Source organism: Ursus americanus, chromosome 3 (assembly GCF_024610735.1).
Source record: "Ursus americanus isolate L20-20 chromosome 3, mUrsAme1.1.p, whole genome shotgun sequence".
In the NCBI taxonomy this organism is placed as follows: domain Eukaryota; kingdom Metazoa; phylum Chordata; class Mammalia; order Carnivora; family Ursidae; genus Ursus; species Ursus americanus.
In genome coordinates this window covers 28,749,123-28,887,228 of record NC_142129.1, presented here as the reverse complement: position 1 = coordinate 28,887,228, position 138,106 = coordinate 28,749,123, and the positions used below count along the sequence as shown (strand labels likewise).

The window sequence follows — 138,106 nt, the reverse complement described above, 5'->3', positions numbered from 1 at the left end:
GCGCTGAAATGTTAGGAATCATTTTAGTTACTCCTAAATTGAAAAAAAAAGGTTTTATTTTACCTTGTGGAAATAGGGGTGTGCGTGTGTGTGTGTGTGTGTGTGTGTGTGTACTTGTATGTGCTTAGCACATTCATAAATCGAGTGGAGAAAATAAGAATAGGTATTTAAGCATATTTTTATATGTAAAAGTTAAAGGAAGTGTATTATTTTTGGTAAGAACTGATTAGTATCCAATCTAAACTGAACTCAACTAAAGAAAACATTGACAATATTAAAAGTCAGGAATAACTGCATAAGCATTTCCAAGCATCACTGTTGACATTGTGTGTGTGTGTGCATGTGTGTGCAGTTAAAAGCACAGTGAGCTATTTGCCAGCCATCCAAGTAGGCGACTAGGGTCCTGGAGGGACATATGAAAAAGAAGGGCTCACCATTGCCTGCCAGTTGGGTTCACACTTGGGTCATTTGATCTCCCTCATGTTAGACGCCCCTGTGCCTAGCAGTCAACTCTACAAAACAATAATCTCCACTTAGAAAGCACTGGAAGAAGTCACGGGTGTTAGACATGGCAATAGTGCCGGTCGTGTTTATGCAGAAAACATAATGCTGTTGTGCATTTGAAGTTTCTTCTTGCAGTTCCACTTCACTGAAGGACTCCAAGAAGAAGTACAGAAACTGGTCAAAAAATGTGTGACCCACTAAGAGTTATTTCAAAGCTACAATGCTTTGGCACGGTGGGGAGTCGGGGGTCTAATACAGAAATAAGGTTAAGAGCCTGGAGAGAGAGTCAGGGTTAGGGCCTTATTAAGGCTCCTTAACTTGAACAAATACTGAAAGAATCATCAGTATCTGAAATTTTTCCCCATGAATTTTCACCTTGCAAAAAGAAACAACTCAAAAGTGAAAAATATCATCATCATCGGTGGCTAGGATTATTGTATTTAAAATAAACAAACATAAATTTGAGTAAGTTCATAGGGGCTGATAACTTCAAAAACATACATCCAAGTGCAGAACGATACTACAGCCGATTCTACCATTTTGACTGGATCGAGAAGTCCTTGCTCCAGAAATACTATTGTAGTCTGTCTTTCTTTCTTTCTTTCTTTCTTTCTTTCTTTCTTTCTTTCTTTCTTTCTTTTCTTTCTTTCTTTCTTTCTTTCTTTCTTTCTTTCTTTCTTTCTTTTCTTTCTTTCTTTCTCTCTCTCTCTCTCTCTCTCTCTCTCTTTCTTTCTTTCTTTCTTTCTTTCTTTCTTTCTTTCTTTCTTTCTTTCTAACGTGTACTTTGATTGCTCTTGGAAACTAAGGCATTCTGATAGATCACTTTGACTTAGGGGGATGAACCAGAAGTTGTCAGAAGACCCAAAGACCTCCTAAAGACAGCAGGATCATGCCAGTGCCTCCAAACTCGATTTTGTATTTGGCAAGGCTTCCAAGGTTTCAAACTGTCAAAGAACCTTTTATCATGTTTTTATTGCTGCAGTAACTGCTATTATCAACTTCCATATTTCTTTTATGATTCTGTCACTCGGCGTAGGGGGCGGGAGAACTCATTTTTTCTAACTGATATAGACCATGCAGTCCTCCTAAAATGGGGCTCCATTTGTTTTCTTTACAGTCGTCGAAATATTAAGAATTTGTTTTACGGCTCTATTAAATGTCGGATCGTTATGCTTTAATACATGCAATACACAATCAAAACGCTAATTCTTACACTTAATCAAGAATATTTACAATTTTTAAGTATATTTGCAATGTAAATGAAGATAATTACTTGAACCCAACTAAGAGGAAGAACAAAATTAAACAGCTGCCTTTAGAGAAAACACCAAAAAGGGGGGTTCATATTCTGACAAGGTCGTCGTATTTAGGTAGATTGGGTTTTGAATTTGGTCTCCGCCAACTGGCTGGTTATGAGGAGATATGTAACAGATCTAACCAAGACATGTTTTTAGGAAATTTATATATAATGTCATATTGTTATTTTTATTACATGAAAAAGTAATTCCTATAAAGTTTATTAAAATGTTTTGATATTTTTAAAAAGCAGAGTAATTATAATTGATTATTAGTACATAAGAATTTAAAGAAGTAACATGATATCATAAATATAAAATATAGTCAATTGATTCTCAACTATTTAATGAAAAATTTCCTTATTTTATGGTTGGCTGGTGAAATGCATCAATTTGATGCAGCTTTTAGTGATAGGCTAAATGACATAATGATGATGGTATATGATTTATTTATTCATATATTTTGTCCAATTGTATTTCCATTTTTTCCCTATAATAAAAACTGTTCAAAATGTATAGATTGAAATCTCAGTGTATGGCATCAAGGTCAACATTTTAATTTATGGTCTATGATTTGATTTTTTATTTGGTCTATAATTTATATGCTTTTAAAATTAAATAATTTGAATATTAGAAAAAATTAAGAACATTAAAGTAAAATGGGCCTATGATATAATATCTAATCAATCGTATACCCACTTAGATATAACAGGCTGTTTGGTCTCCAGTAGAGCTGTCATTAATAGCTGGGGTTCAGAATTCTTGACATCCCTCTGCAGTGAATACACACAGCTGAACGGATGGTACAAAATGCCAACACTGACACTGAAGCCGACGTGACTTAGGTTAATCCAGGGCGCCCATCGCAATCAGAACAGGTGGGAAGGAGGGCTATAGCATAGGCCTTCATCTCCCACTGGGTTCTAGAATGGATAAAAGTTATGAGCACCTTCTCCAGCTGCCTTTGACAGGTCTTGCTCATCTCTCTTCAAATCTCTTCTTAAGACACAAGTCCTCATTCCTAAGGAAAAAATATGTAATCATTTTCAAACTTCAGTGGACCAAAAATTATCACCTAGATTAACCAAATAGCAGCTGAATGTAACTTTAACAATACTTGCTTATTTCCGATTAAGAAAATAGAAAATAGGGGCTCCTGGGTAGCGCAGTCGTTAAAGCGTCTGCCTTCGGCTCAGGGCGTGATCCCGGCGTTATGGGATCGAGCCCCACATCAGGCTCCTCCGCTAGGAGTCTGCTTCTTCCTCTCCCACTCTCCTGCTGTGTTCCCTCTCTCGCTGGCTGTCTGTCACATAAATTAAAAAAAAAAAAAGTTAAAAAAAAAAGAAAATAGAAAATAACCTGTAACCTTCAAGAGAACTGAAGAACTGAAGAACTTGAACAGCAATTCGTTTGCGGCCCTGGCATCATTCACCCACCATGATGGTTTCTGCCCGTCTTTAGTTTTGTCTTTGAGGTGGAGCTTACGCGGTGTTTTCTGCGTGTATTTAATATGTAATACAAGATACATTTTTAAACTTACATTTTTACGTTGTCCTCCTTGCCTTAATTACATGTAACATGAAGCCTATGTTTTAATGGGCATGAGCTCTCCAGTTTTACAGTATCATAAAGAGTTCTATGAGCCTTTTGTTAAAAATCTGTGCCTGTGTCACCGGCAGGGCATGAAAGCATTTGCAGCTACCTCTTCTACTTATAAGATAAAATATGGTCCAAATTAGGAATAGTACAGGGGGAAATAAAACAATTCCTCTGTAGACTAAAACGAGTATAGTCATCAAATGGCGCAGATTCGGATTCATCAGCTTCCACCACATGTGCACACCCCCCGGGGAACACCTGGTCTCTGTAAGTACTTGTCTCTAACGAGTCCCCATGTCGATGCTCATATTAGTTATGCAAAATCAATGGCATGTTTTTAAAAGGGTGTGGCTACAACCCTTAGCACAAGTTATTCCTGCCAAGAACAGGAATCATTTCAATAGGATGGAGTTCCAGGGCCATGTTATCGGGGAACATCCGGAACTCTCTCTTGGCCACCTGTCCTATAAATAAATTGATATTTTCCATGAATTATTTATGGACTCTACGATGAGCCTGATAGAGACATTGCATCTCAGGTTCCTATTTCCCAGAAGAATGGGCAGTCTCAAGTGGGCGATTGGCCTAAGTGGTATTTTTCTCTTTCCTGGGGTCATGGTAAGTCTTTGAAGTACTGAGTTTCTGAAAGTCAATTTCTCTTCCAATGGAAGCCTCCCTGGGCATCATCTTCAGTAAACTGTTATCAAATACAGTGAAAATAAAAGCCTTTCCCTCACCGACTTGTTATGCTGCCTCTGCGGACATGAAAGCCTGTGGGGCCGAAACCAAGCCTTCCTTCCTTCGTGTCCAGGGAAGAGTGTGTATCAATAAGGGACTCGGAAACGGGCATTCTGGATTATTTTAAACAAAACTCACAATGAATAAACATACATACACACTTCTGTTTGTAAGTATATGTGTGCACACGCACACGCGCGTGCACACACACACAGTGTAATAGATAATAGAGAAGCACCAAATAACCCTATGTCCATTGCGTTCATTTCTTTAAAACATTCCTCTTCTTTTTAAATTTATAGCAGCATGTAAAACCTTTAGAATAACAGGTTCTCTATCTCTGGATGCTTTCCCCGGGTGCTCGTCTGGGCATGTGGGGAATGTGGTCAGAGGCCTCTGCCAGGCAGAGCCGGGAGGGACGAGCTAAAGGAAGTGTCTGGCAGATGCTTCTCCTGAGAGGTGACAAGTGTCCAGACTGCCAGAAGTCCTCAGAACCGGAAGATGCTAGGAAAGTTTCAACTACGGACTCATGAGGACTCCCACGACTAAAACTACAAGGAGAATGTGCTGAAAGAAGAAGGACTGGGCCGCTCTGTGCCCTACTGAAAACAAATGGGTCACTGGGACTCTCTCGGGGCACTTCCTCTGGGTCGGGCTTCCTGTCCTGCGCTCTGCCTCTCCGTGCCCCTCCCCCTCGGAGTTTCCTGGGCGGCTCTGACGTCATAGGGCTTCCCCATTGACCAATATGGACGTGGGTGAGGAGCGAAGGCTGTGGCGGTAAGGGAACCCTGGAAGCTGTAATGGGGGTGGGAGCCACTGGGTGGAAGGCACTTGGCAAGATGGTACCTAGGCTGAAACCATAACTGCCCATCCCCAAGTCTGAATTTTTACTCAGCTTTCACCTCCTTGTCTGGATCTGTTTCCCCTTTTTGTTATTTCCGCAGCCCCTGTGCCCATCTCTGTTGTGCGACCTCATTATATAATAGTTATCTGTAATCATCTCTTTCTATCCCACCCCACTAGCCTTAGCCTCTCAAGGCCTCGGACTGAGTCTTACTGGTCTTTCTATCATACAGTATCTCACAGAGCGTGGGCTCACCACATGCTTTCCTCCCAGTCTCTTGTCTCTGTCTACCCCTTCTCAGCTCAGATGTCATCCCCTCCAGGAATTTTTCTCTGATTCCTCAGATACCAAAGTGTGCTTTCTTCGTGCTCTACTTACCCTTATGCCAGCCTTTAGCTTTCATGGTTTCCTATGTTGCACCCCCTGGAATGCACACTCCAGGAGGAAGGGACTTTTTTGTTTCACTGGTTGTGTTTATTTATTATTTATTTTTAACTGTTTTCTTGAGATACAATTTACATACCATAAGGTTCACTCCTTAAGTCTACAGTTCAATGGTTTGTTTGTATTTTGACACAGGTTTGCAATCATCACCATAATCTAACTCTAGAACATTTTTGTTGCCCCAAAAAGAAAGAAAGCAGTCACTTACCACACTTCCCCTCCTCCACCCCAGCAGTAGGCAACCGCTGATCTACTTTGTGTTTCTATAGATTTGCTCATCCTGAACATTTCACATAAATAGGATTATACAATGTGTAGTCTGCGGCTGGCTTCTTTCACGCAGTGTTTTAATCTTTGCATTCTCAGTTTGGAAATATATTGCCTAGCAAAGAAAAGACACTCAGTGAATTTTTATAACATGAAAAAATAAATGCCCTGACAAATTACAGCATTTTCTGGAGGTAGGAATTGTGCTCTGAATAGAACTTGTCGAAGAGGCTTTGAGAAAGCATTCTGTTAGAGATCGCATTATCAGCATTATCACTTCCTCAAACACTCTCTAGCAAGTTCTGATTGTTTGCTAATTCCCTTTGTGCCCCGAGGGCGGAGGTGGGGCCCAGAGAGGTGGCTGGAGAAGGTGTGAGCCACAGCAGAAGCTGCCTGCCTGGCCTCTGGAGAGGCTGTCTGGTGCTGGGGAAGCCGCTGACGGCAGCAGCAAGACTTGTGATCCACACAGACGTCAGGGGCTTCAGACCTCCTCTGCGCTGTGCCCACTCATTGCTCAACTCAACACTTGCTGATGCTCTCTGCCCTGCCCCTGTCGGAACTGGAAACGGTGTCACGTCGTGTCACGCCCAGGGTTAGTGAAGCAACAGGCCTATACCTCAAGCCCTCACAAGCGGACTGAAGCTTTAAAAGAGGACAAATGAAGACATTTTTAGTTGCAGAATTTCAGACCTCAGCAATCCGGAAATGGGGCTGCTGGAGGAAGCAGGGAGCATCACATAACTTAACCCAAAGGTTCTCCCATTCCCAAGAACAGAGGAGGCAGGAGAGGCAGTAGTGATGGCCAAGGGCTGTCTGTTAACCAGATCCTAGAGTGTGTGGCAAGAAGTCCACACAGGCCCTGCCCTTCAGGCATGCATACCAATGGGGCATGACTTCTGATCTGTAGAAACATTCTATTAACTTTCTTTTTCTACCGTACTATTGTCAAATGCAATATTAATGTAGCATCAAAATTCATCATTTTTATGTCATAAATCTTTCTATAATTTTATATATAATAAGTGCTTACAGATGCAAATCATGTTTAAATGGAAGGACATAATGGTTAAAAGAAGTATTGGCCATATTGTAGTAATTTTGCGAACAGCTGTTTCAAGTTAACATGTGTGTATTCCCAGTCTTGTGTATATGAGATACAAGTTAATGTCAACAGTACATTAACAATGCAACTGAATTTAATTACAGAATTAAAAATGCTGTGGGTGGAGGGAGTACATTGTCACTGAAAAGCATAGGTAGGGAGACATCGGTTTCTGGTGCGTTTCAAATAGGTACTTGCGTCCTTTACACACTCTGATTCCACAATTTTTTTTGCAACAGCGAATTAACTGAAAGAGTTCCCTGCATATATTTTCCTAGAACAAGATAGCAGGTATGTTCATCAGCAACTTAATTTTTCAAGGTATAACATATGCCTTTTAAATATGAATCTGCCAAGTGTTAAGAGGTCTGCAAGCCATGAGAAACATACTCCTTCTTTAGCACAAAGTTAGGTCTGGAACAAAGAGCAAAAAGAAAGCTTCTTGCTTTGTTACCAGATGGCTCCCCACTGTGTCCACAATTCTTTATTTTACTAGATTCTTCTGTTTGAAATCCTTTCAATTATTGAAATCACTTAACGTTAACCTCCAGGGTCTTTTAAGACGCTAATATCCTTGGAAAGTTCGGGCTATTAGACATTTGCAGTACGAGTGAATTTAATCACAGTTTTCTCCAAACAGCTAGTAAATCCAACGCACTGGGTAAATAAGAGGACTCTGTACAATTCTGAAGGGAACCCTGTTGCAAAGAAGATTCCTCATGGAGAAAGGGGGACCCTGAAAAGCAGAGGGGCACTGGTTGCCACATGGTCACTATGACCTAGCGCCATGCTGTGCCACCTTCACCTCTGGAGGCTGAACTTTAAAATCGCTTACAGTCAGGCGATGAACGGACTTGGAATACAGTACCTCCTTGGAATTCCTGCAGGAATCTGAATTCTCCGCCTGGAGCGGTGACCTGACTGGCTGACTCCCATTACCCGCGGTTTCGCATTTTACCAACTCAGCTCGGTCAGAAGACCTAATAAGCATCATTTGTTGTTCTCTTTCTCTCCATTTGCTGGTTCCACTACTGCCCAGAGCAACAAAAGATTGTAGGTCACTGCACTGCGTGTAAATCAGCCTCCTTCGAGGGTTGCCAAGGATGTAAATATCATTAAAGTGAAAACAATCAGTCATCTGCTTACCTGTTGATGTAGTAGAATATCTGTTATCTCTCCTTCATTGCTCCGAGAATTCGAGTATAAGTGCAATCTGGCTGCTACGCCAACCGATTCGAGGACTGCAGGACCAGTCTGGCGGTGCTGGTGTGCTGGGCGTCCTAACCGCCTTACCGGTTCCCCTGGCTCCGGCAAGTGCATTTTTCAGAAAGAGAAGGAGTTATTCAGTCAAGTGTATAACTGCTCCTCTCCCTCCACACAAACGATTCCAGGTCATTTATGAAAACGGATGTTCATCGACCTTCTAAGACGTGAATGGTCCCTGAAAATTTAGGAAGGTTAAAAAATTTCGTGGCGAAATTCTACGTTTTAAAGGATTTTACAGGATTTTTAAATGTTGACTAGATATGCCGATGGTCTGTGGCCCCCAGAGAGGTAAGGTAGATTTGTGATTTGAAGGCAAACGAGAAAAACGTCTATGCTTCTGTTCCTTTCATGCACAGAAACAGCGTAACTGTCACCTAAGCAGAGTAACTGTCCCTAACGCTCTATTGCAGCGTCGATTCCGGGCAGTCCCTGACGTCAAGCCCTGGCGTACGTCTCCTTAGGGCACAGGACTCACACACTTGCACCACCCATTCTTATGATTCCAGACACATCAGCTGTTTGTTCGTGTGCTTCGGTTCTGATCTAGAACGCCAGTTGGGAAGGCAGGCCAGCCAGTTTTGTCCATCCAGTTACAAGAAGGAAAGAAGAAGGAAAAGAGAAAAAAAAAGAGGAGGTGACAGCACATGAGAAGAACAAAGAAAGTAAAGAAATGAGAGCAGGAGGAATCAAGGGGGGAAAGAAAGAGGAGGTTCAGAAACCTTAAGAAATGGTGGTGAATGTCAGTTGGTGTCACGATGATCCATCAGCCAGCATGGCCCACGGTTTAACCACAGAGGCCGTGTGTACATCTCAGCGGATAGGCCACGAACAACGAAGGTCAGAGTCTCCGGCTGAAAACTAAAATTTTCAATTATCCAGCTGTGTGTTTGTTTTCACGGCCATTAAGTCACTCCATTGCTGACGGAATACAAAGATGCTCTTAATCAGAGAGGGTAATCGTAGTCACAGAAGGAAAATGTCTCAGTTTGTACGGACTAATCTGATTAGTGCTACTTTTGAAACTGCATTTTGAAAAAGACTAATCCTTTTTTTAGCTCAGTCTTCAGAATCATGAGTTTTCTTGTTTTTGGAATAAACCTAGCCACTGTAACTCACTGGCTAATTGTCTTTCTCACTTTTCCCAGTAATAAAAGTTGTCCTTTCTTCTGATTCAAGTTTTCCGGTTCAGAAACTTAACCTTTGAAGGTATGAAGCTATCTCAGTGAGGCCTACGTTGGATTTTCAGTACGAGGGTGGCTATACTAAAACAAAAACAAAAATTAAAACAAAAATTCGACTTAGTCAGCGATTGCTAAAACCTCTCAGGCCCCCTCCCCCACTAGATTGAAGAACATTCGCCAGTATCGTCAAAATAGGAGACTGGAATATTCTTCTCTGGGGAATATGACCAGCTTAAGGGAGAAAACATAAATATACCGTTATTAAAGATTCACTAATAAAATAACCCATCAAGATCGCCTAAAATAAAACTCAAATCAATAAGTCTTACCCATATACTCAGAGTTTCTAACTGGCTTTTAAGTACTTCATACATATTCATGAGCAACAACCAAGGAATGCCAGACATCTGAGGCAACTTCTAGAAGGACAAATTGAGACAAAGCAAACAGAATAAAGCGGATTGGAAGAAGCGGCGGTGGGGGGGGGGGGCGGTTGCAAAAAATATCATTAATATACTATATTAAACAGAATAACCCCCCCCAAATATGTGCACATCTGTACCGGTTTTCCAGGTCTGTCATAACAAAGTACCACAAATGGGGCAGCTTATAACAACAGAACCGTATTCTCTCACAGTTCTGGAGGCTGGAAATCCGGAAGGTGTCTCAGGGCTGCCCTTCTTCAGAAGGCTCTAGGGAAGAACACTTCCCTGCCTCTTCCAGTTTCTGGCGGCTCCCAGCATTCCTTGCGGCCTTGCTCCACTGTCTGCCTCTACCTTCACGTGGCCTTCCTCTCCTTCTCTGTCTTTTCCCCTTCTGTCTCTTGCAAGAACTCTTATTGGGTTTAGGGCCCACTCAAATAATCCAGGGTGATCTCATTTAAGATTCTTCATTTCATGGCATTTGTAAAGAAATATAATTTGGAAAAATCCAAATAAGATCACATTCACAGGTTCTGGGTATTAGGATGTGGACATATCTTTTGGAGGGCCACCACTCAACCTACCACAATGTCCTAATCCCCAGAACCTATGAATCTGTTACCTTTCATAGCAAAAGAGGTGTTGCAGATGTGATTAAGTGAAGGATCTTGAGATGGGAAGATTTTCCTGGATTATCCAAGTGGCCTGGCACAATCACTAAGGTCCTTCTAAGAGGGAAGCAGGAGGGTCACAGTCAGCGAAGGAGATATGACAATAGAAGCAGAGGTCAGACAACGAGAGCCAAGGAAGGCAGGCAGCCTCTAGAAGCTGGAAATGGCAACAAAACAGATTTTGTGTTCCTTCTACAGATGCAAGAAAAATGTGACCACTGGGCTGATGGTGAAGCAGATCCCAGACGACATGGACAGCAGATGTGGAGGCCCCATTCCAGATTGGAACAAGTCAGGGGACACTGGGGGACACTGTGTCAAAAGATGATATTAATAGAACTTCTGATTCCCGGGGGTAGGTTCGGGAACTGGTAAGGACTGAAGTTGGACTTGTGATAAGCACATAGCAACCAGACAAATGGGGAAAATGCAAATGAGGAAAAGGAAAAGAATCAGAGTATATTACATAGCTTAGCATGAATAACATGATGTGTCAGAATAAAATAAAAACTGACGGCTGATCTAACCACAGTTTCAAGACATCCATTCTGGGAACATAAAGGATACCAAAGTACACGATGTGCAGGGGGAGAATGAGGGGGGTGAGTGGAGTAAATCCACAACTTCCACAGCGGAAAGGGACAGATGATGCCTAAAATTTTAAAAATTCAGAAGTAAGTATGATATTTAGCAAATTGGTGGAGAATACTAAAAGAATTCAGCTGAAAGTTATTACTTCTGGGGTGGGGTAAATGGCCAGTGTGGAAGTGGGGAAAATGCTGTTTTTCATTACCAGACTTACAGAACTATTTAATTACTTCATATATATGATTTTTTTAAAGCCTATGGTTTTGTGAGAATTTTAGTGGGATCGCCATTTTATTTAAGTTGTTTTGCAAATTTCCATCAATTCACTGTTGTACCACTTTGATTAGATTACTGAGCTGGACGTTTAAATATTAGGAAGGGAGGCACAGAAAGATGCCAAGACTTGCTGAGGGCTACTGCATAAAACTAAGCCAGAAAGCTAGACAAATGCTGCATGAGCTGTATCTTTTTAAGTGGTTCTTCTGATTTCTCCAGCTGTGAAATACATTTATGACTTTCAACTCCTTTCTTTTGTTCATTTTTGAATTCCAAGTCAAGACGCACCTTCAAGCAATTAACAAAAATAACCCTCCACCGCAGGTGTTATCAGATGACTTACATTACCCTGCAAAATTACAGCCTATTTCTTTATAAGCAATCACAAGCAGCTATAACACGTTTTGTCTAGCCTGAAAATTAACGCAATCTATCAACAAATAATTGGGCATATTAAATAAATAAAAATATTTCTTCAACACTTTTACCAGTATTACATCAATATTACAATGTATTTCTCAAATTTAGCCTACCATTTGTAAGCCACCTGTTGATTATTCTGTGATTCAGCCTCATCCACCTTTTTTTTAATAATATTTTTTAATTATATTATGTTAGTCACCATACAGTACATCCCCGGTTTCCGATGTAAAGCTCGATGATTCATTAGTTGTGTATAACACCCAGTGCACCATGCAATACGTGCCCTCCTTACTACCCATCACCAGCCTATCCCATTCCCCCACCCCCCTCCCCTCTGAGGCCCTCAGTTTGTTTCTCATAGTCCATAGTCTCTCATGCTTCATTCCCCCTTCTGATTACCCCCCTTTCTTTATCCCTTTCTTCCCCTACCCATCATCCTAGTTCTTATGTTCCATAGATGAGAGAAATCATATGATAGTTGTCTTTCTCTGCTTGACTTATTTCACTTAGCATTATCTCCTCCAGTGCCGTCCATGTTGCAGCAAATGTTGAGAACTCGTTCCTTCTGATGGCTGAGTAATATTCCATTGTATATGTGGACCACAGCTTCTTAATCCAGTCATCTGTTGCAGGGCATCTCGGCTCCTTCCACGATTTAGCTATTGTGGACATTGCTGCTCTGAACATTGGTCATCCACCTTTCTAACCTCATATTGATGTCTCTAGGCCACCCAGCCTGCTTCTGGGCCACTTGCCTGAGATGACGATGTGTGAGGGAATATGTGTTAATTTTAATGTTACCGAGGGAAACCACAAGCGGAAAAATAAAACAAATAAGGTGTTCTAAGGTTTAAAACGTGGAGGGGGGCATTGTTCAGGGATACTGGGTTTTGGGGGTGAAATCCTCCCTCCGCTCCTCGGGCTGACTCTGTGCGGTCAGAGCGGCTGATAAGGAGGCGCCGCTCGTGTCCTACCGCGGCCTCCAAGGGCGGAAGTGGGGGGAGTTCCGGGGAGCACGGACGAGCCCCTCCCGAAGCCCACCTACGCCGCCGTGTCACTGCCGCCGCGTCGCTGCCGAACCTGGCCTGCCTCCGAGTGCGCGCCGAGCCCTTGTGTCACGGGTACCCCGCCTAGGGCTCCCGCGGGGGTCCTTCACCTGCTGGCCGGCTGCGCCGAGGCCTTGCAGCACGACGGTTCACAGTCGGGGCAGGACTGGTGAACTTGCTCTTTGCCCGAGGAAGCAAGGCCTTCCTTCAACATTTCTGTATTGTCGTTTCTCGGTTCCGTGATGAGGAAATCTGGCCTCTGTTGCCCACGTCACTGGTTACTCCTCCCCGTGGAGGAAGAGTGGCCCGTCCGCGGGTGCCCCTCGCCAGCCGGCGCTGCAAAAGCAGGAGCGCCCCGGCTTCCCTCTTCCTAGAGCTGGCCGTCTTCAAGCAGCACGAACTCCCTTCTGACTTGCCGCGGCCTCGTCCCAGCCTCTTCTCTCTCAGGCGCAGCTCCTGAGCCTGGGCCTGCGCGGACATCGTGAATCTGCCTTACTTTGTCAAGCTTGCTGTCTTCAATTCAGGCGGAAGGAAGAGGAAACTTCGCTGTGCATAATCCAGCTCTCCTAGGAAGCCTTACACTTAATAAAGCCGATCCTTTGCCCAAACTGGTTCAGTTCTCTCGGTGCATGCTTTATTCATCAGAACCCCTGGGGCAGCCGGGGGAGTGGGGTATGAAGGCTAAGATTCCAGCCCCGAACCCCACCCTAGACTGCCAACAATTCCTAGAAGATTAAGCTACGCTGAGGGCCAAATCAGTTCCTGAAGGAAAACTCCATCCAGCCGAAACCTGCCATAACTCAGCTAACCTATAAGGCAAATATTAGTTGTCTCCCCAAAACAGCATTAAAAAGTGGCTCCGCTGTATTTGTCTGGTGCTGGTTTCATGAGTGTGCCCTGGGGATTCCAGACAATACGCTGGTGCTAAAGTAGCAACTGGAATCTTTTACCCAGTCGGCTGGACTCAGGCTCTGTTCTGGCATGTGGCCCAGTATATCAATATTGTGGTTTTCAGCCCATTTTGGAAGCTGCTTCGCTAAGCCATGTGACAGCCCCCAAAATTGGTCTGGCACCAGAGACTTCATCAGATTGCGAACTTGAGAGCCTCCCGTCGGCTGTTTTTGTATTGATGCCTCCCTTCGTAATCATGAACAGGAGGTGAGAGGGCTGCCGTTGGAACACACCTCACACCTATTATGCAGTTTGTGTTTATGTCTCTGAGCCCTCGTAAATCTCCTGGGCTTGGAGGCTTTCCTGCTCAAATACCAGCGTTCCCTGCAGGAAACTCCAGCCAGAGTCTGAGTTAGGAGCTTCGCCCCACAAACGTACCTGGAAGGAGCACATGGCACAGCTACAGGTCTGTCAGATGCAAGCGTAGCAGTCTGTTTACTGATTTTAACGCTCGCAGAAACGGAAGCTGGGAATCCTCTAGACGTGGCCATCTGGTGGTCCCCTCGGAACCAGTGCGAATCACGTGGCACATGCTAATGCAATGCACTAGGTCCAAGTCTTGGCAAATTCCCAGTTGAAAAGTGGTAAATTAGTAGATTATGTCAATGCTGACAGCTCTCAACTTAATGCTTTATTGATTCCACTGTTATGAGAAATGCCTCGTCTGTTAGGACAGCAACCACACCACCGTTATTGAATGCCTAATACACACTAGGCCTTGCGAGCATTGAGGGGGTCGCAACAAAAGTACTCATACGCTTTGATTTGAAGACATTGATAACCTATTTGGTGGCTTACAATTAAAGCACATAAAACTATCAGAGAGCAGAAGTAAATTACGTGGCAAATTTCCTGGTAGGTTCCCCAGAGGATGTAGGAACTGGGCAGAGAAAGGCATCAATACGGTCCACTGTGGAAGGCTTCCTGAAGGGGTGACCTAAACATTGGGTAGGTGGGCTTGGGGAACTGAAAAAGGAAAGAGAAGAAGATTCTAGGCACGGAGGCAGTGCTTCTCAAGAAACTGAAGTAGGACTATGCAGGCCCTGCTTATGGGAAAGGGGAGAAAGAAGTTGGGCTGCCTACAAAGATTGAATGTGCCGAAATCCAGTGAATTTAATCAGAAATGACTGTTCTGGTCAAATCCTGAATGAAGGATTTAGAAGTCAACCAAAAGATTTAAAACTTAAGTGGGAGTCAATAGGAAATCGTGAAGGATTTCAGCCATGGAAGTGAAGAAACTAAGGTCAAGTTTAAATATAATACACCTCTGTGCTAAGAGGAGACCCGAGAGAACCCCAGACGCTGTTAGTAGCTTGGCCAGACTTAAACACCCCTCAGACACGTGGCCACTACCGAGGCGGCGCGGGAGCCTGAGCAGCAACCTTGAATACAAAAGCAGCTTCGGCCAGGGCTGATTTTTAACTGGTCTTTTACCGGCCAGAATATTTATTACATCAGATCAAGTGTAATTATTTGGCCCAGCAGTTAGAATAAGATAGATGCAGGCAAGTCTTTCTTTCTTTTTTAAGATTTTATTTATTTATTTGACACAGAGACAGCCAGTAAGAGAGAGACAAGCAGGGGGAGTGGGAGAGGGAGAAGCAGGCTCCCAGAAGAGGAGCCTGATGTGGGGCTCGAACCCAGGACTCCGGGATCACGCCCTGAGCCGAAGGCAGACGCTTAACAACTGAGCCACCCAGGCGCCCCCAGGAAAGTCTTTCTAAAAGACTCTTCCCCCTAAGTTTTCTCCCTTAAAATGTAAGGTTGCTCAATTTTACTAAAAAGGAAAAAAAGAATTTTTCCATTTTAGACAGGCTAGTGATCACACTATCAATAGTACTCTAAAAAATGGAAACTCCAGATTTGTGCAGTAGTTTTCCTGATAACTTATTAAAATCAATAATAATTCATTCATTGAGTTGCTTTGTTTTACAAAATTCAAAAAAATTTTTTTGGAAAAGAGAGATTGAGGGAATCAACATTCTCCACATCTTTCAGTTTTGTGGGTTTTGCTTGCCTGTAGCCAGGCCATAGTGACTGCTCTCTCATTTGTCAGGGGGGTGTTTTACTTTTATTCCCTCATTCCAAAATGATGGCACAATCCATACAGATACCACAGAGATAGGCCACTTCTCTTCTTCAGCCTTAATTTTTAGGACAAGTAGACAAAAAATGTTCGCTTTCATACTTGGGGAGATGTAAACAGCAAGACAGCATTCTTTGCCAACTCCTGCTCTTTCTCCTGATTCTGCCACAGGGCCGTGTCACCTCTGCTGCTCCAAGTCTGTCATTCTTACTGGCTTTTCGGGCCACCAAAGGACAACAGGACATCCAGAATGTCATTCTCCGCGCCCGCCTGAGAGCCACACACTGGTAGCCTCCAGGTGAAATTTAAAATAGAATGGATGGGGACCCAGTTATGTAAAAAAGTCATCTCTAGTCTTCTGTTCTATCATGGGAGTTAAGACCAGCGGGCCTGCTTCTGGTATCAGTTTCCAGTGCGTAAGTCTCTGTGAGCTGCAGCAGAAATTCTCACAACAGGGCCCTTAGAAGTCTCGTCCTCTGATGGACTGCCAGAGGCAGAGTCCAAGGCATATCTGTGCGGGCAGACTTTTTGCCGAGTTTCCCAGGGACGGAGAGAAAACTACCAGAAGGAACAGGCTCCTCTGGGTTCTATAGCTAATAATCTACAACTGTCCTGAGTGGGCAGATTTATGGTTACCTGTTGGCCGAGCTGGTCAAAGATGACTCCGGTCACCACAGATTCAGTCCCTTGAGAGAGCTCTTTTGAGTGAGTGGACAGAGGGGGAGCTCTGGCTTTCCCCCTCCTAAATATCCTTTTCCAGAATACAGCTCGAAACTCCTTACCCTTGCTAGGAAAACAGGTTCAAATATACATTCACCTTGTGGAATCAAGAAGCTTTAGATGCTCCGGTAACCTGTGCAAACTTGGAGCCCCATGGTGCTTTTCTTAGCATTGATCAAATTTTAGGTAGCTGGGATCAGATCATGAGATGACATAGTATCAGTTGGTATTTACGAATGATGAAGGGTATGTTCTTTGCAACATTGTATAGACATGGGTACCTGAAGCTTGGAGACCTTGCAGAACACAGTAAACCATCAGGTCATATTCTATTGGCCAGTTAATATTTTGTCCTCCTTCAAATTACGAAAATGAAAATAATAAATAGGAAACTAGGTTCTTGCTTGCTGCTTAAAAAATTAACAATTTGAAATGTGTGGTTACCTGTGTTTGGATTTGCCCCATCATTTATTTCATTTCTCTCTAAATAGTATAAACCTCACTCATGATAGTAAAGCTGAACCACTTGATATTAGAGAGATCAATTAGATTATGAAAGAACTCCTCACTTTCCTGTCCCAGAAGACATAAAATATCAGTAACTTCCTTTATCCTCTAAATAAAATTTCATATGACCTGACCAGATTATAATGTATTTTAAAGTTCAACCATTTAAAAAGATTTCTGCAATCAAAAGAATTCATTTTCACTGAAAACCAGAAGCAAAATGAGAACTCAAGGTCCAAGTGGGGGCCAAAAATCTCTAGCCTGTACCACCCTGGAAACTGGGCCATCACTCCGGTAGACCTGCCCTTGTCGATGACAGAGGTTTCTTCCTTGTGGAAGTGCAAATCCACGAGCAAATGCGGTCACCTCCCCCCATTACCCGCCCCCCCCCCCACACACGCACAACCACACACACTGCCTCCCTCCCTCCAGCCGTACTGGAACCGTAGTAGGAGACTGAGATCTGAAAGAGAATTTGTTGTCATCCTAAAGGTGAGAAAACCGAGGCTCAATGTTGACATTAATTGGCTAAGATTATAACTGGCTGACTGGCGGGCACCTCAACCACCCAACTCCCCCATTGCTGTCCTCACGGCTCCTCCCAGCCCACAGAAACCAGACAGCGAAGAGGGGGCAAAGGGCAGGAAGTCCATGCAGACGGACATCTGCCTCAATGAGACCCACTTCATGGAGACCCATTGTGGGGTTTGTTTATCTGCAGAGAACAGAACAACTCTTTTGATGAAGATGATCTGCAAAGAACCATGGGACACAAAAGAGAAATTTGGATCCTGAGGCCCAGTGGTGTGGGATTTAATCAGGAAAAAAAAAAAGTTGTGAATCAGGTTATGCAGGAGTATATTGTGGTGGAAAGAACAAGGCCTCTAAAATAAGAGTGATTTTTGACTCTACTACTTACCAGCTGAATGACCTTGAGCAAGTTTTTATCCTCTCCAGATTCATTTTTTTATCTATAAAATGAGTACCCATGGGGGAGGGTGAAATTTTGTGTGGAGAGAGAGAGAAAGAGATTGAATGCTATAGGCATTTACGAGGCTCTCGGTGTATGAGTGTTCACAATGCCTGGCAGAAAAAAAAAAAAAAGGCACTCAAATGTCTGGTTCATTGAATGAAAAGTGTATTTCTTCAACTCTATCACCTTCTGGAAATAAGTGTCCTTTGCGTTAGAGGTACGGACAGAATAATCCCTAAGTATTAATGTTCTCCCCTCCCCCATCCCCCTGAAAAGGAAGTCACTTCTCCTATTTCATCATTTAGCCCACTTAGGTATGTGCCCAGGGCGTTCCTCATCATGTTAATCCACTCAATAAATTGTGTTCAAAACCAAGATTTCATGCACTGGGCCCAAGGGCGGGGATACAGCAGAGAGTACTCCATGATCCCCCCTGGAGAGGCTCACAGAATAAAGTGAGCTTGGATGAGGGCTCTGATTTTGAGAGAGGCCACTAGCCATTAGCCAAAATATTTCTGGATCAGTAACTACACCCTATCATCAACTTGACTCTCTAAAAATTATAATGTGGCTTTAGGACCTGGTACATAATGTTCACTCAACAAATGTTTGTTGGATAAAGGAATGAATGAGATGGAATGGGAATTTCAGTGAGCTTTTATTGCTCTGGGCTCATATAGGAGATATGCAGCAAATAAAATCCTTAATCTGAGGATTAACCAAGCAAAGCCAATCTTTTATTTGAATAAGTCTGGATTCTGGTATGTCTACCCTGAGAATTCACTACCATTTCAGAAGTCCTCTAGGGAGCAGATGATCCCTCTCAGAAGCATTGCATGTCACCGATGAGGTGAGGTAGGGCTTTCTGAAGCCACAGCTAAGCACACCCCGCTTGCCTTCACAGTCCTCTCAGAGATCTTTTATCCTGAAAAACACTGGCTAACTAACTAACCATCCTAAACTGCTAGCCACCGTACATTCTCTGGCTTTTGAACTCTCTTTGGCTCCAAAGAGTACCTCACTGGATTCCATACTCTCCTTCACTGAAATCTCAAATTCTTTCTCGACTTGTCTCTGTGGCTGTTTTGTGAACTGGAGGGAAGGGATATTGTCCTTATAAATTCCCCCCAGTACTGGCACAGGTAGGCATTTAATAAGTACGTTTTTGAAATGTGGCTTCAGTGTGTAGCCCTGTCCAAGGTCTCCATGTGAGTCACAATACGGACTGGAGATAAGGGTAAGGACACAAGCCTCTTCTATTAGAAAGCTCTCCAGAAGCTCTCTCACGCACTCTTTCTCTGCCCTCCATCTTCTGGCAAATGCTCTCAAAGACTGCAGAAAACAAGACAAAGTGGGAGAACGAAATCACATAACACAATTTAAATATGGTAGATTAGATACTAGGCCAGAACCTTCTCTTTTGCTAAAAATAACTGTCTATTTAAACGACGACAACCTCAAGCCTGACAGCATTTCACCCGTCTGAAGTCTCCTGACACATTGAGACCTCAAGCAGTGTTGAAAGGTCAACTTGTTTGGTACCAACTCTGACTCAAAACGATTCCTCTCCGGTGAGGTGAAGGAGAGGAAAGAAACGGGGGCAGGGAGATTTTCCAGCCACTCCACCCAGAGGGTAATTAATCCAAATGCGAGTGGGGTGGGTGGAACTCAAACATCTCCCATTCGACCCACGCCTTCCCCCAGGGTTGCTAAGACAGAAGCGGCCCTAGCAGTCTTCGGGTTGAATCAGTACCCCTCCCGCAGAGACCGGCTCGCGCAAGACTGTGACAGGAGGAAAGGTCAAGAACACACCCGGGTCTGGACTCGCTGTCCGGGAGCAGCGGGCCCGAGCGCCCCCCGCGGAGCCCGCTCGCAGCCAATGGGAGCCTGAGGGTCGGGGATGATGAGATGAGGGGCCGAAGCTGGGCCAATCAGGCTCCAGGCGCGGCCAGGGGGAGGAGAGGGGAGGAGAGGCCGGGGGCGATGGAGACAGAGCGACATCAACAGAAGTTTCTCACCTATTCCAGCGAGGGACGCTCCCGCACCTCCTGCACACCTCCAGCTCGCCGCAGCAGGAGGGCCCCAGGCTACTTCCTCCACCTCCTCTCACGGCTCCCTGCAAGCCAGGGGAAGGCTGCTGAGAGCCCCTACCACCGCCGGCCGCCTTTTATGTTGTGTGCAGGGAGAAAGAGGGCGAGGGACAACTTGGTGCTGGAGAACTGACCCCTGGGCAGGGAGGGCAGCAGAGGAGTGGCTGGGGCTGGGGGACTCCATGCGGGGGCCATGGACAGAGCGGCGCTCCTGGGACTGTCGCGCCTGTGCGCGCTGTGGGCAGCCCTGCTCGCGCTGTTCCCGTGCGGAGCCCAGGGAAATTGGATGTGAGTATGAGGGCAGCAGGGGCGCACGGGGGTTGTGGCAAAAGGGGTGCCCAGCCTCAGGGAACTTTCAGCTGAAGCGGGGGAGCAGGGCCGGGGATCCTAGGACTGCTGACCCGATTTTCGGCAAAACAGCTGGCATTGGAGAGGAGAGCTGGGGAGCGGCTCACGCTAGGGGCGGCGGTGTCTTACAGGTGGTTGGGCATCGCCTCCTTTGGGGTTCCGGAGAAGCTGGGCTGCGCCAACTTGCCGCTGACCAGCCGCCAGAAGGAGCTGTGCAAGAGGAAACCGTACCTGCTGCCGAGCATCGGAGAGGGCGCGCGGCTGGGCATTCAGGAGTGCAGGAGCCAGTTCAGACACGAGAGATGGAACTGCCTGGTCACCGCCGCCTCCCCGCCGGGCACCAGCCCCCTTTTTGGCTACGAGCTGAGCAGTGGTAAGTCCCGGGACCCTCCGGGATGGCGCGGGATGGAGGACGACAACTCCTCCAAGTACAGTAAATAAAGTAACGATTGCATGGTCCGTCGCTCTCGAAATCCCAAAAGAGGTCCTTTAGTGGACAAGAACTGGCGGTGCCGGAAGGCAGACCCGGGTGCAGGTGCGGTCCTGGAGGGGGGTGACTCCCCAGGTCCGGAGCGGGGCTCTAGGAGCTGTAGCTCTTCCTCCTTCCCGTGGCGCCGGGCGGGAGCTGCAGAAAAACTCGGACACTCCACCCCGCCGACCCCTCGGACCCCGTAGCGCCCCCCTACGTGGGTGACCAGCTGGAGAAACATGATGTCGGCAGCAGGGAATGCTGCCGCCGCATCTGCTTTGATTTAAGCAGCTCTGCTGCGCACCGAGCCCTGGACAAGGGGCTAATTGCAGCGAAGCCCCACGTTTGTTGGCACCGCGGAGCGCGGGGTAGACAGAATAATGGCGATTTTTAAAGGGAGTGTCCTGGGCAGCTCAACGTGCGGCTAACCGAGCACGACTACTTTGGCTGTCCCCTCTTTTCTCTTTTCCTTCTGTATCTTCCCTCCTCGGAGCACACCCGCGGCGCGGGAAGCTGCAGTAAAACAAAGTTCCACTTCCACGTGCCTAGTGACTCGGTAGGGATAAAGCTTTGCACAGGGAACCGGGATTGTTCTAGGAGTATCAGCAGACTCAGAGAATTTTAGAACCTGGGAGCCGAAAGATTCGTTGTTGTTTTTCACGTTCGTTTCCGTTCTCCCTCCTACTTTGACCCTTCTCCACCCGGTCCCTCCACGCATCGCCGCCAAAGCATTGCGTTTGCCCCGCTGCGTTAGGGGCGGCACGCCCTTCCGAAGGAGCCCTGACCCCGCAGAAGAAATAAGAAGTGAAAAGGGAAGAAGGAAAAAAGAAGGAGGAAGAAGAAGGAAGAAGGAAGAGAGAGAAGAGGGAGGAGGAGGAGGAGGAGGAGAAGAAGAAGGAGGGAGAAAAGGAGGGGGGGAGGAGAAAAAGAAGAAGAAAAGTTTTCAGTTGCTGAAATGCAGAGACATCAGCTGTTGAAAAGGTTTATTGGACAACGGGCAGGCAATTCTACTCCAATCTGAATATCTCAAAAGAGAAAAGGTTACCTGCTGAGTCTCTTCTAGTACATTTTACTAATTTTTTAATGGTACTTTAATTTGCAAAGATTTTAGCTCAAATGTTATTGCAGGTGTGCTAAATATATATTCAATAATTTTCTATAACAATTCTTTTTATTTTTCTGGTGACATTTCAATTCTCTCATTGCCTTTCAGCCTGCAAGAGGTTTAGCTAGTACTATATAAAATATTTAACTGTTTCATATTAATATTTGTGATAGTTATTTATAATATCCTTTAAAAAACTAGTCTTTGATATGAAAGTAAACTGTAACATCTACTGATTACTTTGGCCTTTGCTTAATTCTAATTTGCATTCCGACATGTATGATTTATACAAACAGAAATCACACCAAATTTTTCAGCGTGTGTTTCATGAGAACACATTTGAAATTAAAAAAAAAAAGGTAATCTGGACTCTTTGGGGCATTGTGTTACCATTTGCTGTATCCATGCAAAGGATTTTAAATTCAACACATATTTATTGAACTTCTATTGTCTATTAAGCGCTGAGCTAGGTGTGGGCAGACACTTCAAATTTTAAAAATAAACAGATGATTCTAAGGCATGAGGACAATTTATGATACACAATATATAAAAATCCCCCCACGTGAAATACTGAAAATTAACGTTGCTTTTTGTAAAGACTAAAACAATACGAAATTGTCCTTCCTAAATATGTCCTCATTAAAGCATCCATTGAAAGCAATTGAAAAATTGCTTCCCTGCTAAGAGGATAAGCAGAAAGCTTTGTTATAACCATAAACAGACAGAGGCATGGCTCTTTCATTCAGCAATTTGTGTTTTGTTCTAGGCACCAAGGAAACAGCATTTATTTATGCTGTGATGGCTGCAGGCCTGGTGCATTCTGTGACCAGGTCGTGCAGTGCAGGCAACATGACCGAGTGTTCCTGCGACACCACCTTACAGAATGGCGGCTCGGCCAGCGAAGGCTGGCACTGGGGGGGCTGCTCCGATGATGTCCAGTATGGCATGTGGTTCAGCAGAAAGTTCCTAGATTTCCCCATCAAAAACACGACAGGAAAAGAAAGCCAAGTACTGTTAGCAATGAACCTACACAACAACGAAGCTGGAAGGCAGGTATGTATTAGAAAATGGAATGAAAGCTGGTGCCGTTGAGTAAATAACACTGGGATTATTCTGAATGAATAATTCTGAATGAATCTGTCCAAATGATTTAAAAAACATATACCTGCAGTCTAAGAAATAGATATGCCATCCATATGTAGAACATATTTGTGTGTTTATTATATATGTATTACTTCTGCGTTGATTTAGTTTAAGTTCTCCATCTGATATGCGTTGAATTATCATAGAATGTCTTGGTGATTTTGTACTTTGTCCGCCCAGAACACTGATTATAAAATAATAGATGTACGCGTGCCTTTTGGGTCATTTCGTTCCATCCCCTGAGCTGGTTAGTGATGAGCCAGAATTCAAGATCTATAGCACGGGGCTTTCTAATGGGACTGAATTTGAATTTTGATTCTTTTAAAATCTATTTTTAGTGGGCAATGGCTCCCAAACACATTATCAGTTTGTCCTTACATTCTCTAGCGAACATTCTTTAAGACAGCAGGGAATACATAACTTTTAACTCACATTTTGGTAAAACAAAGGGTTTTTTAAAGATAATTAGTTATTTTATTATGAAGTAATATAGGTACATTGTAAAACACGATAAATGCAGAGAAGTGTAAAGCAACTATAGATCTATCAAATGGATGGATATTTAAATATATATATTCAAGATTGAGGGGTAGACAAATTTGAAGAACCACCATCTAATTAACTTCTTTTATGAATTCTGGTTTTTCGTAGTGTTTTCTTAAAATGGAATACATTTGTAGCTTAATTTGCCTTTTACATATTTATTTTAATGAATATCGACACAATAGAGTTTGAGCTGTACCACATAGCTGAATTATTTGGCAATTCATAGTGATTTTCCTAAAACAGTCAAAACTTTTTTTATGAATATACATTTTCTATGTTGTAATCATCTTTTCAGGACAGGAATATCAGCACATATCATATATTATTGTAAGTATCCAATAACCTGTAAAAGTCCCAAAGTAGTCACTGCAATCTGCCACAATCTCCTGAAATAAATAACAAGTTGCAGTAGCTGTCAGGAATATTTAGGATATATGCTGCATTTGTTTTACATTTTCGGAAAGTGAAAAAATGGAATCCACTTAGAGTAGGTGCAAGTGTGTCAGCGAGCTCTCTTTACTTAACCCCTCTGGTTTATAAAACAAAAACAGAAAACTCAATAAATGTTACTATCACCATAACACTTCAAATTCAAATATGAATTTTCCATTCAATTTGTATATTGATTTAAAATAGCACAATAGAAAGTAGGAAAGGCAGTAAATAGCTAGGCAGGCTTTTCATATTTTTGTTTAGAAATTTTAAAATTTAATTGATCACACTAAAGTAACTCTTGTTTAGTACCATAGTTACGCACGTGTCTCTTCTCCTTAAAGTTTTGCATGTAAAAAATTCAACAAATGGGGTCCTGCTTCAATTTAAATATTATCCAATAAAGGATTTTAAAAATTATTTCTAACATATGACTATAAAAGAGGGTTAAATTTACGTTTACATTTTTTAACATATGTTCTTTAAAACTCTAGAGTTAAAAAGAGAAAAACACTAAAACAAGTTAAATTAATATATTTTAAAAACAAAAAAACAATTAAATGAATATTGATTATCAATTTAGATCTCAAATCTTCTTTAGTCATACTTTAAATAATTTAGTAGAGATTTTTAAAAATTTAACTAGAAAACAAAACTTGGAAATTCATGTCATAATTAATTCCCTTGAATAAAGGTTATCCCCAAACTTGTGAGAGGCTCGGAAATATTCTAACTGTATTTTTATTAGTAACATTAGGCAGCTATTTAGTTTTATTCTGTCTTGTGTGTTGTTTCAAATTAGGTAGCAGTATTTGCCTCTGTAACTATTTGATCTTAAACTCTTATTTATATTCTGAGTTTATTAAAAACATACAACTGTTTTAGCATCAATTTTAATCCACTGTGTGTGTTGGCAAAAAAAGAATCTTCTCACATTACTGGGGTTTCTGCCATTATTCCAATTATGCAGAAAACAATTCAGCCTGTACATATAGATACAATTGGTGTAAATTTCAGAGTTCTCTCTACTGAATCTATTTGTTCCTCATTGGTCTAGAAGGAATCTTAAAATACTACAAAATATTACCTGGACTGGTGTTTTTGTTGGTCTTTTTTCAGGAAGTATTACAACTCAAACATTTTTGTATTTTTCTTTCCACTAGTGGCCAAAAAAAAACCCCACCACCACCACCACCACCACCAGCACCACCACCACAACAACAAAAACCAACTAGGTTTGCAGGCTATTATCTAACATGAAGAACAACCAACTCCATTTTTAAGATTGGCAATTAGGATTTTAATCTAATAGGCATATTCTTCTGGGTAAAGTGCAAGGTCTGCATTCAATTGAGTTGATTTGCCTGGTCTCCAAATCCCAAACTCAAAATGTAGGAAAGCATTCAGAGAAATGTGGGTACTGGCGCTTAGTAGTGCTGTGAGCAGGAGAGATGATTTTTCTAACCGCTGACCTTAAGTACTCTGATTCCCACTTGGTTTCTGACACCATTCCTTAAGTTATGACTCCAAGAATAATGTTGCTGAATGGTGATTGGCTACCAGAATGATGTGATGTCTTCCAGGGGCAGAACTTCTGGGAATAATGTGACTTGGAATATTTATGGGTATTTCTTTTGGTGTGCTTAAAATATTTCCATTCTTCCCATGTCCACCTCATAAACTTTAAAGTTTCCCTACCCCATAATTTGTTTTATGATGAGTAACTCAAAAAAGTGGGAAGGGCCCAGCCCCAAATGTTCATTGACCTGTTTCAAGAATATTTATAAGTACTTGAACAACACATAACTGTTTTGCCTTTCAACAGGTTCAAATATATTTTTGGACTGAAAGAGACAAAATGGGTCAGAGATTGAATAGGAATTCTGCATACAACCATCCCACCTTATGTCACGGTTTTCCTAAAACCTTAACCAGATCATCTGATAGTTGACAAAATGAACTGCTCGTAACAAAATGTCCCACCACAGTTTTTTGGGTCATTTCTCTAAAGTTTGGATAAAGCAATAATACTGGGAAACAATCATTGCCTGCTGGGTTACCTCAGAGTCAAATGGTGGGACCAGTCACTCCGTAGCCCATTTTTCAAGCAGTTTCTATTTTTACGGGAAGTATTAATGATACATCTTTCTTATGTCAGTTCATTAGAAGTTTATCAAACCAAAACTTAACACAAAGAGCCCAGTAAATTAAATGCTACCCTCCTAATTGCTCTCCCATAGTTTAAAAATATTCCACCAAAATGTGCACATCTGTTTGCAATAGTTCACAAAACATTCCTCTGTTAATATCGTTATAAACCCTAACAACTCAACTAGAGTAGAGAAAAGAATTTTCTCATAACCACATGCTATTCAGACGGTTGCTATCCTTTTACTTCTCCTGTTAGCAGGAAAGGACTGCTATCACTGCAGCTCAGAATGGCTATTTGACAGTAATTAAGAATCCTAGCTGAAAAACTCCAGAATATACCTTTTTGTGGAGTGTTCATGCAATTTCCTTAAACATACTCCATTTTCCACTTTCATTTTTGTCTGTTCTACTAAAATTCTCCTGCTGGACACGGAGACTTTATATCATATATCACCAACTTGCCTGATGCAAGGCAAGTGTCTTAACCATGATGTTTATTTGTTGGTAAAATTGGAATAATACGTAAGTACGTGCTCATTAACGACCTACTGTGTGCACGGCATTTCTTCCCATAAAACTAAACCAAGTAAAATAATTTAGGAAAAGGTGCTCTGAGAAACACTAAGTTCTGCAGTTAAACCGTGGGGTGTGTGTGTGTGTGTGTGTGTGTGTGTGTGTGTGTGTGTGATCTGCCCTTGAACTCTGCATTTCATCAAATTCTCCTGGTGGTAGTTACATTGCTTCATTTTGATCCTTATTTGTCCAAGTTTCTTCCTTAGAGTTTTTTTGCGATATAATCTTTTTTTTTTTAAGATTTTATTTATTTATTTATTTGACAGAGAGAGAGATAGCCAGCGAGAGAGGGAACACAAGCAGGGGGAGTGGGAGAGGAAGAAGCAGGATCCTAGCAGAGGAGCCTGATGTGGGGCTCGATCCCAGAACCCCGGGATCACACCCTGAGCCGAAGACAGACGCTTAACGACTGCGTCACCCAGGCGCCCCTGGGATATAATCATTTAAATTACATGTCAAGTTATTGGAATTCTTCTCCTTGAAGTTTATTTGTCTTTCTATCCTAGACTATATATATGATAATATATATGGTAAAATATATATGTAATATAAAATATATATGATAAAATATGAAATATATAGATGATAAAAATGCTATTTTTTATACTTACTGTTAAAGACAAAAAGATAATGGAATTGAAAGGTAATAGAATAAAACTTAAAAATATCACCCCTGAAAACTTATAATCAACTCCAGGTATTTAAAAGATTCTAGTTTTCCTATTCGTAGAAAGTCTTCCCAAAATTCTGATACACATTCAGCAGGTGGTATCATTAGATTTGAAAATCAGCCTCTCTTTTTATCCTTCAAACCTGTGAAGTGACGTTTCACTCTGTGGACCAGCATTGCCGCGGGCTGAGGTGTGGGAGGAGAGCCAGCGGGATCAAGGTCTCCCCATACCATTGACTCTCCTGGCAGTGACTCTTTTGTTAAAGGTGGTTTTAGTTCTTCCTTCCAATTCACATTACCAACAGAGAGTGAGCTATATTGTTCAAGGGAGCTGGACTAACCATTCCATAAGTATTTCGTGAGCATCTATTCTGTCTTCCATGCTTTGCAAAGTGGCACCACCATACGTGATATCCGAACTGATTAATGAAAGAAAAAGTCAGCCGCTCAGTAAGATCCTGAGCGAGAGGCAGCTGTAAATCACTAAGTGATGACTGTGAGGAATGTTGATCAGGTTTAAATACATAAACAGACATTCTTCGATTTTTGGCTTTCTTTGGACAATTTGTTTTGTTTACCTAGCATTAACTGAGCTCTCTTTTTCTCATATCCTTCGAGCCTTTAAAAATCTGAACAAAAGTAGGCAGATTGCATTCATTTGAACATTTATTTGCCTGGAGACATTCGAAAGAATTGAAGTCTTTGTGAATATCAAATGCCATAAATTTAAGCAAATAAGCTTTTGTGCCCTGCTTTATAAATTGCTTTCATATCATTGAGAGGTATCTTTTGCCCTGTGTTAATAACAAATAGACATAGCTACTTGCTTCTCAGTTTTGTGAATTCAAAAAGAGCATATGTGCTCTGTTTATAAAGGACAGGGCTTAATTACTATTCTGTTTATTATTTTAAACACTAATAAGAAGTATCGAATATTGAACAAATCAATACCATATGCTCTCACTCGAGGTTGCAAATATTATAAATTGTCCAAAATATTCTATCTCATTAGATGGTTCAGAACCTTTAATTTGTTAGGAAACATAACATCCCACAAACATGTCAGTGTCAGGTTTAGTATAAAATAGCAAAGCGTAAACCCCTGTCATTTTATAGTTTTGATAAGAACTGTAAGTGGAATTTAAGCTGTGAGGTTTTTCCTTTCTTTGGTGAGATTACACACATAATTTCCAAGTTATTGAACGGACAGATCAATTTTTCATTTTAGCCAGCATGTTGACAGAACGTCAACGCTGGAGCTGGTCCTGGCGATTTATTAATCTGGTCTGCCATCCTCTGGGGATTGAAGGAAGCCGTGCTGACTAGCCTGGTGTATAAGAGATCAGAACCCTGAAATTCTTGAAATCTCTATATTGCCTTTGTGCTATCAGCCCCTTTCTAAAATTTTCTCTCAACTCTTCCCGTACCCTCTTCTTCGGGAAAGGGGACATTTAGTCAGACTCTACTGTGTGCCAGGCAGTGGGCTCTTACAGATACATGTAATTTCATTTACTTCCTCAGTCTGAATAAACCAAACTCAGCACTTTGAATTGAAAAATTACATACATATATTATCCCTTTGCTACGTTAGGATGGTGCTACTGATCCATCAAGAATAGGACATATGTTTCGAATTAATTTTCCAGAAAAGGGGAAGAATGTGCTGGGAGCGACCACACTCTCCAGCCCCTTCTCCTTTTGACCAACTTAAGTTGATTAGTCAGGGTTTCTCATGTGGTCTGTGACCAAAGGATAACATGGTCTCCGCACGCCCACATGAACGTAAGGGACTTTTACAGGGGTCAAACCTGAGAACACTCCATTCCATAGATCTCCTGCTTGGATGCCCATTAGAGTCATCTGAGCAGCTTTATAGACGTGTCACTGCCTGGACCCCACCTCGGCCAATTAGATAAGACTCTCAGGGAGTAGAGCACGGGTTATGTGTAAAGTTCCCCAGAAGCTTCTATGCACGTGTGTGCCCAGGGCGCCTGCCCTACCAGTGCTTCTCAAATCTTGATGTGCATACAAGTCACCTGAGAATCTTACTGAGATGCAGATTCTGATGCTGTGGGTCTGGAGTGCAGCCAAGAGTCTGCATTTCTCACCAGCGATGTTGGTGCTGCCGGTCCAGGAACCACACACTCTGAGTAGCAAGGTGGTTGGGTCAGGGACCCGGAGGGACGCGTGAACATCCTCGCACCCAAAATTAAACAAACAAACAAAAAGTAGAAATAAAGGTAGTTTCCCTCCGTTGCCTCAGATAATCCCCAATAACCATATTCGCCTGGTCCACCACTTTCAGTTAGACTCGGAAACGTTTGCTCTGCACGGTCAAGAAAGGGACAGAACACCCGAACCAACCGTAAGGAGCCTTTACGTGCAAAGCGATCACTTTTATGCAGGACTAAACAGACCCAGAAAGTGAAGTGGTGAGGTGAGCCGTGCTTCGGTTGTTGGGTAAAAGCCGTCGTGAATGATATTTAATACCATTCCGGTTGGTTTCAGGCCGTCGCCAAGCTGATGTCGGTAGATTGCCGCTGTCACGGAGTTTCCGGCTCCTGCGCTGTGAAAACGTGCTGGAAAACCATGTCCTCTTTCGAAAAGATTGGCCATTTGTTGAAGGATAAATATGAAAACAGTGTCCAAATCTCAGACAAAATAAAGAGGAAAATGCGCAGGAGAGACAAAGATCAGAGGAAAATACCGATTCGCAAGGAGGATCTGCTCTACGTTAATAAGTCTCCCAATTACTGCGTAGAGGACAAGAAACTGGGGATCCCGGGCACGCAAGGCAGAGAATGCAACCGCACGTCTGAGGGCGCGGACGGCTGCAACCTCCTCTGCTGTGGCCGAGGCTACAACACCCACGTGGTCAGGCACGTGGAGAGGTGCGAGTGCAAGTTTATTTGGTGCTGCTACGTGCGCTGCAGACGGTGCGAAAGCATGACTGACGTCCACACTTGCAAGTAGCCCCCCATCCGGCCTTGCGCAGCACTCCGCAGCCCCAGACGAGGGAGTGTCGCCCACAGGGGCCTCTCAGCGTGCAGGGCTGGCGAAGGGGACTCCTGCCTCCGAAGGCCCAGGCCCCTGCAACCCTCGCTGAGCTCCCTTTACCTGATGGACATCCAGCCCCACACTGAGCATGTGCATTTGGGGGGGATGCCAGAGCTGACAAGGTTTGGGTTCATCTTTTGCTCGTTTAGAAATATATATCGACATACCAGGAAGATAATCTGTCTCCTACACAAGAAGGAACAGGAAGGAGCCTTCATGCGGGGAGACCTGGTCCGTACTCAGGATAAGATCCTGGACTGTGGAACTCCGCCATGGAACTCAATAGTGGTGGGTGAATAGTAGGCATTTTTACAAGACACGTCTTACAGCAACAAGGAGCAGTAAACATGATCTCATTTATTCTCTCAGTATTTTAGTTTGTGCATAGAAACAGATGCTGAAAAGTTAACGGAAGCGGTGGGTGCTTACTTACCTTTATATGCAGTTCAAAAGAAGGACGATTAAAAATAATTTTCATAAGTGATACCGTATCCCTAAAAAGTGTTTGCTAGAGATGTTTAGTGATAAAAGGGAAGAATCTAAACGTTTAAAAGTAAAACGTGGGGTTTGGATTTTAAGTGCCTTTTAACTAGGAGAATTTATCTAGAAAAATCTCAGTCAGATGTACAGCAGTCTTTTTACCTTTGGCTTCATTTTTTTTTTTTTAATCTAAATTCAAGTTAGTCAACATACAGTGTAGTTGGCTTCACTGTCTAATGGTAGACCAGTTTCTACTATTAAAACCCCAGCTCGGAAATAATAGGGGAAGAGAGGGATCTTGAAAGCAGGTGGGAAAATTAAAGGTAAAAACATAAAGGGCTCTCATACATTGTAAGGGAAAGCACCTTCTAAATGTGTGAAGACAGTATTTTGTATAGTATTTTGCTAAAAAAAGTTATATATTTTGTAAATACAGTATTTAAGTTATATGATATGTATTAAAACTTAAGACATTTATTGCCTAAGCCCAAGAGCTAAGGCAATAAAATTATCTCAGAAATAAGATTAGCTTCTGTTTCTTTTCATACTATTAACTCTTCGTTTAAACGTTGAAAAAGAAGTTAATTGAGTAGTTAGTTATATGGACGTGTTTTTCTTGTCAGAATGACAGTTTTACATGTTATAGATTAAAATATGCTGCAAAATATTGAGAATTGTGTTATTTCAGCAGATTAGTTAAATTCTGCTTTTAATTAGTTATGTTTAACTTGTAAGGTTATTATAATAAATTATGCAGTAAAAGTGTTAACTGGATAAAAGAATCTAAATCAAAATAATGATCAGTTTGTGGATTTGACGATCCTGGATATTTATTGTATTGTATGTAATGTTGCATTCCCATGTGAATGTTGAATGGTCTAAGTTTAGTACTCATGCATGTACATGCATCATATTTTACAAGGTTCCTGGTAAAAATTACAGGGCTATATTTAAGGTTGTGTTTAACTGTAGACGCTTATGTTTTTTATGAATAGTTAAACATTTCAGTATTATATAGGAAAAAATTTCTAAATTCAGAAAGGACAAAGAAAGAATATTCTTTTTCTTATAATAAGCTAAAGAAATGTTTCCTTGCCCACAGGGCTCATTCTATTGCCTTTCCATTTTATTTACCAAGGCAGAGCAATAATTCGTGAAAAGGAACAAACCCTCGGAAAATGTCTCAGGTCTGCCTAATATTAAATTCAAGGCAAACATTTAATTGTGACCCTTAAAGTTTAGCAAAAAAATATTATTATTTATAAATGAGAAACTCAGAAATGACAATTGAATAAATATAGTACTTATTTAAAAGAGTAGTTTACCAATCTTTAGCATCCACTGATTAGAATAACCTGAGAGACACTTTCGTGTCTTTTTGTTTTGCACAGTAAATCTTTGTCTGCATTGAAAATAAGCATTCTTTTTTTTTTTAAAGATAAAGAGTGGTTCCCATTAACAACCAATTTCTTCTATTAACTAGAAATATTTTCATAATTACCTTACCAACCAATTAGAACCAGACAGCCTCTAAATGCCAAATACCTGATTACTCTTCAAGCCACTGCTGAAGACAGTGATGCCAGCTCAGACTCCTCTCTGGGCGGCCTGAGCAGGAACTCCTAAGACCCAAGCTGTGTCTCCGGCTTCTTCTTTTACTTCTCCTCCCTGGCAACACCACGGAAGCCATCCTTGAATTTCTCACCCGTGTGACTGATGGACAACCTGGCCTGGGCTCCTTTTCTTCCCACTCCCCATCAGGGTTGAGGTAGCACCATGGTGCTCTTGGGGATACACGCTGTGGAGCCCAAATGTTCCCATCCAGTCTCGGCTATTTTGCCTGCGTTCTTTAGGGCTCTTTATGTTGCAAGTCACAGAAAACGCGACCCAGGATGACAAACATTAAAGGAAATGTACTGACTCGGTAACTGAAAGTCCAGAGTTGTGACTGGTTCCGGTGAAGCTTGATCAAAAAGCTCCCATGATGCTCCCATGGTTCAGGTCTTTCCAGCTCTAGCCGAAACAGGCTGGCTTCTGCAGTGTTCTCTTCTACTTCAGGCCCCACACGGTGGGGTGGACCCTCCCTGCCCCCACTCAGCCCCTAGTGGCCCCAGACTCTCCTCTTTTCTTAGCAACATGGCTGCCACCCTTCCCCCAGACCTCGCCCTCTCCTACCACTCATTCTAAGGAAAGAGAGAGGTTCTTTTTTGGTTGCTCCCATAGGAGAGAAGGAACACTTTGTTTTTTCCTTCTTCACAGAATGCCCAGCAAAGGTCATTCTGAGTCTCACTGGCTCCAGCTGGTTAATGTGTCCATCCCTGCAATCAGAATGGCCACTGGAAGTTGGGTTTAGGGGATAAATACACTGATCATCTTAAGGAAATCAAGACCCGCGCCGGAACCTGGCGGTGGGGTCAACTCTAACTAAACCCACATAGCTTGAGAATAGGGAAGGGGTGAATCCAGAGAGGAAAACCAGGATGTGAAGTTACCATCAAAGGGTACGTGGGTGCTGGACAGCACAGATATTCAACGTCCTCAGCTCTAGCGATGTGCTTGGAAACCAGCTTTCGGGCAGCACCTGGGTCAGGCCTACAGCTGCGCAAAGCGCTGTGGATTGTGTACAGGATACAAAGTGCCTTCATTTCTTTAAATGCCCTTCGTGACCTTTAAAGCGTAAAAGGAGAAAGAGGTGATCTGGTGTATTAATTTCACACTTAGGAGTTCGATATTTTGTAAATTGGGAAGTGCCTAATAGAGACAGTGGTAAAAAGCAATGATGATTGTCTGAAAATGATACCAAGAAAACATATCAAATGGCGTTATCTGTAACCACTGGATAAAGAAGTTTGCTAATTACAACATTTCCCTGAGAGTATGTTACAAAAATTAAAAACACTTTAATTTGACTATAAACAACCGCATTACTTCCTTATTCACAAGCCGAATGATAGTTGTTTTTCTTTTTAAAGAATTATGATAGTTGTATTTAGAATAACGCTAGAATTTAATTAGGTAAGTTAGATGCTATGAGCCTGTTATGTTTTTGCAGCTTTGTAATCATGTGATACCCACAGTAGGTATTCTAGGGCCACGCTTTAACTTTCTGAAGTACCGTCAGTACTGGTAGGTCAGGGTTTTTACTTAGTTTAAAATGGGGAACCAGAAAAGCTTTCCGTCCAAATATTGATTGATAGGCAGCTGGAGGAGCTGAGGGTACTTGTCGCATCACGTCCCAAAGGCCACCAAAGACTGCAGAGTCAAACCAACCATTTGGAGTCACTTAGTGATCCCCACAGTGTAATACACTATAACCCAGAAGAAAAATTAGAATCCTATCTCCGGGAACCATGAATACTCCTCAGGACAAGCCCTTCTTAAGGAAAGTTGGCTGAGAAGCCTTGATTTTTTTTTTTTTTTAATTACAGCCTCACTATAGACCAGATGTGATTAAGTCATAACATTTCTTGGAGTGGGGTGACGGGCTTAGCTGAGAAGGACAAACACATGCAGCATAGAGTGAAAGGGGGACACGGGGGGACACAAGGGACTCATTTCCTTTGAAATAGAGAAGAATAGCAGACACTTAGATGACGCTTACTCTATACCAGGCGTTGTTTCCAGTAACTTCATGTATTCATCATCTGTGCCCTTTGCCACCATGTAATATTGTGCCTCATGCAGCAACAAAATTGTCACACACTGAGTTTACGGTATACCATTTAAAGAGTTCTGGGCATTTGTAAATATGGCGAAAATTACAGGATGTCCCTTCAGGGTTTGGCTGTATAAACTTGGTTGAAGAACAGCAGTGAAGTGATGCAAGAACTGAGATCTTAGAATTCACCATGAAATAGAATTAAAGACACTGGCTCTTGATTTCTAAGCTCGAAGTGATCTAAACTGCCTGCTATTTTAGATCTCAGTGTGGTTAACAGCTGGATTATGCAGGAGCCTAACAATCATTCCAAAAGGAAATGACGAGGGGTAAAGATCGAACTAATTTAGTGCGACATTAAATAAATACTTACATCCTTTTTATTGTTGTGCTTACAGCCAATTGTTACATAAAGTGTCATTTTTAATATATGGATGAAATTTACTATTGGTAATGATTTACATTCATATCCAAAGCAAAACCACTAGAGGTGGTTTACATGATTAAAAAAACGTCTTGAAACAAAATCAGGCTGGAAAACACAGCCTCTCCCACTGATTGTAAAGGGAAAGTGATAATAAATGTGGACCAAGTCAACACAAACTATAGTTTTGTATGTGACTTTTTAATTTCCAGAGTAAGTGAAAGCATCTGATTGGTGTGTGAGAATGGAAACGCAGAACGAGTGGGGGACATAGGGCTGCCCCGTTCCCTCGTCCCAGTGCTGTTCGGAACCCTCGGGGAGGCTCACCTCGATACAGGTCCACGAGCCTTCCCCTTTGCATGCTAGTAACAAGCAAACCGTCATAATCATGCCCATATCCACTCGGTCATGTTTAGCTAAAAAGAAGGAAGGGTGGCCTCTTGGAGCCCCCAGTTATTCTTTGAAAAAGGAGAAATGTCAGCAAACTTAACTGCACATTTAAATACACCTTGAACTCTTCACTAACTAAAGAAAGGTGTAAATAGACAAAATGTAAGTCAGTAATTACCTGTTTCTAGTACATAATCCCCATTCTTTTTAAAAAAAGGTTTTTATTGTAAGTTGTATTGCTTTTATTGCCCTCCCCCCAGTTTACTGAGATATAACTGACATATAATCTTGTGCAAGCTGAAGGTCGTATCCATTGAAGTTGCTTCATCTCAAGCCCCCAGGCAGACACCCGTGTGCTCCGCGTGGGTTTATACCAGGCAAGCCAGCAAAATGGAAAACCCGAAAAAGTGAATGTGATAAAGCCTCTTCACCACGCCCCCTATTTAATGGGTACGGGCAGAGTAATTTGACAAGCTGAAGAATAAATTTCACTACTCAGAACGAGAAGGTCTCTCCTTTTGCTGGCTTGAACACTTTTTCTTTCCCCGGATACCCATTTTATCATTTCTTGAGAAACTAGACTTCACTGATAGAGAACTACAATCTCAAATTTGCAACTGTCACAACTGTACTTGTGTTCCTGTCTCACACACCCAATGCTGTAGAATTAGAGGGAACCTTCCCCCAACAGACTATTTCCATAACAGAATTTTAACATGCCCTTGTGAGGTGTTAACAGTTCCACAAGAATTGGCTTCCAACCTCATTCCTGGGTCAAAAGTTTCAGATTCCTATAGAAGTGCAAGCTCATTTACCGAGATTAAAGGTCCTCTCCCTCAGGGACGACAGAAAGCCACGTCGGGCAGGCTGCCCTCCCCTGGGAAAGGCACCGGGGCTGGGGGCCCAGGGCTTGCTCCTCACAGCCAAGGAAATTCTCACCAGCTGCTTCTCCCACGTCTGCCACGCAGGGCGTCCCCCCAGATCCGCAACTCTCAGGCACCACCGTCTTCCCCGCCAACCGTACTCCTGACGATGCCGTCAGCGTCCTTGCTTCTGAATCTCCCTCTGCTCAGAGCTTGGACTGGCAAGACATTTTCCTCCAGGCTCCTTTCTGTTCTGGTCAAATAAAGCACACGGCCCTTCTCTAATCAGGCTCTCAGTACTCATGGGTACGCAGAAGCTAAACATTTTTGGAAGCTGAAACTTAAAATAATTGAAAAGATTTCTATGTTAAAATGAACATCTGCAAATCATAAAATAAACTGAAAAATTCAAATGAAGCTTTAGGGTAAGAGAACTTCTCAGGCTCAGACTGGGCTCTTTGCTAAAACCTGATTTCCAGAAATGGGCCTATACTCCCCTCAGCTTTGAGGGCTATACCTACAGAAAACAGCAATCCCACTCAACGCTCTGCTGAGGATACCGAGGCTAAGACGTGGCAGGGAGTTCACCAGCTCTGGGGTCGGCTTGTCCATCTGAGCGTGCCAGATCCAAGCAGGACAGCGCAGGAAGGCACAATGCATCACGGAAAATCGGTTTGAAAGTCAAATGTATAAAGTTCAAATAACGTATTTACTAAGCAAAGCGTTGGTCTCAGCAAGCAAAAAACATTTCAAAATCCATTTAAGAATTCTCTTGCCCAGGCTGCACTGCTGGCGGGTAAGAACCTCCACATTCCCTCTGAGCAAGAAGCAAATGCCGGTGTGCGAGAGGGTGCCCGCAAGTTCCCGCATCTCCTCTGACCTGATGGCCATGCCACCTTGCCCTGCAGCAGGAGTTGGGTGGATGGGGAGGTGGGGAGATGACGAGGCGCAGGGTCCCAGGTGTTCGGGGCCGTGGGGTTTCAGCATGGCGCACCGCCACAGACAGGGATCAGAAAACACTCCCGGCCTCTGGCTGAAGCCACACACTTTCACCCGCCTTCCCCTCCAGCTGGGGCAGCAAGTGCAGCTCACGGTGTATTTGAATTGCCAGCTGCCTGGAGAACCACAAAAGCCCGAATTCTGCATATGAAAAGGAGTGTGGTGAATGAAAGGACAGGTGGATACAGTCAGTCAGGCTTAGGTCCAGGAGAACCACAGGTGAGGGGCTGCATCCTCGTCACGGCCTTACTGTCCAAGCCACTCAATGGCTCCTTTTTGGCTTGGTGTCTCCATCCGTTTGGGTTGCTGTAACAAAACACCAGACTGGGGGGCTTATAAACAACAGAAATTCAGTTCTCATAGTTCTAAAGACTGGGAAATCCAAGATGGTGCCCAAAGATTTAGTGTCTGGTAAAGGCCTACTTCTTGCTTCATGTGTTTTCCTGCTGTGTCCTCACGTGGCAGAAGAGGTCAGGCAGCAATCTGGGGTCTCTTTGCTAAGGGCTCTACCCTCAGGGAGAGCTCTACCCTTCTGACCTAATCACCTCCCAAAGGGCCCACTTCCAAATACCATCGCATTGGAGATTAGGTTTCAACATATGGATGCTGGGGGGACACAAGCATAAAGACCATAGCACTGGGTAGGACGGGATCGGGAAGCTGAAGGAGGCTGGCCTTTTTGGCTAAATCATGACTAGCCTTCAGGAGACACGGTCGTAATAGCAATACTAGCAGGTGCATTTCGTGAACATGTGCCAGGCACCGTGGCAGGCACCACAACACGCGGCGGCTCCCCTAACTCACGGCAGTGAGGGGCGGACCCTCTCACGCGCCTCGTGCCGTCCACACTGGCGTAGAGACACATACTCAGGCGAGTCTGACTCCTCCCAGTACGCGACACGGTCTCCATGACAGAATTCACTCCTCTTGAAGCTTTTAGGCCCCTTTTCTTGCGGGTGATGGAGTAAAATAAATACGGGCTGATAACACGGAGCGTTAGAAGCATGCAGTTTCATAAATCAATTTTCCCAAATACAACACTGTGTTTTACCAACTTAGTCTCAACGTCCTTTGATGTTCAGTGCACTCCAGCGACGGGAGTACGTATGCAGAGCTGAAGTGAGTCTTGTTTCTGTTTTTTTAAGTACTCCCTACACCCAAGGTGGGGCTCCAACTCAAGACCCCAACATCGAGAGCCACATGCTCTACGACCGAGCCAGCCAGGCGCCCCTCAACAGTGAGTTCAGCAACGGCAGCAAGCTGTACCTGTGACCTTGCTGTTCTGGGAAGGTGATCTTCCCTGTAGTAAGTTTGCTTATAAACTGCCCACAAAACAAGGCAAGAGGAACCTTTCTTCTGTCTCTAACTGAAGGGCCAGCCAGTCCCTTTTCCTTCTGGAAGAGACATCCTAGAGTTGAAAGCATTTCCTCTGGACAGCCACCCTGCAGCGGCCTGCACCCTCGCTGGACTGCAGGAAGGTTCTGGCGGAGAAGTCTCAGCTTCCTGGAAGGCCTTCCCCACGCTCCCTCAAGCTGCATCACGACAGGCTGCCCCTCCCAAGCCAGGCGTCCTGATGTTGGCTCTCGCTGGCTCTGATGTGACAGGAACGTCAAGAAAGGGTGTGGGAGAGGAGACACAAGCAGGAGGATGGGAGTAGTGAAACTGAGGGAGCTCTGAGGGGAACGGGGGTTAGCCACTGGCACGTGACACTCAAAAACCATGTATGTAATAGAAAAATCATCCCGGGTACAGGCAGCAAAAGAATTCTGAGGAGTGCTTTAGAAAAGGTGAGATCTGGTACTCGATCCTGATCTACACGTTACCGTACACGGGCCTACTGCTGTCCGAGCCCTCACTGAAGACGCGGAGTGGCGAATCTTTTCCCTGATCAACACAAGCCATTTTTTCCCTTCATACTCAATGCATTTCTACTCTTAATATCCTACCTGAACACAACACATCTCTCATTCCTTCAGTGAAAAACGGGGTATGTCAACTGAATTGAAACTATCATCTTTTGGGGGTTTCAAATTATAACCTGTAAAAACTGTTACAGTATAAATGCAATACAGGCTAAATGCTCTGAGCTTCGCCTGGCATAAAATAATAAGATATTAGCCGATTCATTTCAAAACAAATACAAAGTGTAGACAGAACAATGATAAATTTTACTTTAATCAAATTAAAGTCAGGAATATAAAGACTCTGGCTCAATTTTTCTTTAATTTCCCAAGTCTCACTTATTTTCCTACTGCCTTAGCTTAATTTTAATAGGCATACAACACAATTGTTCCAGAAAAAAAAAATTTGCGGTTACAAATAAAAAATACGCACCCAAAAGTCCTTATAACACCATTTAATATACCAAAATGTCAATGCCAAATTTCCGATTTTAATAAAGAAAATTCTTAACATTAAAGGAATGTTGTTTCGTTTATAATGTGGACTTTTGAAAGCTATCTGAACATGAAATGTAGTAAAATTATTGCTTCCAAAGTTGGCACAATCTATACAAGACAGAGCTGAGACAAAAGCAAAGTGCACCAAGGCCACCACGGAGCCCGTCGCTGAGCCCTTCTCCCGACATTCTGTGCAGCTTCGCCAAGCTATCGTGTCATAGTTTTTACCTCAAAAGGGATGTCTTGCCATCTGGATACTTAACTTCTATACATGTTAGGATACATCCTGAGGACATTAGTGTGTTTAACCACAGGAATGTCTTACATTTTCCATGTTAAGCAGCACGACAAACGCCTGACAAACACGAATGTGCAGTTCTGTAGGTATATTACTTTGCCAGACAACACAAAACAATTCACAACGCAAAACCAAGAATATTTCATTATTTAAAAAAAAAAAAAATGCAAAAAACCCCACAACATTTATTTCACCATCCCTGGAACTGGAAAATGGCTATTCTTTTAACTTACAGACTCTAGGGAAGTATTTTAAATGTCAAAATACACGTGCTGAATGTGAGTTAGCACATAAGCACCAGAAATCTGAAAAGTTTACAAAAATTCTTTAAATGTGGAAGGTGCATTTATTCTTGAATTACATTCAGTTTGAGAGAAGAACCAGTACCCCGAAGTTCATTAATATTTAAGAAATAGCTGAATAGCTTCCAAGTTGGTTTACAGCAAAATAAAAATACTGCCTTTAGTTTTTTTATACAAGTCATCTAAAATTTAGATTCAAAATTTAAGTGCTGCCTTTTACTGTGAGTAGTCTGATCACTAACTTATGCTCCAGTTTAAGATACTTCATACACTATCGGTATTTACGGCCCTAACAAACAAAACAGAAACAAACAAACAAACTTGAGTCATTTACCGAACAGCTCAAGGGAACAAAATTTTACGTAGAATTGGGAATGAAATCATCTGGAGTCAAATAAAATTATTTTTTATATGTTATCAGTCCACTCAGTAATTAAGATTTTTCTAAATATGTTGCTGTATCTTCAGGTAAAAACTGCTATTATGAAGTTAGATGGATACAGAATTATATTTCTTGGTTTACCATCAACATGATGGTGACATTAAAGCATGCCTCTTTCCAAACCGCTTGGTCGATGCTGGTAACAAATACGGAAACATGTGCCAGCGTTGCTCTAACTATACAGCCACGGCCGTCCTGAACCACCTGGGTAGGGCGGAGAAGGGCCGTGGGCCGCTCCCCTGGCTCTGGGGCTGCCCTGCCACCTCCCGCCTCACTCTGAACAGCTTCTGGGAAATCAAATTATTCACACTGCTAACACAAAACCTAACACAAAACCCAGAGAGCTACGGTCCTGAATACCACCTACATTTACATATTTCCTTTCTTACTGTGTACATTAAAAAAAGAATTCTGTTGTGCTTTTCACATATCTGATATAGATTTTTATATCATTTTATTTCTACGTTTTTTGGGAAGAGAGAGAAAAACTAAGAAAAAAGGTACACCAGAGTCAGACTACAAAGTAACATTACACACACAACTAGCCAAGTATCTTTCTAATTTAAAAGATACTATCATTAAAAGGCAACATATATATATACACACACACACACACACACACACACACACACATATATAAAAGAAAACAAAGTCTCCTCCCTAAAATCCATATGATTCCATGATAGGTTTTCACAGCGACCAATATATATATCAATATATTTTTCACAATCTGTTCAGTTATCCACTGGGTATGCTTTTAGAACTGAAAGATGTCATTGCTGCAGCGGTCTAACACTGTACTATTAGGGAAATGTGCTTAGAAATGGTTCGGTGATTTGCTCATTGTGATGATTATTTACAAAGGCGTCTATTTACGTTAGCAATAAATAATCCTGGTATCAAAAGAGACAATGCCCATGCACACACCAAGACGGCCGCGTCTCCTCAAGTATTTACACGTCGCTTCTCTGTCACAGCTCAGCCGCTGATCGTGAAAGTGCGTTTCCTTCCATCTCCTCCACGTCAGTCTTGCTTCTGGGGGATGCAGCCTTCCATTTCGACAACTTCGGGCCATCCTTCGTATTTGTTTGTGTCCTTATTGTTCTTTATGTGCTGTTGGAATACAGTAACAGTATACAGTTTAAAAAAACAAAAAACCTTTACAAGCTGCTTCTCTACCATGGCATACTTTAGTGTACTTGTTTCACTCACGCTCATGTCAATGATGAGTTCATGCAAATTATAGTTCAAGAGACTAAATGGGCAACCTTGGGGCCAGACGGACCTTCAAATACAGTGCAAACGTTTTCAAAAGGATCACTTGTTAGCCAAAAGGTAAAGTTTACACTTTACTAAGTTCTAAAGTATTTCTAAACTTAACGGATTACCAAAAGCTCGATTAAAATCTTTAATAATGAACGCTTCCTAAATGGCTCATGATAAAGGCAATCACATGCCAATGCACTGTCATAGAGAAAAACATTTTCCGTGCAGAATAGAACTATTTTTTAGTTTTGATTTTAAAACAGTGCCATGATTATTTCAAATAACTGATTACCAAGAGCTTATGAAAAACATATGAACATATTTAATAACTGCTTTGTCTAAGTTTCAAATAACTAGGATAGGAGTATGTACTGTACGGTTTCACACAATTTACTTTTGTCCATTAATTATGAAAGTCTAAGACACTAACCTGTTCAAAGGGGCTTTTTGTCTTGATGCCTTTCCCACCACAGAAGACCCAGTTGTCTCTAAAACCAAGATTAGTAATAGATGTACTTCCCAATTCGGCAATGAGCCGCCGTGCCTCATCATTGAGTCTTAAAGGGAAAGAAAAAGAATACAGTAAACACAGAGCACTGTATATTATCTAAGTAATACTGATTCGCCAGTGTATTAACATGTAACATGAGATAAGATGAGAAAATATCAGCTTAAAGAAGAGAACCAAAAAAATACAGAATTTTCTTCAGAGCAACATTCCTGCTATTTGAATTCGCTAGTGACAAAAGACATGAAATCTAGCCATTAATTTTAAGTTTACTCTATGAAGAAATACCTTTTAGATGTCTATTTTACAATAATTCACTTTCATCCACATCCATCCAATAATAATAAGGGATATCGTAGTCAGCAGATGCCTACCTAGGTTAATACAAGGTCTTAAGCAACCAGTATTTCGTAAAATTAAAAATCACTTTGAATTTTCCACTAATCCCTTTGTAAATGACAACCAAATAAACGTAAATGCTGACAAAAATCTACGTGTTTCTATTACTATGGTTTCTTTAAAAGAAAATGAACCTTGAGAATAAGCATGTAAATTATACTTCAGTAATAACTGTCGAGTGGTTATTTAATAAAAATGAACATTACAGACAGCAGTTAAGTACCTGCCAAGGAGGAAGGGCAGTGGCAAAGGTCAAGCGGTAGGGAAACAGGTAACTGAGAGCTGGCATTAAGAAATTTTGTGTAGGTTATTATCCTAACGCTGAGAATTCTCAATCTCCCCTCTGTCACACACAAAAGAATAAATTCAGTAGATACATGCTAGCTGTAGAGAGAAAAGAGGCAGGAATTCCTCTCTATCTCCTCAAAGATGGCACTTATAGGTCAGTTAGAGAGGTTTGTTCTGCTAAAATCTGAGGCAAGGTAGGTTTTATTATTTGCGAATAGCTGGGGGGGGGGTCATTAAAGGCAAACAGAAGGAGGGTCAGTGAGGGGGGTACTTATCTGACAGTGTTTTTTTGAAACATCTCATGCTAAAATCAGTCACTTCCTTTAACGTATTAATGAAAGAAACACTAGGTATGGGGCGCCTGGGTGGCTTAGTCGTTAAGCGTCTGCCTTCGGCTCAGGGCGTGATCCCAGGGTCCTGGGATCAAGCCCCGCATGGGGCTCCCTGCTCTGCTGGGAGCCTGCTTCTTCCTCTCCCACTCCCCCTGCTTGTGTTCCCTCTCTCGCTGGCTGTCTCTCTGTCAAATAAATAAATAAAATCTTTAAAAAAAAAAAAAAGAAAGAAACATTAGGTACAAGAGTTCTTATTTAACGAACCTGAAGATGAGCAAAATAATTTATATTAAAAAAATACTTCATAAAACAAGAAAGAACTGCATATATATTAGACTGCCACAATGTATGCAAACGCCATCCATGGGCGGTAGCACTATTTTTTTTTTAATATTGATTCCAGTGTAGTTAACATACATACAGTGTCATAGTAGTTTCAGGTGGACAATACACTGATTCAACAATTCCACACATCACCCGGTGCTCATCGTGACAAGTACATTCCTTAATCCCCATCACCTATGACCCCATCCCCCCACTCACCTCCCCTCTGGTAACCATCAGATTGTCCTCTATAGTTAAGAGGCTGTTCTTGGTTTGTCTCTTTCCTTTACTTGTTTCTTTAATTCCACATGAGTGAAATCATACAGTATCTGTTCCTCTTCATTGACTGACTGACTTCACTTAGCATTATATTCTCTAGCTCCATCTATGTCATTGCAAATGGCAAGATTTCATTCTCCTTTATGGCTGAGTAATATTCCATTCTGTGTGTGTGTGTGTGTGTGTGTGTGTGTGTGTGTGTGTGTGTGTACGTACATACATACATATATACCACATCTTCTTTACCCATTCATCTATCCATGGACACTTGGGCTGCTTCCGTATCTTGATTATTGTTAAATAATGCTGCAATACACATAGGGGTGCTTGTACCCCTCTGGATTAGTGTTTTTGTATTTTGGGGGGTAAATACCCAGTAGCGGAGCTGTTTTAACCACAGCTGTCCTCCTGGAGGAAGTTCACTAGAATGAGAAAATCAGCTATAACCCTAGAATATTTAGACTTTCAGACCCAAATCTACATAAAGAGATGCACTTATAACCTGGCGAAATAAAAATAAATGAAATAACTGTGCAAAAGAACCCCTGAAGTCCTGGCTTCTCTGAAGATTTTGCGACCTCAGAGACCCCTGTACACATGAGGTCTGCAGCCGCGCTACCCCGTGTCGGGCTTACGTGAATCAGCCAGCACTGTGCATTTGTCTGCTCATTTGATAAGCAACGTGTGTATGAGAGGGACACTCCCTGAACCCGGTTTTGTTTCTAACTGGTATTAGGATGCCGTGGATCTGGGAGACTGTCAAATCCCACTCTTTAGCCAAATGTTCTGTGTTCTGGCTACATTCTCATATTTTACGTGCATCATCAGCACTACGAGGTGAGTTTTGTTGCTATTACAAGAATGAATAGTATTGAAACGCAGAGGTTGGGCAGCCGGTTCACTCGGCAGTCTAGGGATGACCCGTGCAGAGGCTTTGGGACTTGAGTCACATTCACGTGTCAGAAAAATAACAAACTGGCGCCTCATGGGCTCTTGGGGTTGCTCACAGATGGCTGACTGTGAAGGTCACAAATGCCCAGGGACTGCTTCACACGCAAAAACCGCTTGCAAAGTAGATGGCTTATCCCAATGCAGGCCTGGCTCCCTGCAAAAAGTACGAATGAAGTCTTTCTTATCTATGAATTTTACATCATTAAGAAACATATTGAAGGGCGTCATTTTTACTTCTGTACTTCTGAACTTGAGGACTGATCGTTTTGATCTACGTGAATAAACTAAGCCAAGTGAGCCAGAGATCTGGAAGCAACTCGAAAATTTCCCTTTGTTCTGACTCCCTCCGGTCATCTCTTTCCTTCCTTTTCCTTTCCCATGAGGACGTCCATAGGTCCTGTGTAGAAAAGGGGAACACAGTGGCCTGAGATGGCTATCTGTAGAAAGACCTAGCAGCAAGTTGGTCCCTGGCTGGCAGCCAGGAGCCTGGATTTGGGGAGGGCTCCCCCCATTCCCAGAACTGATGGGAACGGGTCGCTGAGCCTGCACCGTACACGCATGCAGTTTATGCAGAGCACCTACTTTCTGCTGGGGGGAGGAGGCGGCTGGAATTGGGGGATGTGTCAGGCGGAGGTTGCCTCTGTGACCAGCAGCCAGGAAAATCCCTGGGCGCTGAATCCCTAATAAGCTTTCCTACTAGACAGCACCTCACAGTGTCGTCACCATCCGTTGCTGGAGGAATGAAGCATGTCCTGTGTGACTGCACTTGGGACATGACTCCTGGAAACTGGAGCCTGGTTCCCTCCAGACTTTGCTCTAGGGCACACTTCCCCTTTGCTAACTTTGCTTTGTATCCTTTTGCTGTAACAAATAGTAGCCATGAGGTGAGCAGGACTGCATGCTGGGTCCTGTGAGTGAGTCCTAGCAAATCATCAGACCTGCGGGGGGGGGGGGGGGTCTCGGCCACCCCTGCCACGTGTCCCTACATATATCTAACTATAGTTGTATAACAAGATAAGTTTCTCAATGATTTCTCAAGTTATCTGCTCTGCCTATGTAGAATTTGGAGGATTTCATTATTCCTTTTTTGAAATCTTTTAAATAGAAGATGATTTCATGTTTCAAAAAGAAGTTTAGGGGGCCTGGGTGGCTCAGTCGTTAAGTATCTGCCTTGGGCTCAGGTCATGATCTCAGGGTCCTGGGCTCCTTGCTCAGTGGGGAGCATGCTTCCCCTCTGCCTGCCACTCCCCTGGTCGTGCTTGCCCTCTTCCTCTCCCTCTCTCTCCCTCCCTCTCTGTCTCTGTCAAATAAATAAAATCTTTAAAAAAAAAAAAAGTTTAAAATCATGCAAGGTAGCCAATATTTTCAGCACTTGATTCAATACACATTAGGTATCAAAATGCCCCTTTTCTTTAAAAGCCAGTATAACTAATGTACACGTGGTACAAATTTTAAAGATACAAGCTTTTATTCTATATAGGGGCACCTTGAGTTTGTTACATGTACTTTAATCTCCACTAGTGGTCTTAACTAGCAGAGATTATTGGGGCACCTGGGTGGCTCAGTTGGTTAAACATCAGACTCTTGATTTCAGCTCAGGTTATGATCTCAGGGTCATGAGCTCAAGCCCCGTGCCGGGCTCCACACGCGGCATGGAGCCTGCTTAAGACTCTCTCTGCCCTCGGCACCGCCCCCTCCCCCCCAGCTTGCGCTCTAACTCTAAATAAATTAATAAATAAATAAGCTATCAAAAAATAAAAAACAAAATGCTATTAAAAAAACTAGCTGAGATGTTAAAAATTTTTATGAAATAAATTAAATTTGTTAAGAATTTTCTTTAAAATGAATCGAAAATTATCCTGTGACAAACAAGAAGGCAGACAGAGGTAGGGGCCAAGTTTTCCTCGAAGCGATTCTGAAGCTGCACAGAGGCAATCGGGGTAGCCGTGGAGGAAATGGGGACGGGGGAGCGGGTCACTCAGAGATCTGCCTCCGTCTTTGCTGGGGAAGGAGGGGCACCTGAGAGCCCCACATCGCACCATCACAACAGGCCGATGCTCCCTTTCTTAAAAGCAACATGGAGAACTGATATTCTGGGCTCCACTCTGATGAACAGGGAAGAACGACAGGGAAACAGAAGTGCAGGTAGCAAGAACTCCGGAAGAAAATCACTGTGTTACTTCAGGAGGCTGAAGAATAGGCAACGCTAGGCACAGGTGTCCGTGCAGCCCAGACTTTAAAGACAGCACATGATGAAAAGTTCAGATTAGAAGTTCTTATGAGAATAGGACTCAAAACACGAACAAAAAACCTCAATAATTTTCACTATATAATTGCTAACGATCCCAGAAAAGAGGATAGGTTCTAAATTAGTGCTACCATAGGAGTGTTCTGTGACGGGCCCAAAGTCAGAAGTGTCCAAAAATATAGGGCAAATCATATTACTAATGAGGAAACCCTGACCACCACCACCAGGAAGACCGGTAGTGTTCAGGGTAAGACGAGACTCACAAAACTCTTACAGGCCACACAGAGAACTTACACTACTAAGTGCAAAGGAGGGGACCCAGTGTTTCACAAGAATGATATAATATGGAGATCAAAGCAGGCCTGCCTTTTCCAGGGAGGCAAACACTCCGATCGACATAAAAAGGGAAGAGTAGGTCAGGAATGTCTATATAAGTGCTTTAAAGTAAACTGAAGCCTCCAGGCCCACACACGTCATACAATTAAATTCTAAGGAACTTTAATATAATCTTCAAAGTACTGTCTGTTACTTTAGAAACATCATGGAAAATGAAGATGCTGAGTCATTTAAAGTTAATTAAATATTCCAATCTTCAAAAAAGGTGAGGAAATTTTTTAGAAACAATGGGTCAATAAATCTACTTTCAATTCTTAGCAAATTCTCAAATGGATTACAAGGAGATACCGTGAACCAAAAAAAGGGGGGGGAGGGAGGAGGAAGGGGGGGGCTAGTGAGGAGGAGGGAGGAATAAATCAAGCCAAGTTAAGGTCACGTCAGCTATTTCAGCCTCTGAAGAGGTTTGTGGGCAGATCAGGGCACTGTAATTAGCACAGCTCATGAATTTCAAGTGAGCATCTGAGAGCCTCAGAGAACAGCCCCTATGAATAAAATAATGAAAGAGCAGCTGGATGGAATGCCTGTTAGGGTACACTGGCTGCTGTTTAAAAAACAGGTTCTGTAGTTGACTGATAGATGAATCCCTTGGAGGCGGCTCCTGGCAGGGTGGCACGCTGCCCTTGGTGAACATTTTTATCAATGACTTCGATTCAGACACAAGAATGACTTTGGAGAGACTACAAAGCCTGGATCATGGAAATCTCATAGGACAAATGTCGGCATCATGACCTAATGGGCCAAAATCAGCAAAATTATATTTAACAAGGATAACAAGGATAAATGAATATAAAGTCCCTCATTTAGATTAAACAAAATCAAGTCCTAAATGGGGAGAAAGACCTGACTTGGCAGTGGTTAAAAAAAGGCTGAGATCAAATGAAATGATCTGAGGATTTAATTTAACCAAAAATTCACCAGCCAAAAATGTGATGTGACCTTTTAAAGAAAATAATATAAATATTCAAAGAAATGTATCTTCAACACGGTAGAAGCTAGCATCTCCGCTGTACCCTGACCCAGCCGGACCCCATCAGGAGCCCTGTGTTTGACTGGGGGCACTTTAAGAGAGTTGATAATCAACCAGAGAACCAATGCCCAAAAAATGCAGCCAGGAGAGTAAACCCAGCCAGAAGCCTAACATGACAGAAGGTTACGAGAGCCCTGAGTACTGAGCAGGGAAAGGGAAAACTAAAAGACAAATGCTCTTTAGTTTCAAACAAGTAAAGTATCAAATGATTTGGGGAACGTATCTATTGTTCCATTTACCCAGGTGGAATTTAGAGGGAGACCAACCCGAGAACATAATGTGGACTTCAGGATAGTTTTTGCTGTTTTGTTTCAAATAGAGAAATGACTGAGATACTGGCGCCCTTCAGAGGTGGTATTTGTAGAACAGTTTCATGGGAATTCTGCCCGGGGCTGGGGTGCAGGGGACCAAGGACTTTTAAGACCCTTCAGGACACCCACATTTAAACCCTTCACTTAGCCAGGAGGTACACGTCACAGAGCGCTGTCTCCAAAGGGAGGAATACGGTAGCAAAATTTAGCTTGCTCAAACTATTATAATTCCTCATTAAATAAACAAAAAACAACTTATTTTAGAGGGGTCTGGGTAGAAAGCAGGCATCATCAGAGACCTGCACTCTCCAAATGTAAGTTTTCTTAAATATAATTTTTTTTTCTGTTTTGTTTTAAAATGGGCTTCTAGGGGCACCTGGGTGGCGCAGTCAGTTAAGCATCCAACTCTTGATCTCGGCTCAGGTCATGATCTCAGGGTCCTGAGATCTAGCCCTGAAGAGCTTCCGCACTCAGTGGGGAGTCAGCTTCTCTCCTTCTCCCTCTCTCCCTCCCCCTGCACACTCTTTCTCTTGCAAATAAATAAATGAATCTTAAAAAAAAAAAACAAAAAACCCACAAATAAAATGGGCTTCCTTGTGAAAATCAAGAAATACTGGGATAAACAAAGGTAAAGAGGTTTACTTAGGGCCAAACTTCAGGGCCTTGCATTGTAAATCCCTGAAAGGGGCAAAATGCAAGGTGCCATCTCCAAACTTACTCACCCAGTACAAGTTCAGAGGACTGGGATCCCACCAGAACACACTCTGGGAAATGCTGTGATAGAGACCAACCCCAGATGTTCTCAGAAGTTCACAGTACAGCCAAGGAGCTCATTGCAAATCGGACTAACTGGGATCAGACAGGAACAACTATGGAGAACTGATACCAACTCCCTGTTGGAGAAAGCAGGCACATCCATTTCATATCCTAAACGCTTTTGGGTAGGGGTGCCTGGGTGGCTCAGCTGGTTATGTGCCTGCCTTTGGCTCAGGCCCTGATCCCAGGGTCCTAGGATGGAGCCCCACGTCGGGCTCCCTGCTTGCTAAGGAGCCTGCTCCTCCCTCTCCCGCTCCCCCTGCTTGTGCTCGCTCTGGTGAGCGTATGTGCCTGCGTTGTCTCTCCTGAATAAAATAAAATCTTCAAAAAAAGGGGGGGGGGGGGGCTCTTTTGGGTATAAGTGGGAGAACAAAGTATTCCTTATGAGGCAAAATCCAGCAGCTTTATGTACAGAAAAGCACTAACACATCGTCAAAGCTGAGCTTCTATTCCCATGTAGGAAGGACTGGGTATTCCACCACTGATGAACCATTTCAAATGTTCCACAATCAGACCCCTGCCAAGGTATACGTTTATATTTTGTTATATTTAATAGATGGAGATGGCCATTTATAAGGATTGTCCATTTCTGTATAAAGGACATGATATAATTTATTTCACCCGTGTTTGGAAGAAGGGAAGTATTCGAAATACAAATTCATGTGCCCCAAACTGAAAATGCACACAACTGACTTCATGTAACTGTGCAGAAATGGAACCATATACTGATACACATACAAGTGTAAAGACATCAAAGTGTAGATGTCTGTTGTCTTACAGGTTGAACGTTTTCTGAGGCTGCTTTTGGTATAAGTGATGGGCACCAATAAATAGCAGTTAAAGAAACACCACCATCCTGCCTTAGTTCGTAGGTATGGCTACAATTTCTTATTAGCAGAAGAGAAACAGGTCTCAAGTCGAGCAGGTGTAATAATGAAATAACATGATGAAAAAGAGAGGTCATGTGCGTTTATTCAGAAAAGCAGGGTTTTTAAAAATTTTAAAACCTCAAATTATACACGTAATATCCTATTCTAGCAGCAAAAGCAAATAGCAAGTTGCTTGGTTTTTGATAAGGAAATCCTAATGACGTTCTGTTTAGTTCTATGTAGCTAAATGGCAATGGATGCTTATTCCAGTTTTAGCAATCTATGGATTTAACACATCCTTAGCTGAACCAGATACAACACATGTCAAAGAAAACACCTCAGCTTTAAAACGGTCACAAGGTGGCCCTGTTTTCTGGGGTCTTTTAAAAAAGATTTTATTTATTTATTTTTGAGAGACAGAACAAGCATGACCAAGGGGAGAGGGAGAAGCTGACTTCCCACTGAGCAGGGAGCCTGATATGGGACTCGATCCCAGGACCCTGAGATCATGACCTGAGCTGAAGGCAGACGCTCAACCGACTGAGCCGCCCAAGTGCCCAGTAGGCCATACACTGAAGTGGAATTTCAATGCTTTTCAATTAAAATCTGTAAAGGATATCTTTTATTCTTGATAAAAGTATCATATTTTCATCTGGATAAAATATCATAGAAGGGATCTGAGATACGCTATTAAAGGGGTCTTAGCCACCCCAGAAAGGTGATTTACTCTTAATTTTCATAAAATAGTTATTAAGAAATTGTAATAGTGGGGTGCCTGGGTGGCACAGCGGTTAAGCGTCTGCCTTCGGCTCAGGGCGTGATCCCAGCGTTCTGGGATCGAGCCCCACATCGGGCTCCTCCGCTATGAGCCTGCTTCTTCCTCTCCCACTCCCCCTGCTTGTGTTCCCTCTCTCGCTGGCTGTCTCTATCTCTGTCGAATAAATAAATAAAATCTTTAAAAAAAAAAAAAAGAGAAATTGTAATAGTGTCTTATTGGGGCAGGAAGAACAAAACTTCTAAAAATAAAGTCAAACCTATACAAAAACAGGCATTGTAAATCACTGGGAAATAATGAATACATTTTTAAAAATACATGGAAACAGTAAAGTCACTGGAAGAGGAAAATCTACTAAGTATTTAATTTGGAGATGGGAAAATACTGCTCAAGTATAAAAGAAGAAACTAAAATGAAAAATCCATACACCTGACTAAATAAGAATTAGTCTAAACTTGTAAAAGTCAAAAAGCACAATAAATTAACAAAAATAAACATAAAATCATGTATTTTCACATGAAAAATGGTTAATATCCTTAACATACCAAGGGCTCTTACACATCAGTAGGAGTCAACCTCAATGGTCAAAAGACACTTTACAAGAGAAAGACCCAAAAACACTTGTGTAAAAAAAAAAAAACAAACCTGCAATCTCATCAATAACCAAAGAGAGGCACACTAACAAAATCCCTTTCCAACACTTCTTAAAAACAATCAGTGTCCTGGAACTTCTGAGAGACATATTAAATTGGTACAGACTTTTAAAAAAAATCCTTTTTTAAAAACATACACATCCTTTAATTCAATACCTTACCTCAAAAAAATTTGTCTTAAGGAAATAAAGGTATTGTTGAAAAATTTTTAAGATGGTACATTTTGGCTAAGTATGAAAATCTGGAAATAGCCTGAGGGTCCAGCAGTAGGTGCTTTGTTAAATAAATTCTAAATCTTGATGCATGTTTAAGAATTATATGAGGCAGACATGAACAATTTTGTTATCAAAACTATTTAATGTTGTGGGAAAATATTCACCAAATACAAAAATCAAAAGAAACGCTGTAACTACTAGCATTCCAAAGGTTTAAGATGAAGAAAATATGTGTATTAAGAAAACTAGAGATGGAAACTAAATTATCAGTGGTTATCACTGAGTAGATGAACTGGAACTTGTTTTCTTCTTTGTGCTTTTCTAGATTTTCCAAATTTTACAACATACACAATTTTAAGAAAAAAGTTATAAATTGCCATGTATTAAACATTATGAAAAACATATCACACTTATCTTTCATGTTTGACTCCATTTCTAGGAACTTACCTTAAGGACATAATCAAAAGTGCAAAAACATTTATGGAAAAGGATGTTTATCGAAATGTTATTCATAATACCAAAAAATCTGGCAATAATAGGGAATTTTAAATAAAGGTGGGGCCCCTATGATCAACTGCTGGCAGGGCCATGAAAAATGCTACTGAAGAATATTAATGTTAGAGAAAACAATTTAAGGTTAAAAACATAATATAAAAGAGCATAACAAACTTGAGGTGTGTGGATCTAATTTTATGACAATATATGTATGATAAACACACAGAAAGAAGGAAGCAATAAAAAATGTTAATAGTGTTTATCTGGAATTTGATTACTTTGCTCTATTTTATAATTTTTTTCATTGAAAAGGTATTGCTTTTACAATTAATTATAGTTCCAAAAACTAATATAAACTTTTAAGTTTACGTACTTCGTTGCTCCATCATCATATGTTCCCATTAAGACAATTGTTCCATCTTGTATGGACTTCAGAAACTCAATAAATGGGGCCACATCTGAAGAAAAAGAAAGGATTGATGGTGTTGGGGTTTATTTAGGGACTAAGTAGCCATCACGATAATCTCTCAAAAGTTAATATTAACTAAAATATAAAGTGTTTGCAAATCAATAATTTCAAATATAGAGTAACCAAAAGGGAGACAAATCTTATGAACAGGGTAAAATGACCTTTATCCTTTAATAGGATCCCACCATCAACTTAGAATTTCCCAATCCTGATTCATCCTGTGTCTTTTGTACTGATATTCCAGGGGTTAAATGAAAAAACCGTAGCAAAGTTGTATGAAAGCATGACTTAAAATTTGAAAAAAGAAATTTGACGGGGATGGGGGAGAAGGGCAGAAGAAAATCTTCACAGATTCTCTGAGCATATGTAAAATTGTTGGTATGGGTACTTATCTAAAAGGAGGATACAGAGTTTTTATCTAATTCATAAAAGGTTCTTTAATTTCTTAAAAATTTATATAAACACACAAACACATGCATACATACATACACTCTGCGTTAAGGGATCTCTGGGCATACCTGATTACTGTAAACTAGGGAGGAATGAAGGTTCCATCTAATCATGGCAAATCTTATGGTCATTACCTGCTTCACCTAGTGCACCAACACACACAGAAACTTAAAAATAAACCACTTTTGTGGCGACACGCTGGCGATGCCAGAGGCAGACCACGTGCCACCAGCTGCTCTACGTCTTGAACTCTCCAATGTCCCCGGCCTACCGCTGCTTCAGAGCTGGGGCACTTCACACGTACTCAGTTTCCTTCCACAGCAAAAATTCCAAAGACGCGCCAACTGAATTCTATTTTATAATAATAGCATTTTCAATTCTGAGAAAATATAACAGAGGAGCTAACAAATCACTTCCTTTTAAACGCAAAGACGGAAGTCAACTGCAACTATTTCTTCACCTGAAGAGGCTTTTTGGCGTAGTTAATCTACCTGTGATGAAGCAACAGAGCTTCTTGGTCACGTAGCTGATTTCAACACAGGTTTTGCAAGAGAGTTTCCAGGTAATAAGTGTTGCTAGGCCAATTATGCCATTAGAGTCTAAAATTGCAGGCAGCATCTTAAGTTTATATCGTTTTGACAGCTATGAGAAGTCCTAATCTCATTTAAAAAATAACAAACTATTGCATCTCATTATAAGCTGAAGAAGTATTAGAAAAGCTGAATGGTCTGAAAATGTAAAATAAACTTCAAGAAGACTTCTAACTCTTGGTGTCGAGGGATTTTATAAATGGGTTGGAAACGGGGAGGTGCAGGGCACAGCCTCATGCTGAGAAATATCCTGAACCAACAACTCAGAAAAGAATCAAAAGATAAATCAGTGTCAGCCTTACATCAGATTTGAGGAAGAAAGTTCTTTTGGGCACACTCTTGTTCAAGGTGCTAGGTCTGCATGTGGGTAACTGACCCACACCTGTTCCCTGAGGAACTTCACACTAGGAAGATACCCGTGAACAGCTCTAAGCGCAATGAACTATAAAGAAAACACCTACTCTCAAATATTCATCTACTTAATAAGAATCCTAGTTATAATTTACTTTTGAGACTAACAAATCATTGCAAAAAAATCAATTCAGTTAAAAATGCTTAAATTGCTTATGCCCTTCTCCAAATTCTTCTTTTTAAAAAATTTCAGTCAGAGACTTAAAGGATCCAAGGCTTTCAATTAGTTATTCTACAGAAAATAGGACTCAGATTTTTAGAATCTCAATTTTGATACTATTGCTCTTAGCTACATACACAATTTCTATAAAAAAGCAAAGTAAAAGCAATGTGACCAATTGCTTAAATATAGCTGGATTTTTAGTGAAAAGTAAGAGAAAATGAACTAACATAAACATACCATCAATCTCTCATTAATGTGCTACATTATATTGAGAGGCTTAAAAAGTCAGCGCTAGCAGAAGAGTTAACGTGTTATTCACACTTACCTCCTCCCCACATGTCAAAATATTTGGTGTCTAATACTTCTCCTGTTTTTCCTGAAAGAGATGGAATTCATGTCAGATTATGCAACTGAAACATGCCCTATGTAAGACAAGTGATCTTAGCCAGTGATGGGTGTGGCTTCATTAGCAGAAAAAGAATTATTCTGAGAAAGACCTAAAATCTGAACTGTATGCATCTGAAAAATATTTCTAAGAGTAACTTTTGGATAAATTAAAATTCTGGACTTTTTCACGAATCTTATAAGCCAAGGAGCAGCAAACTGGAGTCCACAGCCGACTGCAGACCGCTCAAATTCAGTTAGATAGTTTCATCCTTATGTGCTACCATCTTCCCTTATTTAAGAATTACCAAAAAATATGTAAACCTTTTACAAAAAGATGAATTGATGATGTTTTCTACCACTAAAGCCATCTTTTAAAATTTTTTCACTGATTTCCCTTTTCAAATGTTTTTTTTTTTTTTGCTATCAATTAGACGAATACGTATAGAACCTTTTACCTAAGAAAATAAAGAAAGTAAAAATGCAGAAACTTAGCTTTTGTTGTGAAAGAAAGAAAAAATATTTTCCTATACTTAGGAACTGGTAAGGTGGCTGTGGTCCCTAATCACCCTATACAGCCTTAGAGGGTTACTGTACCAGAAGGAAAAGACAAGCATGCAGTTAGGCCTTATTTCATGGGTTCATATTTTCATCCTTGATTTTGCAAGAATACTCGAGACCTTCAGGATTCGATGAACTTATTTTCACTAATGAATTTATGTGACAAATGTGGACAATACTAAAGAGTTAACGATTAATTTTAACTCTTCATCCCTCTCCCCACCCCTTCCATTAGGCCATCACCCTTTGTCGTGTACACACCCTCATGTCTTTCTATCTTCAAATTGTTAGAATCCAACATCTTCAGAATTCACCAATTTAATGTTAGATTGGTTTTAGCCTGACAACCTCATGGGAAACTCTCCACACACTGCACAGCAAGTGGGGTGCTTCCAAGAAAGAATGCTCTCACATTTACACACAAGTCCACGTATCGTTGGTTTTTTAGGAGGATGTGAGGAAGTTGGGAAGAGGGCTTTCGTGTCAAGGGTAGCACTTTCTGACCTGATCCCTTGATAACAGAGTGCATTCTACTTTGGGCCACATGAATATCCACTGACCACATCTGAAAGGTAAAATAATTATGCTTACCATTTACCAAGGCAACATTGATCCCTCTTCCAACATTATTCTTAACACCACTCATTAAACTGAAGGAGAAAAGTCAAGACAAATTTAGAATTAGATACTACACATAAACATGTATCAGAGAAATAAAGACAAGCCAAAAAAAAAAGTTGGGGATATTGTACATACACATAATTGTTTAAGAACTGCAGTGGAGATTAAAAGATCGCTACTACATCAGAGAAGACAGTCTAATATTAAATAATTTTAAAGCAATGTCCTTAAGTAAGATTTCACAAATCAATATATTAAAAAGTATCAGGGCCTAAATACCAGACCATTTTTTGCTACTGTGTCAGGTTATGAAATACCATTTCAGAAAATCCTTAAAACATGTGGACAGTATGCACATATTTTGCACCATCCTCAAAGGATCAAACAATTGATAATCTCTTTTTTACTTTTTGCAATATCCATGAGACATGAAACAGAAGTGAGATACTTTATAATCTGAAAGCAAGAAGAGTTTCACCTACTTCACCTAATTGTAAACATTCTCTCAGTGATTATCAATGTAAAATTTCTCTATACCCAGAAGAAGGAATCTTGTATTCATTTAATCACTGCATCTAACCACAGTCACTTGTATTGTTACATCTGAGATAATCAACATCCAGTGGCAGCTTACAGACCACTACGATTCTGTGAAATAGAAGGGATGAGTGGAAATGTGCTTGTGTAACGGTTCAGTTTGCTGAATTAGAATTAATAAATTAAACTGTAGGTATCTGCAATTCTAAAGATTCAAGGTAATAGTAATACTGCCAGTGGTGTGCTATTCAATGATTAACAACTGGTCTGAGGTCGATGGAGAGGGGGAAGGACGCATATATGACACACACATGTCCACACGTGGGACACCCATACCTACACATACAGGTGCCTAAGCTGATTATAAGCTTTACTGATACAAATGATTTGTAGCACACAATTTCACAAACAAAAAAAAGCTATAATATTGCATTATGCATCCCACATAGCCAAGTGATTCTCAGAGTATGTTGATTTTCATAGAACTTGCACCTGTAGCTAATGCATGGCTGCAGGTGACAGATGAGTGCCATTCTAACACAAATGTTGGATGACATTTCATTTAAAGAGTAAGACACCTCTTCATATACCTGTTGGCCATTTGTATTCCTCTTTTGAGAAATGCCTATTTAGGCCTTTTACTCAGTTTTTAATCAGGTTTTAGGTTTTTGCTAGTGAGTTGTAGGAGTTCCTTATATATTTTGGACGTTAATCTATCAGATATATAGTTTGCAAATTTTTTTCCCATTCAGTAGGTTGACTTTCCAGTCTCTTGATTGTTTCCTTTTCTGTGCAAAAGCTTTCTGGTTTGATGTAATCTCATTTGTCTACTTTTGCTTTTGTTGCCTAGGTTTTTGGTGCCTTACTCAAAAAATTCACTGCCCGGACCAATGTCATAAAGCTTTCTTCCCTAGATTTTCTTCTAGTAGTTTCATGGTTTCAGGTCAAGAAACTTACTTTAAATATCATGATATAGGTAGGTAAAAAAAAAAAAAAGTAGAAAGAGAAAAATCATGTAAACATTACTCAGAAGAACACAGGATTACTATTCAATAATAAAGAAGCCAATTTAAAAATGGCCAGGGTTTGGGGGCGCCTGGGTGGCTCAGTCGTTGGGCGTCTGCCTTCGGCTCAGGGCGTGATCCCGACGTTCTGGCATCGGGCCCCACGTCAGGCTCTTCCGCTGGGAGCCTGCTTCTTCCTCTCCCACTCCCCCTGCTTGTGTTCCCTCTCTCGCTGGCTGTCTCTATCTCTGTCAAATAAATAAATAAAACCTTTAAAAAAATAAAAAAATAAAATAAAATAAAATAAAATAAAAATGGCGAGGGTATGAATAGACATTTCTCTGAAAAGGATACACAAATAGCCAAAAAGCAAATGAAAAGATGTTAAATATCATTAACCATCAGTGAAATGCAAAAATGAAAGCACAATGAGATACCACTCAACACCCACTAGGATGGCTGTAATCAATAAGTCAGATAATAACAAGTATTACGTGGAAAAGTAGAACCCTCATACACTGCCATTGGAAGGTAAATTGGTGCAGATACTTCAGAAAATAATGTGGTAGCTCCTCAGATAGTTAAACACAGAATTACAATATGAACCCAAATCCAGTCCTAAGTATGTATACAAGAAAAATGAAAACGTGTCCATACAAAACTTATACACAAATGTTCATTATTCATAATAGCCAAAAAGTGGAAACAAACACATGTCCATCAACTGACAAATAAATAAACAAAATGTGATATATCTATACTCAATGGAGGATTATTCTGTCATAAAAGGGAATGAAGTACTGATACATGCTACATGGATGAACCTTGAAAACACTATGCTAAATGAAGAAGCTGATGACAAAAGAACCCCTACAGATTATATAATACCTTCTATGTGGTATGTCCAAAATAGGGAAATCTATAGAGACAGAAAGTGAAACATGGTTACTTAGGGCTGGTTGGGGTGGGGGGGAGGGAGTGGAATGGGAATGGGGAAAAAGGTCAACACAGCTAAAGGACACAATTTCTTTGTGAGGTATAAAAACGTTCGAAAACTGTAGAGATGGCTGTACATATCTGGGTATACTAAAAACCGTGACTGTATGGTTGAGTGAATTGTATGGCATGTGAATTATATCTCAATAAAGGTGTTTAAACAAAAGAAAGTAGGAGTGGCTATATTAACACCAATTAAATACACTCCAGAGCAAAAGAAAATTACCAGAGAGGGAGATTACATAATGATCGAAAGGTCACTTCACCAAGAGAGTGTAAACCTAAATGTGTATGTATCAAGAAACTGAGGTACAAACTATGTGAATCAAAACCAGATAAAATTGACAAGAGAAACAGACGAACGTACAATCACAATTACGTCAACAGCCCTCTCTCAACAACTGATCGACAGAAAATTACCGAATGTACGGAAGAACTCAACAACAGCATTAACCAACAGGGTCTAACTGACATTTAAAGAACGTTCTATCCAACAAGAGCAGAATACACATTCTTTTCAAGTGTGCATGGAGCATATACTAAAGGTAGACCATATCATGAGTCACAAAATAAACCTCAACATTTTTAAAAGAATTGAAATCACACTAAGCGTATTATTCAACCACAATGAAATCAGTAACAGAAAGATAATAGGAAAATTTCCAAACTAAATTGGAAACTAAAAAACATACTTCTCAATAATCCATGAGTCAAAGAGGAAGTCTGAAGGGAAATTAAAAAACACAATGAAATGAGTGAAACTACAACTTATTAAAATTTGTGAGGCATAGCTAAAAGAGTACCAAGAGAGGAATTTATAGCACTAAGTACTTAAAAAAAGAAACTAAAAGGAATGCCATAAACCTAAAGTAAGCGGAAGGAAAGAAATTAAAAACAGCAGAAATCCATGAAACAAAAAGCTGGTTTTTAAAAAGGTCAATAAAATTAACAAACCTTTAGTAAGACTGACAGAGGAAAAAAAGAGAAGACACAAATCACCAATATCAGAAGTGAAATGGGATATCACTATAGACCCTGCAGACAGCAAAACCATAAAGGAATACTATGAACGATTTACCCATGTAAATTTGACGACTCAGATTAGACCATTTCCTCAAGAAGTACAAACTAACACAATTTATCCATTATGAAATAGATGATTTAAATAGTCCTGTAACTATTAAAGATATTGAATTCATAGTTTATAAACACCTCACTGGAAAAATCTCTAAGCCTAGACAGTTTCACTGGAGACTTGTACCAAATGTTAAAAAAAAAAAAAAAAAGAATCAACATTACTACACACACACAAAAAAAGAATCAACATTACTACACAAAGAGAAAAGAGAATACCTCCAAATTTATTTTATAAAGCCAGTATTATAATACCAAAACCAGAGTAAGACATCATGAGAAAACTACAAACCAATATCCCTCATTAGTATACAGGCAAAAATCCTCCTTAACAAAAAATTAGTAAATAGAATTCAGCATATTTAAAAAATCATAAACCATGACCAAGTCAGGTTTAGCCTACAGATACACACGTGTTTTAATATTTAAATAGTTAACGTAATCCACTATATTAACAGATTTAAGAAAAATCACACGATCATTTCAATGCAGAACATGCATTTGACAAAATTCAACATCCATTCATGATAAAAAGTCCCAGAAAACTAGTAATAGAGAACTTCCTCAACTCGATAAAGAACATCTACAGAAATCTACACCTAACATCATACTGGATGGTAAAGGACAATACTTTTCCCCTAAGAACAGGAACAAGTCAAGAATGTCCATTCTCATCATTACTATTCAACACAGTAATGGAAATCCTAGCCAATGCAATAAGGCAAGAGAAGGAAATAAAGACACACAAATCAGAAAGGAAAAAATAAAGCTGTCTTTATTTGCAGATGACATGTTTGTCTGTACGGACAATCCCAAGGAATTTACAATAACAAAAACAAAACTCCTAGAAATAATGAATTAATTTAGCAAGGTTATAAGATACTAGACAACACACAAAAATCAATTGTGTGTCTATATACTAACAATATGAAAACTGAAATTAAAAATACAATGCCACCTACAATTGCTTAAAAAAAGGGGGGGGGAGGATACTTAGGTATAAATCTAATAAGCATGTATAGGGCTTGTAAGCCGAAACCCACAAAAATGGTAATGGAAGATAACAAAGAATATATAAAGAGAAACGCCATATTCATCAACGGAATAGTAAAGATGGTCAATTCTCTCCAAATTAATACACAGATTTCACACGACTCCTAACAAAATCCCAGGAAGATTTTCTGTACATAGAGGCAAGGTAATCTAAAATGTATATGGAAAGGCAAAGAAACTAGAGCAGCTAATTTTGAAAAGAAGAAGAAGAAGAAGAAGAAGAAGAAGAAGAAGAAGAAGAAGAAGAAAATAATAATAATAATAATAATAATAATGGGAGGAATTATTCTACCCTTCTTAAAGACTTACTCCAAACTAGTATAATCAAGAGCATGTGGTATTAGTGGACAGATTAATACACAGATCAACAGAATGAATACAGAACCCAAAGCCAAGTGGAACCAAAAAATACACCAATCGAAATAGAGCCAACTTATTTTCTAACAAAGGAACAAAAGCAATTCAATGGAGGGAGGACAGTCATTCCAACAAATGGGTGCTGAAGCAACTGGATATTCATAGGCCAAAACTGAACCTCAACCTACATTTCATACTTCATTCAAAAATTAATGTAAAACAATCACAGATTTAAATGTAAAACATAAAACTATAAAAAATCATGCAGAAGAAAATCTTTGAAGCCCACAGCTCTGTGAACAATTTTTAGACATGACACCAATCCATAAACAAAAAACAAAGCACATCCATGAAAGAAGAATAAATCAATAAATTAGAACTCATCAAAACTGCAAACTTTGGCACTACAAAAGATCCTAGTGAAAAGGGTGTCTAGACAAGCTATAGGTTGGGAGAAAAGAGTCACAAACCACATATCTGACAACAGGATGCATATCTAAAATGTATCTCAAAAACTCAAATTGCAGTAATAAAAAAATAAAAACAATCCAATTAGAAAACGGACAAAGACATGAATAGGTATTTCACCGAAGGGGATACACAGGTGGCAAATAAAATGCATTAAAAGATATTCAACATCACTAGCAATTAAACTGAGATATCACCACACATCTGAACAGCTAAAATAAAAAACAGTAACACCACCAAATCCTGGCAAGTATGCAAGGAACTGGATCTCTCATACATTGCCGGTAGAAATGTAAAATGGTGCAGTCACTCTGGAAAATGTTTGGCAGCTCCTTACAAAATTAAATATACGCTTACCACACAACCCAGAATTCCTGGGGATTTTACTGCAGAGAAATAAAGATGTACATCCACACAAAAACATGCACGTGGTGCTCACAGCAGTTTTACTGGTTAGCAGCTGAACACTGGAAACAATTAAGTTGTTCGGTTGAGGACAATAGGTGATGGACAAACTGCAGTATACCCACAACACAGACTATTACTCAGCAGTAAAGAAATAGTAATTAATATGCATCAGTATTTCAAGAGCATTAGGCTGAGTCAAAAAAGCCAATCTCATATGGTCACATATTTTATGATTCTCTTTCTGTAACATTCTCAAAACATCAAAATGATAGAAATGATAAAAAGATGAGCGGTTGCCAGGGGTCAGTGATGGTGGGGGTGACGGTTATTAGGGTAGTATAAAAGAGATCTCTGTGGCGATAGAATAATTCTGCATCTCAACGGCTGTATTGGCTACACGTATCTACACATGTGATAAAATGACACAGAATGACACACCTTGTACCAATGCCAATTCCTGGTTTTGACACTGTTATCTAATTAAGATACAATCATGGGGTAACTGGTAGAGAATACACAGGACTACTCCAATCTCTGCAACTGCCTGTGATTTCTGTAATTATCTCAAAATAAAGAGTTAAAAAAACAACTCTCCTTGAAGGTCCATTAAGAAACGAAAAGCATAAAAATTTGATTTGGAAAAGCTTAGTAGCATTTCCTTAACTATTTATCTACCCATATGGGTTGCATATCTGCCTTCAAAATCTTTCTTTTCATTCTCTAAAATTTACATGTAATAAAGCAGACTTTTTTCATGTGTTCAAGAGTAGTTCTGAAAGGTGAGCCGTAAGGAAACCGACTAAACACGCTGCCCAAAAGAAGGCAGTTTCAAAATGCATTTGCTCTGCTCCTGTGAGAAACACATATGTGAACTCCATCATTAATGCTAAGAAGCAACAGCTATGATTAACCTGTTACATTAATCATTATGTACCATGGTGTCTTGATACTTAATAATTAAAGCTTCACAGCGTCTTCTCCATCTTGGAGTAAGCGGCTGTGTCTATCTCAGAGCAGAAGTACGGGCAACAAAGAAGCAGTATGGCACAGGCTTCCCACCAGAGGGCAGCAGCTAACCAATTTTTAAAACCTGGAATTAGGGCAAACCTGTAACTAGCAAATGACAAACTACTGAAGATTTTCAAATATATAAATTTATAAATATGTAAACCAGTCTTATTAACACAAGTGGAAACATCTTCTTTTATCCTTCATGAATATGAAGGTTCCCCCACAACCATTCCACATCTCCAGGCAAAAAATCGAAAGAAAGTATTATATAGAGAGACAGATACTACATCTTTGAACATAGTTTTGTTTCGAAGACCTACTTTATGTTTTAACTACCCTATCTTAAAATGATTAGTTTAGAGCAGGGTTTAGCAAACTATATAGCCCATGGGACAAATCTAGCCAACTGCCTGTTTGCTTTTGGTTTTATTATTTATGAGCTCAGAACGGTTTTTATATTTTTAAATGGTTACACTTTGAATGGTTACATAAGTACTTATACACTCTCCTTGATTTTACCTGACCCTTCCAATCAAAAACGCGATCTGGCCCCTCAAGGTAAAGTAAATGAATAAATCCATCAAAATAGTTTGCTATATATTCCTACACCAAACATGAAGATTATAATAAAAGGTGAAATATTATCCTAATATCCACTTCATATAAACTGAGATCAAATGAGTATATCCCTAAAATAAAAGCTATATCTTCAACATAAGTAAATTCTAATGGGTTCTCTAATGCAAAATAAAAAGAAGCTACGATTCCAGTACTGCGTGACACTTGATGTTTATACGCAGCATTTTCTATCCCCAACTACAAAGTTTGGAATCCATGTTAATCCCTACAGTATATCCTGATGCATCCGTCCTTAAAACCACAACCACCACCCTAATCTAACCATCGTCTTTTGTCTATATTGGGGTTACTCAACCTCAGTCTATGACGGCGTTACAGACCCGATAAATCACGTGGAAATGCTGTCCCGCCACACCGGGGGAGTGTCAGAGCATCGCGGCCCTTACAACAGTGCCACTACAGCCGCAACATTTCAGAACACCTCCGACCTTGATGAATGTCCCCTGCGGAGCAGAATCATCCCCACCGAGCAGCTCTGATCTGGACTAGTCGTCTCCGAAACGAGTGCGCATGTACTCAGGGCATGTGCAGGAAAATATTAAAAGCGCTACTTACACATTGTTGGTATCTACTTAGATATTCAGTGATTGCGCATGAAAACTGTCACCACCGTGGAGAGGGGCAGCGTCGAAGAGCCTTGGCAGCCCCGGTGAGGGCCTTCCAGTTGTTCTCTCTATTCTACTTCTTGACTCAGTTTATACATCAGCCGGATAACTTTTTCAACATCAATGAAATCATGACGTGCCAGAATCTGAAAACCTTCGAGGACTCACACACTCAGGACAAGCCCTTCGGTTCCTGGTGGCCTGGCCCTGACTCCTCGACCTCCTCTCACGCACCCCCACTGCTCTGCACCGCCCCCGGCTGCTTGAACAGCTCATCGCTCTAATTTCCCAGGGAACAGCGGATTAAAAGCAACCACCTAAAGGGAGGGCTTGTGATTTCAGACAGCAACTTCACGTGCAAATGGGAGTCAACGTGAAGGCAGGAGACGGAGAACCTGGAAACTGTACTTGGAGAGCATCGGAGCACAGAAACCACTCAGCTTTGTGGCCAACGGTTCTGCACCACAACAGGGGGAGCTTATGACTGGATTATTTCACACTTTGATGGGCAGCACTCAGACACGAAAAACGAAGGATGTTTGTGAGAGAGCATTCATTCATTACCTAGAGCAGTGCTGCCAAACGGGCCTCTTCGCAATGGTGGGAATGCTCTGCGTCCAGCTGCGCGGGCACAGGCCGAGGGGGGCTACTGAGCACTTGGAATGTGCCTAGTGTGACTGAGGAACTGAACTTTTACTTCTCATTCATTTCAATGAATTAACTTTTTCCCGATTACTTAAGAATCAGAATTAAACTGTCACATGTGCCTATGGCTACCGGATGGGACAGCTCAGATCTAGAGGATTCACAAGGAGGAAACCCCTCGTCTTTACACGAAGCTGGATAAAGGCTTCTCATGTCACTCTAAAACGAAATTTCAGAATTTTAAGGCTCTTTAAATGCCTGGGCGAAAAAACTGTGTAATGAAAACGGAATCACTTTTCTTTAAAACACGTCCAATACATTTTCAAAAGATGCATTAAACTCAGGTTCAATTTGCTGTAATTTAATAGCACACCATATACTCCCAGACTGAAAAATACTTACACATTGTCTTCCAGGCAGATTTTGGGTCCCACCACATTGGCTGCTCCACTTGCCATTTTAAAAGCAAAATGCTTCTCGGGGCAAGCTTTTGAGATTCCGCATTTATATCTGGGAGGTTTTGTAGCTTCGGGGAGAGATTTTTTAAATAAAGTGTTAGATTCTATAATCAGTTTGTTTCATATCTTAAACCAGAAAGAGCATTATGTAAAAACACCAAGACACACATTTCTTAAAATACATGCCTTTTTCTTCCCCTGAGGGTTTCAAAGAACCACAAAACAAACAAAACAAAAAACAGAACCACCTAGGAAACAAGCTAATAATTGACATAAATGAATGAAGTAATAGATCTTGAGAAAGGTAAATATATTTTATCTAATTTTTTTTATTTTTCAAAAGTTTTTAATTTAATCTCATAAGCAATGTTACATTAGTTCCAGGTGTAAAACAGAGATTCAATAACTCCATATGTGATTGTGTCATGCTCACAGCGCAGCTACCACCTGTCACCATACAACACTATCAAAATACAACTGATTATTTTCTTTACGCTACAGCTTTTATTCCTCTGACTTCTTCATTTTTAAACTCAGGAGTTTATTTCTCCTACTCCCCTTCACCCATTTTGCCCATCCCCCAACCATCTCCCTTCTAATTATTTTTAAGTTTATTTTTAAAATTCAGGATGGGGGAGGGGAACCTGGGTGGCGCAGTCGGTTAAGCAACAGGCTCCTGGTTTCAGTTCAGGTCCTGATCTCAGGGTCGTGAGACTAAGCCCCGCATAGTGCTCTGCGCTCAGCCCAGAGTCTGCTTGAGATTCTCTCTCCCTTTCCCTGCCCCTACTGCTCGTACTCTCTTGCTCTCTTTCTCTAAAATAAATAAATAAATCTTTTTAAAAAAATTCAGGATGGGGGAGGTTTTGAATTGCTACTTTACATTTCTAGTCCATATACGCACAACGTGTGGTTAACTCTAGAACGAGTAAAAAGCCTAACACATCGCTGAATATCTGCTCACGTTCTAGTTCTAACGAGGAATTATTCTTTCACGCATTTTCTGTACTTTTACCACTGAAACTAAAAGCACTAATAAAACAAAATATCCATTACAGATACCATTATATACCAAGAATATTCAGCTGTCCAGTCAAATAGCATCCTTATAACTTAAAAAGGTCTAAATCAATTTTGCTCATGTTGAAATCTCAAAATTGTTTGAATATAAGTGCTCATATGCCTAAGATAAAACAAAATAAACCATGTGCAAAACACTGAGATGAAATACTTACAACGTGCAGCTGTGTCCAATGCTGACCTTGCTAGGAAAAAAAAGAAAAGGTTATCTTTATTAGAAGGAATAAAGCTATTGTCAAGTGCCCACTTTTTAAACATGTATGGAACAGACTTATAAAAATGAAAGTGCCTGAATTCTTGCTCAGTACACAATAAAAAAATCAGAATATCGCTCTAGAGAAAAAGTGTGAAAGTAACTTTAGGCTACAAAACTCACTATAAACAATTATGCAGAGGAATTATGGACCATAGTATTTAATTATTGATAGAACATTTTATTCTTTCTTTACATTTTATTTTTATTTCTAGTTTTAATTTAAATCCCAATCAGAAAGATACTCTACAAACTTAATTTCTTTTTGAATTTATTTTTCAATTTTTTTCAGCGTTCATGAGACATAATCGACACATAACACTGTGTGAGTTTAGGTATACGATATGTTGACTTGATACATCTATAAATTGCAAAATGATAACCAGTATAGTACTAGCTACCACCTCCATCACATCACATAGTTATCAGTTCTTTTTTTGTGGCGAGAACATTTAAGATCCACTTGCTAATATACATTCAAGTATATGATACAGTATTATTGGCTATAAACACCATGCTACATTAGAGATCCCCAAACTTGTTAATCTTATAACTGGGAGTCTAGACCCTCTGAGTGAAGTCTCCCCCTTACCTTCCTCCCAACCCCTGGTAACCACCATTTTACTGTTTCTCTGAGTTTGTCCTTTTTAGATTTCACATATAACTGATATCATACACTATTTCGAACTTCCCTTTAAATGACCTGAAATACACACACTCAGTGACTATTACGGTGTTTAGAAGTTGATCCTGCTGCACGGTGCCATGTACACATGCATATATAGTCCTGGAGAATATACATAAACTTATCTTGGTGCTTAGGCTAGGAGATTCGGGGGGCGGGGAACACAAGGAGTTCAATTTCTCTAGAATAGAAATGTATAGGGTGTAATAAACAAAATAAGGTCAATTATTAAGACTTTTATAATTTATCAGTTCAAGGAAGCCAAAAGATCAACTTTCAACTTTAATGCAGTAGATCTCAACCTGGCCATCTACACTTAGAGCTTTTTAAAAGCACTAACACCTGATCCCAGCCTAGGGGATTACGAGTCAGATCATCGACAGTATTGTGGGCAGCCATTTCCTGATTTGGCTAATAAGTATGCAGTGTTACAAATATTTGCCAGCTGTCTGACTATAAATAGTCACTGGGGTTTTAGTTCTGTACTATTTTAGATAATTGAGAATTTCCTGTAAGTCCAGTACTCAAACTGAAGAACAGAAAGTTAAAGGTGAAAAATAACATGTAAATGTTTAAAAAGAGGAAAATGACCAAGTAAACGAAGGTTCGTTAACTCTATAAAACACTCAGAATATTATGCGCCACTGAAGTCATAAAGGCAATGGAGTAACGTGGAGAAAGTCTAATGCATGAAATAAAGCAAAAAAAACAAGCCTTCTCTATAAGTATGAAAAATATTCATGGATAAGGACAAAGACTTGAAGGGAAAAAAAAAACCACTTAATAAATTAGAGTGCTGGGACCCTACTGGGCTCATTCTTTTAATTTCCTTAATTATGTCATAAAAGTAAGGGAAACATCAATTCTAGAGATCATCTGGTCCAATGCTCTCACTTTTGTAAACAAGAAAATGAAAACCCAGAGAGTGATAAGCAGCATAAACACCAGATATCCTCAATTTCACTTTGCCCTGAACAAACAGCCTCGGGTGTTAAGACATTTACAGAAAAACTGTTCAAATCAGACATTCTGGTACGCTTAACTTATGGTAACAAGATACGGGGAAGACAGTGGGATCACAACAGGGGTAATATAACAGAGCTCATTCACCTATGCTGGGTACTCTTATAAGTACTTTTTCATGTATTACTGATTTAATCATCATCCCTGTTTCAAAGAGAAAGAAACTGGGAACTGAGAGGTTTACTGATTTGTTTCAAGTCATAATTAACAACTTGCAGAGATAGTTTTCACAGTCCTATTTCACTCTAGCACCCAAACTCATACTGCACTGCAAAATGGGAAATGTCTGAGGTCCTCTGATCACATGCATAAAAACTGCTAGTTCTGCTCAGAGCAGGAAGCCAGAGTAGGGAGCTTTCACAACAACCCTTCTGAGTGCAGAGGAGTCACGACTCAAGACAAGGAGTGTGCAAGGACAAGGACGCTGCTGAAGTCATCCGGATAAACAGGAGCAGCAGTTGGAGCAAAGGTAATGACTGTGGGTTTGGAACAGGTAGACCGGTTCAGAACAATTAAGGAAGCAACACTGACGGGACCTGGGGACGGACCAGATGGAGGGACGATGGAAAGGGAGGAATCCAGTTTTCCTCTTGGACATTCGGCTTTAGAAGCCTTCATTTATTCATTCACATGAACCAATGAACGAAAACACCGTATCTGCACTCAGATGCTCATAATCCAGTGAGACGCAGGGGTAGGGGATGGGTTCAGTGCCGGACCTATCAGTTTAAGATACTTGGAGAAGATCCAAGTGGGAAAGTCTCAAAGCCAGCTCTAAATGAGATCTGGGATGAAGATATAAATGGAAAGTTAACAAAGGATAAGGCCACCCAGAGAGATCTCTGGGTTTAAAGTCAGGGGGCTGACAAGAGAATTGAGAGACATCAATAGTCAACTAATGCTCAGAAAGGAATGTGGCTGAGCAAAGGGAGGTAGAAGAAAAGCCAGGATGAGTCTCTAAAATGGTCAAACTAGTTTGCTTGTAAAACTTAGGAGATTAAAAAAAAAAAAAAGGATAAATGCTACTTAACTCAAAAAATGTTACTGGGATAGGATTTGGGGAAAACCAGTTTCTTAATCATCTTTTAAATACATAACATCACCTCCATTTACTTTGTTAAGAGTAAAGAGAAAAGACGCTAAAGGTTTAAAAAAAACAAACAGGGGAGCCTGGGTGGCTCAGTCAGTTAAGTATCCAAATCTTGATTTCAGTTCAGGTCATGCATGATCTCAGGGTTGTGAGATCGAGCCCCCTGTCGGGCTCCGCACTCAGCGCAGAGGCCACTTGAGATTCCCTGTCCCTCTGTACCTCCCCCGCTCAAACACACACGTTCTCTCTCAATAAATAAATAAAATCTTTAAACAATAACAAACAACTCTTGGAAAGACTGTTCTTTCCAGACGAAAACTAATTTTCATCTAATATTTATCAAAACTGAAATCCTTCTACTAAGCCTGCAATTCTGAGAATTTTAACACCCGAAAGCCAAACAGGTAAATTTTCACAAATAAAGCAGGATGTTCTCCACATGTAGAGTGTGGGCACAGCATGCCAGCAAAAATCCCTCCTTCCCTGCAACCTGTATTCCTCCAACTGCCTTGATAGCTTCATTTCTTAATTTCTTTCACTATATGCAACTTTTCACTTTCAGGAACAATAATAAACATTTTTTATTTGGTTTGCTTTTTTTTTTTTTTAAGTTTTTAAATTTTTTATTTTAAGAAAATAAACAGCCAGGCATCATTTTATTTTTACTGTGGAAAAATTATCACGAATTATTCAAGATTAAATTGCATCAAGATAAACTGAGCTTTTGTATGGTTTAGATAGAACCTATCTTGGGAAAGCTAAAGCAGCTTACTGACTGTGGAATCTTCTACATCAACTGAATTTAAGTTTCAAATTACCAGTTGTTTTTATTGCTTATATAATCACTGAACAATTAATTCTTTAAAAATCATTTAAAATGACTGAAAACAAAGGTCTCCAAATCTATGAAATAAGTAACATATCAAATAGAACATTTATGCTCTTCAAGAAAAAGGTTAATGGCTTAATCATTATTATCTACTCTTCTCAGATGAGCTGAGAAAATGAATTCACTTGGAATTTTTTTTTTTTCAGATTTGGGTTTCATCAATGAATGCTGTTCAATGAGTCAAGCTACAGAAATCAGAACTATTTCATACTTTAGTTTTTAATAATGTCAAGCAATTTATGTATATACTATTGCAATGGTCTAAATCTGAAAGGGTAAAAATAAATCAACTTAAGAGAACAGTAAGTACTGCAGCTATACATGCAAAAATAATCGGGAATGTGTTCAGTACATTCACTAGTTGTTTAGTATCCGTGATGAAAACTAACACTGTTAAAATGCAATCATAACTAAAACTCACAGATTGTATCCATGTTGATATCCTGGTTGTGCCACTGTAGATAGTTTTCTAAGATGTTACCCATATGAGAAACCGTGTAGAGGGTATGCACAATCTCTATGTATTACTTCCCACTTCCCACAAATGCATGTGCATCTGCCTACAATTATCTCAAAAAGTTGTGTGAAAAACTTGTTTTTAAAAAATCACCATGTATTTTAGTAATTTCAACTAAATGTGAGCAAAATTTTTCATTCTTCCATTCTAGAAATGAGTTCATTTTTCTATAACAGTATGATACAATCAACCTGAATCTAAATTTATAGAACTATCAAGTAAGCTATTATATCAACAAACAGAAAAAAAAGGAAAAATTCACCACCAACAGAACTATAGTTCACCTCATGGGACCCCCTAGTATAATGATTATGGAAACAATTCTAATGTTGAGTTAAACTTATCACCCTTTGGTAAATTGAGTTAGATGCTAAGCAAATAGCAAAGACAACCCTAACTCCATCTTTGCTCAATTATTCTGTGATGAGAATTAAAATATAACAAATTAAATTTTCACCAATTCAGTAAGTTGGAATCCAGTAAGGTTTTGTGGATATAGTGTATGACTTCAGTTACAAAATAAGCCATCTGCCCTAAGAATGTGTAAATCAAATACCCAAAACACACAAAATAAAACCTTGCAGATTCCCAACATTAGGAAAAATCAAAATGAAAATTAAGAGACCACTATCCTAGTCGAAGTAGCTCAGCGTTTGTTCATAACTGACTACGAGTGCCTTTTTAGCTAATAGAGTTCTACATGAATCCCACTTTGGAAATACTGTTCCTCCCCATGTAAAAATCCTAATCCTCAATCATTCATTTTCCATTCAATCAGCACGTACTGTCTACACGTACGGCCCAGTGTTAGAGCTGGGTGAAGCACCAAGGTACGACTGCCCTTAAGATTCACTCTCTAATAAGGGGAAAAAGATACATGGAAAATAAAAGACGTTCAATGATGTAAGCCAGAATAAAATCAGTGCCGAACTGAGATGTAAGTCCTATGCTTTAGGAACAAACAGTTCAAAAAAGAAGCAACACATTCTAATAGGAAAAGAGGGAGGTTCAAGCATAATTTCTCTCAAGAAGGGGCAGTTCAGAGGAATGAGAAGGATTAACAGAGGAAGGGGCGCTGAGAAAGATGTGCAGTGTGAGGAACCAGCACGAGCAAGGCTGGGGTGTGTGTCTACAGATCCCGCACAGACGGGCACAGCAAGTGTGAGGCACAGGGTGGGGAGGGGCAGGGCAGACCACAGGGCAGATGGGCAGAGGTGGGTTGAGGGTGTGAGTGCCATCCTAAGTAGGGACTCTGAGTTTACTCTCTAGTCGTCAGAAGTACTAAAGGTTCACGACTGTTAAGAGAACTGCTCTGGCGGCGATGAAACAGACAGATACCAAGGATGAGAAACAGACATGGAACATCCCTTGCATGTTAACAGACGGTCTGGACTAGAGATGGAGACCCAAACTAGGGCAAGCACTGCCTGTGGCTAAACCCAAGCCTCTTCTCTCTGAAAACAGTGGGCCTTTTCCCAAAGTGGTTTTCTTTCCTTTTTTTTAGATTTTATTTATTTATTTGACAGAGATAGAGACAGCCAGCGAGAGAGGGAACACAAGCAGGGGGAGTGGGAGAGGAAGAAGCAGGCTCCCAGCGGAGGAGCCTGATGTGGGGCTCGATCCCAGAACACCGGGATCACGCCCTGAGCTGAAGGCAGACGCTTAACCGCTGTGCCACCCAGGCGCCCCGCAAAGTGGTTTTCTTATGTGTACCCATAGTCCCATTGCCTCCCTTCTCTCAAGGACCCTCTTTTTCTTGTTTGCTCAATCTCATCCCATTGACTTGTAACTCCCTGAATCTTTGCTCAAAGCCTATAGACAAGCGAGTCTCTACTTTAGTTCAAAAAAGAAAAAACATTCAACTTGCTTCTGCCTCAAGCTACCAGCCCATAATCTTCTTCCCTTACCATCAATCTTTCTTAGGTGACCTGGCCACACACACTGTTTCCCAGCAACAGAGTCAGTCCTCAATGCCTTTAGTGTTTTTCTGCCCCATTATTCGACTGCAAGCAGCTATGCTCTCAAAGGACACCAGGCTGGCCTCTCCATAGTAACAGACGTAGGCAGAAGTCAAATGTCACTGTGCTTTGTAATGACTACTCTCTGCTGGATCCTAAATATATGTCATACTAATTTCATTATATAATATACATACATATTATATAATGTGTGTGTGTGTGTGCACACACATACACATATACATTTTTTTTAAGGGGCGGGGAGAGGGAGAGGGAGAGAGAGAATCTTAAGCAGGTACCACGCCCAGCGCAGAGCCCAACCTGGGGCTGGATCTCAGGACCCTGAGATCATGACCTGAGCCAAAATCAAGAGTCAGACGCTTAACCGACTGAGCCACCCAGATGCCCCCCTGGATACTTCATTTTAAAATGGGTGTTGAAAAACAGATGGTTCAGGAGGAAAATAGCCAGTACACTGAGAAGAAGGTCCAAAGGGGGGAATTCCATAATTGGAGAAGACGAAAACTTATAAAAAGACAGCCTGAAGGAGTATGACTGCACTTTACTTGAGAGCTCATCAGTGTGGCAGAGAACTCCAGCAGACGGAATATCAGTGCACTGATGCTACTGGGTAGTACAAAAGACAGAATTCAGTGCAATATAAAAAGTACTGTTAAGTAGTTATTGGAAGAACAGTCACCGGAAAATGTGTATACATTACACATCAGAATTGTCTAAAGCCTCGATACTCAGTATGTGGTCTGTGAGTAGAAACCTCAGCAGCACCTGGGAGCTTGTTAGAAATGCAGACTCTCAGGCCCCATCCCAGACACTGAATCCAAATCTGCATACCAAGATCCCGGGGAGACTCCTTATTAAAGTTGGAGGACCAATGGTTTAAGGGAGTCTTGAAACTAGATGTGAGAAGAAGTGAACGAGGTCTCCGGATCCCCTCCAAATACTAATTTATGGAAAGCAAAACTCACTATTCCAGAAATATCAAAGTTGTTCCAACCAGTTTCTGCCTAATGGGTCAAAATACTGTTTCTAGGTTTCACATTCTCACTTTTCACGCATAATTTTTTAATAACTTAAACAACGCTTCAACCAAAGCATATTCAAACATTTCAAAGGTTAACTTATTTTACTAACTTAGGAATTTTGTTAAAAAAATGAGTTAAAGTAGCTTACAATGGTATATTTACAATATAACATCAAATAAATTGGTAAAGAGAAAAATGATGCAGAAGGAAATAAGGTTAGGAAAGCAAGATGGATTTCTGTGGCTGGTATTTAAAATGCATTTTCATGACTCCACTTGCTAATTGGGGCCTAGATTTGGTTCTAAGTTTTCCAGCAGCCAACTCAAATAGTGTATGATATCTTCTAGAACATTCATTTAAAATGCCATGACTAATGTCTTAGACATGAATGAAATAGACCCCATTAAATGTATTCAGAATGCTGAATAGAAGATTCATGCTTTATACTGACTTAATTTTATGACTTCCTATTGTATACTTCAGAATATTCTAACGGGTCACACTTATTGATATAACAACATATTCTTTTCTAGACAGACTAAACAGCAGAGTTACTCGATGCTGATAACTTTAATTTATAGACAGATAAATTTAATTTATAAAAATTTATAGACAACCAATCAAAAATAAGAAGGGGGAAAAATGGGACTTACCGAACAGATTTCCTAAACTTGCATCCATTTTTATTTCAAATACTTGAGAAATAACATAAAATGTCAGTAAAAATACTGCCACAGCTACCACCAACTTTGCAGCACCTAGAAAAGCGCGGAAATAATTCAGCATGAGCTTGTGAGACCACAGAACTTTTATGAATGCATTTTCATGAAAAACTTAAGTTTACAAAAAAATTTCTTAAAACTAAACTTTATCTCATGGATCTTGTTTTTACTTGAGTTACAACAAAAACTGCACCAACCATCCATCAAGATAAGGGATTTTCCTGATCCAAGAATTATCGGATTGGCTAGCAACCCAAACACAGGACTGACTGCTTGACTCAGCTGCCTAATTTTTTCATGAAAAAACAAAACAAAACCACCACCAACAAAAAAACAAACCTGCTATCAAGGGCTGGCTGACTACACAAAAGTACCCTGGCAAGTGGAACACCATCACCAAGTATGCTGGATGATGCATCCCTAACCCTTGCCAAGTATGAAGGGCAATACTGCACAGGGACAACACAAAAATGCTGGACCTTATGGAGATACGTCGGCAACAACCAGGATGCTCACTAAGTGAGGAACTCTCAAGTGAAATGTAACCGGTTTACTGTCCTATCACCAACCAACCCATCTCTGAGAGCTACACAAGCGCTGCTGGTAGGGCGAACAACAGAGTATTCATCCGCGTACTTAATACTAGCTTAAGACAGGCCTCCTCGAATCCTTAGAGGACTTAATCTGGCACCTGTCACATATGCTTCATAATGCAATTACATGATAAGCTCCATCAAGACACACTCGTAGACCTTCGTACCTTTCTATCTTTAACCATTTCTGAGTCCCTTACAGAGTTAGCACGGTGACTACTCGCTAAGTAACTGCTGAGTAGGAATCAACAACTTATCTTTTTTTCTCCAGGCAAATCTAGGAAAGAAAAAAAATTGTGCAAGACAGGAAAGGAAATGGAAAATGATGGGCAAGAAACATCCTCCTCTTTCCCCTAGAATCTCAGAGCATCTCACTAGGTTATTCAGGAACAATACTAATTTTTGCCTGTACAATCTCCATTCCCCTCTTACCAAAAGTTTAATCTATATTGATCTAAAAGAGGTAGATGGGATCAGCAGACATCTCTCCACCCTTAAGGAAACAGAAGCCCAGAGGTCAGGCAACTGCACAAGATTACAAATAACTTAGCAGCAGAAGGCCCAGATCCAGGGATCCTGAGAGGGCCCAGTGCTTGGTACGGTATCCATTCTAACACCAAATTACCACATTCTCCTAAAACACTACCAAAACTCGACTCAGTAGGTAAGGAAAAGTAAAAACAAAACAAAACAAAACAAAAACCAAAAACAAAAAACGACTATGTTCTTCTAATTTCCTAAACCCAAAGAACTAAGACTACATCCTTCAAGGAGTGGCAAGAGAATGAACTGCTGATGCCGGCAAAGGGCCAGTGATGCTGAGAAGTACCGGTTTCACAGAGCCACTCATTTCTATTTAGAAACGCTCTATAAACACAGAAATGAGATGGCAGTGAGGAAGTCTGACTACCCTAATCAATCTCCCTACCTCCATTTCCAACCTTTTCCTCTCCAAAAATTACATATTTTCAAAAGTAACTGCAAGTTGCCTGCATGTTTAGTGCATAAGAGAGCAAAATTCCAATAGGCTTTGAGCTCTTGCCCCCAAGGATCTAGCAGAATGCCTGACGCAGCCATACTCTCAACAAGTGTTTGCTAATAGATGAATGGTCAGAGGTGACACATTCCTTCTTGATCACTTAAGACCAAGGGCTTGAAGACTCTGTATTACATGACAGTCTTAACCACTCACTTCTAGCAATCATGAGCACGAGCAACCAGAGATAACTGTTCCCTGTCCCTTACAGCAGATACATGAAACCTTTACTGTTTAAGATTAAAATAGTGAAATGAGTAAAATATCAACGGTTATAATACGTGAAAGTTCTAGACTAAATTCAATACCAAGTTAGACCTGAGCCTACACTAAACAAGCTATCTGCATCATATATACACATATGTACACAGACGCATTCGTCTATACAATACACACACACCCCATTTACTGAGTGCCTTCTAGAGAGCTAAATGCTTTATAAGCATAATCCCATTTGCACAGCTTTTCAAGGTATTATTTTCATTTTACAGATTAGAAATCAAGGCTCAACATTTTCAGATCACTTGCCTAAGGTCATATAACTAGTTAGCGGCAGAAGTGAGTCTTCAACCCAGACCTATTCACGGACACTGGACCATCAGAGGAACTAGGAGGAAATAAAAGCTCTACGGCACAGAAAAGCTAGAGATGGAGAAATGAACTGGTAACAGAACAAACAGATGGTCCCCGAGAGGAGCAGGCAGGTGGAGACTAGCACAGCCACCATAATGGTAGAGTTCTAGAACTTCTGTTACAGAGGGGTCCCCTCCAGAGCTAGTCACCACCCAACTCTGGACATAAAGGGGCCTGATGACACCACACCACGGTCCCCATTCTTAACTTCCCGTGAGATTCTCTCTTCCCTCTAGCCATGGACTGCACTAATCTGAGTGTGTCCCTATTTTTCACAAATCAAAAAGCATACACTTTAGACACCGTTGCCTTACTGTAAAAATAAAGGCTGTATGAATATTTCAAAGCAACCACATTTTCTTAAATTAGAAGACATTAATCACACTAAAGGCAATAAATTAACAGCTTATCTTCTCTCTTCGCTCATCAAAACCAATCCCTTCAAGACCTATACCAGGAACAGTGTCAAACTAAGCACTCAGTGAATAATTATTTATCAATTAACCTTGGAATTAATTGTTAGAGAAATGAACTAAATGAAAATTTGATTTCAACTAGAATGAATGTAGAATTATGTGAAGAAGAGAAAACTTTCTTTGATTATTTCAATCACTACGTTTCATTAACGTACTTTTAAATCATGTGGAGACATGTGATCAATAGTCCTGCCGTAGTCGAAGGTCATTAAAAAAAAAAAAAAGACATTGTAATACGTTTTTTTAAACTACAAACAAACTCTTAAGTTTCTGGGAATACTTTCCTTCAATAATTGAATAGCTCTTCGAAAAAGGATAGTTTTGTAAGTTCACCACTGAAGGGTCCAGATTTCCAAATTTCCGCAAGGGCATCTGTGAACAACCCTGGTATCTCTGCTTAATGAGCATGATGTTTAATCACCTGCACCTGATTCTACAGAATGATCACTGAAGCAGGAAGCCTCGTTTGTTCACCCACCTTGACTTCAGACACTGCTAAGAGATGCCCCCCGCAGGAAAATACTTGGCTTGCTGGTGAGAAGATGATAATTACAAGAAAGACTATCTCGATTTTGAGCAATTACAAGTTATCTTCTATGCTGGAAACACACGTAGTGGAAATTTCTATGTCAAGTGTGCGTTTCCTCTAGGGCCTTGGCTGTGCTGAAGGAGGGGCGGGGCTGGGAGAACACACTTACTTTCATGATCAAGGCAGGAAGGGGTCAGCAGCCTCTCTCATTATTTATGCATCTTTCTATAATGTTTAAAGATAGTTTCCTTAATACTATGAACATCAAGCTGTGTTTTGCAATTTCCCCAATATGCTGCCTGAAGGATGCTCTTACACATAGCTTCACTTCTGCAGATTGGACTCAAACCAGCAAATATTCCCTTAAGCAAACACACATTTTACCGAATTGTTCACATACACTAGTTTCCGCTTAAGTACATATATAGAAAAGATGTAAGCTTTTAAACTTTATACTTATTTTTCTCAAAAAGCTAGAACTTAGCAAAAACAAAAATCAGTCTCCCTAGGTTGTCAAAATTGTTCTTTATATGGGCATTTTATTCTCGCAGGCAAATAAGCTTAATGTGTAAGAACATAAACATTAAAGCCATAACTTAAAAAAATTTCGTATAATTTCCACAAAAGTCTGTCCAATTTGTGATTTACTGACTACATAAAAAAGTAGGTGAAGTAGTGATTTAGTCTGTTATATATATCAGCTTTGTTCTTAATATAGAAAACGATTATTTACTCTCTCCTTCAGCTGTTTAAATAAACACGTTATACAAAAAGTAAAATTTTTTCTATTGAATTAAGTATCTTACCTGCTACCCTCATGTTTCGTTTTTCAGTCTATGGCACTTTTCATTAAACAACCTCCTAAAATCAAAAGAAAAGGCAAACATCATTAGGTCCAGAATGAGCATTCCCGCCTAGATTTGAGTTTGACTTGAAGTATATATAATAAACTAATTAGACAAATGTCATGACATTTCTAAGTATTCTACCAATATGGACACTGGGCCTGGCTCCTTCCACTGGGACATAAAGCTCCTGAGAGGAGGGTCTGTGTTTTCTACTGTTGTGTCTCCAGCTCCCCAGGTCTCCAGCTCCCTAATTTCGGTGAACGGATGTAAGAAGTCCTGCCATCAAGCATGTGAATGGAAGATAATGCCCCTTATTATTCTCAGTGATTATGTGTTTCTAAGGAACTTTTGATACTAAGTTCCAAACTTCCAGTTTGCAGGTGAGGCCCAAAGAGATGAAGCTGCTTGTCCAGGCTCGGAACAAAATACTGGTAGAAATGGGGCTAGCCCGCAGGTACCCGGGCTCCTACTCCAGGGCTCACTCCAGTCCATGATGCTGCTTCATATTTCATACAAGAGAATACAGGGGCACTATGACAAGCACTTTACAGCAAAGGCTTATTTTAATATCAGGATCCTCTTCCTCTTCGTGGTTTCAATTTAAGTTTGTAAAAGAATATATTCAAAAGTACCGAATTACAATTTTAAATATTCCAGTAACTATCATCAATGACAGTGTATGTTACACATCAAAGAAAGAAACTATTCTCTGATATTATTCTATGAACAACAAGAAATAGATGCTGGAAAAAAAATCTTTGTATGTGTATGTGTGTTTCCCTCCTAGGAAATAAGATAGGTGAAATTTTAAAAAGAAAATGAAAAAGCAAGTAAATGAGTTTGATAGGAAGTTCAGGCTCAGGTTTAATACAGACAGCTGCCATGGTGTACTCCATCTATGGTACAAGAAAAGAATTCTGAAGAAAGTTTTGATTAATGAATCTGAAACCTCTGTTTTTAGATTGTATTTGATACTAATGTTTCAATGTCGATGTCTGATCTAGTAACTCACATAATGTTTTAAATAAAAATAGCAGCACACCCCTGAAGGATACAGAAAGGAAGTGAGACATCCAGTTTGTTCATTCACCAGTAAGAAACAGGCCAGGGTAGGGGTGGTGAGCATCCAAAGACCAGTGCTCTTATGCAAGCTCCCTTTCTTCTGCCCAATGTACCCTGAAGAAAATATCAACATTTACACTAATAGCGAATGGAACATTACTGATGATTTCTTTTCCTCTGTTATCTGAACACCTTGCACATAATACGAAAAGCCAGTGTTAATCAATCTATTTAAGCTAACTACTTATCCACGGACCAGGAAAACACTAAAAGGAAACAACAGATAGTAAAGTATCCACAAGCCATCACATAAAAGCAGAAAAAAAAAAGTCCTTGGGTTTTCAAATGAAATCCCTGACTGGTTTTAAATCCTCTTTTGACTTCCAGCAAAATGGAACGCCACGCTCACAATACACACAGACCTTTCCTCCCAGTAAATATTCCAAAATAACTTCGCTCTTACCTGTGTGTGGCCTAGAAAATTTCTTTGGAAGTGGGATAAGCAGTTGGGCAGACTCTTGCTGTTCTCCTTCACTATTTCCATTCCCTGCTGAGGCCACGCCCCCGCAGCCCACACAGTCCCCGCCTCACAAACCCGCCACCTACCTGCACTGCCCCGCAAGCCTGCTTCTAAACTGATACTAAGAGGACCACGATAAGCGACTACAAATGTCTAGCGGAACTCATGTTTTCCATTAAATTTCTGAGAGAGCATTTCGTAAAATCTCTAAATTAAAATCTCACAAAATCTCAGCCGTAACACATTTTTAATTAGTTTGCTTATGACTAAAATTAATGATGCAAGAGTGTAGATCAGCGTAAGGAAAAAGTACTGAATATGTTTGAGAGCAAATCAAGGGACATGTTTACAACATGCTAATTCCAAGTCATCCCTAACTTGTCTTCTTAGGAGGGCACTGAAAAACAAAGAAAATCATTACATATAATCATCTCAAGGAGAAAAAAAGCAGAAATTTAGTGGAATATACTTGGCATAAACCTCAGGCTGAACCCCCAACAATCAAGCATGTTTCACGGAAAATTAACACAACAGTAAAAGGGTTAAAAGTCCTTGGGTGGAAATTCACAGCTCTTTAATCCAGAAGCGACAGGTGAAAAAAATTATAGTTTTTCTGATACACTCATTAAAAAGGTAGAGATATAGAAATTAGAGCTCTTTACCAAAACCAGAATACTGGTGGTAGGAAAAGCACTTCTAAGACAGACTAGAAAAGGAACAAAACCGAAAACACGTGATAGCACCTTTGCTCCCCAAGAGTGTAGTGTAAGTCAAAACAATAAGTTCCAGTGTTTTCAATCAATGCTCAAACCCAGTCAGGTTGCTAACGTGGAGAAGGGCACAATCGTCCGAGAGTCTGCTGCAAGGAGGGCCACCACGGTGCCCCTGGGCAACGGAACAGTAAGTACGTGACCCAGACTGCAGAAGACAGCCCACGGTGGATCTCAGACTCACACCCTGAATTTCTTTGAATACCCTGTCATTTAAACATTTCCTTGAACCCAACTTCCTACTTTGCTCTGATTTGGTCATGTTTTATTAAAATCAGGCCTGAATCAACAGGCCTCAACGTAGAATCGATCAACTTGAAGACAACAGATAAAAACACGGGTCAAGTGATACTTTCATTCTCTCCTTGAGAAGTACACTAGAGTTACCACAGGCGAATGACAAGAACACCATGCTATAATCAACAAAATAAGCCATAAAAACAATTATTTACCAGGAGGGGAAGAGTCTTGCCAACTAAAATAAACCAGGTACTAACGCATTCAACAGTGCTTTTCGGACACATTCTTATTTTATGTCATCTTCCCAGCAGCCCCGTAGGTGTAGTGGGTGTTTCGATGGCAGTAGAAATGAGGTCAAGGAATTTGTCTCAAGTCATACGAAGGGGAAGTGAGAAGCTGATAGTACAAATACACTTCCCTCTCACCTCGGCAGCTCACTGCCATACTCTAATAGAAGCCACTTGCTGACAAAATTCCATGCCAATCAACGTGGCTTTTGCAAATTGCTCTGGGAATTGCTAACCTCTGCTTCCAACTAGCCACTCCAGAGATTTGACAGTTTGTCAAAATGATTGAGCACAGGTATGAGAACACCCCTCCAAGACAGAAAGGATAGAAGAAAACGAAGCATACAAAAACAGCTACTGATGGATTCAGTATTAACAAACGACAATCAACTAAACCACAACAAAGCACTATAGTCATTCTCCTCAAATATAAGGGAACCATCACTTAATTCAATCCAACGTTAACTTGGCACTGGTCAAATGGCAATGTCACATGCATCACGTGAGCGAAGTTCAGATGACTGCAATACTCACGAGAACTAGGGCTTTTCACAAGGACGGAGAAAAACAAAGCGCAAGCAGATAGATTTAAGTACATTTAGGCCCTGTGATGGCTAATTTTATGTGTTGCCTGGGCCATGGAACACCCAGATATCTGTTTAAACGTTATTATGGGATTGTCTGTGAGGGTGTTTCTGGATGAGCTTAACACCTGAGTGAAGCAGTTGGCTCTCCCCAAAATGAATGGACCTCATCCGATCAGAGGCCTGAACAGAACCAAAAAAAATCTGAGTACGGGAAAATGTGCTCTCTCTACCCACAGTCTTCCACCTGGAACAGCATCTTCAGCGCCCTTTGAATCGGGACTGAAACTTACACACTGGCTCTGACGGTTCTCTGGTTGGAGGAACGATGTCACTGGCTCCCCTACCTGCCTGGGACTTCTCAGCCTCCACAACCACAAGAGCCAATTCCTTACGATTATCCATCAATCTTAGATATCTTATCTCCTGTCAGTTCAGTGTCTCTAGAGAACCCAGACTAATAACAGGCTTCCTTGAAATCGGAAGGTAAGAGATGACATTTTCAGTCGTACAGCAGTTAGGGGGCAATGAGTGAACACTGAGAACAAAAGGACTGTACACCTAAGGGTCCTGAGGGTGAGTTATCCTCATGTAGTTTACAAACAGAAGCCTGGTGTTAAAAACAAGTTGCAAAAAATACCTACAGTTATGTGAACAAAACGGAGCAAATGTTGGCAAACTTTTTCTGTGAAAGGACCAGATGGTAAATATTTTAGGTTTGGGGGCCCATACATACGGTCCCCATAGCAACCACTCTGCTCTGCAGTTGTACCTGGAAAGCAGCCATACACAATATGGAAACGAATGGGCCCAGCTGTGTTATAATAAAACTTTATTTATGAACACTGAAATTTGAATTTTGTAGTTTTCATGTTACCAAATATTACCTTTCTTTTGATTTTTTCCCCCAATCACTTAAAAACATAAAAACCTATCTTGGCTCATGAGCTACAGAGACCCATGGGTCGTAATTTGACAACCCGAGACAGAGAAATCAAAAATAAAATTTAAACTAAAAAAAACTTCTAAAATAGACCATGCTCTAATATTCCAACATTTCTTGCAGGGTTATTTGCAGGACACAAGTTCCACAAAGCTTCCACTGGTCCTCTTGTAAGTCCTACTACAGATGTAGGACAGAGCGAACCACCCTAAATCCTGGGTTCTGTATGTGTTCATCATACATTTTCATACTCAGCTGCTCTCCATGGGAAGCAGCAGATACTCCTCGAGGAACAACATAATGGATCCTCTTCAAAAGGAAGGGAAAAAGTTCTGTCCTTCATATAAATGAAGCAATCCATCCACAGCAGACAGGTATAATCTAGACTTTGGCATGTTTTCCAAAGCAATCCCAGCAGGTATAAAGAAATAGATAAAAATTAATGTTATTATACCCATTTCATTAACTGTAAAATTATGCTGGTGAGGAGAAATTGACACCACTGTTTTCTTTACATAGATATTTAAAAGTGATTATTTTTGTGATAGGTTTAAAGGGGGGATTACGTGTATCCAATGTTTGATCAACTTTGGAAACTGCAAATTTTAAACTTTCAAAAATCTGTACTTAAAAACAACAACAACAACAACAACAACAAACTATCACTATAGTAACACTGCAGACCTCTATCAAGTACCCTGTCTCACTGCAGACTCACCCTCGCCAGGCTGGATACTTTTTTGAAATAACAAAATGAAGAGAGGTGAGGGGCGCCTGGGTGGCTCAGTCGTTAAGCGTCTGCCTTGGGCTCAGGGCGTGATCCCAGCGTTCTGAGATCAAGCCCCACATCAGGCTCCTCCGCTGGAAGCCTGCTTCTTCTTCTCCCGCTCTCCCTGCCTGTGTTCCCTCCCTTGCTGGCTGTCTCTCTCTCTCTGTTAAATAAATAAAATCTTAAAAAAAAAAAAAATTATCCCAAGTTTTTAAAGGACCAACTAACCTTCTTTTGACTAGAAGAAAAAAGGAACAAAAAATCAACATACTTTTTCTCTGGGAATGGAGAGAGGAGTCTGCATGGATTCCATAATGTCAAGAATAACCACTTTTTTCAAATCATCACTGAGGAAAAACATGGCTGTAACTACTCCTTCTGCAAAGTGGCTTTCAAAGAGGTGAGACTGTAAAGCAACAGACCAAAAACTTAATGGCTCAATAGAACCAATGAATAAGTCTTTTAGAATAGAATTTTATGTTTTTTTAATTTTTAAAAAAGATTTTATTTATTTATTTGAGAGAGAGAGCAAGCACGAGAGGGGGGAGGGTCAGAGGGAGAAGCAGACTCCCCACTGAGCAGGGAGCGGGATGGGGGACTTGATCCTGGGACTGCAGGATCTGAGCCAAAGGCAGACGCTTAACCAACTGAGCCACCCAGGCGCCCCTAGAATAGAATTTTAATTTCCTATTGAAAACTTTGGGAAGAGAGAGATATAGATAATCTATGCCTAGATTTCTTACGTTATTTGAACTATAAATGGCTTTTCTTATTTTGTTATGTTTAAATTATCTTAAAAAGAGGATTAGTATCTAATTATGGCTGAGAAACAAACAGAATTAAAAGGATACTATGAAAAAGCACAACTGAGACAGAAAGTGTTTCTAACTCCCCTCTAGAATGCTAATCAAAGCCTAGTATGAAGCATACCGGGATTGTTCTGGGTGAATTCTGCTTTCCTCCACAGTCTGCCATAAATACCTGTACCTTGTTTTTATTTGGCTCTCCTGGCAGGGAATGGAGAGAGCAACGAACTCCTACCTGATCTACAGCAGCTAGATAAAACGCCTCTCTTCTAAGAATGAAATATGACGAAGTCTAACTGTACCATCAGCCTGTCTCTCCGCTTAAAAAAGCGAAGGTCCCCAGCCCAGTGAACTCATGCCCGTGCCTCTCCTAGACGACCTCACCCCGAGGACTCAACGGCGGGAGAAGCGAGCACACTCGGCAGACCACCCCACTACGTCCTAAGAGCAAACGTGTTTCAACACGATTCATCTCAACGTTCAGAATTCCACAGTACAACTCCTGCAACCAGTGTGAATCAGCTAGAGAGCTCAAGTTCTCACCGCTTCACAACTTTGCGGTATCAGATTTCGGAAATAGTTCAGCTGATCGACGAGCTTTTTAGCCACGTTTTCTGTAACTACTTCAGGTGATTAAAAACTAAATGGATACGTGTTCTGCTTCCCCTCTCAAATCTAACAGGGCTAACCAACCTTCTCCTGACAAAAATATTTCATTTTCTAAGATGAGACCGCTGAAGGAAGCACCACAAGCAGGTGGGGCTGCTCTTCGCGGAGTTCTCATTAGTGGAGAGAGATCTGTTCGAAGCCACAGGCACTCTGTCACTCAGTACCTGATGTGCCACTAAGGCACTTCTGGAGTTGGCAGCCAGAGTTCAGGTTTACTCAGACACAAATTGCTGTTTACCGTGATTATTACCACTATATCCTGTAACCACTCAAGATAGGACAGTGGGTGGCTGGTATGCATGTGTATTATCAGCTCCGGGCATTAATGAGGGGTAGGGACTCTCTAGCAGAAAAAGGGTGATAAGAAAGATAGAAACCAAATGATCGAGCCACACATGATGTCAGTGTGACATTATGGGAACTGTAATTTCAAAATGGAAATCGCTGAAGTACAAAGAAACTAGAAAAAAGACTTCTGAACTGAACTATCAACACAGAAATGACTGGAAATGGATAGGATGAAAATGATAGGGGGCCAAATTGGAGTGCATTACACCCTTCCATCCAGCTACCTTGCATTTTAAAACAAGTCATCAGTATAATCTTCATTACAAATAAATGTCAGGTAAGGACACCTTACATTAAATTGTATTGTAAACAAATACTTTACATGGTAAAAGATCTGAAGAAATGCTACACTGTAATTCTTGTATCTCATAGCTTCTATGACTCATAATAATCATTTACCTTAAGAGAGGCCTGTGGTTCCTGGGGCATCTGAGATGATTTTATTGATTCTAAGGCACATACTACTTCCCTCATTATAACATGTCTTAAACTGGGATGAGGCTTACAACCACGTTTTTTCCCCATAGTAGTATATAAAATAACGGTGCACCTTATAAATAGCTTAGATTCAGTGAAACAGCACATCTGAGTCTTTGAAGCCCTAACTACAATGTAACCCACAGCACTGACACCACGATTATTGGTGGGCTTTTTAAAATGCAAATTCCTGAGCCCAGAATCCCTAGGAGGATTAAAACTCCTGAATGTTTCATAAGCCCCCCAGGTGGTTCTCACTCTCACTCAGATCTGAGAACCCCAGATCTACAGTACAGCAATCCACACACCCAGAGAAGTTTGAAGATGGGAGGGGGGTGAGGCAGATCTAGGCCAAAAAAGCCCAAAGGTAAAACTCAAAAACAAGAATTTCATTCTTTCCTTAACAATGAATGGAAATCAGCCTGACTCTGGGCCAGGTCTCCTGCTGGGGTGAGGAGGCAAAGGCCGGCAGTGAATACATCTGGAGACAATGTACTGAGGACCAGAGCAAAGAGAACTCTTGCTTGCGATGGTTACAACAGTATTAGATTCAAAATTACCCAAGTGTTTTCTTGCAGTTTTTCCTCACCTACCAAAGCAGAATTATGCTTAAAAAGCTATAATTCAGTGGAAGAAACTAAATGGTGATCAGAGTTCTGTAACGGAGAGCACCAACATGTCGAAAACAGAAAACAAAATGACATTTAGTTGTGCCAGCTCCTTCAGAGTTCTACAACTGTGGATTAAACAGCCGTAATATAAACCCCTTAATCCTACACTGTACCATCCCGGAAAAGAAAGACGGACAGACAGAAATAGATATCATTGAGAACAATGGCAAAAATAAGACTAAATACATTTTAACTGTAGGAAGTTCCACCTATGTAGGGTAAAGAAGTGTCCAGTTCACAAACTGCAACAGCAAAAAAGATTAGAGAAAGGCACAAATTTCCGTACAGAATAACTACCTTCATCTCCCAGAAGTATTTTACATTGTACCAGATGAGAAGTTACAAGTTCCTATTCTGAACGAATGTTCAAGAATTCCCCTACTGAGCTACTCCACTAAGACTGTCTTCAAATAGTCTGCGGAATTTAACTGAACCAGAGCAGACATGATGCTGTCAGTCAAACCCTCCCCGTGAAGAAACGAAGGAGCAGAGCTGTTCCATCTGCCCTGGATGGCACACCATTTCTATCACAGAGGCTGAAAGAGGGTTAGCAGCCATTTGCAAAGAACAGGTAGTAAGAAGCTTCTAGTGTAAGATTTTCTGAACCAAGGAAGAAATTCGTCGTTGTTAATCACAGGTCCTTCAAAACACATTTAATCATCACTTAGCTGCAGATACTGAATGGTATCGATAGTACACCTGATACCATACTGTGCCTTAAGTTGTGCAGAACTGATGATGAGATCAATTCAGGAGCTGACTCACTGCTGTAGATGTCCCCCCCCCCCCCATACCTTTTTCGCCCTAGTGCACGAAAACTCACCAGGTGCCATCGTGGATGAATGCCTGAACAAAATGTGGAATGCATCCGTATGGGGACTATCATTCAGCCACGAGGTGAATGAAGTACTCTTACACGCTGTCCTACGGATGAACCTCTAAACATCATGCTAAGCCAAAGCACCTAGACATAACAGATCACATCTTGTAGAACTCCATTTATATGAAATATCCAGAACAGGTAAATCCACAGGGAAAGAAGCAAGCAGACCAGTGGTTGCCAGGGGCTCAAGGGAAGGGGGAGTAATTGTTTAATGGATAGGAGGTTTCCTTCTGGAAAGATGAAAGTGTTTTAGAATGAAACAGAGGTGATGCCTGCGCACCGTGAATGTACTAATGCCACTGAGTTGTACACTTGAACATGGTAAATTTCATGTTAAATGAATTTAATTTCCTAAAGAAGGAAATCGAAAAAAAACTCACCAGAGTAAAAGTGGAAAAATCATTAAGAGTAGATGAAAAAATTAATTGGATTAGAAATAAGGGAAATGTAAGTCATCTTAGAATAGCTTCAATCAAGTGGAAGAGGCCAATGAAAAAGAGAATGAAAGAATACCAGTGGGGTAAGCAGTGGAAACTTAGAAGAACTGGAACACTCAATTTCCTACTCTGAGAGAAACTCAACTGCTTGTTTTCAGGAGCTGAATAAAAGTCACAAAACCTCTTAAAGTTTAAATATCTTAGGAATCTTGCTCAATCTCCCCAAATTAAGAAAATGAGGCACTGCATGGAATTAAATAATTTGGTCCATGCACTCATAAAACAACTAAATGCAGAACAATGGCTTAAAATCCAGATATGTGATCTTAAGGACAGGAATCCTTCTGGACTAAGTACAAAACAAATGTTTGCTTCTGTACTAAGCTCTGAGCTAGCTGGATTTTTGTGAGACCTAGGGCCAAAATTTGTTGGTTCTTGGGTCTTGCACCTTTCAGCTTTAAGAAATGGGTATAAAAATGAAAGACAAAGATGCACTGCCTCAAAGAAAATAGGTTTGTGAAGGTCCAGGCTATCTTATTCATAGTATCCGTGATACCTAGAATAACTGGCACATACGAGGCACTTCAATATTCCCAAATGAATATAAAAATCTTTGAACACTGACATTCACCATTTAAGATCTAAAATATGTGGTTTAAAAAAAAAAAAAAGACTCTGATGATCCAAAACCGAGACTACCACTTTTTGCCATTCAACAATCTCTTAGTCCTTTGCCCCCTCTCCAATTACCTTTCCTTGTTAATGTATCTTCATTAATTATGAAAGATTAGTTAGTTACCAACACTTAAGGTAGCAATCCAAATTTAGTAACTGTAATAAAATATCTATTAAGTTTATTTTGAAAGCTACTTTAACCCAGTCGTGCTCAGTGTTACTTTGACTCTCTTTTGTAATACAAGTCCTCTACAATGGGGATTTTGGAGGATGGCGGCCTGTATCCTTTTTAAAAAGCCTCATTTGTGTTTGATTCTACGAGATTCCAGGTTGAGAATCACTGCATCGGACTCTTTTTGTTTCTCACTATCAAGAAATGCTAGTCTTCAGAGAGCTGAGGAAACATTACATGGAATTTGTGAAACAAAGCTTCTAACACCTGTATAAAAGGGGAGGGGGTGGTAACTTCAGGAAACAGCTAGAGACCTCAAGAAACTGGCAGCCTTTATTTAGAAAGGTATAATTAATGATATGACCCAAACTGACCCCTACTCTGCCAATTTCTTGTAGAAGAGCATAAGCTCTTAACTTTATTTTCTAAGTTAAATGGAGATCTCCTTGTACTCCATAATGCACTGTATGAATATTAGCAATGTTTCCAAAAACTTGGTAAATCTGACAGTATACCAGTAACCCCACAAGGTAGTCAAGGGTCCAAGGAGTCTGGCCTCTACGGTCACCATCAACCTTTACTTAACCTCTAGAGGAGTTCCCATTTCCATCTGTAAAAATAAGAAAGAGATGAAAGGACTTACTCTTTGACTTGTGAGAAATAAATGTGCAATGAAAGCATATAGCACAGTGCCCAGTAAGCAATCTAATATTACCTAGTATATCTCGTATCCATATATTTCTGACTAAAGAAAACAAAAACAAAAGGTTCTGTCGATTAGACAGCAGCTCTGTATTACAGGAAACTTAAAAAAAGTGGGGGTGGGGGGAAAAGATGACGAAATACAGCTGGTAGATCTCAACCTCAAATCATCAATTTGTCATTTATATTGTTTAGTGCTAGGGTCACTAACCGTGGTACACATCAGAGAATTCTGAAGACAGGAGCAAAAAAAAAAAAAAAAAAAAGGTAAGAAAAAGAAAGAAGGAACAGCACATTCGTCAACGACACCGAGCATCAATGAGCTAGATAAATTTTAAAAATGAGAAGTACCTCCAGTTTAGGAGACGCTAAAACTTTACAAGTGAGCCAAGACGGCCCTCCGCAGAGTACAAATGTAACATTCAGTTCCACTGTCGCCTCTTTAGAGCACTGGGCCCGGGTTTCCGACGGCGAGCCGGCCCCGGCTAAGCACGCACCCAGGTGCAGCCCCGGGCTGGGGCGCCGAGCCGAGCCGAGCGCCAGGTGCAGGCGCTGCCCCGCCCTCCGCGGACCCGGGCCGGGAGTCGCGGAGCTGGGGATGCACCGCCGGGGCGTCGGCCCGAACCCCCGCCAACCGCGCTCCGGGGGCCCCGGTCCTGCCCGCGCCCTCCCACCCCCCCCCCCCCGGCGAGAGGCGCCACGACGACCCGGGCGCGCCCCGGGGCCCGCCCCCAGCCAGCGGTGGCCGCATGAGCGAAGGATGAAGGTGAACGTGGGCACCCGACTCCCCCCAGACACCCACCATCCGTCCCCGCCCTCGGCCGCGGCTCCCTCCGCCTCCCCGCCCGTCTCACCGGCCTCGCGCCTGCCTTCCGGACTCTCAGCGGTCAGTCCTGCCGGAGGCCGACGGGACCCGCCGCCGCCGCCTCCCGCTCCCTCCTCCGCTTCCTCCCGGGTTCCTCCGGCTTCCCCTCACCCCCGCGAGTGGCCAGGAGGAAGCCAGCTCGCCGCTGGGCCTCCCCCCCGCTTCCCCGCCGCGACCAATGGGTCCCCGCCGCCGGGAAGCCGCGCCCGCCCCCTGGCGGTGGAGGACCGAGCGGGCGCCCGGCCGGCCGGCGGGAAGGGCCGGAGAGCGGAGGGAGGGGTCGGGCCGCCGGCCCCTGCCCCGCGCAGCGCTCTCTGGACTTGCCACGTGGGTGCAGCAGCCGCGGCGGTTGGCGGCGGCTAGCTTTCCAGAGTGGGGGAAAAGGCGTCACGCCCCCCTTCCCCTCATTCACACACTCATAATACTGACCTTAAAGCCAGAAATTTAAGATAACCAGTCCATTCTAGAGATTCAATGATTCTATGAGATGGTCTTAATCAATCAAGGATTTTAGGCAATTACCTTTTGACTCCTTAAAAGCTAACTAACCTATTGTGAAAATGCTACCCGCCTCAAGCGCTAGATCTGATAACCTTAAACGCTTGGCCTAAAGAAAAAAAGTAGTGCCCGTATTTGCACGTCATTTTTGTATAAATTACTTAGCAACAAAGCAGTTAGAAATGTTCTTCTCCTCTACACACATTTTTTTTTCCCTACAATTGGGTTGATAACTGGGAAGTCAATCCAAATCCCATTATATGAAAGCTGACCCGACAACACAGTTTCATGGTTCATATCCACATCTCAGAACAATTAATAACTATTAAATATTATTAAGTAGAATGTCGGGACAATACATGGTTGTAAAATTAAATTGCATTAAAGAAATAATAGGGTTTCACCATAGTTAAGTATTCTACTAAGCCTTAGCTTTACTCCAAAAATATAAAACACAGAACCTAAATAATAGCTGTGAGTTCTGCAGTTTGTATTCCATCGTACAGGGAGGAAGCAAGAAATGCATTCTGAGAGCTTTCTGCCAAGTACTTTGCTGGACCTTTGCTGGCCTTTGGGTATGTGTTCTATTTAATGCTCACAACTCAGTCAAAATAGATATTTGCCCAGTACTTTTAACAGATGAAAAATCAAGACTCCAAAACTGAGTTTAAATAACTTGCTCAGAAATACAACGTAGTGAACTGTGAAGTTGGAATTCCAGCCTAGGCCCATCTAGCTCCAGACAAATGAGCCTTTCTTTCTCTTTCTTTCTTTCCTTTTTTTCTTTTTTAAAGATTTATTTATTTGAGAGAGAGAGAGTAGGCGGAAGGGCAGAGGAAGAGGGAAAGAGAATCCTCAAGCCAACTCCCAGCTGAGTGCAGCTCAATCCCAGGACCCTGCAATCACGATCTGAGCCAACATAAAGAGTTGGATGCTTAACCAACTGAGCCACCCAGGCACCCCACGGCACTTTGTTTCTTAGGGTACTTAAAACCACAACATTTGCTGTACATGTGTTTCCCCTGGTTCCCCCTATCCCACTGAAAGAATTTATGAAGCCTCTCAAAAAGGGTGGTCTGGCCATATTTATGAAACGGTTTTCTGATCCGTAGCGGAATTGGCCTGTATAGAAACGACATGGGCCATATTCTTATAGCACTTGAAACAATTTGTGGTCTGAAGCTGTGTTTAATATGCTATGTGCCAATGGCCATAATATACAGGTTAGAACCCATCAGTAGGTAATGAAATTAGTAATGGGGCACAACCAACATTTTGTTGTTTTCAAATCATTAAATAGAACAGGGCGAAAGTTTCAGAGTACATAGCACAAGGTGAGGATAAGCATTGTTTCGTGAAATATTTGTACAGTATTAAGTGTGGGTGAGTGGGTTACAGCGTCCTGCATTACAATGTAAATTATATTTTTTCATAGGACGGCAATGTTTGAAAGTTAGTTTCCTTAGAACACCTGTTAAGTAACCAGTTGTTTCACCTACCTTTTTACTTGGTAAGAGGTGGGGGAGGCAGAGAAATTCATCAAGATTAATGATTAAGTTTAATGAGACTATAGAGAACAGAGAACTTTGCAGCTCCGGGAGGTTTAATTCAAACAGGTGTTGCTATGTTACATGATAATAAGTATCAATAATTCATATTTTTACAGCAAATATTTATTACATATTTACTGTGTGAAGTAATTTAGCTATATTAACGCATTTAATCCTCACAATCTATAAATACAGAGGAGAAAATGTGAGAGGGAAAGGGGAAAGTTGCCTGAGATCCTATTGTTAATACCTGAAAGAGCCAAGATTCAAACCCACAAGCTCAACCTCAAAGCCCACCCCACCTTGTGTATACTTGAAAAGAAAAGTTCATTTTCTCTTCAATGGTTGCAGAGATTAATATACTTCTCTAACATACTACACTATCTCCCATATAAGGATTACATAATATTGTTAAATATAAAACTTGATGAGAAGCCTCAGAATTTTAATTGGACCCATTCTCAAGCAGAATACGCCATTTGGCATCAGTTTCCTGTATCTGCACTAATAGATTGCCTGCAAGTATGTTTACCAACAATTCTTCCAATTTCTGCAAATTCATTCCACTTTTACCATCCAGGGGTAGGGTCTATATTCCCTGCTCTTGAACCTAGGCTGGCCCTTGGATTTTTTTTTTGATCTACAGAATGCCGTGCAAGTGATGCTGTGTGACTTCTGAGCCTTGAAGCTTCCATTTCCACTGCCTTGGGATCCAATGAACATGTAAAGAAACGCAGACAAGACTGCTGGATGAGGAGAAAATACACAGAGAGGGACCAAGACCTAGTTAGGCTCAAACCATCCCAGACACCCTACCTGAGGTCCCAGGTGTGTGAGTGAAGTCCCTTTACACGTCCTGGCCCCAGCTAAGCTCCTAGCCGAATGTACCACATGAGTGACCCGACAGTACCACCTGGGAACCTCCTAGCTAAGACCAGCCAGCCCCACAGAATCCTGAGAAATAACTGTTTGTTGTTGTTTTAAGTCGTTAAATTTTGTGGTAGTTTTTTACATAGCAATAGATATCTAAAACATGCAAGGAAAAGTTTGTTAAAAAAAAAAAAAGCTAACAAACTCTGGGAGTAGGGTTACTTTAAAATATTAAAGCTTGTTTACATTGGATCATAAAGTCAATCCCACAGAGATACGGCCAGAAACTTGCCTAGCTTTTTTAAAATATCGGGGCGGGGGGGGGGGAGGGGAAGCAGAGGTAGAATAATAAAAACAAGAGTAAAAGTGTCAAATCTGATACTTCTGGGTAAAATACCACCCCCGGGTGTGATTTAAAAACTGTTGTTCAGAATGTTCTCAGCAATGTGCATTTGAAACTCTCAAACGTCATCCAGCCTGCTGGTATAAGTCTCAGGACATTAATGTTACTCCTCTCATCCCACCAACTCCTTTCCTGCCAAGCCAGACCAGTCATCAGTTGAACCAAATTGAGTCCTAGGTGTCTACATAGACTCCAAATTTCCCGAATTCCCTTTTTCACAGCCTGTGTTCTCCAAGTGAGCTGGCGGGACCTTTGCTAAATGCCCCACCCTCAATTTCCCTCCTTTCCTCTCACCCTGTGTTTGCCAAGGACAGGCTCCATCCTAGGTCCGTGCTCCCAGGCCTATCCCCACTCTTACTGTCTTTTATGTTGGGGTCCTACCGTTTCTCTTACTTTACCGAAGCTATTACAAGAAGTGTAATGGATCACCAAAGAGAGACATGGTGATGACTCAGTTGAGTACCTGAACTCAGACTCAATTATGCAATAAAGGCTTTCTTCTGAGTATCCTTGAGACTATCAAACAATCATTTTTGTATCTTAAATAGTAGACTGTACAAGGATATGGTGTGCAGGGGTACATCAGTGAAAGAGAAGTCTAAGAGTTATGGTGAAGGACTAGGTCTTTGGAGGAAAAAATCCTCCTCATTCCCTTCCGTGCTAGTAGCCACAAATCAGCTTTGGAACCAGTTAGGGGTTCTCAGCTTGGGGGTCACCATGACCCATTTTAACATGCTCTTTTTTGGTTCAGCTAAAACATAACCTTTTTTATTTGTTAATAGTTCTATTTTTCCAATTTTCTAGAAACCCGTAAGGGCAAAACATTGAAGTTTTAAAAAGCTGGAATACCCACAGATTTCACAGCACATTTGATACATTTACCATTTTAACACACGTTTTTACCATTTTAATCATTTTCAAGCACACAGTCCAGTGGTATTAAGTACATTCACATTCCTGTGCGACCAACACTACCATCCATCTCCAGAACTCCTTTCATCTTGAAAAACTGAAGCTCTATACTTTTTAAACAGTAATTCCCAATTCCACAGTCCCTCCAGTCCATGACATCTACCATTCTACTTTCTCTTTAAATGAATTTGATGTTGGATACCTCATATGAGCAAAGTAGTATAGTTTAAAAGCTGGAACACTCACAGATTTCATGACACCATATTTGATACATAAGCAACACAGTCCATACAAAATAAGTGGGTTTTTATATTATAAAACATATGTCAGATACAATGAAATCACATTATCACACATGTAGCTGCATAAAGAAAGACTCTAGTTTTCCATCTATTATTACTTGTCTAACCAACATACAAGAAAATTCTAGATACCATAAAAATTTGGACTTTTAAAATATCCTTTTGATTCTACTCCCTAGGAGATTCTGGTTTGGATTAGATCTTTTAATAAATCTTTCAGTGTGGCAAAATTTGGCATTTTTGTCTTGGTGATAAATCATATTAAATGATATACTGAATATGGTAACCCACATCTAAAACACATATTGGAATCATGACTACAAAGTAACTTCCCTTTTCCTGAAATTATGTAGAAATGTGTATTATAAACAATTATTAAGACTACTAGTGGTTTCTTCAGAAGAATGGTTTATTATTCTGTCTTACAAAATATTACCTCCTAGAAAAATTTCTGACTCAGCCCCAGAATCTGAAAACTACTTTTTGAAGTCTCATATGGCAGTGTTACCTGTTTGTAATGCCAAGCAAAGATGAAGAAACCATGGACCAGCCTACACACACACACACACACACGCACACACACATACACACACACGCACGCACACATACACACACACGCACACATACACACACACGCATGCACACACACACACACACACACACATCCTTTGCAGATGCATAATATATGCATAGTCCATAAGGTACTTAAAAAATATCAGACCTTGGGAACAAAAACTTTCTTTTTTTACTGCCACAGAGCGAATGGGAAAATGTGACTACACCCCTGACATTCATAGAATTCTAAGGAAAAAATGAATGAATAAGCCTCACATTAAGTCATCCAAAAACACTTCTTTCCACATCCCATTAAAAAAAAAAAATCCACCAGAAAACCCTCTGAGAAGAAGCAACCGAGCAAATATGGAGCAAAGTTTATGTTTCCCTAAAATATAATCACTTCAGTCTGTAACCTTAACTCTTGATTAAGAACTGACTATGGGAACCCTTCAGTCTAAGCACAAAAGGATTCACTGTGACTGGTATTTTTATTAAACTTTAAGATCTCTAGTTACATCAAACTGAAATGCATTGTGTGCTTTGAAAAGCAAAGCCATTGGAATATGAGTACCAAAATATCATCCAATTATTAGTATTGCATTAAGATCTGTTCTCTAGTGGATTTCATGGTCACTAAAGATAGTTCAGCAACACTCCAAGAGGCCCAATGGTTGCAGCAAGTCTAAGAAATATAGAAGTAGCAAAACATATAAAAGAAAGCAAAACATAATCCTATTCCACACATTATTGCCGTCTTTGTAAAAATTCCAAAGAACCAGATGGGAACATTGGAATCCCGGACACTGCCACAGACTGTCAAGTGTCACAGGCTATATGATTTCCCCAAGGTTGTATGTGCAAAATGCCTTTCCTTGATATAGCTGCAGCCTAAACAGGGAACTGGAATTAGCCTACCTGTCCAAATTTGTTTCCTAAACGTGTTTTCAATTTTAGGCCGATTTCTACTGCAGTTTCTTCACTCCCACCCCAACCCCTCCAAAAGATACTACATCTGAGCTATTCTGAGTTTGTATCCTGATTCAATTTGAAAGGTTATTTATGTGGCCCTAAGCTGTTCACATTTTGCACTTTTATTTTGAAATGTTTCTTGTCGAATGGCTGTGGCCTCACTGAGGTTTGGTACATATTTTTAAGTGTAATTTATTTACCCAGAGAAGTTCTGTTCAAATAGAGCATCTGGTATTTTGTAGAGTTCTATCCAATAGTCAAATTTTCCATCTCTATTCATGAAGCAAAAGCCAGGGAAATTGCTCACTTCACTTGAAAAAAACCAAGAGTGGGAAATTTAACCTTCAGTTTCTATAGATTCCAAAATAATGTCACCTTCCCAAATTCCCCTTCTCTGCTCTCCCACCAGGACAGCCATCCTGAAGCCATCATTGTTTAAGTCCTGAGATGGGAGAGTGGGGTTGGATTTGGAGTCAAAGAGATGAATTTAGATCCTGGCTCTATCTGCTACTAGCTGCTAAGTGACCTCAGGCAAGTTTTCCAGTCTGTCCAAGCCGGTTTCGGAACAATAACAATTCCCTCACAGAGTTTTGGGGTTTTTTTCTTTAGTAGTGGTGAACATTTAGTATAATTTTTAGACTAGGAGATGAAACTCATTTGCCATACATAGTCCCAGAGAATTCTTCAAGGCCCTCACCCACTTTCCCCTTGCTCTGCCCGCACAACTTTGGTGAGATATCTGCTTGTTAGGTTATTTTCTGTGCTGGCCATGACACACAGCCTGTGCTGTGATGGGAGCGGGCACCTCATGCCTCCTCCCCTCCTTGCCACCACCCAGCCCAGGAGAACAGTCTTCTCTCCCTGCAAGTAGTATACCTCCTAGGGGCTCAGGCTCCTGCCTAGTCCCTTTCCCCTCTTCCAGAAATCCAGAGGCCAGATGGTTTATCATGAACAGTCTGTACTGTTTTCTTAACCTAAGCTGCTTACTCTCTCAAATCCCTAAAGTCAAATCCTCTGACAGTTTCTCACAGTTCCTTAATGGAGACGAACATTTACATGCTTCTTTTGTGATCACCACTGTATCTCCTCAACAATCCCCCCCCCTTTGTTCTTGGTTTGTTTGTTTGTTGTTGTTGTTGTTCAATTTCATCCCATCTCCCTCTCCCCCCCCACCCTCGAGCCTCTCGTATATGGTGGGTCATTTTGCCCACCTTAACATGTAAGTACGTTTACAGGCTTCTCACTTGGCATCTTAGTGCATTTCCTGAGGCAGAGACTGAGGACTCCCAGCATCAGAATAGCGCCAGGCACAAAAAAAGATTTCCCCAAATGTTTACTGAATGAACAATTTAACTCATATAGGACGATTCTGAGTCCTCTGATAATATTTACATGAATTTCACTTTGAAGAGAATGCACAGCCCCTGGCAACCATAACTTGTTATCCATCTTTGTAATTTTGTCATTTCAAGAATGTTATGGAAATGCAATCATATGGTATGTAACCTTTGGGGATTGGCTTTTTCCACACAGCATAATTCCCTTGAGATTCACCAAGTTGTTATCCTCAAGGACAAGGCTGGGGACGAGGCACAAAAGAGGTGGAGGTGGTTATAAAAAGGCAACAAGAAGGATCGTTGTGGCAATAGAACAGTCCTGTATTTTTTTTTTTTTAGAGATTTTATTTATTTATTTGAGAGACAGAGACAGAGATAGCAAGCGAGAGCACAGGCAGGGAAGAAAGGAAGAAGCAGGCTTCCCGCTGAGCAGGGAGCCAGATGGAGCTGGCTCCAAGTGTCCTGGGATCATGACCTGAGCTGAAGGCAGATGCTTAATCTGCTAAGCCACCCAGGAGCCCCTAGTTCTGTATTTTGGCTGTGATGATATATGTGGTACAGGAACCAACACAGGTGATCAAATTATATAAACTAAATACAAACATGCAAGTGAGTACAATTAAACCTGGAGAAATCGAAACAAGATTGTTGCATTGTATCTATGTCAGTATCCTCGTTGTGACATGGCACTGTAATTTTGTAAGACGTTACCATTTGAAGAAACTGGGTAAAAGGTAGGTGAGATCTCCCTGTTATTTCTTACTACTACAAGTGAATCTACAATGATCTCAAAATAAATGTTTTAGAATATACATGAGGCATTTTGACTATTATAGTAAGACAACATTCTTGAAGAATCATGTAAATTGAATGTCAGTTTTTGAAAGAGCTTGAGGAATTTTGCACCTGCCATTTTAAAGAATTCATATAGTACATATTATGCAAGGAGCCTGGGGCAACTGTCTCTTTAGCTTCTAAGACAAAAATGTTTCTACCTATTATATGCAGATGTGATGGGAGACAAATTTCTACAAGTAGCCCAAGAAAATGATGGATATATTAGTTTCCTAGTGCTGGCCATAACACATTACCACAACCCCGATTGTTGAAACAACAGAAATTTATTCTCTCACAGTTCTAGAGCCAGAATTCTGAAAGCAAGTGTTGATAGGGTCGTGCTCCTTTTGGAGGCTCTAGGGGAGAAATCTCCCTTTCCTCTTTCAGCTTCTGGTACATCTAGGCATTCTCTGGCTTGTGCATTCATCACTTCAATCAATGCCTCTGTCTTCCCTGTCCATTCCCTCGTCCCTCTGTGTCTTCTCTTCTGTGTCTTATATGGACACTTGCCATTGGATTTGGGTGCCAATGGATAAACCAATATGATCATATCTCAAGATCCTTAATTATGTCTACAAAGAACTTTTTCCCAAAAAGGTCACCTTCATAAGTTCCAGAGGTTAGGGCATGGGCACATCTTTTTTGGGGCACCATTCAACCTACTACAATGAGCAATGATCAATTTATTCTTTCATTCTTTCAAGAAAGATTCCTTGAGCTCCTAATATGAACATAACAGCATGCTAGGAAAGATGATCCATGCACCATGGCATCTATGAATACCTTGTGATCACATTGTGGAGAAAACACATGCCGAAGTTTAATGACAATAGACACAAGGAATGCCTTGTTAACCTTAAAAATAAAACTGCTAGTTATTTAACCATCAAAAATGAGTTTATTCAGGAATAGCAGCGAACTGAAATCCTGCACAAGCAAGCTATGGCAAGCTATGGCAATAGCATAGGCACCTCCATAGAACAAAGGAGAGGAGCACTCTTTTATGGAGGAAAGGGGGGAGTTGGGACAGCTGTTATAAACAAAAAGTCCAGGGGCACCTGGGTGCCTCAGTCAGGTAAGCGTCTGCCTCTGGTCCAGGTCATGATTCCAGGGTCCTGGGATGGAGCCCCCTGTGGGGCTCACTGCTCAGGGGGGATTCGCCTTCTTTTCTCCCTCTCCCTTTGCCCCTCCCCTCCACCCTTGTGGTGCTCTCTTTCAAACAAATAAGCAAAATCTTTAAAAAACAAAACAAACAAATGAACAAAAAGGTCCATTAGAGTAAAGTAGTAGTTCAAAGTACAGTGACTCTTCATTGGCTGAGATGTGGCAATGTCTCAGTGGCTAGGATGTTACCCGCATGGATGAAAGCTTTTCTTCCTCCTATTGACACGGTAAAGTAGTATCCATGCTCAAGGTCTGTCTCCTCCTAATAGGTCTGCAATTGTCAAGGAGGGTAGGGCATGAAAGCTCCCTCTGCTGTCCTCCTGACTTCATGCTAAAAGAGGTTTCCTTTTGTTTTCATAGGATCAATACAAATGAGGGCAGGGGTCAAGTGCGGGAAATTCCAGAAGGCTGGTCCATTGCAAACTGGCTTTAGGTAGATTTGTCTCAGGCCTTATGAAGGAAAAAGAGCTTGAGATGGGCCGTAAATGGTTGTGCCTTGCTTTTCAGGCTTGAGCAATAATGTGGGCAAAATGATGTGGTGGAAATGACCACTGTACCCAAATGTAAGTGTGCAGGAAATAGAACTGACTAGGACAAATGGCTGATACTGAGGTATATGACATGAAAATTTACATTGAGACTAGATCCCTAATGTAATTAAGGAAGCTGAAGGTAAAAGAGAATGGGATGTTTCTTAACGGAGGGTTATTGATTGTTTCTGTAGGACTCTTGACAGGGAAATGCCCAAAAGGAGAGAGCAGCTCGGAAGCTCTGGCATAGAGCTGGCGAAAAGGAATAAAGTCGTGAGCTCATCTGGTGATAGTGGGAATTGAAAGAAACTGAAGGGTGTGGGGAATACCCAAGGCAGGCTTCCTAGCAGGGCAACCAGTCATATAGGGCCTATTTTCGTCATGGCTCTCCAGAGAAATAGAAACAACAGGATAATACTAGGAATTAGCTCATGCCTTGTCAGGAGGCTGACAAGTCCCCAGATCCGCAGGGTGAGCCGGCAAGCTGGAGACCCAGGAGAGCCCATAATGTACTTCCAGTCTGAAACCAGTAGGTTCAAAACCCAGGAAGATTCTGAAGGCAGAAAAAGGCTGAAGTCCCAGCTTGAAGGCAGTCAGGCAAGAGGAACCCTCGCTTACTGAAGCCTTTTTGTTCGATTCAGGCTTTGACCAATTGGTTGAAGCCCTCTTACATTAGAGAGGGCAATCTGCTTTACTCAGTCCACTGATTTACATGTGCATTTCATCCAAAAATAGCTTCACAGAACCATCCAGAATAATGTTTGGCCAAATATCTGGGCACCTGGTGGCCTAGTCAAGTTGACACATAAAACTAACCATCACAGAGCCCCACATTTAGAAGGTACCTGCTTGGGGCTTAATGCTCTGTAGTTACCATCTTTAAATTCTTAATAATTTTATCTTTGAATCTGTGTTTTATAAGTGAAGTCTGGTGGGACAGTGAAACAAGCTTTGGAGGCTGGGAGCTGATGTTCACCCGCAGTCCTAACGTTAGGAGCTAGTTGGACAGTTAGGCAGTCAGGGCCAGAGTCCCCAACAAGAAAATATGGAGTCAGGACAGCTGAAGTAAAACAGCACTGACATCCTGTTCTGCAGCTTATACAGCTCCCTCTCTGGGAGCTTTATACTTTTGCTCAAGAAACTTTGCTCTGCTGCCCACCACTCTTTGTCTGGTCTACCTCTTCATTCTTTGAAGCAGCATGACCAAGAACTTGGGCACTAAATACAGAGAATTCCTGCAACACTACCCCTTCCCTGCACCGCACCCCTCCCTGCAGGCTCCCCATCTCCCCAGGAGGAGTTGTCTACCCTACCACCCTCTGGTGTCCTAGGCCCTTCCTGACTCCCTCCTCCCTGCCCCAGCCCAGCGGCCACTGCTGCCCTTTCCCCCAGTGTAGACTGGTACAGGCCCGGAAGGACTGAAATGGGCATGCAAGCCCCCAGCACCTCATAGAGGGGCCTGGAGGCCCAGCGCCAGCTGGCAGGGCCAAGCTGCATTCAGTAGCAATTCACGGGAGTGAGCCTCTTATCCTCCCCAGTCCAGGTGCGAAGCACGTCCTTGCATGGATGCTGCCATCTTACCAGGTCACCATCCACTTGAGATTTGGGCCAAGGATTTCCCGGATCTTAAACAGGGCCTGAAAAGTGACCCAGCAGCTGGTTGGGAGAGGGAACCTGGCTGCTGTAGTCACACGAAAGGGCCTAGTGACCTTGTGCCTGAGGGAGTGCTGCATCAAATCACACACGCACACACACAAACCAGGATAGCTTGAGAGGGAAAGATTTTTTTGTTTTTGTTTTTGAATAAGGGTTCTTTCTGCATTTTCATTTGCACTGGGCCCCACAAACTATGTAGATAGTCAGGAATTGCCATAAACGGAGAATAGGCAGCCTCTGTTACTGAATGGATGCCAACATCGCAGAGATAGGATGTATCAAGAGCATGATTTTTGCTGACAGAGAAGGTGGAAAGCTCGATTGCCAGAGGTTGCCAATCAGAAAGGGCGCTAATCTCTGAGGAAGGTGGCCAGCCATGACGTGTTAGTTAAGTGTGTTAAAATGTAAACTGTGTGTGTCCATTGAGCTGCCAGGACTAACATTCAGGGCCTTGCCTGCTGAGTGGACCCCAACATTCTCCTCATGCTTGGCTTTCAAGCTGTGGAGCTGCCATCTTAACGCTGGGTACTCTACCCTCCCAACTGCCCCAAAGCTGCTCTTTGTGTGAGGTGCAGAGAAGCTGATTTAGCTCAGGAGGGGTCACGTGTAGACGTCTCAAGAGTGAGGGGAAAACTCAAGGGGCTGTGGTGACATCAGTATGTTGACAGTGTGGTGATACATTTGTTTTAGCTTGAGCTCAACTCTGGGGTAGTCAGGGCCCTAACCAGAAATTCACAATTTGGGCATTATCTGTTTATCTTTACGAAAGGCAACACCCAGGACTCCTGGCTGGCTCAGTCGGTGGAGCACGCGACTCCTGATCTTGGGGTTGTGAGTTCAAGTTCCATGTTGGGTATAGAGATTACTTAAAAAAATAAAATCTTAAGAAAAAAAAAAAAAAGAAAAGAAAGGGTGCACCCCAGAAGCAGCTATGCTACAAATGCTATGGGTACCTTTTTATCTCCTATGAACACCACAGGCTTTGCTAATAGTATAACGGAATTTAGAAATCAAGTTTGCTCACTGGTGAAATTAGTGGTTTTGCGATATATTAGAAAAAATACTAAAATCACATTTAGAACACTCCTTCCCCACTGTATGAACAAGGTTTGAGAATCTAGCAAGCTTGTACCCTAAAGGACTATCCCTGGAGGTACTGTCACTAGAATGTCCCTGACTCTAGAGGACTGCGTCAGCATCCAATGAACCTCTTTTGCAAGTTATGTTCAAACCTCTGCAGGGTACAGAGAACTGGGATTTCAAAGAGTTTATAGACGTGTTTATATGAATGGCTTTATTCTGTTTTGGGCCCACTGCTAATGAACATTTGCTTAATAAATGTCTGGCAGATTTTGGTCCAAGGCTTACTTTCATTATAAACTGCTAGAAAATTTGTAGATATTAGTTAACTTTCAACCACCTGTATTGGCAATGACCACTCATCTATCACAAATAATCTAGACGTTGTAAAGAGTAAATTGGCTTAGGACAGGTTTAAACCCTTCCTGAACTCACATACCAGCCACGTCCAGACACTCAAGGGGCAGGTGTTATTCACTTGGGAGTGTTTTGAGTCCAGAACTAATGGAAATTGGTGACATGAGTTTCAAAAAGAAAACGTTGAAAAGTTATCCTTGAAATTTGAAAGAGAAACCCAAGGAAAGCATAGGGTCATCTTAACTCCAAAAAGATCTTTGCAGCGAGGTCAAAGTACACATATCTAGAAAGAAGAAAAAGAGGAAATGCCAAAATGAATCTTAATTTCCTGGAGATGTTGACAGGTCTTTGTAAAAAAGAGGCACATGAAGATCTCAAAAAATACAAAAGGAGTCCAGAAATATGCAACATAAAATTACTTTTTAAAAAAAGTTTTCTTCTCTATTAGTTTCTTTCCTTTTCAATTCCTTTGCCCATGTGTGTAGATAATTATCTGATAGAAACCATAGAATTCTCTTCCCAGAAAAAATCACTGAAAGAAAGAATCCAGGTGCCTAGCTGAATAAAGGGGGCCACCCACTCTGTCGCAACATCAAGCATTTTCTGAGACCTTGTGGTCTCCTTTAACAGTTTCAACTTCCTTAGAAGGAAGTTATGGTTTAAAACATTTGTCTTCTTTGATATGCTTATCATTTCAGAAGGTACATGGGCATTCTGAAGCCCATCCATGCACATCAGATTACAGTCACCTGAACTACCCTTTCAGCTCCCAAAAGGCTGTTAAGCAAATCACCCATTGGCCAGATCCCCTTCTGTATACCATCATTTCCTTTCCAAACACTGAAACAGCTTCCTTAACGTAAAATGAATTTAGTGGACTGGAAGAAAGACCGTTTCTTTTATAACACCACTCAAGTACTTCTCCACAACATATAATGCAAAGAACATAATTGTGTTTGGAATTTCATTTTATAGGGCTAGCATTTTATGAGATCTTTTGTAAGGGCCATATAGCAAAGGCTAAGTGGTTGGTTATTTACATGTGTTTGACCTACTGTACTGGAAAAAAATTATTACTAAGCACACCTGACACGTTTAGTTTCTTAATTTAGATAAACTTAGAAGACTTTTAAAAAGCCATCCCTTAACACCTCTGTACTATCAGCGTTGTCACTTTTCACTGCAAAGTTTCAGTAACCTTAAACGGTCATTTGAATTTCGTTTCATGTGCTTTTAACATATCCTATTGGTAAAACGGGAAGAAGGTAAACAGGAAAGACAGTTTTTGGCGCCCCCTCTTGAAGGTCTACTTCCTGAGGCTCATTTTACCACAATTAACTGCTATTTTCTCCACAAGTCCCACTCATCACTTTCCTCTCTGGACTCCATGCATTATTGGCACTACCATAAACCAATCTTAGGCAATTTTGACCCCTTACTTTTACCAGTCTAGGTAAGAGAAGAAAACAACCCTTTCACCTTGGTTACTTCTAGCAAAGTGAATTGACAAACTGAATTCGTGAAGAGGCTAAGAAAAAAAAATGGAAATAAAGAGAAGTAACAAAAGAAAATATGAAGAAAGGACATCACAGTGCAAAATGGCATATTTTAAAGTAAATGAAATCAAGTTACACATGGACTTGACAGGAAAAAGTTTTCAGGACAAACATCCAGACCTACAAGCAAACGAGGCACTGAGACAGGGTAAGGTGGGTGAGATAATGAGGATCTCTGTCTCTCTCAGACCTCGCTTTTTAGTTTTCTTTTTGAGTTTATGCTTTTATCTGTCACTGGCCGTGGGCTGGTCTCCAACTGTGTATGACTTTTGCTCTCTTAAGAGCTCTGTGCCCCATCTGGTTAAGAAAGCTCATACCATGACTGTAGGCTGCCCTGTTTTTGCTTTTTCTCCTTATTTAGAACTACATTTTAATTTTTTTTAACCTCTTTTTACTGATTTCTCCTTCCCACTACCAAAATGCTTTTCCTACATGCCAACTTATTCAGAGCCTAGAGAGAGGAGGAGCCCCTATTTAGGAGAACAGCTATGGTTGAACATTAGTGCGATCTCACCTTTCTGTAATCTGGCTTTTTCACTACTGGCCTAGAAGCACTTGGCCTAATCTCTGTGGCAACCACATGGTCTTCAACAGTGGTGCCTTCTTTTAAAAGGCTATTCATCTCATGTCTGTCTTGCTCTCCGCCTATCATGAAAGTATTTTTTCTTTTCCAAATGCCCATATGCTAATGCACTCACCACTGAGTTCTGGTTTCAGATTGCAGTAGTGTAATTTTATCTTAGTCGGTTTGTGGGATAGATGTAATCATTCAATGCACCCACACCCAGTAAGGATCCAATCTATCTTCTCAGATGCTGACTGATGGCTCCCCTCCCGAAAATGGTTTATTATTCCAGTAGGGTAAGATTTTCTGTTTCCTTCACCCTCTTTGTCTTTTCCATTCAGATCCCCATGGTCTTAAAGCAAAAATTGACCAATACAGAAGGAGAAGGTTCCTTTCATTACTCCAGTGATGCCTGGGAAAATCTATTCACTGATCACATATTTATTGAATACTTACTGTGTGCTAAGCACAGCTGTAGGAATTGGGGATTTGGAGAGGAATATGTAAAGTCCATGCTCTCAAAGAGTTTACAATAAGATAAGGGAGGATTTGGGGTAAGAGATGGCAAGGTTCCAGGGCAGGAGACTTTGATCAACTTTGCAAGCTCAAGACCAGAGGCCAAGGCCAATACCCGGAGAAAATCTAGTAGAAAATGAAGAAGAAAGGGTGGCTCAGGGAAAGAGAAGACTTCGGGACATTCGAATAATGTGAACTTGGCCTTGACTGAAGTATGTCCTAAAGTAAGAGTAAATATGAATTTGTATCAGCCTTTGGATTCCAAGTCTGCTCTTTCTTGGCCACAGTTAGAATGTTTTAAAAAAAAAAAAAAGGTGATGGATTAAATGGATTTTGTGTATCTTTCTAACCATCATGAATCAAAATCAAGAGGGATTACACAATATCAGAAAATAACAGATTTCAGAAACAAACAGAAATGAAGATTGTTATCGCACAGCATGTGTGTACTTATAAGAAAGGATGAAATTAAGTTCAAAGCATATAATTGATCAGAAGGCCTATCCTAATCATGAGCTATGTTAACTTACTATAACTGTTTGAGCTTATGATTTCTATAGCTTTGTTTTCTATTTCATATGGAGGAAATTTTAAAAAGGAGGAAGAGAAGGAAAGGTCAATAACATCTGCATTTTCCTTTTAATTATAAATGTCTTTCAATTCATGATTAAGATACTTCAGTAGGTATGTTTAACTCCTGATCCTATAATTCAAGGGAAATAAGTGAACTGAATTCAGATGTGTAACTTCATGTTAGTCGGTTTGTGGGATAGCTGCATCAGTCCATGCACTCACACCCAGTAAGGGTCCAATCTATCTTCCCAGATGCTGACTGATCGCTCCCCTCCCAAAAGTGGTCACACTGTGTCAGTTCACAGCCTTTGTCAATAATATGTAGAAAACAGATACATTTGGCCTAATTCTCCTTCCTCCTTAATGAAATCAACCAAACATTGCTATATTGCTAAGATATTGAACAAAGCAGTGATATACTTGTTATTGATAATGTTTCTTATGTTTCGACAATTTTTGCTGTCAATTATTCATGTGAAGGGGGCACCTGGGTGGCGCAGTCGTTAAGCGTCTGCCTTCGGCTCAGGGCGTGATCCCGGCGTTATGGGATCGAGCCCCACATCAGGCTCCTCTGCTGGGAGCCTGCTTCTTCCTCTCCCACTCCCCCTGCTTGTGTTCCCTCTCTCGCTGGCTGTCTCTATCTCTGTCAAATAAATAAATAAAATCTTTTAAAAAAATTATTCATGTGAAGTTTAATTATTTAGAAGTTCAACAGAAAGGAATGTGGGTAAAATTTTATCCTCAGTCTTAAAAATTGATTATCATAGGGTTGTGTATTTTTTTTTCCAATGCACCAGATTCATCATTATATTTATATAATGTTGGGTCTATTCCTGAAAACATTTACTTAGGGAAATACTTGGCATTTACTTAGGGAAATAAAGCCAATCTTACCTTTGTTTCCTTGCCCTGATTTTATATTTACTCACCACAGCTTGCAACAACCCAAAGGAACCGAGAGTGTGCGAGATGGCCAGGTAGATCCTTAGGAGAGCTTATTTGACTATTCTGGTGCATAAATCCTCTCTAGAGAGTGTGGAACCAACACCATTCTCAGAGAAGTGTGCTTCCTCATGTCAACGTGTGGATAGGTGAAATATGGTAAAGAAAGAATAAGCGCCCAAATCTACCTTTAATCTGAAAGAGAGAGCAAAACAAGGAAGGGATTATAGAACGAATGGGTATAAGGGTTTTGGATCCTGGAGAAAGAATAACCATGTATTTTCCAGTCGTTTTGACTAGATACTACGAGAAAAATAATAGATTGTGTTTACATGTACAAACCTCAGTTCTTTTTTAAAAAACACCAGCAGTGGGGAAATTGTAACAACAGCTTCCATTTTACCATAATCTGCGATGGTCTGCCCCTGATGACCTGAATTCCCACTCCTTCAAGGTTGAAATAAAAAACAAACAAACAAAAACTACACAAAACAGTATGAAAGTTTCCTTTTTTTCTTTTTCAACCATCCTTTAATAAAATTCAAATCCCTCATGAGAAATACCACCACTAAATTATTAGTGAGTTTGATTCATCAGATTTGTTTTAGCCCTATCTTTATAAAAAGAGCAAATCCGTATTGAGATAGGTGGAGAGAAGAACCATGGTGGTTGTGGTGGTGTGTTTGAATTAGAGATCTCTGAAAATATTGAGAACCACCCTTTGTAAATATATTGTACACTGAGGTAAATCTGCTAAGATCAATTATCTGTCTATCAATATCTAAGTATACATTTCCCCTCCCCCCAAAGTCACAGAAGCTGGTCAATTGAAAAGAAGACTGGGGGTTATTTTCATATATCCCGAAGAGTCTGACTGATTATGCTGGCACACTTAGAGCCTGCTTCCTCACTGCCTATCCCAGTTACACGTGTCTCTGTGTGTGCTGCCTTCCTACTCCTCAATACTCATTTTTCTGAACAGTATTTGATATATAATCTCTTATATATCATATATATATCATCTGTTAGGATAGCCACTGGAAACTAATACTTCTTAGTTTAATAATTAGCTTAATAATACTTATTAGTTTCCAGTGGCTACCTTAACAAAGCACTACAAACTTGATGATTTAAAATAACAGTTAAATAAGACAAATGTATTCTCTCACAGTTCTGGGAGCTAAAATCCTGAAGTCCAAAATCAAGGTATTGGCTGGACCGCACTTCATCTGGAGGCTCTGGGACAGAATCCTTACTTGACCCTTCCAGATCCTGCTGGCTGATGGCATTCCTTGGTTTTATTGGCTTGTGGCCACATCACTCCAGTCTCTGCTTCTGTCTTCACATTTCCTTCTTCTCTGTGTGTCTTATTTAAGGACACTTGTCATTGGATTTAGGGCCTTGCATAATCTGGGTTGATCTCTTCATCTCAAGATCCTTAATTTCATCACATCTGCAAAAATTCCTTTTCCAAATAAGGTAACATTCACAGATTCTGGGCATTAGAACATAGGCATAACATTCAACCCATTACACCTTAATATCCAGTCAAGTTTTTCTTTCATAGGTAAATCTTGGTATTTATCAACTATCTCAGAGTCAAACTTCTAAGGTTAAAAAAACTCTTTCAATCTACGGCCAAGATCTACTTTTCATGGAGTCTGTCAGTAGCTAGACCTTCCCACACCTCGGATGTTGGCAGCTATCAATGACTGCTCATTTTCACGGATGCTGTATTTTTTTATATCTTTCTTTTAAAGTCCAATCCTTTTATTATTATTTTTTTAAACACAGTCTTTAGTCTCTCTGTGGGTTGTTGCTCCTAGTACTTCCAGTTACGAGCACACAGTGATCGCCTCAGCTAGTTTTCAGGTTGTTTGGCCCATGATCCTGGGTTTTCATTTTGTCAGAAAACATTTTAACAAGCTTGCCACAACCTTAGCATTCAAATACAATAAACAATAACTAATTCTTCTTAAAAATAATGTCACCACTAATTATTAAAATTTCAACACTTCTAGCTAGTTCTTCTGCTATTATGAACCCACTCCTATCCTGAACACGCACACATGAGTTTGCGTCCCTGTATCATTCTTTTATAATTATATCAATTTGGTATTTTTCATATAGTATCAATTTTCCTAATTGTTTAAAGCAAAACTTACTGAAATACAGAATACCTCCTCAACAATGAAAGAAATGAATCAATGTTTAGTGTTTATGACTATGTAAATTTTGTTTGATGCTCAGCCAAGTTTTATATTTTTTTCTTTTTCATTTTTTTCTAGATAATAATTCTCTCTCTTTTTTTTTTAGTTTGCTTTCAAAGTTTCCTAGGGAAGTGTGAATCTCTGATCAATACTATACGACACAAGGGATAATGGATCAGTTTCATTTTTTTATGGGCATCTTCCTTCCTTCCACCCCTCTAACCTTCTGCCCCAAGCTGCTGCCCTCTGTTGTGGGACTTTACTTCACCACCACCCTAAAGACTTGAACGAGGTTTTTAAAAATAGCATTTCTCCTGCTTCTGCCATCTTCTTTCTAGTCTACATTTGCTGTGATCTCTGTCCTTCTAGTAGGGGCTTTCCTCAGGTGCTGGAGAACCTTGGCTGTTAGCTTCCATTTAAGAGTGGGCCACTATAAAGCTTTGAAGTCTTAAGTAGAGTTGGGTCTCCCAGGTTTAGAACCTTTGTTCTAGGTTGACTTGTAGACTCTGATAGTAACCACAAAAATATTTATTTTCCATAATCTTTGCATAACTCACTTCGCTTTACCCAAACTCCCATCCAAAGTTTACACAACCCGATGTAATCAGACACTTTCTTATCTCCGTGACCTCATTCCTTCCTCTCCCCTGTTCACTCTGCTCTGTGCATATTGGCCTTCTTGCTGTTCCTCCACCCGCCAGGCTGGCTCCTGCCGCATGGCCTTTGCACTTGCTGCTATCCCTACCTGCACTTTTCTTCCCCCAGATCATTGCACAACTGCGTTATCTCACCATTCTGTCCTCCGGTCAGTTCTCAGTAGGGAGGCTTTGCCTGACCTCCCCCTCTCAACGCTCAATAGCCCCTTACTTTCCCCCATTTTCTTCATATTATTAATAGTAGACTTATATTATTTATTTGTTTACTTGTTTATTGTTTAACTCTGCCACGAGAATTGAAGCTCCACTTTGTCTTGTTCAAGCACTCTTCCCTTAGGACATGGAATAGTGCCTACCACCCAGTGGCACTCAATAAACTTTTGTTCAAAGGGAACATGACTGACATAACATCTTCCCTGGAGAATAAGTATTTCAACAAAGAAAGTACAATCAGAGATGACAACAAAATTGCTTTTCAAACACTTTATTCTAAATTTCCAAGTTAAACACCCTTTGAAGTGCTCTTCTCCCATGAGAAGCCAACTTCATCAACATGTACGGTATGTGCAGAACTCTAATTTCATCAACACGTATTGTCTACATAGAAAAATTTTTAATGATAGAAATATTGTCCAGTTAGTAATTCAGTTCAATAAAAAAATATGTGAGCAACTTCTATATACCAAGCTTTGTATTTGCAGCTGAGTTTACCAAGATTATAAAACACCAGCTTATGCATGAAACAAGTAACTAAACTAATCTCATGATAAATCAGGACTTCAGTAATCTTGAAAATATTTAATAAATAAACTAAGTCTAAATAAATTAAGTATTTAAGTAATCAAAAAATATGTGACTAGACTATCAATACCAGTGACAGCACATTAGTCATGGTTATCCAGTGACACAGAATCAACAGTATGTATGTGTGTATACAAATATGAGAGAGAGGAAGAGAGAGAGAGACAGAGAGAGAGAAACTTTTAAGGAATTGGGAATTGGCTTACAAAATTATAGAGGATGGAAAGATTAATATCTACAGGGTATGTGGGCAGGCTGGAGACCCAGGGAAGAATTAATATTGCAGTCTAAGTCTGAACAGAGTTGACTGGCAGAATTTCCTCTTCCTTGGAGGAAGTCAATCTTTTCCCTGTTTATGCCTTCAACTGATTGGATGAGGTCTACCACACTATGGAGAGTGATCTGCTTTACTCAAAATTAACTGATTTAAACATTAATCTAATCTAGAAATATTTCCACAGAAATATCTAGAATAACATTTGACCAACTATCTGATACTGTGACCTAGCCAAGCTGACATTAATATTAACTATCACAGGTAATAATAATAATAATAATAATAATAATAATAATAATAATATTAGAAGAGTTATGACCTGAGTAATTTTATCCTAATATTACTGCTAGTTGCATTCTTAATACTGGATAAAAGTGATTTATGAGGGACACCTGGGTGGCTCAGTCAGTTAAGCATCTGCCTTCAGTTCAGGTCATGACGCCAGGGTCTTGGGATCAAGCCCCACAGCAGGCTCCCTGTTCCTTTTTCCTTCCCGCCTCTTGCCACGTCCTCCCCCATCACCCTCCACCCCATTCATGAGCTCACTTGCGAGCACGCTCTCTCTCTAATAAATAAATAAAATCTTTTTAAAAAGTGATTTATGAAAACTTTGATTTTCATTTATGCTGTGAAATAGTCTCCATTAATTATGCTAAATAATTAGAGGTTAAAAAAAATACCTTAGCACCCATTTAAGGAGCTTGTCTACTTCATGGTTTTTATACGAGTTAAATTAAACAATTAAAAAGCTATGCCATTAAAATATGAGGCAAGAAACTTCTTATAGGAAAGGGGGATTGTTTTTGGTTTTTGCCAGATGTTTTTTTATCTATTAGGTCTGATCAGTTATGAGCTGGTTATTATCACCACTTGTGAAGAAGAAGTAAAAAAAAATTCTTGCAAAACTGTGGGTAGATCTATATTTTCCCCCAACCTACACTGCTTATTTTTGTCCCATGGGAGCTGTTAACAATCACTCTGCATTTATAAAAGTACAGAATTTTATCTCTGTCAAATTTTACCACCTTTTGTGGAAGCCATAGACAAGAACACAACCAGTAACAGAAATGAACTTTGCACAACAGATACATTGCATATTACTGTGCCCACAATGCAGCAGATGGGAAGGAGCTAAATAATAATCCTGCTGCAAGGGAAGGCTTAGTTGTTTTAGAAATAGATCATGAGAGTTGTGCATTCCATTTTGATCCCAGAACCCAATCAGGAAGTGACTTTTTCTACGAAAGGAGCCTATTACAACTTACCCTAACTCAGCAACAGGGTAGAGAACATTCTACCCAGAGAGGGAAACACAGAGGTAGGAGCGATAATACTCAGAAAAGAGGCAGAGCCTCAGGGCTGAGCCAAGAGAAATATTAGACATGCAAGTGCCACTTTCTCTCTGTGTGAACTTGGGCAAGTTATTAACTTCCTAGACCCTCAATCTCCTCCTTACTAAAATGGGAATAATACTACCTGCCACATAGTGTTGTCAGGATTAAACAGACAACGTATTTATAATGGGGAAAACAGAAAATAACAAGTATTGACGAGGATGTGAAGAAATTAAAACCCGTACGCACTGTTGGTGGGAATGTAAAATGGCATAGCCACTGTGAAAAACAGTGTGGCAGTTCTCAAAAAATTAAAAATAGATTTATCATATGATCTAGCAATCCGCTTCTTCATACATACCCAGAAGAACTGAAAGCAGGATCTCAAAGAGATATTCGTACATCCATGTTCCTAGCAGCATTCACAAAACTAAAATGTGGCAGCAACCTAAGTTTCACGGACAGACAGACAGATAAGCAGAAAGTAGTATGTGCACACGAGGAAATACTATCTAGTCTTAGAAAGGAAGGGAATTCTAACGTGCTACCACACAAATGAACCTTGGAGACATTATGCTACATGAAATAAGCTGATCACCAAAAGAAAAATACTGTATGATTCCACTTATATGAGGTACGTAACATAGTCAAAATCATAGAGACAGAAAGCAGAATGGTGGTTGCCGAGGGCGAGCGGGAAGAGGCAGTGGGGAGGTGCTGTTTAACAGGTGTAATTTAGCCTTGCAAGATGAAAAGAGTTCTGGAGATAAACGGAGGTGACGGTTGCACAAGAACAGGAATACACGTAATACCGCTCCACCATACACTTAAAAATGGTTGCGATGGTAGTTTATGTTATGTGTATTGTGTCACAATAAAAAAAATGCAAAAAAGGGAGACTGGAGAAGTGCAGTTCTAGCACGTGACTGGGGAACAGAAAGTTGGAACTAACTCTTACAACTACTACCTGACAATGACAATCCCTTCTCCAGGGTACTGAGTCGTGTTAATGGCAATTTGGACAATGGCCTTGTTTCCCATAGGAATATATATTTATTCACTAAATACATGTTTTTGTTTTGTTTTGTTTTGTTTTGTTTTGTTTTTTAAGATTTTATTTATCCATTTGACAGAGAGAGAGGCAGCCAGCGAGAGAGGGAACACAAGCAGGGGGAGTGGAGAGGAAGAAGCAGGCTCCCAGCAGAGGAGCCTGATGCAGGGCTCGATCCCAGAATGCTGGGATCACGCCCTGAGCTGAAGGCAGACGCTTAACGACTGCACCACCCAGATGCCCCTAAATATATGTTTTAGAATCTTGCTCAGCTCTTCCCCCCACCCAGCTTTATTGAGGTATAATTGACAAAAAGTGTACAACGTGGGGCACCTCGTTAGTACAGCCGGTTAAGTGTCTGGCTCTTGGTTTGGGCTCAGCTGCCAATCTCAGGGTCGTGAGATAGAGCCCTGCATCGGACTCTACGCTCAGAATGGCGTCTACTTGAGATTCTCTCTCCCTCTCCCTGCCCCTCCCGCTCATGCTCTCTCTCTCTCTCAAATAAATAAATAAATAAATAAATAAATAAATAAATTTTTTAAAAAAGTGTACAATGTGATGATTTGACACACACATGTATTATGAGAGGATTTTTCCCACTGAAGTTAGTAATGCATCCATCACCTCACATATTTTTCTTTTTTCAGTGAGAACATTTAAGTCCTACTTTCTCAGTGAATTTTAATCACACAATACAGTGTTATCAACTATGTCACCATGTTATACATTAGATTCTCAACATTTTTCATCTTATAACTGAAGTGTGTACCCTTTTACCAACCTCTCCCTATGTCCCCCACTCCAGCCCCAGGCAACCATTCTTCTACTCTTTTTTTCCTATGAGTTTGACTTTTTTCTTCTTTTTCAAGATTCTACATGTAAGTAAAAGAGTAAGCATTTATTTTTCTCTCTCTGTCTCACTTAGTATAATGCCCTCCAGGTTCATCCATGTTGTTGCAAATTATATTTTTTTCATTCTTTTTAAAGGTTGAATGATATTCCATTGTTGATACACATATAAATAAGTTTATCCATTCATTTGTTGGTGGACTCTTGGGTTGTTTCCATACCTTGGCTATGGTGAATGGTGCTATAAACATGAGAATGCAGAGATCTCTTTGAGATAATGGTTTTGCGTACTTTGGATATACATCATAAGTTATTAGTTCTATTTTTAATTTCTTAAGGAGACTCCAAGATGTTTTCCATAGTGGTCATACCAGTTAACATCTCTATCAACAGGATTCCTGTTTTTCTACATTCTTGCCGCATCCATTATCTCTTGTCTTTTTGGTAATAACCATCCTAACAGTTGTGAGGTGATACCTTATTGTGGATTGGATTTGCATTTCCCAAATAATTAGTGATGTTGAGCACCTTTTCATGCACCTGTTTGCTGTTTGTATGTGTTCACTGGGAAAATGTCTATCCAAGTCCTTTGCCCATTTTTAACTGGGTTATTTGGTTTTGGGTTTTTGTTTTGTTTTGGTTTTTGTTTTTTAATATTGAGTTGTATGAATTCCTTGCATATTTTTGATATTAACTACTTATTATAAACTCGGTGTGCAGGTATTTTCTCTTGTTCCATAGGTTGCCTTTTCATTTTGTTAATGATTTCCTTTGAGGTATAGAGGCTTTTTAGTTTTATGTGTATTTTTATTTTACTTGTTATTTTTACATTGGTTGCCTTTGCTTTTGGTTTCAAATCCAAAAGTTGAAGACAAGATTGAAATTACCTCTACTCAATCAAGTGCTGGATAGAGTCTGGACCAGAGATAGAGAGAAATTCAGGAAAAAAGTGAGGAGGTTTCATGGAGACAGAGCCTTGGTAAGACCTCAGCTTATTTTCATCAATTCATGATGTGTAGGGGTTGGTCTAGTTTTAAGGACTAACGATGGGACAGAGTGAAATTTACTCCTGGGCCTTCATCTGATAAGTAGCGATTGATGTTTGGTCGCTTGTTCCTAATCTCAGGTTGAAATAGAGGTCTAAACTGAAGGAAAATTTGTCCACAATAAAAAATGGTTTTACACTTTATCCATTCGATTGTTTCTAAATTCTCCTGCTTTTCTGGGTCACCTTTCCCTCCATCCAAATAATTGGTGTGGGTCACTGCCATCTTACGTGCTTTGGGGGAAAAGGTGCCCTTCCTCCTCCCCCATATTTCCACGTCTTTCTGATCTCCTATTACTCATAGTTTCTGTTCTTTCTTAATTCTTAATCCCTACTTATGCTCTTGAGCCCTGCAGCTGTCACCTTTGCCCCCTATCATGCCACATATGGCCACTGCTCTTCCTCCTGCATTCACCAAAGCACCACCAACACAAGGCTGTTTAATGTAACAGATATCCACATAGGGTTTGAGGATAATAGGGCCATTTATCCCATTTAGTAAATAGTAAATTCATTTATTCCATTTAGTAAATAGATTTTAGCACCATCTATCATCTACACATTTTTCTAGGTGCTGGGCATAAAGCATTGAACAATAAAGATAAAAATTTCTGTCTTCATGTTGCTTATATTTTGTTTGAGACCAAGACAATAAGTAATTTTTAAAACTACATTAAGGTTGCCATTCACTTTCTTTGTTAAACAAGTAGCTCCAATACTACTTAAGAGTCTAGGGGGGTAACTAGGCTTGGTTTCTTTAAAAAGTTGCTTATTCTTTCCCACAGCTCTGTTTCTCTGAAGAACAAGAGGAGAGAAAAGGCATATGGTAGAGATTCCTAATGATACAGGATGTTCCCCTGAGCTCCTACACCCATGTGAAGAAAAGCTCCCCTCACAGGAGTCCGAAGAGCAAAGAGTCTGTGGATGTGCTCTATCTTGCAGCAGTTTGTTCCAGGTTTTTATCTCCTCAAAGGGGTGTAGTCTGACGTATGAAGTTACCCTCTATCAGTACCAACTGGAACCCTTCCTCCAGAATGGAGTTCCTTTCTTCCTTATCTATATGAACAGCCTCCCCTACATGTTTGCACTGGTAGATGATTTTTACTTAGTACTTAGCTCTTTTTTCTGGAAAGCTCTCAGTTCCCAACTCATGATTAATATTTTTAGTGAATGTACTTGCTTTTCATTATCTTTGTAATTTACAGAGATGAACTTTTCTCTCTGTGTTGTAACTGATACAGATAGTTTTGAATTTGGTATATTTTGTTACAAAATGGCTCAGAAAAGGGAGGTTAAAAGTTGGTGGGGGGGTGCTCTCTGGTCTCTGGCCAAATGAAGACAGCTCCCAAGCTCCTCTCAATCACAGGTCACTTTAATTCAGGATCCATAGACATCCTCACGAGAAGGATAGTCTCACTTGTGCTTTTTTCCCCTAGCCCTTTCTCACTTTCCATTTAAATCTTTTTTTAAAGCCTCTCTTCCAATTCCAGGACTCCCAATCCTTCTTCTCCCCTGACTTCCAAGGGAAAATTGAAAAAGAATGCTTATTATTCAGAGAATTTACGTCTTCATCATCCCAACTATTCCAATTCCGACTGACCTCTAAGGTCTACCTTCATATAAGTAAATAAGCCTGAACAAAAGAGCCATCATTTATGCAGCTGACCCATGTTACAGAAGCTAGTTTGAGTCATCTCACTTAATAGCAATTTTTCTTCCCTGTTACAAATGCACTGCAGCCAAAGGGAGTAAGAGAGGGACGGTTTTGGCATGGGGAAAGATGGGGTTGGGATGGATGAATATAAAATTTCAGAAGATATGGGGGTGATGGGCTTTTGCTTAGCACAGTGGGAATGAAGAATAAGAGATTATGGGAATTTTTCAGCTGGAAGTGGATAAAATCTCTTTTGCAGTTGGAGGGGGGATATATGGGAATAAAAAGAAGAGGACAGTTGACGCATATATGGTGTTAAAGATGCTTAAATACAGACCCAGAAAAGAGAAACTACCGGATTCCAGATCCTAAATGACATGCTTAGGTGGAGCCAATATAAAATACACACAAACCAATTATACCAGATACATTTTGGAAGAGCCACATTGATTGACAGGGTCAACCCCAGGTTATTTCCCTGGGACAACGAACTGGAGCAGGATGTCCTGAGGACCCCAGCTGTTTCACTGGGAGGAAAAGGCAACAATCGGGGGTCTTACTTTCCTCAACTATAAAATGCAGGGGTTGGCCTGGATTATTTGTAAGATCCTCTTCATTTCTTACCTTCTATAAAGGGTAGCAAAAAAAAAGTTTCTAAAATGAGTGTTTTCATGTATAGTATGCTGGAGTACCTGGAGCAAGTGAAGAGGCAATTTGGTGACTAGTTTGTTCATGGTAGACAGCCAAATGGGATGTCGATCCCAAAGTGGATTTTTTGGCCTAATTTTCCTGTTTGGCTGTCTGGCAGTGTCAAAATAACTGCTAATTGCCAAATTTTTCTCTTTCTTTTCCGTATACTTAGCCAAAACTCTCCAGTGCCTAAAAGCACATGCTACCATTGCTCAGACGACCTGTGTGTATCCCACTGTTAAAAATAATGCAATATGTAGGGGCGCCTGCGTGGCGCAGTTGTTAAGCATCTGCCTTCGGCTCAGGGCGTGATCCTGGCGTTCTGGGATCGAGCCCCACATCAGGCTTCTCCGCTAGGAGCCTGCTTCTTCCTCTCCCACTCCCCCTGCTTGTGTTCCCTCTCTCGCTGGCTGTCTCTCTCTGTCAAATAAATAAATAAAATCTTAAAAAAAATAAAAATAAATTAAATAATGCATATGTAGTAGTTGGTGCTGGGGGGGAGACGGGGGGGGGGGATTGGTGTGGAGGGGAGATTTCCGCAAGCAGGGAGTGGTCATAGCCTGTAGCTAAATGTCTAGCTCCCAAACGTGCTGCATAATGGTTTCTCCCAAGCACCATTTGGGACCATAGGACGAGCTTTAGCCTGAGACTTCCAAACTGAGCATCAGTCAGTAGTTCCCGAATTTTACTGCATTTGGAAATTACCCAGAGATCTTTAAAAATACGGATACTTGGTCTCTCCCACCCCCACCAAACATTGTGATTGAATTAGTATGAGATAAGGCCCTGGTGTTAGGAATCCTAAAAGCTCCCCAGGTGATTCCAGTGAGGAACAAAGTGCAGGAACCATGATGTAAATTAATAAAGGGAGATGGTTTAGCTTCTGCACAGTCCATTTCTTGCACTGCTTGGGCCTGTGGTAATGTGGTCAAGAGCAAAGCTTTTGCACAGCCCAGCTTCCAGATTGTGCTCTCTCATTTCTGGCTCTATGCATGGCCTCACACTGGCCAATTAATTAGCTTGTCTTCTCATTTATATAATGCAGATAACATGCCTATCTCATAGGTTTGGTCTGAGGAGGAGATGAGTTTGGTAAGCACAGAGTCTGGTATCCGGAACGTGATATATTCTAGCCATCATTATATTCTGTTAGAATTTTGAATCTACGTTTCTTATTTACAAGACAGTAGTCTTTGCATAACTCACCTGAGGAAGTTACTACAGGCATTCCTTTACTTATTATCTAAAGATTTCATAATGAATATATATTTCTTGTTTTATTACAAAATTAATTCCTGAAAAAGGAAAAAAGATCACCGCTGAGACTCTCCTTCTCTCCTTCACTCTCCCTTTATTGCTCTTTCTCTTCTTCTGTTCTAGAAAGTGGAAGTGATTTTGTGGTAGTGCTATGCAACGGCAATCACAAATTGGCATCCAATTTAATCATCTTTATAGCATCTTGTACAAACCTAAGTCAGGAAAGGGAATGAACAGAAAATTTAAGGAATTTTATTAATCTCCTAGGTAACAGCAGAAACACTTTTTTCTTTTTTTAATTCCTAATGCCTTGCTGGGCTTTTTGATTAGAGATGCAACTCAAGTCACGTGTAGGAGAATACAATGAGAACTATTGGTACTTCTGATGGCTGATGTGATCACTATTAAATACAGATTATGAAGATCAACAAATTTATTGGCTATCCCTCATTGTAGGTCTACCGCTAAAATCATAATGCATAATGCAGTAATCTTACCTTAACGTGAAGTGGTAAAATTCTGTTTTCATCTGATATTTTCTTCTGATTTTCAAAAATTATTAAACCATTGTAAACATGAAATCACATATGCTTAGCCCACCTTGAGCAAAACAGTTTTTTGAAGTGTGAGGTGGGGGTAGAGGGATAGGTGCACTGATTTGGAAGGAGAGTGGAAGGAATTTTAGGCAAGTCTTCTTCCAAAGCCTATGCTGTACCCCAAAGCTTCCCTACTGGGGTGCCTGGATACTGAACCTCAGTGCTGTAACACTGGTCCCATCAGCCTACGGGGCTCCTACCAGCGTCGGATTTGTTGCCTCTGGCTGACAGCAGGCTCTGCTGCTTGTCTCCTCTGCGTGCTATGCAAATACTGTCATTTTTCCTGTGTGTCAAAATGAGAAAAAGGTGTGAAGCACTTCTTAGATAGCACTATTTTCTTTAGAGTTTTGTATTATTATCATTAGAGTTTCTTTGGGTATACTCTTGGATTATTCTAATAGAGAACAAAGAATGAAGAATTCCCAACCATTTCCAAAACTCATCCAATTTTAAAACATCCTTTTTAATTATGGAGGAAAACAAAATTAGAGCTTGTTGTCCAAATTATATGATAGAGAGATGACTCTGCAGTACATTATAGTATCAAAAAACCTGGGCTTTCTCAGCTTGGAAGGCTATTATTATGAATGATTCATTTAGGTCAGAAAAATCCCATTTCAGGACATCCTTGAAAATATAATTAATATAACTCGACTCATGGATCTGGGAGCACTTGGTATGCTTTGAGCTGCAAATAATGTCTTCTACACCAGAAAAGAAATTATATCCTTCTTTCTCTTGTCTAGGTTTATGTGTTGCTAGGTTTCACTTGAACTTTCCTTCAACCCTGAAAATAAATTGGGAAGAAGAAATATGTTTAGGGTGGAGACTGAAATAAGTAATGTAGAATTCCAAGTCAGGGTTAAAGTAAAATAATTCATTGGTTTGGGGACAGGATGTGGTATAAATAGGAAGACTATGAGAAGATTGTCCAGAAGCCAGAATTTGGGTTCGAATACTAAAATTTTAGAACTTGAAACAACCTTAGACATTTTAAATGAGAAAACGAAGGGCCATAAAAAATTGTAGATTATAGCTCAAGAGTAGAGTGAAATTGTGTGTTTTAGCAATAGTACCTTCACCAGACAAATTTCCCCGCCCTTAGATCTGGGTAAGTCTCTCCAGTATTAATCCTGCTAAAATCCTGGGATTTTAAAGAGACATCTGGAAACGCCAATGTTCCAGGCTGGCACCAAAAGGCTGATTATTTCCAAATATTTCCTCTTGATTCAAGTTAAGTGCTGCCCCACCTAGTTCCCCTTCATCTTCTTTCCCGCCTGCCCTCTTCTTTCCAAAATGTTTCTCTCCTTCATAGTTTGTAGTATACGGAATGCTTTTCTTGAAAAGACTGAAACACCTTTTGGAGCAACATTTGGGTCTTCATCATTGTATTTAAGCCATAACACAATACTTCAAACCTCTTAGTTGGTTATTAAATATTTGTTAAATAAACAACCAAAAAGCGTCTAACAGAAAAGATCTGAAATCAATCCAAAAGTAAAAAACAAAATGAAAACCAACCAAACAAGGAAACAAATAGCCAAATTAACTTATGTATTACTCCCCCTGAGCTAAGGGAAAACTGTAGCTGCAAACATCCCCAGCCTGGATCTCTTCCAGATCCCAGCAAGATTTGATCTCCAACCTCCCCAAAGTGTTAGCTGTTCCTCTGATACGCAAATACACAATAGGTTTCCAGAGCCACTTGAGTAAGAGCATCCTAGCCTTTGCCATTTCGTTCATGACAACAGCTAGCACACATCACGTCTTGCTTTAATTCTCTTTCGTTCGCCTCATGCTTGTTCCTTCTTCTTAGGCATTGTGGCTTGTTCTTACCATAAAAGTCGTTTAGAGATGATGGGTTGACCAAGTGCATTTATCTCCCTCCTCAGAGCACATTAAAATGATGCCAAAGGGAAAAAAAAAACATTCAAAGGACAAAAAGACAGGAGACAGGACATCTGTGGCTGGGAACTTTCGGTAAATGTTTAACAACGGGAAAGCATAGTGTGGTGGTAACTGAGTTAAGGGACAGAGGGAAGTTTAGGAGAATCTCAGGAGAAGCCAAAGAACTGCAAAGACGAGAAGGACCCCTGGAGGTGGGAGTGTGTTGCTGTAAAGTGGGGGATGGATTGAGGGTCTGGGTACTGAAAAGTGGCCCATCTCTTCCTTCTGCTCTTTCCCTAGCTCTGCGGCTAGTGAGTTGCTAAACATCTCTAGCTGCTGCTCCCTCGCAGGAGCTCAAATGTGTCTGCTCTGGAGAGATGGAAGTATATACCAGGAAAACTACAGCTCTCCTCTCCATGCAGTGGCAACCCACCCCAGGTTACTACAATGAGGCTAAACATCTCACACCTCCAAACATCACGAGAGATTCTCTGCTCCCAAAAGTTAATAATAATAATAATAATAATCATAATCATAATAATCCTGGAATTGAGTCTCATTGGATTGACTTGGGTTATTTGTTATTTCTGAACCAATCAATCTGTCTGGGGGAGGGTGTTGATTGATGTACTGATTAACTGGACCCGGGCTACATGGAGTAGGTCATGGATGATTCCATAGGAAAAATAATGGGCTATGTTATAAGAAAAGAAGTGGATTCTGGGGAGGCAACAACCTTATCCTCTGTATCGCTCCCAGTATAAAGCGCACAAGCGGGCTATAACTAGCTTGATGTGAGTCAGAACCCATCTCTGGGCCAACCAGCTGGGACCAGATTTGCACAGGATACAAACCATGGGAACATATGTATAATGAATTATATCCGACTGCTTTCCTCAGAAGGACTCAGTGGCCAGAAAACATTTTTCTAAGGCCTTTTCCAAAAACATGGAACTTTTTCTGCTGTCAGATATTTTCAGAGAAGACTTCTTTAATTTCCTTAATGGTCTGCTCCAGCACAGCCCCCATTGTCAGAAAATTCCCTTTGCACCCTTAATTTGATCTAATTCTTCTATTCCGTGCACACTATCTCTTAATGTAGCTGGACATAATTCTCTGTGCTATACATGCTTATGCTTGAAGATAATTCTAAAATTTTCTCCCAAAATAAATGACTTTTGTCTTTAACCACCATATTTTGTTTTCCAAACCTTTCATCATCATTGTGGGTCTCCTCTGAACTGCCTCCAGATTTTCTGCATTTGTGTCAAGCTGTGGAGTCCAATACTGAATATAATAATCTGGGAGAGTCCCACAACAAAGTAAGGGCAATTGCATAGGGAAATAGACAGAATATTTTATTTTTGCATAGCACTTCATAGTTTTAAAAAGACCTTCCCAGACATGATTATGTCATTTGAGGTATAAGGGTTGCCTCATCCTCCTTCTAAACTTTGATGGTTGATGTGGGTCTCTGTTGAGTCAGGTCCGGACTGGGAAAGCTCAGAGCTCCAGTTTGGGGTCAGTTCCAAGGTGGTTCTGAGGCTACATGAGAAGTTCATATTTCTTTGTGCTTCCCTTGGACCGGAAGCAATCTTGAGGATGGGATAAAACATGAGGGCTTTCCATGGTCTGGACAAGCATGATGATGGTGATGAGATGGTCTCTATCTCTGCTGTGCAATATGGTAGTTACTAGTCACATGTGGAAATGTGACTAGTGCAAGGGAGGAACAGAATTTTTCCTTTCTCTACCTTTATTTAAATTCAAATTAAATGGTTACATGTAGCTAGTAGCACAAGCTCTGGGCAATCCTTAGAGTTGGTCCAAGTTGAACTGGTTTCGGAGACAGAGGTGCAAGGCACTTTGGTGTATCTTTGTATTTTAGAAAGAATTTGATGGGTGAGAAGCATCTTAGTGGAATCCCAGTGTTTCCCCATCATATGTATTTTTACGCATCTCAGTGTTATTTGCTTAAATGCATTTTTCCTCAGGAATTCTAGCACTGTGTGACTAATTTACGGTTTTCTTCAGAAATAGGGTAATAGATACTTAGCTCCGTGCTCAAGTACATTTACATGGGCACAGCGACAAAACCATGGGGTACCTAGATGGTGAATAAGCACGTTTTTTGAAAAGATAAGTCTTCAAAGAGCCTGAGTTCTAACTATCCATCTGAGACCCAGACCAATTCTGCTGAACCATGACAGTGTAGCATTTCATTTATGCATGACACATTTATTGGCATGAAAATGTTATATTAAAGGATACACGCAATATGAAATTTGACCAGTTCAATTCAGCTTCTGCTCCATCTTTGGGCTACAGTTTTTGCTGAGTTTAGTGTTTAAAGCATCTTAAAAGCCAGAAGCAATTAAGAGATCAGCAAGGAAGTGAGTGAGGAGTCATTCTTCTATTCTTGCAGATGTAAACTCCCCAGATTGTAAATTTGTGGAGGGCTTTGGCCTTATGTTCCTCTCCCTCCTATAGGCCTTTGATAATCATAAATAAATACAGCTTTATTTCTCTTTAAAAGTCAAGTAGTTTCATTTATAAATATATATTTGTTGATTGCATTACTGCTTTCTTCTTCTGATCTTTTCTTCCTTACAGTTTCCATTTTTCCTTGAAGTAACCTTAAATTTCCAATATTCCTTCCTCTCTTCAATTTTAGCTGATGACCTTGCTTCTGATTTCACTGAGAATATATCAACTATTAGAAAAGCAATTCTCTTCCAACATCACATCGACACTAAACTACTTGCATTTCTACCCAGTACACTCTGCTTTCCCTCCTTTAATACGCCTTTATGATGGATAAACTGCCCCTGCTGTGATCCCCGGCCAGGCCCTCTCACGGACACATCTGAGCCCATCTCTGCTTGGCTGCCAAGGGGTGTTGTTTCTAAATTATTATCTTTTTCCCATGACCCTTTCCTTCTCCATCAGATTCTTCCCATCCCCATTTTATGCTTGCTTTGATATCACTGGTACTCAAACGGCAACAGCTCTTACCCAAGCCTTCTTAATTCCAACATTTCCAGATACTGACACATACCTCTGCTTCATTCTACAGCAAATTCCGCAAAAGAGTTCTCCATACTCAATGACTCTGCTTTTAACCTCTATTCTCATATACATGAGAACGAAATTTTGACTTGGAAAAATGTGCAGTTTTTTATTTTTTGCATTTTTTCCCCAAAAACAAACAGTCCAAAATGAACAGGAATCATTTAATGACTCTCTCCTTGATCAACTTACAACAGAAAGTAATGTTTTCTAATCAGAAATGTGTATTAGAGACAAAGGTATCATAACAGGAAGAAATGAAGACATGAGCATTTTATATAGGAAGGTGTGGCAAAGTTTGGCCATCTAACACATTTGGGAAATCGCATCTGTCTCTCTGTCTGTGTAGGCAGCAGATAGACCCTCTGTGCCCTTAATTCTGATGCAACAAAAGATTGTCTTTGTGCCCATGGTGGGCTCTTCCTACTACTTTGTGTTCCTTCTTGCTTCAAAGCCTTTACTGAGGAATTTTAGATGAGTATTCTGGATCAAAGTTATTTTTTTCCATAATTGAAATTTAATGAGTTTTCCATGCCTTCTGCTGTCTGTTTCTGTGTCCATCCTTCCCCCTCAACCATTAGTGATTAAAGTAATCTTATATGTATTTTTCCATGACTTCCTTGGCACTCACCTAATCATATACAAATATGTACACACATGGGTAGAATGGGGTTTGTTTTTACATGGGGATTGTTTTAGTTTTAAACACTGGCATCATTTCGTACCTACCTCTCTCCATGATGATATTCTCACTTGGGTGGAAATATAACAGAAACTGACATTTTTCTAATTCAATATTTTTAATGATTGAATAATATTCTATGGTATAGGTATAACAGTGTTTTAAATCATTACCCTGATGATATATATTCTCTTTGTTTCCAAGTTTGTAAAACCACAAAGAGTGCTACAATGAATATCCCACTATGATAGTGAATTTCTCACTGTGTTTAATTTCAGTTTTTGTTTTATATATTTGGAAGTTATGCTTTAGGAATAGAATGTATAATACTGTCATAAATTTTCAGGTGGGTTTTCCTCTTTATTTTTATGTAATTCTCTGCTGGCATCTATTACAGTGTTCAAAAGTCTTCTGTCAGCCTAATTCATGTTCCTTTGTAAATGATCTTTCTCTCTAATAGCTTTTAAGATTTTCTTTTCATCCTTGATGGATGTGCAGTTACATTAGAAAATGTCTAGGCATAGATTCAGTTTTATTTGTATTTCTTTGATACTCAGAAAATACTTTTAATCTGACTCACGCTTTTCCTCAGTGTAGGAAAATTCTTAGCCATTTCTTCACATATCACTTCTCTGCTACTTCCTTTTCTTCTCCCATAATACTTATCAGACAAATTTTGGAGCTTCTGAATTTCTAATCTATCTCTCTTATGTTTTTTAATTTCTTTGTCTCTGTGTTCTATGCAATGCCTCTGTCCTCAATGCAATCTTCTAATTCATTAATATCTCCATTCTAGAGTTTTCCTCAGCTCTCAAAGTTCTATTTCCATAATTCTATTGCTTTCTTTTTTTAAAGGTTTTCTTTATTTCCAGTTAGTTAGCATAGAGTGTAATGTTAGTTTCAGGTGTGCAACATGGCGATTCAACACTTCCATACAACACCCGGTGCTCATCATGACAAGTGCCCTCCTTTACCCCCATCACCTATTTCACCCATCCCCCCACCTAAGTCCCCCCTGGTAATCATCAGTTGGTTCTCTGTAGTCAAGAGTTCGCCTCTTGGTTTGCCTCCCTCTCTCTTTTTCCCCTTTGATCATTTGCCTTGTTTCTTAAATTCCATATGAGTGAAATCATATGTTATTTGTCTTTGTCTGACTGACTTATTTCACTTAGCATAATACTCTTTAGCCCAATTCATGTCATTGCAAATGGCAAGACTTCATTCTTTTTTATGGTTGAGTAATATTCCTCTGTGTGTGTGTGTATGTGTGTGTATGTATCACATCTTCCTTATCCAAGTTGATGGACACTTGGGCTGCTTCCATAATTTGGCTATTGTAGATAATGCTGCTGTAAACATCAGGGTGCATTTATCCCTTTGAATTAGTGTTTTTGTCCTCTTTGGATAAATACTTAGTAGTGCAAATGCTGGATCATAGGGTAGTTCTATTTTTAACTTCTTAAGGAATGTCCATACTGTTTCTCAGAATGGCTATACCAGTTTGCATTCCCACCAACAGTGCAAGAAGGTTCTCCTTTCTCCACATCACCTGCTGTTTCTTGTGGTGTTGATTTTAGCCATTCTGATAGGTGTGAGGTGATATCTCATTGTGGTTTTGATTTGTATTTCCCTGATGATCAGTGATAGTGAACATCTTTTCATGTGTCTGTTGGTTTATTTTCAGGATTTTAACTTATTTTTATAGCTATTCAGTTCTCATTTCATTTATGCCTGTTTTTGTTTTCAGAATTTCTTATGCTACATGTATAACCAACATAAAAAATAAATACTTTACAACAGTATATAGTAAATAAAGGGTAAATTTTTCCTCCAACCATGATACATGGATGCAACATTGTATCAGAGAATGCCTCCTCTTTACCTGGAGCCCACCTGCTAGTTAGTATACCTACCCCTTTCATACACAGCTTTGATTTCCTCAGAAATCTGGATCTTCTGAGTAATATGGTGCTTTCTAGGCCAGGTTTTTCTACTAGAGTCATTGTTCAGTTCACCTTACAAATCTAAAATTTTCATCAGTTAAAAACTGGAATTCGGGGGCGCCTTGGGTAGCGCAGTCGTTAAGCGTCTGCCTTCGGCTCAGGGCGTGATCCCAGCATTCTGGGATCGAGTCCCACATCGGGCTCCTCCGCTGGGAGCCTGCTTCTTCCTCTCTCACTCCCCTGCTGTGTTCCCTCTCTCGCTGGCTGTCTCTCTGTCACATAAATAAATAAAATCTTAAAAAAAAAAACTGGAATTCATCACATCAGTTGATTAAGCCTTCTCCAATTCAATTCACAAAACTACCATATTTCTCCAAATGTTTCATGCTCATATATGACAAATACTTGCTGATGTCAAAGTTATTCAAATTTAATTTAATTCTTTAATATTCAGTTCTGTCTTCTTACAAAAATCCCTTAGTTTTCAACCATTACGACTTAGTAATAGCAAATGGCCGTTTTACTCATTACACACAAAAATATCTCGCTTTTTTATATCCAGATTAAAATTACATTCCAAGTAATAGGATTATACTGCCTCCCATAAAGTGTAACAGATTTTGGATTTAACCATGACAGTGTTCAGGTAATAAGGACACAATTAAATAACATGAATAGTATAGTAAAATTGCTTTCTCGAAATTGAGAAGCTGTAGCCTGAGAAACTTATGTTAACCCAGAACTTCCTGTATGTTATCTCCCCACTCAGATGAAAAGACATTTAGAACATTGTTCTCTCTTTGGCTTTGGTGCCAAGAGTCTGCATTATTCTTTCTCATGAGAGTAATGGGAAACCTAATCCAATTTGGGGAATTGAGTCATTTTGCCTCAAAAACTGCTCAACTCACCAAGGTCTTTGGAAGACATTACTTGGATTCTGAAGAGAAAACTAACTAGAATGGGGTACTTCAGTGTTTGATCATTGCTCAGGTTACAGAACACCCTAAAAACTCAATTACCTACTGTTTGCGATAGTTTTTGAAAGCTACTGTTTTCTGATAACTTCCTATAATCATTCTGTGATTCAAAGGCCATATATATATATATATATATATATATATATATATATATATATATGACAAAAACAGATGACAGAAGTTTAACTTTTAGAGCTCATGAAGAGAGCCACTTTGAAAGCCTGAAACACAAATAAGCATTTTAGTAAATGATACTCAGTGAAATGGAAGATTCTTATATCATTCTCTATAAAATACTCAACGATCTTCTCACAGATTATTCAACTTTATCATTGAGAGTTTACTCAAAACCATACCAGCGAAGCACAAGAAAGCACTTAAGTCCTACTTAAGAGCTGGGCTAATAATTTAATCAGAGGATTAGGTGCTTCAGAGGTCTGAGTTTCTTTTTCTTTCTTTCTTTCTTTCTTTCTTTCTTTCTTTCTTTCTTTCTTTCTATCTTTCCTTCCTTCTTTTTTTTAAGATTTTATTTATTTATTTGACAGAGACAGCCAGCGAGAGAGGGAACACAAGCAGGGGGAGTGGGAGAGGAGGAAGCAGGCTCCCAGCGGAAGAGCCTGATGTGGGGCTCGATCCCAGAACGCCGGGATCACACCCTGAGCCGAAGGCAGACACTTAACGACTGAGCCACCCAGGCGCCCCAAGAGGTCTGAGTTTCTTAGAAGTTTTGTATTGAGTAAGGGAGAGAAATCAGAAGGTCTCCATGACAATGACAACTCACTAATTTAGCCTCCTGTTCTTTACAATATATTCTTTAACTCCCTGACCTCACTATCAATGGTCACAAACACATGGATGAACACCAATGGCACAACAAATTAACACATTTATGATTTTTTCTAGAAAAAATAATTTATCTACACAATGATGTTGTACTGTGAAGGAACAGATTTCCTCTTCCTTGGTGGAAAAATGCCTATTATTGAAAACCAGGTTTCCCAAAGTATGGTATATTGTGTAACCAATAGAAAGTACTGGCGTTTTGGTGCTAAGTGAATAATTATTTAAGTATTTATTCACTTAGTTCTATGTGGCTAATTATTTAAGTGATGAATAGATACAGAGAAGTTTGTGAAGGTGGGATGTGAATGATTGAGGTTTGAGAAACTCTGGTTTAGGTATTTTTATTTTTATTTTTATTTATTTTTTTTTTTAAGATTTTATTTATTTATGTGACAGAGAGACAGCCAGAGAGAGAGGGAACACAGCAGAGGGAGTGGGAGAGGAAGCAGGCTCATAGCGGAGGAGCCTGATGTGGGACTCGATCCCGGTACGCCAGGATCACGCCCTGAGCCGAAGGCAGACGCTTTAACGACTGCGCCACCCAGGCACCCCCTGGTTTAGGTATTTTTAAATAAGAAAAGGTGATTCTTATGGAGGAAGGAGAGACCAAATCTTTCACTAAGATGAATACGACAGAAAAAATGTGCCTGGACAGAGGCAAAGACTCCCAGAGCTAGGCATGGAGACCTACAAATAGGTCAGCGGAAGGCCTGAAGGGTCAGTATGCTGTGGATGGACACCTAAAAGGAGTTTTTGAAAATCATCAAATTAAGTACCTTTTTATTCCAGGGATCTATAGATGATGTCAGGACCCAAGTGGAATGGCTCACCAAGGGTGGGGCCTGTAGGTGGCATTCCCCTATCCCCTGCACTATTTTATAGAATTTCTGCTATACGATGATAAGATAAAGCAGACCCAATTTTTAGCTTCTTTTAGTATTGCTTTTAAATCCTCTATACATGTGGTCTCCCTGGATGAAGAGTGGTCATCACCTTGTTTGCTTACATGCCTGCAGAGTATTTAGCATGACCATGGAACAGGAGGATAAGGTATCTTGAGGTCTGGGGAGGATAAGTTATCTTGAGGTCTGGCGAGGTCTAGACCTCATGTCTAAAAGGTCCACTGAAAAGCAAATATCTCTTTGGAACCAGAGATCTATGTGGAGGAGCAATTTGATAGCTCACGTTCCCACTCAATCCAGGTAAACTAGAAGGCCTGGTTTCTAGCAGGACTGAGGATATTACCAGGCAATAGCTGATCAGGAAGATGAGGCGAGAAGAACCAGAAAGATAACTTAGTAGGCACAGTGAAAGAGAAATAGGCCAATTCAAGGAAGATACAGAATAAAATAACAGAGTACTGGTAAGCCTCTCACAGTTCCCTGGATTTAGATTTGATGTGCAGCTTTCGACTCTTGATTTTGGAATCCAGAGGCTACAGTATCCTCCCTTATAGGCCAAGAATTAGGGACCCTGTGATAGGTGGCCCTGCCCCAGCCCTTCCCTGCCTCAGGTTCTGTGTGGGTCTGGGGGGACCCCAGTAGAGAGAGAGCCTTTCGTTAAATTCAGAAATGCTGAATTTTTTTTTCCACTTTAGCCCGATAAGCTTCTTGAAGATTATACGAAGGAATGTGACGCAGAGAACCCAAAGTGAGTTTAATACAGAAGACCCGGAGGGCGAGATGAAGTGAGAGACCTCAGTGTGGCAAAGGGAAACTACTTCAAGGAGAAGAGGCCTGCTTTTCCACACAAAGACCCCCGGGGGCCACCGTTGTGCAGGTGCTGACAGCACCATGGATCTGGGCTAGCGAAGCCAAGGGCCAAATTCTGAATAATACAAAACAGTTCTAGGTCAAAACTTTTGAGCTATTTTCCTCTCTATTAGTTATTCTCTTTAAAGGGTAATGCTGACAAATAGTTTTTGCTTCCTTTAGTTCCCTGGGTTGTCTTACAAAGACATCTCTTGTGTTGTGGTGGGGGAGGGGAGGATGGTACAGGGAGAGAAGCAAAAGAAGAAAGAGAAGACTAGCATGCAGCCCCTCTGTTCGCAGCCGTGCCCAGAGTTTCCTTCGATGACCATCGGAAGTGGTTATCTGAGCATCCTAGATCTATTACTACCTTTGTTAACACTCACCTCTTGTCCAGATAACATTTATTTTCCTCTGTGGGCAGTCATCTGAAGTCTTTATTTACCTTCCTGGTCCTGGTTTTCAGTTTTCCCTTAAGCTCTGATCATTGAAAAGGTGGAAATGATCTTCAGATTACAACTCACATCCACGTCATGGGCCACTTGAGAGTAAACACGTGCACAAATCCTTTAGGGCACTTTCTTGAGGGATGGTAATCTTAAACTTGAGTGATGCTTTTCTCTCTTATTTTACAGCCAGGGGATGCTTACTCACTTTATAGGCAGCCTGCTCTTTCCCTTAATCCTACAATATTTACTGGAATTTCAGCTGCTTTGACTTTTAATTCCTTTAATCTTGTGTTAGTGCTTCTTGATACCTATACCTGTCTTCCACTCAGTTGGGCCCTGAGCAACCAGGGAAACAGAAAACTGGCAAATCCTCCCTCCTGTGTAGTTAATCAGGCCTATGTAAGGGGAAGGATGTCACATAATTTTCCCTTTCCTGAAAGGATGGAAACCATCAGTCAATCAGAGTCAGGTTGTACTAAAAAAATACCAGTGTCTGGGGTCAATCCAGGGAAAATATCTGCTGAGCCCCACATGCTTGGAAAGTGAAGACTTTGTTTTTTAGTTCTCAGTCATTTCACGTAGAAATACCCCTATGTCAACAGTCCTTGAAAGCTGTTGAAACTATGGGACTTGAATATGTCATGATCTTCAGTTTGAGACTAAGCAAAAGGCCCAGGGATGAAATGAAAGATCCTCCTGAAACATTCCAGCACATTGGGCTTTACTATTATGGAAGACACCCTTTTGGAGGTAGTAAGTCTCCCATTTCAGGAGGTATTCAACCATAGTCAAGCATGCTAAAGACATCCAGTAAGGCCTGCACTGTATTAGTTTCCTGGGGCACAACCACCACGTTGGTGTTTCACAACAACAGAAATGTATTCTCTCACAGTTCTGAAGGCTAAAGTACGCAGTCGAAGGTGTCGGCAGGACCACACTCCTGCTGAGACTCTGGGTAGAATCTTTCCTTGCTTCTTCCTGGGCTCTGGTAGTGGTTGCTAATCCTTGGCATTCCTTGGCTTGTGGCTGCACAACTCTAGTCTCTGCCTCTGTCATCTCACTGCATTCTCCCTGCGTGTCTGTGTTTCCGCCTCATCTCTCTAGGGATAGCAGACATATTAGACGAGGGTCCACCCTAATTTATGACCTCATCTTAACTTGATTGCACCTGCAAAGATCCTAGTTCCAAATAAGGTCATGTTCCATAGGTACTGGGAGTTAGGACCTCTCCATGTCTTTTAGGGGAACACAGTTCAACTTATAAGAGTTATATTGCTACTGACATCCCTGTGGATACTAAGCTTTCATAATCCTCTCAGTGGGGTAAAGTGGATTCATAGACTTTACAAGAATGCTTGAGTATGATATCCCTAATCATTTCCTTCAGAGGAAATGTGTTAGAAGGAATCAAAGAATGAGGGCTATGTTCCTAGACCTTGGGACTGCAGCCATGTGTCCTGAAATCATTGGGTTTGGTTTGAAGCAGTGAAACCTTCTCTTTAGAGATACTTCGTATTTCATGGAAAGCAATTAGGTTTCTCCCCAAAACTCCTGTAGCAAAAAATGATTTATTCATTCATCCAACATTAAGTGAGTGCATCCTTTATCTTAGGCACTGTACTAGATGTTAGGGATGCAAAGATGAGTAAAATATTTTTTCCCTTGCTCTAGTTGGAGAAAAAGGCTTATAAGCAGAAGACTACTATACAATGTAGGATGTGCTAAAATAAAAGGTTATGCGAAGAACCCCGAGACCATAGGAACTAACTAAACTTTTTAGTAAGCGATGGGGTGTCTTGAAAGGTAGTATTTGAGATGAGACTACATGATCTTATGCGGCAGACAAGATAGGAAACCACATTCAAGGCAGAGAGAACTGCAAATGCTGGGCATGGACACATTAAAGGTTGAGTACTGCGAGTGCAATCAGAAAATAAATGGAGGAAGCAACCTGATATAAAGTTGGAAAAGTATAGTCAAATCGGAAAGCTCTTAGAATTCTTGTCTATGGAACTTGGAATTGATCTCATAGGTCATGGAAACCTTTTAAAATATCTGAAACCAGGGAAAGTCACGATCATATCTGTGTTTCAGGAAGAAAACCATGGCTATGTGGAGGATGAAGCAGAGTCTAGGATCCGGGAGACCATTAGGAGGTGTCAGTGGTTGACCAGGTGGGATGAAGGTCTGAATTCAAACAGTTGTTGAAGCATATGGCTTCAATATATAATCAGATGGTAGAAATAAAAGGATTTGGTATCAGTTTGGAAATAGAGAGAAAGAGGAGGGAGGGGATGAATGATTTCTAGCAATCTAGGTTAATGCCCTTAATCACCATAAAAGAGATAAAGGATAAAGAAGGGCTTGCATTTTTATTAGGACAAGAAAACGAGTTCATTGGAAGAAAACAGATGGGAAAATGAGAGGGAGAGGTCAAGGAGATCAAATCTAAACTCCAGCAAAGAGAGGACTTAGAAATATGTATCAGTTAGAACCAAGTTACAGTGTAACCACTATCACAGTAATTCTAGTTGTTTATTACTTAGCAAAGTTTCATATCCGCCCCTTTCCCTCCCTCCCTCTGTGTGTATGTGGGTCTGTGTGTGTCTCACTTGCAGGAAAAGTAAAACAAAATGTCCTTAACATACTATTGGAAAGCACTTACATACCAACCGGATGCTCAATCATTCTCTTTCATTGTTTTTGGCTCAGCCCATGGTGGTATGTATGTATATTTGAACTAGAGTTTAAAGGCTTAGAGATGGTAAATTTAGACACTCAAGGAAGTAGTTTTCAGTAACTCCACATAAATAATATATTAAATGATCTCTTAGTGATCTGAGATGTATCTTCCAAAGTGTTCAACTTTCTGGATTTAAGCAGAATGGAAAACCTTCATGTAACTATATTACCATATTGCCTTAGATCAGCATATTTTATCGTACTTTAGCCTTCAGAGAGGGGCTCTGTCTCCTCCTTACTAGCTATCTCTATAACAAGTTGTTAGATGAAGACTCCTCTATTTCTATTCCAGGTGAAGTTCCAAAGACTGGGGGGAGGGGGGAGAACTATTACTTCCCCATTCTAAAGTTTCTGTTGGGTCCTTAAGGACACAAAGAAAGGCGATTACGTGCACTTGGGAGAGGGCTGTGAAGACCTGAGTCATTCCACATTATAAAGTGGGAATTTTTAAGTTAAACGTGGTAGATTAAAGGTACACATTTTTCCTTGCTTCCTCTAGAAACCCTGCTAACATAAGAAAAAAATATTTTAAAAATTGGTGTAAACCCACAGGGGCCAGAAGAATACGAGCTGAAAGTAACAGAAGACAAAGGATAACCAGATGTTTTGGGGAGATGGAAAGAAGTTGGTTACCTGGGAACTGTCAGAGTAGAATACATAACAGCATGGGGTGGGGGAGTAGCTGGTGAGAATGAAGGGAGGCTGAGGGGAAGCGGGAAAGTCCGCATGAGAACCCCACACATGTATCCCTGTAGTTCAGGGTACATAATGGAGCTGAACAAAGAAAGACTGAAAATCTGTATAAGGAATAATTAAACTCTCAAATCCTTCTTCTAGAGGACCAGCTAGGCAACCACCCTGCCTCCAGCCCTAGGAAAACCAGCATTAAGGGGCCATAAGTTTCCAGCAGAAATGGAAGAAAGAGGTTGTGTGGTCTGTTTGATTTGTGTAATTAAACTGAGGAATTTTTGTCTCCCTGTTGGTAAGTGTGGAGCTAAATTAGTGATAGGTGCATAAAATTGTAAGTAAACAAAAATTGTATCAATTACCTTCAGGAAAAAATAAAAATGGTATAAGAAAGAAAATGTAAACATTATTAAATGGATGGCATTTACCTAGTTATAGTAATATAAACTCTGAATATAAATCAAATGAAAAAAATTTTTAAGTTTTTATTTTAATTTCAATTAGTTAATATACAGTGTTATATTAGTTTCAGGTGTGCAATAAAGTGATTCAACAATTCCATACAACACCCAGTGTTTATGACAACAATTGCCCTCCTTAATCTCCAACACCTATTTCACCCATCCCCCCACTCACTTCCCCTCTGGTAACCATCGGCTTGTTCTCTATATATAGTTAAGAGTCTGTTTCTTGGGGCGCCTCGGTGGCACAGCGGTTAAGCATCTGCCTTCGGCTCAGGGCGTGATCCCGGCATTATGGGATCGAGCCCCACATTGGGCTCCTCTGCTATGAGCCTGCTCCTTCCTCTCCCACTCCCCCTGCTTGTGTTCCCTCTCTCGCTGGCTGTCTCTATCTCTGTCAAATAAATAAATAAATAAAATCTTTAAAAAAAAAAGTCTGTTTCTTGATTTCTCTCTCTCTCTCTCCTTTCCTTTGCATGTTTGTTTTGTTTCTTAAATTCCACATATGAATGAAATCATATGTCTTTCCCTGATTGACTTATTTCACTTAGCATGATACTCTCTACTCCATCCATGTCATTGCAAATGGCAAGATTTCATCCTTTTTATGGCTGCATAATATTCCATTGTGTGTGTGTGCGGGTGTGCGTGTGTGTGTGTGTGTGTGTGTGTGTGTGTGTGACATCTTTGCCCATTCATCAGTCGATGGATACTTGGGCTGTTTTCATAATTTGGCTATTATAAATAATTCTGCTATAAACATAGGGGTGCATGTATCCCTTTGAATTAGTGTAAACCTTGAATGTCAATCAAAATAAATTTTTAAATAACTAAATTGAAAGGTGAAGAAAGAGGGAAAATATTTGGGGGTGGATGATGAAGTGATACAGGATAGCTAAATTCTCATCTTCTACAGTTGGAAGTCATTAAATTATGTCTAAATGTGGAAAATCACAACATAGAACCATAAGCATTATTTAGGTACTCTAAATGAACCGCATCTAATTGCCTCTGATGATTTAAAAGTTCATACATGTATTGCTTTGATAATATTGAATAATAATTACAAAAACAAAGTAGGAGGAGTTTGTTTTATAACTTCTGACCAAAGGACAGAAGAGAAAGAAGAATTAAAGAAGGGAGAAAGAGAGTGAAAACAGGATTGAGCAACAAAGTGTGAGTCTCAGAAATAACTTTGGAACCTTCTAAGAACCAGATATTTGAAACGTAATTTTAGTTTTTGAGGACCAGAACCATTATACACACACACAGCTTGGACAGTGAACACTAAAACTACCTGCTTCCCACACAGGTTACTGTCTATAACGTAGACTCCAGATTAACATTACTTTACGATTCATTGTTTTGGTTGGCATACTTAATTGTTCCTGGAGTCTCTCGCCTAAGCAAATAGATTGTTACAGGAATGTCCCTGGTAAGAGAATCACCTCCAATACAAAACATTAATGGGTTGCACCCTGAGATTCTTTGAAATCATTGCCTCAAAAATCCTTGCCTTGCTCTTCCCACCACTCCTGAATTGCTAAATCATGATCCTTGCTCAATAAAAATCAGCCCAACGCCAGAACTGAAAGAACCACCTTAAGTCAAACTTCCAAGCCTCAGTAACTCCCAACTTCGCCTTCCTGCTCTGAGGTCAGCCAAAGCTCTGTCGAGGTCACGTTCTCCTTTACAACTGTAAACAATAAACTCACCTTACTTTTACTAGCTGGCTAGGATGGTGATACTTTGGGTCCAGTATTCTACTATTTGTTTTATGTTCTTGTTTTTTGATTTTCGGTTTTCATATTGCTGCCTTCTAATCTGTTCTCCAGAGAGCCTCATAAAAGCCAAGTAATGCCGTCTCTAAGTGTTTTCTGTGACCTGAGGCAACTCGGTGTGGAGCAGGGCCA

The 138,106-nt window shown here is 40.6% G+C and overlaps 2 protein-coding genes across 2 annotated transcripts; one reads left to right on the top strand and one right to left on the bottom strand.

Annotated features, from left to right (window-relative positions):
* Positions 1–20,186: 20,186 nt before the first annotated feature.
* Positions 20,187–35,223, top strand: WNT16 (Wnt family member 16). Its single transcript, XM_045793637.2, has 4 exons — positions 20,187–20,281; positions 20,473–20,714; positions 22,682–22,968; positions 29,939–35,223. Exons 1-4 carry the CDS (start codon positions 20,187–20,189, stop codon positions 30,401–30,403), a joined length of 1,089 nt encoding a protein of 362 aa, XP_045649593.1. The 3' UTR covers positions 30,404–35,223.
* A 4,235-nt stretch (positions 35,224–39,458) lies between these two features.
* Positions 39,459–91,231, bottom strand: FAM3C (FAM3 metabolism regulating signaling molecule C). The gene is made up of 10 exons (XM_045792759.2): positions 91,100–91,231; positions 79,189–79,243; positions 75,047–75,151; positions 67,091–67,120; positions 65,803–65,926; positions 56,514–56,572; positions 55,303–55,353; positions 53,268–53,352; positions 42,439–42,565; positions 39,459–41,855 (listed from the first exon to the last, which is right to left on the bottom strand). Exons 2-10 carry the CDS (start codon positions 79,199–79,201, stop codon positions 41,766–41,768), a joined length of 684 nt encoding a protein of 227 aa, XP_045648715.1. The 5' UTR covers positions 79,202–79,243; positions 91,100–91,231; the 3' UTR covers positions 39,459–41,765.
* Positions 91,232–138,106: the final 46,875 nt, after the last annotated feature.

Coding starts and splice junctions, on each gene's coding strand:
- WNT16 (XM_045793637.2), top strand. CDS start 20,187: ATGGACAGAGCGGCGCTCCTGGGACTGTCGCGCCTGTGCGCGCTGTGG. Junction 20,282..20,472: donor GGAGCCCAGGGAAATTGGAT/GTGAGTATGAGG, acceptor GGTGTCTTACAG/GTGGTTGGGCATCGCCTCCT. Junction 20,715..22,681: donor TGGCTACGAGCTGAGCAGTG/GTAAGTCCCGGG, acceptor GTTTTGTTCTAG/GCACCAAGGAAACAGCATTT.
- FAM3C (XM_045792759.2), bottom strand. Junction 67,121..75,046: donor AAGTTTAGGAAATCTGTTCG/GTAAGTCCCATT, acceptor TTTTTTTCCTAG/CAAGGTCAGCATTGGACACA. Junction 65,927..67,090: donor ATTGGACACAGCTGCACGTT/GTAAGTATTTCA, acceptor CTCTCCCCGAAG/CTACAAAACCTCCCAGATAT.